A 144,179-nucleotide genomic window follows, 5' to 3' on the forward strand; every position below is an offset into this window, starting at 1 on the left:
TATTCTCACCCTCCACTCTCTACCCCATGTGGAACTCAAGGAAATGAGGCTGTAGATATGTCAGCTGAGCCTGGATCATGCGAAGGAGAGTGCCTCACCCTGATACTCCAGAAAGGGGATGGTCACGGTCCTCCCATTGTTCATCAATTTGCTCGAGCGAGCCCAGTAACGTCTCCATCGTGAGACTTCTTATTACTGTGTTTGGCATATCGAATACGTCATGGGTAGCTTGCCATGCTCTGCCGCGCGGGTAAGATACTCTCGGTAGCTTGCGGGGCTCTCCGAGAGGGGCGGAGGAATCGGGTTGGCCATGTTGGCTGCTTGTAAGGCAAACGCCCTACCGCTGTGCTATCGCTCCAGCCTGGATCAAAACCACAAAAAACACCTGTAGGACATGACATCTTTGGGAAAAATCCAAATCATAGGAGTCACTGTAACTGTCACTGTCCTCCCGTTGTTCATCGATTGCTCGAGCAGGCCCAGTAACATCTCCATTGGAGACTCCAGCACGATAGCACAGCGGGAGGACTGTGATCATGACTTTATCTCAGTTTTTATTTGAGCTTCTTGAGCACTAACCTTTTTTCTTTTTTTTACTGCATTCATTTGTTTTATGATCTCAATCCTCTGATGCACAGTAATGGTTCCCAAGTTTTGAGAAGAAAAAAGTAAATTAAAGAGTTAAAAAATAAACTTGAAATCATATAAATAGATGTCAAATTGTTGAAAATTTGGAGCTGGTTGACAATTTGACTCAGGAATTCTTGTGCTTATTCCTAATGAGGAGCTCTATTGAGAAAAGTACCTAAAAGCGTAGCTTGGGACTTTTGTAGTATTCAGACCTCAAGGACAGACAAGAATATCAACTGAATCCAAGGCATATAGGGCACTGGTAGAACTTTACAAGAAAAAAAATCCAACCCTGTCAAAAAATGGGGAGAAGAAATGAACAGAAACTTCCTCAAAGAAGAAATTCAAATGGCCAAAAGACATATGAAATAATGGTTTATATCACCAATCATTAGGAAGATACAAATCAAAACAATAATGAGATATTATCTTATATCACAGAGTCTAGTATACATCAAAAAGAACAAGAACAACCAGTGCTGGTACAGCACTTTCATTGTTGTGGGAATGTCCAGCCTTTTTTGGGAAAACTATATGGGCATACCTCAGATAGAAATTGAAATTCCACCTTCAACATTTTGTATGTCTACTCTACTATCTCCTTTTTCTGATTCTAAGCCTAATGACTGAACTAGTTTCTTGATCTAACCTCTTACAGCCCTTACTGTGCCTCAGTTGCTGCCAAACATAATATCTTACGTGAACTTGTCCCTATTTACCTGGTAAAAGACACCAACTTGCCTTTTATTTACACATTCTTATTTCCACATTTTTCTTTCTACTTAGACGTATTAATTACCTATGTGAACAAGGTACTTGACGAATGAGGGTATTAAAGTCAAGAGGAAGAAGCTTAAAATATTTTATTAGAGAACATACATCAATATTGAACAACACTTAAATATCATGGCATCCATATTTTGAGGAATAATATAAATTCTTATAGTTTGAACAGTCACTTTAATTAAACAAATAAAACAAATTCTGTTTTATTTTTTACAGTAGGTTGCATGATCCATAGTATATATTTTCAATAATTTATTCATCCGTTTAGTAATATGTACATTTTCTTCCAAAAAATCATCAACATAGTTTTTCACCATATCACATTATAAACAAATGAACCTGTAAAAATGGCATATAGAAATCCAGAAACACTTACACAGCACATTCCAAGTATACTGAGTCCATTTAAAAGGAATTAAACACTTTAGAAGCCACTGCAATTAGCTTGGGTGCCATATATATATACCACACATACATATATATGTATTCACACAAAATGCTGTAGCAAATTCAAGTATAACAATTCACACACATAAACATATATCTCTTGCTTAGGGGAAGATTCTCTTAGCACATAGAGTACACACCAAACTTTCAGCACAATTCATATTACATTTTGTTTATTTCTTGCAATACATAGGGAAGGTGGTAAGTGCAACTCAAATGAACAAATACCAAAACCTTCACAAACACCACACAGAAATGCAGGGATCTTGCTTGCCATAACAATACCAAAAGGGTTATAGAAAAACTACAGCAGCTGAAATCAGTTGATCAGCCAACATTAGGTTTTCTGGCAATGTGGAAACACCTTGTTTGTATTTTGAACAGTTTTTACAAGGAGACAAGAGAAAAGCTACAACAACTTGGAACTGTCACAGGATTCATGTTTAAATGGCATCAGCTTTATATTCTAAAATACAGTTCTAATTTCACAGACAAAAACGAACTTCTAAACGAAGTCCAGTCTTTCTTATTGATTATAAAATAGCCACCCCTAGGACTTCGCTTTTGTTTCAGTTTTCCCCCTTCCCTCCCTCCCACCCCTCCCCCAACTCTATTTCTGCTGCATTTGATTTGTACCAAACTACTCTGCTGGCTCACCATACTAGCTCCTATGCTAACTCCCTTCCGTAATATGTGCCCTGATCATGGCCTTTGAATGTAGGATGGGTGAAAGCCATTCTCTGGGGCACTATACTGGTCCAATTATTTTACGTATTTTTATATGAAAAACTCTTTTAAAACTCTTTTTTTCCAGCACAGTATTCCTGAAATAAATGAATTGATTTTAAAAAGAATGCTGAATTGCAATATGTTAAATTTTCTTGATGAAACTTCCAAAGCCTTTGATGACTCTTAAGGATTAGTTGCTTTATATTTGAGTGAATGTTTCCTTGCACAACAAGAAAGGAAGAGAGGGTCACACTCCCCTGACCCCTAACTTTGCTTTTGAGATTCCACTTTAGTGTGTTAATACTCGAGAACAAAGAGAACCAGACAACTGAGAAACCAAACCCAAGACAGAAACTATGTCATAAAGTCCCTGAACTCAACATTTGTCAGCAATTCTTGCTCGATTTCAGAAAAGGGTGAGTGCTTTTGTCTGTAGAAAACTTGAAGATGAGGATTTGCAGAGCCAAGAGAAGCAAGGCTGTCTTTCATGCCCACTGAGTGGAAGAGAAGATTACCTCAATAGCCTGAGTCACAAGGCCCCTGGGCGGTTCACAGGTTGATTCCTTACTTGTTTGAAACAATGCACTCCATTTCCTAGTCCTCTTATTCTCCAGAATATAATTAGAGGGGGAATAGTTGTGAGAGACCTAATGGTGAAGCTGTTTTGAGTGCTTCCACAAAATGACATTTTGTACAAGTATTGATTAGCCCTACTCTGGAGAGACCACAGTCACTAGGAGGGCAAGAACCATTGTTTGGCTCTGGACCATACCTGGAGGTCCTCACTGAATTTAAGAGAATGGATGATCAAAAAATGTGTGTTTTATAAATTGAGGTATTTGTCCTCCCAAATGTTTTTTCTTCTATCTCTTTATACTCACAATCCCTTTTTAAATCATAGTTATCTCAATGTTTACAATAGGAATATGGTACATGCATGCTTAAGTCATATAAATGCTTAGGAAAGAAGAAAAATCCATGTAGCAGTAAGACTAATAGACTTCTGAGGTGGGAATCCAGAAAAGACAGTGGGTGGCAAGAAAGGGGATGAGTTGTAGATCTGATGGGAGGGGTAGGAAGATTCTTCGTTGTAAAGTTGGCTTCATGTAATAGGTATGTGTCTTTTCAGAAATCAATGGATACTGAACTTTAATGAACTTCACTCTAGTTTCAGTATCTTAGAAGTCGTGTGTCAACATGATCAAAACTTTTTTGGTAGATGTGCCCATTTTCCTATGTTCAGACATCAGTAGAGATGGCTCTTTGTAAATTGAGGTCCACACTTATTTCCCTGCTAGCCTGCTCAAGTCATGCTCATCTCCCCATGAGGTAATACTCTCAGTTTTATTTCTCTCAGCATTGAATAAATAAAAAAATACTCTTCTTAATTTGCTCCAACACCAGTTTGCTTACTCTCACCACAACTCAGCAGCTGCTTCTCAAAACCCAGCAGACTGAAATAGCCAGAGACTATGTTTACACAAAACAGAGTTGGGCCAAGAACCTCATCCCTGAAAACGATTTCCCCCCCCTACTTAAAACAAGTTTGAGATTCAAAATCATAAGAGACCGTTTGGGAGAAAGATGGTGACAGGTCCCTGGCAAACAAAGAAACACAGCTTTTGAGGATGGCTGACTGCCCTAGGCAGACAGTCATGGTGACTTGAGCTTGGAGTAGGTCAGCCTGTCAAGCCACTTGCCCAGAAAGGTCCTTGAAGATCATTGAAGGGGAGCCATAAAAATGACAAGACTCTCAGTGACATCTAGAAAATAGAGCTGAGACCATGAACTGGTGCTCATAGATGTGTGTTTCAATTCTGGAGGAAAGAAAAATTACCCAGGGCTCAGAATTTGTACTTTGCCATTTTGTCTTGTAAATAGTTACTTCTGACAGTTTCCAGGCCAACCAACGCCCAGTACCATTTCCTTTGATTATTTTAGTTTCTTAATTTTTAAAAATTAATTAGTGCTAGGGACTGGGTACCACTCTAGGTGGTACTTGGCTATGGTAGATCTCATGGCTCAGTACTCAGACCCAGAATGTGGTTTGGTATGGTGCTATTGGGGGCACCAGACTATCTGGTGGTACTTGGGGGTGGGTGTCATACAGTATAGAGCAGTGAACTCAGGCAATAAGTTATCTCAGACAGTAAGGCATGTGTCTACTCCTTCGAGCCGTTTCACTGTAACTTTAGACGATTTTAAATCTAGGATTAGCTCTAAATGCATTACTGTCTTTCACTACTTACATAAAATTTTTATAACATCATTTATATAAACACATCTTTAATATAATGACTATTCTGCATAGCACTTCTATAAAACATTTCTGAGAAGTTATACTTCCTATTGTCAAGGAAGTAGCCAATGAGAGAAACATTTTGATATATCAGCCTTGGTGCTCTGTTGTGGGCTGTCTGTATTTCCAAGAACTAATTGTAAAGCTTCAAAGCAGTACTGGGTGAGTGATTTTTCAGAATTAGAACAAAATTTCCTGGCAGGGATATTTTCAAACCAAATAAAATATTGTAGTGGGTTCAGGGGGGTGGGGACAAAGAGCTGCAGCTTAGAATTTGTTACCTACCACTCTAAATTTAGGAATTATAGCACACTGACGCAATGGTGTGGCAGCCATCACGCGAATCTAACAATGAGTAACTCATTACAATTGAGTGATAACCAACTCCTGGAAACTATTAACCTGAAACAGGAAAGCTAGAGTCTTATGTTTTTCTAGATGTGGAATTTTAAATTCTTTAAGAGATTTAAAGTGATCTGATTTACAGTAATGTCTTACCCATATACCAGTTGGAAGGGGAAGAGAAGACGGGAGAAGAACATTAGCATTTTTAGGAGAAAACTATGATTTCATACATCTTACCTGCTCCAGCGGGCATTTTCATGTACACCATTTTATTTGCTTACCCCATTTTATAGAAAAGGAACAATGAGGCTAAGAGAGGTCAAAGACGTGTCCAGCATCATTTAGGAACAGAGATGAGGAATGATGGTAAACATGGCTTTGTGAGTCCCAGGCTTACTCCCAATCCCACTTACAAGCTCCCCTTTACTATCCTTACTCTTCTCACACCCACATCACTGTACTGATCCTATATGAGAGTATTTACTTTTTTTTTTACTACGACTGCAAACTCATGCTCTTTGCCATGCTAAAACTGGGCAAAAGACAAAAGTAGAGAGAGAGAGAGAGTATGGGGAATATTGTCTGCCATGGAGGCAGGGGGATGGTGGGAAAGGGGGCGTATACCGGAGATATTGGTGGTGGGGAATGTGCACTGGTGGAGTGGTGGGTATTTGATCATTGTGTGATTGTAACCCAAACATGAAAGCTTGTGACTATCTCAGGGTGATTCAATAAAATTAAAAAAAAATAAAATTGGGCAAAAGATAGGAAAATTGTAGATGTTCCACATATACAACATCAATTGCTTAAACTTTATCTTTGTGTGCCTGTACATTACACAGAGCAAGTGTTCCTTGTTGGCAATATTGGGTTAAGTATGTGTGGTGATCTGGGAGGTGGATTGCTTGTGACTTGTTATACCTAGAAACAAAAATAACTGCATCCCCATGCTCCATAGCCGATAAAGAAAACGTGCTGTTATTCACCTTTAAAGGTGGATACACAAGTCTATGACAGAATGTCAGTGTGTATGTGCTGAAGTTTAGGTAACACACTTGCGTATGTGCAATGTCCAGAATAGGGAGGCAGACGGTTGTGTATGTGTGATGTCTGGAAGAGGCAGATGGTCTCCATACTGGAATGGAAGCAGAAGAGGCAAACAGGGCGCCCATTTAAAAAGTTCAGTTGCTTCCTACTAAATCTTTGACTCTGCTAAGAAGTAATGTAAAAAGCTAGTCCTAATTTGTCACTGCAATATTTTCAAAGCCTTAAAAATATCCCAGTTAGGTCTACCTACTTTTGAATAGTCTTCCTTCCTAGATTGAATTGTGGAATCTTCATCTTTATTAAAGCTGCTCATAGACCTGTCATTAATACTTTCGTTCTTTGATTCTTGCAAGGCTAAACAATTTTAATTATGAGAAGGGCTTTGGCAAGACAAATGGAACCAAGTAGGGAAGAAAAGTTTGTTAGGGAATAAATCAGCAAGTCATTATTATACTCACTCCAACTGTTTATGGCTTAAGCATATACTAAATACTTTTATGGTCCCAGATTTGTTTTCTGATCTTTTTTTTTCTACCAATTTCTAGATTTTTATTTATTTAATTTTAATTAAATTTTTTTGGGGGGCAACATTTCACAGTGCTCAGGGATTTGTCCAGGCTCTGCATTCAGAAATAATTCCTGGAGACCATATGGGATGCCTGAGATTGAACCCGGGTCAGTTGCCTTCAAGACAAGAACCCTACCTGCTGTGCTATTGCTCTAGCACCAATTTTTAGATTTTACTGAAGCTGGGCAAAGCACATTCCTCTACAACAAGGACATTTCATTGTGATTGATAGTGTGGAATCAGAAATATGTCTGATCCTCAGGGACAGAATAGGAAACCAAAGCAGTGGTTTCCCTCTCCCAGGAAGCAAAACAGCAGCTTCTGTACAAATACTGCACTCCTAGTTCTTCCAAATGAGGATAAATGCTCTTCACCTCTCTGCAGGAAGCAGGCAAAAGAAAAAGCTTCCCTCTATGACTATCAGGAAAATGCTATGTGGATAATAACTTTGCCTAGCGAAAGGTATTTGGGTTGCTTGATGAACTAGAAGAGGAACAGAGTTTCTTTAGGGAAGAAGATCAGATGACCAAGCCAGAAGGCTTTGAAGCAGGGGTCAGGGACCTTTTTTTCTTCCTGCCAAGGACCACTTGGATATTCTATATGTAATTCAAAGGCCATGCAATGAGGCAGGTGACTGTGTAGAGCCAGCAGGAAGCACAGGTGACAGTCCTGTCATGTACCAAGGTACACAGCCTAAGTTCTCCACTCCTCCTGTGTCATATCGAAGGAACAGCAACACCCACGAAGTAAAGTAACAGCTCAGACTATCATAACTCAGTCTGAGGGAAGAATGGAAAGTGGCCTACAGAGACAGGACTGGAGTGTCTCTAACCAGGTCTTTTTCTGCACATATTCAACCAAGTCAGGGCAGCCTCCTTCATTTCATTTTGTTGACTGTGGGAGAGAGGGTAGGAAAATCCATCAGAAACTTCTTAAGTACCCATTTTTCCACTGATCATATAAGGACTCTATAATGAGTGTTAATTCCCATGTGGTCCTCAGTGATTATCTTCCAGGACTGTGTCCTGCGGGTAGTTCTTGATCCTATCTTGCTTTCTCTTACCTACTTCTGAGGATGTAGGTCTGATCCCCAATTTGTGATCGTGCTCTGCTTCCCCCCCATCCCCAAGATGTCTCTGGGGGTTCCCCTCCCTTTTGGACCTAAGATGGCAGCTAGTCTGGGATTCCCACTGCTATGCTGAATACCCCTGGTGAAACGTACTGACGTAGTTTAGAAGCCCAGTATTGTTCACAATCTTCTGAGATTTTTATGGTGAATTATAAATCCTGGTGTAGTGGCTGAACCTTGTACTTTCCCCCCCTCTATGTTCCCTCTCAGCTTGCATGCTCAGGAGGGACACCAGTCTTTCAACTTGACCACCCAAGGGCTGAGAACTGCTATGTCCATTCAAAATAATAAGACAGTTTCTACCCTCGGGAAGCTTCAGTCTAGAAGAGAAGATGAGACCTTTATAGATAAAGCACATTTTAAAGTTAAAAAAAATGTAGCTTTCACAAAGCAACAGAAAGTACAAGAAAGAACAACTGCTGTAAGAACTCGGAGAATTAAGATGATCAAAAATTTGAAATTCTGGGAAAAGAATGGTGGGAAAAATATATGTACATATTTGCCTATCTATGCAAAAAAGGTAGAGTGGGTTGAATTTTGTCCCTCTCACACTTCTTAGGTTTCCTCTCAGTATGTTAGAATCTGACTGCTTTGGAGACGAAACCTTTACAGAAGTGATAAATGTTGTTAGATTCTTAGACTCATTATGATTCATTAGAAGAGGGACCTAAAAGAACAGACACAGAGAAAAGGTTATGTTCAAGATCTGTAGTCCTTTGCTATGACAGACAAAGGAAACAAAGACGGGAAAATTCCAAATATATGAAACTGTTTAAGCAGGAGCTCTTGAGTAGGGGGCACCCTCTGCAGGGAGTGGAAACATTTCCGGTGTGAGAATACTGTGAAGCAAAAAGGGAGTCCCTGAACAAATCGCAGTAGTCAATGGACTAGTGAGAACAGGTATATGCAGCGATACCAGGAAAGAAAACATAACTTTTATCTTGTTGGATTTTGTTTAGGGTATTTATTCTCAGGGATTAATCATTGCTTAATTCAAACTTTAAACCAAGTTTCCTTTACAGGATTTATTAAGGTCTTCATACCTGAAGGCTATCTCAGAGGTAGAGGGAGAGAATCAAAGTAAGAGGGAAAAAAAGATGATAAAGAGAAAGTGATTCTGTCGGGCTTAGAAAAGAATTTGACACTGTCAGAATCAAGAGAGAAGTGAAATCTGGTCAGAGAAGAGATGCACATCTCAGGAAGGAAGAGAAACACCTTGGAAAACCACCTCTGACTACAAACTCTGTTGTACAAAGTGCCTGCAGCCTTCATTTGGAGCAAATGGAGCAAATGGTATAAGAACAGAAGACAGCCATACCAAAGGGTAAAGGTCCTGGGGGCAATGTCTTGTGTGTGCCCTTATCCAACTTCTGTCCTGGGCTTGGTGGAAATTTTCAGGAACTCAGGATTGTTGGAGTGTGGCAAAGGAACTGAAGGAAGCTCTTTCTTGTCTGTCAGCTGGGATTGTGCATGGAGCACTCGATCCCATGGGAACTGGTACCATCTGCAGCCAGGGCACCAACACTGTTCCTTGAATGTCATTAAGCACGTTCAACCCTGAACAGTTAGTTGTCACTTTACCTAATAGCTCATGCTGACATGGTCAAGTGAGGATTTGTCAATGATAAAAAGAAAGGTGTTTGTATGTTCAACAACAAAACCCACTGCTTAGTTATATTTGTGTTACATTCTAAGCTACTGATGGCATAGACTCAGGAGAGCAAATATGGCTATGGATGCACTCTCACCCAGAGCCTATATTTGTGGTACAGTCTGTGAGCTGAAATAGATTTCTATGTACTTAAAGGGCTGTTCAAAAAAAAAATTCCAGCAAAGACTGTGCTACAGACTTATGGCCTAAAAGTTGACCAGAAAAGTTTGCAAGTCCCTGATGTTTGTTAGATATTTTTTTTTAAATCCACCTGGGAATGTGGATCATTTTCTCTAGTGATAACAAAATTTCTTAGAAACATATATTTTTGTCTTTCAGCAGATGAATCTACTCAGCACATAAACTTGGGGCCATCTATGCCTCTCTGTACTGTGTGTGTGTGTGTGTGTGTGTGTGTGTGTGTGTGTGTGTATGTGTGTAAGAGAGAAAATGTAAACAAGGTGGTGATAGCCGGGTATCAACAAGGACTCTCAAGCTCACTGGAAAAGGAGCGTTTCCCAAACTTTTTTTTTGGACCTTCGTGCTCCTGAGGTCTTTAAGGTGTCAATCACTGCTGGCTTGACCTTACATGTCCCCACGTTGAGCAAGCCAAGAGCCCTCTGCCCTGCTTATTTCCTCAGTGCAGCTATTGCCTATCTAGGGAAAAAGAGCAGATTTACATCTGCTTGTCTTTTAGCCAATGAAAGAAGCATAGACAAATATGCACTCAGACCCTAGAACAATCTGGCACTGCTCAACTGCTGGCAGAGATACAGGAGAGAAGGTGCTATAGAGCTGAGAATACAAATCAGAGATAAATGTTGAAAAAGGAAAGTTGGGGTCTCAAGAAAAGGAGCTGACCTTGGAGATCCAGAGGGTATCTGACAAGGGAAATGAAGGCCAGATTTAGGAATATTCACAGAAATTCTCAAACTTCTCATCTCTTTTCACGGCTCTAAGTATAATATGCTAAGTATAATAATGATCCCTGACTTTTCTTTCTACCTTATGGGAATGACTTGAAACAAGAAAATTAAGTTGACAGGTGCAGAGTTTTATGTAATGGAAGGAAATATTAAACTCATGTTGGGTTTTGTCCATAACTTCTGAATGTATCAACAATATTCAGGCTTTGTAATCAGCAACATTGCTACTTTAAAAAATAAATTCAAGAGTGCATCAATTTGCTCTAGATTTTTTTTTTACCCAATTGAGACTGCATTTCTCATAATTTAGCAATGAAAATTTCCAGCTGATAATGTGCCTATTCCATAGAGGGAAATAATATGATAACTCCTGAGTCACATAAGAACTGTTTGATCTTGTCTTCGAAAATGAATAAGTAGGATTTAGGGAAGTTCCCTGCTAACCAGAAAAAAAGAAAAACTAAGCTACCCTCTTTTGAACGATATCCATTACAAATCATCCACTTCCTTCTAACACTTCCCCGACTATCATGCCCCTAAGCTTCCAGTTAGATGAAAGACTCAGTCATGCACATTGCAGTAGCAAAAAAGCCATATTTTCCTGCACAAAGCAGGTAAGATTCATCCTGAGTCCCCATGGCATTTGGGCTCGGGGTTGGGTGGCAAGGAAGAGGTAATGCTGATGAGAATATTGGCAAAGGGCTGGTGTGTGTGTGTGTGTGTGTGTGTGTGTGTGTGTGTGTGTGTGTGTGTGGAGAGGTAACCTCTGCTGAAATCCTAACTTGCTTTTGCCAGCCCAGTCCATGGCATCTTCACTCACTCATCTTGTGGCCACTGCTTTTGAAGGCCACTGTTGCCATGCTTTATGAAGATGGTGGAGCCCCACAGCAGCTGGGCTCAGCCCTGCTCCACAGCAGTTTGTAGACAAAGAGAAGCTGCCAACTGTGTTCCACTCGGGCTTGACAGGAGCTGTGTGCAGATGCTTTCATGGTTAAAAGTCCTAGTAGTGTAAAAAAGAAATCAGAGTAACAAGTGAGCATATCTCCAAGGCCTCCATAGTTGCACCGCTGCCTTCTGTTTAGTGACCCTGGTTTTTGCTGATTGAGTTTACCTTCCATGCTCTTGGGCTTCCTCTTTTGCTGAGGAGTAGTACTCAGCCTTTAATTAAATATTCTTGTGAAGAGGTGGCTTCTCTTTTGGTAAAAAGATTCAAGTAGAACTGACCCCAAAGCAAGTGAAAATATTTGTCATGCTTTGATTAAAGTATGAAAAAATATTACCTGCCAAGTAAATAGTTCCTTTATAAAATATTTCCACTCCCAGGCCATAACCATGAAAGCTCCTGAACCAGAAGTTTTGGGTGATGCTTAATTTGAAGAGGTATGGGGACAGGGAGGAAGTTTAGAGGCTTAGCTTTTATTTTTGAAAGGAAATCCAGGAAAAAATGAATGTCACATAATGAACAGCCACTGCCACCAACCAATTTATCCTTTTCAAATAACTCAAGGTATTAATAAAAATGAAGTAGTCAGATAGAATTGAAAGCACCAAACCCTTCAATTATGACTTTTTAATGGGATGTTCTGCTGGTATTGAGATTTAATAGCATATTTTCTATTTATTAAGGTTAGTTGAAGGGCAAAATCCCAGGAAACAGAACACTAAAAGTCTGGGTATAATTTAGTATTCTTAATATGATCATTACAATTGGAGGATTTTCACTACACTATTTATGAAGCAGGGGTACTTTGAAAAATATGCTAACTTTTAAATCTGGAGACCCAGATTCGAATTGTAGTTCCACTATGACTTTGGGTGCATCTTTAATTACTCAAGTTCAAATTTTTATTTCTAAAATAGAAATAGTTCAATTGCTATGACATTTAAGAACAATGTACTGATGCCAGACACAGTAGATCTTAGTAGAAAAGAGCCCAAAGAGAATAGTTTTCCTCACATATCACTGAAAACCAGAGATAGAGCAATCCAAGCAGATGGTGAGAGAGTTAGAAGACTTAATATTCTAGAGCTTGGTTAGCATACACTAAATGAAGACAGAAAAAGCATTCTTAGATCATATATGAGAAATATAGAAGGAAGAAAACTGTAACTAGTCTAAAATACTTGCAATAGTTTAAGGAAAATTTTGAATAAAGATATATCAGCTTCTTAATAAATGAAACTTAAACTGCAGAAAAGACCCAAATTTTACCTGTACCATAATGTCAAGTTGATTTTTTGGTGATGATTAGACAATCCCAAAGCAATTGCTTTTTATAGGACATCAGAAAAGACATTTGTCCACCCACGATTACTCTGAATAAATTCTTCAAAACCTCAAATAGAAGCAGTAATGATGTGAGTACAAATATGACAATGTTTTAACTGACAATTTTAGATAGGTTTTGATTTCTTAAGGTTATAAAAATCTTTTTAGATGAGTAAAAATATAACTCATATATTTATCCTACTTGACCAACTGTCATCAACATTATTGATTTCTTATAAAATTAACATATTATACTTAAAAGTGGGTAGGGCGTTCGCCTTACACGCGGCCAACATGGCCGACCCGAGTTCGATTCCTCCGCCCCTCTCGGAGAGCCCGGCAAGCTACCGAGAGTATTCGATATGCCAGACACAGTAACAACAAAGTCTCCAATGGAGACGTTACTGGGCCCGCTCGAGCAAATCGACGATCAACGGGAGGGCCTTTACCTTTACCTTACTTAAAATAATGCTATGGGAAAGGATAGACATGTTAAAATCTGCCTCCTCAAATTTGGGGAGTAAGGCTGAAAAAGAGCATAACAGACACTTACTTGTGGATGATAGTTTTACATGAGCATAGTTGTAACAGCTTTTATCTAATAATTCCAATTTTCTAGTTGTCAATTTTGAATAAAAGTAACAGAATTGCTAACTTTTTGGTAACCCTAAGCAGTCTAATATGCAAATTGAATGAATGAATAAATGAATGAATTTTTGTTTTGGGGGCCACACTCAGCAATGTTCAGGGCTTACTCCTAGTTCTGCACTCAAAGATTATTCCTGGGACAAAACGTGGGGAGACCAGATGTGGTGCTGGAGATTGGCCACATGCAAGGCAAGCACCATATCCACTGTACTGTTGCTCCAGCACCCAAGATTTAAATTCACTTATAAAGATACATAAAGGCAATCTTTAAATGTAGCCGTATTTTGCTGAAGAATGACTATTGGTTTCTACTGGAGAGCTATTTCTGTAAGGGGGAAACTGGCAGAGTGCATTTGAAACTCAGACCCTGAAAGTTCTCATTAATGAAACTGATTTTTCCTCTCAGGGCAGCAAAGGAAAGAGGTTTGAATATTTCAGCCCTTCCTGAAATAATCGGATACCATATTCAGTAGAGTTGTGGTAGAACAGGCAGACAGAACTGAAAACTCTGAAAATTCAGCTAACATCTAAGTGCCAGAATCCAAGGATAAGCACAGACTGTCTTACTCACTAAATAAAGACACTATCCAGAAAGGACCAAGCATGCAGGAAGTTTCTAGATCCAAGCACAAACAAATACAAAACTGAAATCCACACACAAACACACTCTTCATAGGAAAATGAAAAGATATTAATCTTTTAGTAGGACTTAGGGAAATTATTATTTGTCTTTAAGGGAGAAGGAAAAGATGATGGGCTTATTCTCTTTGCCATGAAAGTTAAATTTCAATAATTATCTGTTTTGAAATTCCTAGAGGAAATGGCCCCAATACAGAGATGAGTCTATGGGTAAGGTTAGCAATTTTAGACCAACATTTCTAATCAAGAATTATCTCCCAAAACATAAGTGTTATTTTAAATCTAATCATGGAAAGTGATTATTTTAATTTTTACATATAGTTATAGTCTACACTTTTAGTAACCTACTGAGTCATCAAGATTTACCAAAATTTAATATACATAAAGCAAAAAATCAGCATTTTCCCCAAATTTCTGCAGAGTGTAAGAGTAGAAAAGTCAAATGGGTTACAGAATTTTTCCCAGAATAAAGGAGTTTCTGTGAAAACTGTAAACTCTTGCTTTAGATGGCTCTTTGGTGATTAGTCAATATCCTCCTTAGTTAAGCATGTGTTTTTAAAATTCAGGAAGGTTATACCTGGAGCATAAGGTTCATTCCAACATGCTACACATGCACTGGGGAATTTGAGCTTCATTCATTACGCAATGAAGAAGCAGATGAGGAAAAATGGAAGTCCATATATATCATTCAAAATATTATAAACTCTGGATTTTTATAATGGAGATCTGGAAAAGGTAAGTGATTTACCAAAAAAACAATTAGCCATGTCCAAAAAACTTTGGGATATTTTGGGGTGCCTCTATCTTAGAATCTAGCCCAAATCCAATTTCTTGATATTTAAATATATTACAAAAGAAATAGTTATCCACCTGATATTGATAAACCTTAGTGGAATTTTGTCCCTAGCAGTTAAGTTGAAACAGTCACCCTAATCGCTACTGTCTACCACTAGGAAAAGTCATCCATTCCCATTCAACACTTTCTAAACCCAAGCTTAGGGATTTTGCCTCCACTAGTTCAGAGACACATGAGGGTCCATCACCCTTATCCTTATGGAATAAGAAGGATAGAATATCTGGATGGACAGATAGCAAAAGGTAAATCTCTTTCAGTTTTACCTATGCTGAAAAACTGGATGCATCTGAAAAGTGGAAATCTAAAACTTGCTCTAAAAATAATATGGCTGGGTACAGCCCATCATCTTAAAGCTTTTCTTTCCAGCCCCTCTCCCTGCTAATACCCAATGTGGCTGTCAGTAAGTTTAGCCTGAAAATAAAATACCCTTACTCCATCAAGAAATAGCTCCAAACTTAGAGTGTGTGCTCAAAATATTCATGATGAAATCATAACCTTATATTTATAGTCTTTTGGGTTGTGTATGAAATTCTGTTTCCCATGGAGTTTTTCGTTAAAAAGGCCAGACATAGAAAGTGGGCTCAGCGGATGACCAGGCGTACATAGACTTCAAATGAATGCTGTTTACCATCATTTTTAACTGGACAGTTGTGTGATATTCTTTTTACTCCCTGTGTCCTATCCACTGCCTATGAGTCGGACTTCCTCCCCCACCCCATTTCCAGATGGTCCCTTCGTTTATTCGTCCTATCTTGTCATCCTGGAAGAGAAAACTGGCCTTGTATGAAGGAAGCAGAATGGGTCCATATGACTAACCCTCAAAACAACTTTTCTGACCCTGTTCTCTAGACTTCTTCCCCATTTTCACTGAGGGAGATGGTGTGGATCTTAATGGTTGGAACTTGATGGTTCTCTCCAAGGTTGGGGCTTGAGGGCCCCATGCAGCAGCAGACCTGCAAAAAGCTTTTACTTCTCACCCGGGCCGTGGTGCAGGTTGATTGGTCTTTGGGCACTGAAATTCGGGCTGATCCACGGGACACAGAAGAGAAAAGTTTCCATTCACAGACTCCTTCCGTCCTGGAGATCTTATAGAAAGTCTCTCCTGATCCCACTGGGATGCGCACTAGGTCCCTTTGCTGTGCCTCTATTACGTGACTGGGTGGGTGTAGGGTATAGCCCAGGGCGTGTTTGGAAGACTGCTTTCTACGGAGACACTGGAATTTCAGTACATTCTGAAAGGCCTTCTTAAACTCTTGACTGGAACATGGATATATAATGGGATTGATGCAGCTGTTTAGGTATCCAAGCCAAAATGCTATTTTAAAAACTGTTTCTGAGGGTTTGAAATCAGGAAAGAATGACCCTGGAAGAAAGCACACAGATTGATATATGTTATTTGTAAGCCAATATCTCAATTGGTTAGAGAAACATGCAAAAAGAAATCAATGAACATTTTTTTCATATCTCTAAAAAGTTTCAAAAGATTCCAAATGTATTTGATTTTCTCACATTCAACTGAATAGCCCATGTTAATATAACCCCTGGCAATATCGTCAAAGGCCATTATCACTTGGTTCACATGTGCTATGTTGTTTATGGGAACAGACCCGATGATTGATTTGCACTGGTTCTCTGGGATAAAGCAACATACTTTACCTGTAATAAAACTTTACAAAATAAAAACAAGAAATTTAGGCTGAGTTTACGTAAGAAAATTGTTTTGTTTGAATGTAAAAATAAAATAGCATTCATTCATAATTCATCTTAAGGTTGTTTTTTTTCTAGCGGTGTCATAATAAACTTTTCTCTAAGTTGTTTATTTTCATTTTTGCCTTTCATGCACCTTGTCTCAAATATTTTCCCCATCCTCTTTACCTATCCATGTCCATTCATTTATTCTATACCAGAAATCAAATCTTGGGCATGTTTATATCTTAAACAGAAACCATCATATAGTTCTTGGCAGTAAAACAACAAAACCAGGGAACCTGACAGAGAGAACAACCAGGAATTATCAATCACTCAATTTGCAAATTAAAAATATAACTAAAGAGGGCACCACTAACTTGCTTGCTGCAATCCTAGTTTAGCAATGGAAAAAGAAACCTAGAACTCATTGGCCAGTGTTTCTGATTCTCTGCTCCCCACAGTTCTAGTAGTTCTTAGAAGTCAGGCATGAATTTTCAAACCTCAACTGTCCACATCCTTACTCTTTACAGATAGACTGTAAAATTGTGTCTGGTGTATTTTTTTAACTACTTTGCCTTTATTTCTTCTACCCATTTTCAGTCACAGTTTTATTTATTAATTTATTATTATTTTTAACGTAGGAGTATTGCTATTTATTCAGCCATTGATTAAGCTGATTGAATTGAGTATGAACTCCACACAGTCACAGTTTTAAATATAGTCTCTTCTTAAACTGGGTTTCACTTTCTCTGGTTTCAATTATTCAAGGTAAAACACAAACAGAAAGTATTATATATATATAAGACTATTCTGAGACTGTGAGAGACCACACTAACATGTCTTTTATAATAATATATAACAATATATTAATATTAATATATTAGTAGTTAATTAATAATATTAATTATTGATATTAATTAATATTATTGTAGTTATTATTGTTAATATTGTAACATAATTGATGAATTAAAACCTTATTATAGGTATATAGAGATGGAACCACTAATATTAAATCCTATTTAATATATACTATTATATATTAAATAGGATTTAGTGCTATCTGTGGCTTTGGCATCTATTAAGGAGTCTTTAGACAAGGGGAATTTGTACTTGGCTGAAGCTTTGAAGCTTTGAAGCAGTAATATTATCCTTTTAGACTTCATACTTCTTTTATTATTGGATCACTGTGAGATACAGTTGCAAGATTTCATGTTTGAGTTACAATCATACAATGATCAAACATCTATCCCTCCACCAGTGCACATTTCCTGCCACTAATCTCCCCAGTATACCTATCCTTTCCCACCCTCCGCCTGCCTCCATGGCAGACAATTTCCCCCATACTCTCTCTCTACTTTTGAGCATTATGGTTTGCAATACAGATACTGAGAAATTATCATGTTTGGTCCTTTATCTACTTTCAGCACACATCTCCAATCCCGACCGATCCCTCCAACTATCATTTTCTTAGTGGTTCTATCTCTATTCCAGCTGCCTTCTCGCCGCAGCTCAAGAGGCAGGCTTCCAGCTATGGAGCAATTTTCCTGGCCCTTGTGTCTACTGTCCTTGGGTTAACTTTATATTTCTTATATGAAAAAGGAACAAAATTTACTGATAATTTTGAAGAGCTCTACACAACATTTTTTGTTTCAGTCTAAAGTTTTTGTTATGTATTATAATTATAAGGTCTTTACAATTATAAATTTTCTATATAATTTATAATTATAAGAATAATCGTATAATATAATATACATTTTATATAATTGTAAAATTTGTATTATATTATAAAGATTTTATTATGTTTTAATTTTTCTCTGTTTTATAAACCAATAAGAAACACAACATTAAACTTTACTTTGACAAATAATTTCCTGGAATTAGTAGGGGATATCATAAACTAAGCAAATAAACTTAAACATTTAAGAAACAAGGAAAAATGGTATGGTGGTTATTGGTGGTAGCACTATCTCTGAGGTGCACACACTGCTAAGTTCAATATATCTCTAGTATTAATAAATTCAGACTAATGGTATATATAGACATAGGCAGAGGTAATGTTTATAAGTGTGAGAAATTGTTATTCTTTAGGTTTAAAGTTTTCAGTATTGCCTTATACTTATCACATATCTGATTATTTACCTGAAAAATACAGAAACACTAAAAGACATATACTCAACCATGTTTATTGCACCATTATTTATAATAGTCAAGAGCTGGTAGCAGCTTAAGTTTATATAAGCCTAAGTTTATGTATGCTTATGATTTATGTGTTCATGTTTCTGTTCTATCCTATTCTCTATATAATATTACTTTGTTATAAAAATATGAAAATCTGTTAGTTGCAATAGTATAAATGGATCTAGAGGGAATTATGCTTAGTAAAATGTCAGATGTATAACAACAACCATATGGTAGACAGAGAAAATAAGCAGATGAACTAAATAAAACTAAAGTAAATGATAGTCCAAATTGTTGGTGATCAGAGGACAAGGGAGGAGGGTAAATTAAGTAAAAGAAGTGAACTGTGATCATATGTTTCTGCATAAAATTATAGCCCTATGTATCACTCATTGACCTTGCCATCTTATAGTTGTCTTGTAATTTTTATTTTGCTTATTTATTGTTCAAATACTGGCTCAGTTCTTCACACGATACCTGTCTGAATGCATGGTTCCATCCCAATGGAAAACCAGCAGGACTGTACTACTGTACAAGAAGGGAGACATTCAAGACATTGGCACCTAACTCTTGATCTGCCTGTTGTCTGTCGTCTACAAGCTGTTCACTTGAGTCATCCTGAATAGGATTGGCAGAACACCAGATGAAGGACAACCATGTGAGCAAGCTGGGTTTTAAAGAGGATTCAGCACAATCGATCATATCCACATGATAGCCAAGCTCATTGAGGTTTCTCGGGAGTTCAAGATGCTGCTTTGTCTAATGTTCGTTGATTTAAAGAAGGCCTTTGATTCTGTTGAGATGGAAGCGGTCTTCGAAGCCCTATTCAAACAGGGCATTCAAACTCAATACATCAGGATCCTCTGTGAGCTGTATTACGGATTCACTACCAGGATCTCACCATTCTACAAGGAAGTGATAGTCCGTGTCAAGAGAAGGGTTCAGAAGGGTGATACTATTTCACCAAAACTCTTCAGTGCCACCCTCGAGAACATCATGCAACAACTGGAATGGGAAGGAATGGGAGTGAAGATAGATGGTCGGCAACTACACCACCTTTGCTTTGCTGATGACATCATTCTAATAACACCAAACATCAGCCAAGCAGCACAAATGCTGGCCGACTTCAACCATGAGTGAGGATAGGTCAGACTACAGTGAATCTCAAGAAGACAATGTTCATGAGAAATGATCTCATTCCTGACATTCCATTCACTCTCAACGGAACGACCATCTCTGAATGCAGCAGTTATGTGTACCTAGGTCGAGAAGTTAATATGACAAATGACCTGGCACCTGAGTTGCGCAGAAGGAAGAGAGCATCTTGGAATGCCTTCAAGAGCGTTGAAGAAATAGCTAAGAGGATGAAGGACCTCTGGATCCAGCCACATCTCTTTGATTCCACTGTTCTTCTTGAATTAACATATGCCTCAGAGACCTGGGCCCTACAAAAACAGGATGAGAACTCTATTCAGGTCTCTCAAAGAGGAATTGAAAGAGCTATGCTTGGAGTATCACACTTCACTCAAGTGAGAGAAAGAATTAGGAGTTCTGACCTCTGTGGATGATCAAGAATCAGGGACACTATCTCGTTTGCCAAGGCATCGAAAATCAGATGGGCTGTACACATAATGAGATTTGCAGACGTCCACTGGACTAGAGCCATTACCGACTGGATTCCACGGGAAGTCAAAAGATGGCCATCCACCTACAAGATGGTCAGAATTCTTCGTCAAGACCCTGAACGATCAGTTTGAGGCTCTTTGTCTTCCAAGAAAGAGCAGACACCACTGGGCTACACTAGGATGCGACAGGGCCAAACGGCTACGTTACTGGCGCCCGCTCGAGCTAATCGATGAGTAACGAGATGTCTAGTGATCAAGTGATTGTTCAAACCTATGTTCTTCTCTGTGACAGTATTTCACTCCTTTCTTCATTGTTATATCAACTATTTGTAACATTCTATTTTTCTTATGGTACTTCATTAGTACTACACAGGAGCTGAGGAGTTACTTTTCCTCTTGTTATTGTAGGTATGTTAAACTCTTCAACAACCCCTGTCCAAACTGCTATCAGTTTATTTCCCCTACCTCTCTTCCCTTGGGTCAGCTCATTCCATCTGTGTGATTTTATCTGTTTCATTCTGAGTCTTTGGAAAAATTCCCCTCACCCCAAGTATTAATTCATTGAGCTTTCTTCCATGATTTTAAATCTACTGCAAAATTTCTGACACCTTTGCAAGACTAAAACACTGACAAACAAACTCTTGGCCAGACTGAAATGCATGCAATTGTTTATTTCTTGAAAATATCAACATCCTCAGCCTTGCATGTTGAGCAATGTTATGTTCATAATTTTCAAACTCCACCATTGAAACTTTGGATTTCAAGGGGAAATTGAAAGTGACCATTTATTTATTTCTTTGGGATATCTAAGATTTTGTTTTTGATGTGGGATACACCTGTAGGCCTATGTGGAATGATAATAGAAGTCTTCTTAGTAAAGGTGTGGTCACCATATTCACATTTTAGGGGAAAAGTTACATTAAAGTTTTCTCTTGTGCCCCCTTTTCCCTACTGATGTTTTCTTTTAGAGTTTTCCGTGCCAGTGTTCTAGTTCACACTAAAGTTAAATGAGAATAGAAATGAGTTCTCAAATTTCAACCCAGTACTGGTAATTAGAGAGCTCCTCTTCAGCTCAACTCTTTCTTTTCGAAAATTTGGGTGACTCAGAATGGAAATGGCAAGATATGAGTCAGTTTTCTTGTTTATAACCTCCCAGTTTCTATGCTTCAAATGTCCTACCTGAAAACCTGACATCTTAATGACAACTTTGAGAGACATTGAGTTGTACTGATTCTTAATTAACTGGCATCATACATCTCTAGAATGTGAAGACTGTCATAAACTCAGACTAGCAGGGATTGTCAAAACCTTCTCTACAGAAGATAGGAAGACTGAAGAGGGCAAATGGTTTCCATTAAATAACTGGCTTATTTGTCACCTAGTCAAGATTAGACCCATGTTCTCTTCACCCACTTTTATGTGCCACAACACTACACTCAACAGCATGAGAAATTTCAGTGGGATATATCTAGTTTGAGTCAATGTCACTGTCACTGTCCTCCTGTTGTTCTCGAGCGGGCACTAGTAAAGTCTCTATTCTGAGACTTGTTGTTACTATTTTTGACATATAGAATATATCAATGGTAGCTTGTCAAGCTTTGTCCTGAGGGTAGAATACTCTCAGTAGCTTGCCAGGCTCTCCGAGAGGGGTGGAAGAATCGAACCCAGGTTGGCTCCATGCAAGGCAAACGCCCTACCCTCTAAGCTGTCGCTTCGGCCCAGTTGGAGTCACTGGGTGATAAAACTTTTCACAGAGATAATAAAAATATGGCAGGAGAGTGGCATCATCAAGAGCTATATCATTTAAAAGTAATAATATACTATTTAGGGGCCAGAGCGATAGCATAGTGGGTAGGGAGTTTGCCTTGCATGCAGCTGATCCGGGTTTGATTTTCCCGCCCCTCTTGGAGAGCTCAGCAGGCTACTGAGTGTATTCCGCCTACACAGCAAAGCCTGGCAAGCTACCTTTGATGTATTTGATATGCCAATAATAGTAACAATAGGTCTCACAATGGAGACGTTACTGGTGCCTGCTTGAGCAAATCGATAAACAATGGGAGGACAGTGCTATGTGCTATACTAATTAGCATTGGACAAAAAGTGGTGTATAAGGATCTTGGAAGGATTCATTGTGAGGGTTTCTCATTTTGAAAATTGAAGTTGAAATGATTTCATTAAAATGTAGACTCCAAAAGAGAAGCTACTGTTTTGACAATGAAAAAAAAAAAGCCTTAATTGTTTTTCATTGTCGAACTAGTGGTCTATGTGTGGACTGTATGAGTCTACTGTGATTAGTCCATGAACAATGAACAGAGTTGAGACACAAGCTAGCATGGAAATAGGCAGCCAGCTCCCAAAGTTAGATGGTTTTCCTGTGTCAAACAATTACTAGGACAGATTTGTTGATAATTTACCAGAAAGAAAACTCTGCCCCCGTTTTACTAAACCACAAGTAACACTGAAGTGTTAGAATGTGGAAAGAGCCAAATATCTTGACATCCTATAGTCTGTGTGTAGGTATGGTGGTTTGGCTGTATGACAATGACTTTTCTGAGATCTCCAGATGATCATCCTGGGTTGTCAAGTTTTCAGTCACACAGGAGCTTTTAGTTTCTCTATCCAAAATGATTGTCACGAATCTGTAAGAATGATTGTCAGATTAACAGTGAATCAGCTACCGAAGCTCTACACCTAAGATCTATGCATAGAATTACCATAAAATTAAAGCTTGTATTTGTATTTGTGCAGAGATTCACTTTCCTTGGAAGAGGTATTTAGCTTCTATTGCCTTTTCACAGGGGTCTTGCTGACATACGAAGGGACAGTCTAGCTACAAACTAAAGAAAGTAAACTATATCTTTGGCTGGATCTCCAACTTAGCCCAGAGTTCTAAAGGTGTTAGTTTGATGTCTCTATAAAAGGATATTGCCATTCTTTCTTCTGTGAATCTTGGGTTTTAGATTTTTATTATTCTTATATGAGATAATAATATCTTACTAGATAAGGCTGAGATCTCCAAGCCGGCACAGTTCGGGACTGGGCCTTCCAGTAGCTAGACAGTTACACCCACCAACTTCTGTGTAACCCCAACAATGGCCAGGATCCAGATATTATAACACCAAGCTCCTGGAAGAGAAAAAAGCAGAATCTCCTACCCTCGTGCCTGACTGTCCTCACCAGGGTCCGACAGCTGAAGACCTCTGGGACCCAGCCAAAGCCATGCTGAGACCACTCTCCACACTCTTGGATGAGCCTCACACATAAAGGAACTAGCAGAGGAACCCAGGTGTGCAGGACCCAGGGCTAAAATCTGCAAGCCTGCACGGTTCGAGACTGAGCCTTCTAGTAAGGCCGTGTAACCCCAACAATGGCCAGGATCCAGAAATTATAACACCAAGCTCCCAGAAGCATGTGCTGCATTTGCGGCCACGCAACTTCTTATTCTCTAATTCTTGTTCTCAGAGAACTTGGCAGGGTACTGAGAGTATCATACCAGCACATATGCCTGAATAGGAACACCTATAAAGTTTATTTATGTTTTCAGGCTACCTAGAATATCCCACCCGCACAGCAGAGCCTGGCAAGTTATCCGTGGTGTATTCGATATGCCAAATCCAGTAAAAAAATGGATCTCATTCCCCTGACCATGAATATGGCAGAGTTGAGAAGAATGTGGAAGGAGAGGCTGATAAAATCTCAAGGCCGAGCTAGGCTGCCAAAACAAAGAAAGGCAAAAATGACTGTATGAACTTTCAATGCACATATGCTGGCATCTGATACATCCATTAAGGACCTGATTGTACAAGTGCAAAAGACCAAGTATGACATCATTGGTCTGACCGAGACAAGAAGGCATCAATCACGTCACACCGCTTTTGACATTGGAGAAGAACTGTTCCTTGGAATATGCAACAAAAGAGGCGTCGGTGGTGTCAGTGTCCTTGTCAACACAAACTTAGCCGTGAGCACTGATTCATTCGAATGCCTAACAACATGAATCAGACGATTACACTTGAATAGATGTGGCTCACTGCCAGCAGTTTCTAACTTCGTTGTCTATGCACCAACATCCAATTATGGTGAAGGAGAAATTGAGAAGTTCTACATGGAGCTGGAGAACTATAAAGAACACACACCTTCTACAAGATCATTGTCGGTGATTTTAATGCCAAGATAGGGCTGAGAAGATCAGCTGAAGAACTCCACATCGGGACCCATTGCCTAGAATGAAACTAACAGGGTGACAGACTGTCTGAGTTCATCATGTCAACCAAGACTACCATGGTAACTCAGAGTTCCAGAAGGCCAAATCTAAACGTCGGACATGGGAGTCTCCTGGTGGACGGTTCCACAATGAAATTGACCACATCATATTCAATCGATGGTTTTGCCTGACTGATGTTGCTGTTATCCCAAAATTCCAAATGGGATCGGACCACTGTCTCCTTTGTGCAAAATTCTACTTCACAGAGCAGGGAGAAGGAATGCAAAGTTTAAGAAGAGAACTCCCAGAATGACCACCAACTGGGAGCTCTTTGGCTCTGTTGCGGCAACATGGGAAGATGCCGTCATTGACAACATTGACGAGGAATATGATCGACTGGTTCAGTACCTCCATGATTGTGCGAGGAACACCAAGAGAGAGATAACCACAAAAAAAAGCCTGTCTTCGAACACTCTTGAGCTTATTCGCCAACATGGCTTGGCACAGGCCTCAGGCAATCGCAAGCGAATGTCGGAGCTAGCAAAGCAGTGCAGAGATGCGATCAAGGAAGACCTCAAAGACAGAAGAGCAGCAGTGCTGGTAGATGCGGCAGAAGCCAGGAAAAGCATTCGTAATGCCCACCTGTCCTTCACCAACTACAAGACCAAGATGACTGCCCTCCGACATCCTGATGGATCTATCGCATCTTCCAGAAGGGCAATAGAGAAGATTATTCATGACTTCTACTAAGATCTCTTTAATAGCCACGTTCATTTGCCCACATACCAAATTCCACAGGATGGATATGTCGTTCCCAGCATTCTCCCTTCCAAAATCCAACATGCCATCTCGTTGGTAAAGAAACAAAGAGCACCTGGCCCAGACAAGGTCAGACCTGAACACCTGAAGAACCTGCCGTCAGTACTCATCAATAAACTGGCTTGACTCTTCACACACTACCTGTATGAATGCAAGGTTCCATCCCAATGGAAAACCAGCAGGACTGTACTATTATACAAGAAGGGAGACATCCACGACATTGGCAACTATCGCCCAATATGCCTATTGTCTGTCATCTACAAGCTGTTTAGTTGAGTCATCCTGAATAGGATTGACAGAACACTAGATGAAGAAGGACAACCATGAGAGCAAGCCGAGTTCCGAAAAGGATTCAGCACCATCGACCATATCCACACAATAACCAAGCTCATTGAGGTTTCTCAGGTGTTCAAGATGCTGCTCTGTCTAATGTTCATTGATTTAAAGAAGGCCTTTGATTCTGTTGAGATGGAAGCGGTCATCGAAGCCCTAGCCAAACAGAGCGTTCAAACTCAATACATCAGGATCCTCTGTGAGCTGTATTACAGATTCACTACCAGGATCTCACCATTCTACAAAGAAGTGATCATCCATGTCAAGAAAGGGGTTTGGCAGGGTGATACTATTTCACCGGAACTCTTCAGTGCCACCCTTGAGAATATCATGCAATGACTGGAATGGGAAGGAATGGGAGTGAAGATAGATGGTCTGCAACTACACCACCTCCGCTTTGCTGATGACATCGCTCTAATAACACCAAACATCAACCAGGCGGTATAAATGCTGACTCACTTCAACTCTGAGTGTGGAAAGGTTGGATTATAGCTGAGTCTCGCAAAGACAATGTTCATGAGAAACAGTCTTTTTTCTGACATTCCATTCACTCTCAACAGAACGATCATCTCTGAATGCAACAGTTATGTGTACCTAGGTCGAGAAGTCAACATGACGAATGACCTGGCACCTGAGTTGTGCTGGAGGAAGAGAGCAGCTTGGCATGCCTTCAAGAGTGTCGAAGAAATAACTAAGAGGACAAAGAACCTCCAGCTCTGAGGACATCTCTCCGATTCCACTGTTCTTCCTGCATTAACATATACCTCAGAGACCTGGGCCCTATGAAAACAGGATGAGAACTCTATTCAGGTCTCTCAAAGAGAAATCGAAAGAGCTATGCTTGGAGTATCATGCTTCACTCAAATGAGAGATAGAATCCAGAGTTCCATCTTCCATCAATGCTCAAGAATCAGGGACGCTGTCTTATTTGCCAAGGCGTCAAAAATCAGATGGGCTGGACACATAATGAGATTTAGAGATGACCACTGGACTAGAGCCATTTCCGACTGGATACCACGGGACATCAAAAGATCACTTGGACCTACCTACGAGATGGTCAGACTTCTTTGTCAAGACCCTGAATGATTGGTTTGAGGCTCTTCATGTTCCTAGAACAAACAGATGCTATTGGGCTATGGTAGCACGCAACAGGGATGAATGGAGACATTATTGGCGCCTGCTCAAGCAAATAAATGAGTAATGGGATGTCAAGTGATCAAGTGATTATTCTTATCTTAGACCTCTGAAATAAGTAATATGACTAATCCTGAGAAACAGTAAATAGATTGATTCTTTTCTTACATTTCTGGAAGGAAATCTGAATAGTAATCAAGGTGAGTTGGATGAAGGAGTTGGCTAAAAGGTGTTACTATGTGCTGGAGCATGGAACTCATATGACTGAATGGTACAATATGTGGTAACATAGAAAATGCCCTGTGTGGGAGCACAGCCTTTCTTTAGGACCTGAAGTGAATAGGCTTGTGGTGACTGAAGTCAGGCCCCCCTGCTTTTACCAATCTAGGTAAAGAAGGGGGTCACCTAGTGAGACATTTCATCTTGGCTTATACTTCTGCCAGAGAGAGACAGAGTTATCTTCATTTCTCTCATCATTGTTCCACAAAGTCTCTCATTAGAAACATCATACTTTTTAGGCCATCCTTGGAGGTGTTCAGGGGCTACTCCCAGCTCCGATTCCAGTGCTGAGAGGGCTGCTCCTTGGGGTGCTCAGGGGACCATGTGGTACTGGGGATTGAAGCTGAGGATTGCTCCCTGCATGCAAAGAATGCATTCCATCTTGCTGAGTTCAGTTATGGAAACATCAGGGAGACCCTGGCCTTGGAAATATCACAGATGTTTCTTCCATGGCACCCATCATGTTTGCAAGTTTTCTTATTTACTTGTACATTGGCTGTTTTGTCTCTCAGAGGGTGTAGGAAGACATGATGGCAAGGAAAGTGACTTTCTTGCTAGAGCACAAACATGGGGATCTACCTGGTAGAAGAATGCTGACTAATTCCTCTGTTCTTTGTCTCTTACATTCCAACCAGTCACCAAGTCCCACAGATGTTTCCCCTTGAAATCATCTTTCCCCTCAATGTACAACTTCAGTACCCCTGTACTGAGGCAGCATAGGGTAGATGGACCTCTTCCTCTCCAGCCTCTTGCTGCTGAGGGGATGGTATCTGACTCACCACCTCAAAGCCTGGCCAGGGTGGTATATGATTTTCTTGCTCTGAGACCAGAGGAGTATTTATTATCGGAAATCAGGAAGGCTTATGTTGGCTGTGTAAGGCTGGGCAAATCCTTTACTCTTCTGGACTCAGTTTCGTCATCTGTAAATGAAAGGCTGGGACTAGGCCATTGTTTCTGCTCCTTCCCATATGTAAAAGCAAATACTTCTACAAAAGCTGAAACAATAGTAACAAAGATAGTGCTGTGTTAGGTAGGATGGTTGCAAAATACTTTCTGGACACGGCCTGAAAATAAGAGAGCACCAGTAAAGAAGGGAAACCAAGATTATGGGGGGTAGAGGGGGATTCTGACAGTCATTCTAGGTGTCTGAGTATAAACTGGAGAAAATCAAGGGTTAGAAGGAGAAAGTCAAAGGTTATTGTCATGAGAGGTGTTCGCACAATACATTGACAGTGCTCTGAGGCCCATGACCATGACTTGTAATCAACAAAGCCATGTACCCCCTATGAGTGGAGCACTGCATGATTCAGGCTGCCAGTATCTCCAAAGCCCCTTGTTCCTTTGTAATTGCAGATGCGAACACACACCTCTGGGGCTTGAGTGATGATGACAGTGGTAATCTGGCTATTGTCAAGGCACTAAGAGGGAAGAAAGTGATGGATGCCACAAGGGAGAAATTTCAGAAATAACCAAAGGGAAGGGAGATTTTTCAAGGGGTTCTGTAATATAGATAAGGAAACTTCCAAATGGGAAATAAGCCAAAATATGTCCATTTTTTCTTTTTTTCTACTGATAAAAATATCTTCAAGTTTGTCACCCAGTCATTCAAGACGCTTCATCATTTACTTTCATTAGTTTTCCGCTGCCACCTCTCCCATTACTCATTCACTTAGAAAATAATTCCGTTAACACTTGCTATACTGGAGTTGGAAAAACACACCAGGTTCATTGAGGTTTTCTCAATGCCTTTGGAATGTATTTGTTATGAATATCTCAACACATTCTTGTTAAATTGATCTGTGGCTTTCCAATGATACCATGACACTTTTCCCTTTTGTGGTAGCCTTCACTGTCACTTGAATAATTCGTGTGTCTATGAACGGAATTATGTTTCTCTACTTCCCTCTTCACTTTTTTTCTAGTGATTTTGACTCCTTTCCTATAGTTATTCAAGTTTGTGCTTATTAAAATTCTATCCTCTGAGGCCAGACATATAGTACAGTGGATAAGGCACTTGCTTTGCCTGTGACTGACGAGGTTTAATCCCCAGCACCTGAGCCTGCCAGGGGTGATCCTTCAGCATAGAACTAGGAGTAAACTTTGAGTGTAGCCAGATGTAACTCATAACCAACAAAACCTTTATATTTTCAAAACTGTGCATAATCTTGCTCACCCACAAACCCTTTCTCCATGGTAGTCTTATGTTTTCTTCATTTACCTAAGCACTTCACATTAGTTACCTTACTCTGCAGCACTCATCATCATTTTCTATGCATTGCTCACTGTTCGGTTCCCCTTTTTCTTGAATATGTCTCTAAGGACAGAAATTTCGTTTTTTCATATCATTGCTGTTATCTTTAATACCAGTAATAGCTCATTAGCCTACAGTAGATTCATAACAAGTACTCTCGGAGAGCCCAGCAAGCTACTGAGAGTATCTCGCCTGCGTGGCAAAGCCTGGCAAGCTTCCCATTACATATTTGATATGCCAAGCACAGTAACAACAAGTCTCACAATGGAGACATTACTGGGCCCACGTGAGCAAATTGATGAACAATGGGAGTGCAGTGCTACTATTGAATGAAAAACACATTAAACCCTTTGAGTAGTCTTCATATGGACACACGTCACTTCTTACCTTTCATTTATGTTTTCCCAGTGATGGACACAATTTTTTTAATGGAATCAGTGAATAATATTTGTTGATGTAGGAAACCACATTTTTTTATTTTTGGGTCACACCTGGCAATGCACAGGGGCTTTTGCACTCAGGAATTACTCCTGGTGGTGCTAAGGGGACCATATGGGATGCTGGGAATCAAACCCGGGTCAGCGCGTGCAAGGCAAATGCCCTTTCTGCTCCAGCCTGGAAACCACATTTTGAATAAAACTCTTGCTTTAACTAGTAACAGCAGGACACACACTCAGATAAAGAAAGAGAACCGTTTTTAACTCACATTCCAACACTGTATCTTCTTGATCTTTATGACACTCATATTTACAAAAACCAGAACAATTTTATGTAAAATTTTATAAAGCTGTCTCAGACACTTTGTAAAATTATAACTTTCGGTACTTTTAATACATTTTATAGGGTACCGTAGGTGTGGCTGAGGTTTATAACAGCCTTTATATTAGTGGGATGTAAATCCAAGGCCAAACATCATAAATCTGAAGCAATAACATAAATAAAAAACAATTTTAATTAGTCTCCTCAGGATAGAAGCTTGGGAGCCTTTTAGAATGATGTCCCTTCACACAGATTAAAGGCTAATGCAGGTTCCACTCCAAAGTTCTGCAAGGAAGGACATGGGTGAGTTGTCTGGCATTTCTGTTGTAAGAAGTTAATAGGGAACAGGCAGATAGACTTTTGGTTCCTCACTGCCTATATTAATACCTAATCTGAATACTCTGGACTATTACTTGCTTGGAAGTGACACACTAGGTTCTTTTACTGGCTATTGAGTCATCTAGAGGCATGTGCCCCTTTTTGCAGAAACAATCCTCTGGGAATTTCCATTTTAGCCATTCTGTTTAAGGTAGAATATACATAATGGTTTGTTCTCTACTCCAAGCTCTCACATTCCCACCTCCCTGGCTCGTGAGAAACCAAGTATAAAGATTATATCTGAGCTTTGCCTACCTTCTCCCAACCCAGTAGAATGCTCGACTTCCAAAAAAGTTGGGGTATTCAAATTATGATAACATATATGCATGGGCACTTTATGGCTTGTTTTGAAAATTCATATCTCCTTCGAAGCTATCATATACTCTGCAGATTGAATAGACTAATTTTAAAATTCCGGGAGGAATTAGGGAAATTCACTTTTAATTATTTATAGTGTGGTAAAATTGGTAAAATCACCGTATTTATTTTGAGTGTGGTTAACACCTCTTCAAATGTACATTATAAACCACAACCACCAGCAAAGTACCAATAACCCTCCACCACTTTTATTGGACTCGCTATTACCCTTCGTTCCTGGCTACCTTCCACTAACCTTTGTTCTTCAGTCATAATGTAAGGAGTTTTATTTAGATTTAAATTTATCTGTTCCTTTTTTTATTTCTCTCTCTCTCCATCCTCCCTCCCTCCCTCCCTCCCTCCCTCCCTCCCACCCTCCCTCCCTCCCTCCCTCCCTCCCTCCCTCCCTCCCTCCCTTCCTTCCTTCCTTCCTTCCTTCCTTCCTTCCTTCCTTCCTTCCTTCCTTCCTTCCTTTCCTTTATATTCTACACACGTCTACAATTTAATTTTAAAAGGCAGGGGCTGAATCGATATTACAGCAGCTAGGGCATTTGACTTGCACACAGCAGACCCGGGTTCAATTCCTAGCATCCCATATGGTCCCTTAAGCACTGCCAGGAGTAATTCCTCAGTGCAAAGCCAGGAGTAACTCCTGTGCTTTGCTGGGTGTGATCCCAAAAAGCAAAATAAACAAAAGGCAGCAGATTATGGCTCTCTTTTGATTATAGGCATCTTTGAAAAAAAAACTGACCATGTATATCTTCTTTCATAATGAGTGCACAATAATTTTGTTATTCTGAATTTCTTGCTTCCCCTTTAATACTTCATTAAAGAAACTTTGCATTTTAAGCACTGCAAGAGACACATATGAAAATTATTGTGTCAAATGGAAATTACTTACTTCAACTGAGTTAACTTTTTCTGAGAAAAGTGTAGTGTATATATGTTTCAATAATCCTTAAATTTTATTTATATTTTATTTGTAATTCATATATAAATTTTGATCAAACTAGTTGCTGAAATAATATAAATCACCCCCTATAAATCTCGAAGGCAGAGTAATTTAATTTTCAATGAAAGTGGATGAGCTCAGATTCTAAACCAGGACTGACTAATACCAAAGCTCATGCTTACATTCTCCAGATAATGCTACCTAAGAGTTGACTCATACTTTGACAGTTTATGTTGAAAACAGCACACAGTGTCACAGTAGTCAAAGGTCAAAAAAGAATAAGACAAAATATCATCTCAGACCTGTGAGAATAAACGATATAAAAAATCTGCCTTTCATGTGGCTTTATCCAGGTTTAATCTCCGGTACCACATATGGTCCCACAAGCACTGCCAAAAGTGATTCCTGAGCATAGAGCTGGGAGTGAGCCCTGAGCACTGCTGGGTGTGGCTCCCTCAAATAAAAAGTATCCAGGAAAAGAAATCAATGCTAGAGAAATGAGGTGAAAAAGAAACCCTAATTTATTGTTGGTGGGATTCTAGATTGGTTAAACTCCCATGGAAAACAAAGAAAATTTCTTAAAACATTAAGAATGTAACTCTTACATGACTAGAATTTCCTCATCAAGAACACAAAAGCATTGATTTGAAATGATAGATGCACATATATGTTCATTGTTGCTATAAATGGGGCTATATTTTACAATAACCAAGAGCTGTAATAAAACTCAAGTTCCCAACAGTGAGTGGATAAAAAATTGTGGTATTTATACACAATGGAATACAACTCAGTTAGAAGAAAATGTGAAATGCTGTGTTTTCCTAAAATATAGATGAGAAGGAGGAAACTACTAGGAAATATCAGAAATTTGAAAATAGTCTGAAAAGAGAGTTCAAGAGGAACTACATGAGTCATCAGAGTCCCTAAAGAATAGGCAGCAAAAGTGATGAAAAAATAGTTAAAGAAATCATCGAAAAGAATTTCCAGAGTTGAGGATTACAGGCACTGAGGGTCAAAGGGTCCCAGCAAAAATAGACTTAACTAGGAAAACTTCAAGACACATTGCACTTAAAAAATGACAAAATCCAAGAGAGAGAAGAATATTGAAAGCAGTAAGAGCAATAAAGGGAACTTATAAACAAAAGGAAAACCCACAAAATGTATAGCAGTTCTATCAAATGAAACTCTGCAGGCCAAAAGAGTATGGAGGGATATAGTACAAAAATTCAATGAGATAAACACCTCCTCAAGAATACTCTATTCACCTGATTTATCTACCAATCAGATTTGAAAGAATGACACTCAGCTTCATGGACAGGTAGCAGCTTAAGGAATTCACAGCCTTGGAAACCAGTTTTGCAAGAATTGTTGAAAAAGCTTCTCTAAAGGATACAACTAACTTCCTAGCATATGACATTGAATGTGGCACTAATGATACTGATCTCTACTAGAAAAACATATTTACTCCAGCTTGCTAAGGGATTTTATACATTTTCAATAATGAATCAATATCTTATTTATACCAGTTAAAATCTCTTAGTAATCAATCATCATGGATTGACTTCTGATTTATATTCTGATAATTCTATTTGCCATTCCTTTAGATTTTGTTGAAGCACGTAAAGTGAAATTAATTTGTTATATGCCTGCTAAGCAGGCAAGCTCAGGATTGGGAAGGAACTAGAGAACACTGGTGAAAGGAGGGAGACAGTGGTGATGGCATTGATGTTGGAACATTGTACGCCTGAAACAACTGTTTTGCGAATAACTCCATAAATCACAGTATCTTAAAAATTAAGTTAAAAAGTGTGGAAAGAAGAGAGTATCAGTTCTCAAAGTTACCTTGCAAAGGGACTTCTAGGTGAAAAATGTATTTAAAATATTACTGATGCTATTTGTCTCTTCACATCCTATTCTTGTGAGAGCACCGCAGAATGCTCTAGAGAAGGCATGGAATGTGTTACATTGACAAATTGAATGCAGAAGCAGAATATGAGTATCTATCTATCTATCTTATGGAGACAGATATTAGGTTTAAAATATTGCAGAACAGTATTTCCTTTCTAACTAGTTTAATTTGGAAATTAATCTGAAAAGACAGTTTCCTGGACAATAATATATAGTAGGTTAATAAGCATAATATATGCTTATGTAGGTTGTTACTTTAAAGATAGAAAAATTTATTTCTGTTTTAATTCTAATATGATAGAAATAGCCAAGTCTCTTTGAAGATCTCAGTAATTTTTAAGAATGCAAAAGAGTCCTGAGATGAAAAAGTCTGAAAACTGTTCCTTTCAAGTGTTTATTAAGGATATGAAAGGCCTAACAGAAATTCAAGGAGAATTTCAAGAGAAAAGTGGTCAAGACATGAGAACTGCTTTAATAAAAAAAATCATTAAACACTCAGTACTCCCAAAGTACTGAAATGAAGCAGGAGGGAAAAAAAAAATCTTATTGTCAGACTGGCTGTCTGCTTGAGTCGGTCAGACACAAATTGTTATCTGCATTGACAAGTGAGTTCGTTTTGAATGATTTAGAATGAAGCTCCAAATTATTTGCTCCTTTAGCTGATAATAGGCTGAGTGCTTGGGCAGATTTGAACCTCTCTAGTCAGAAAAACACAGTTTTATTAGACAATGTAGAAGGAACATGTTTAAAAAGTTCCCCAATTTTTAAAACAGATTCAAATATACTTATTCTTTTGCTTAGAAAAACCATAGATGCTGTGAGTTCTTTCCTATCTTGTATCTCTTGCTTATTCTCATTAATTTCTATTTCAAGACATTTTTCATTTCCAAGTTATTTCCCTTGATAGAAATAATAATCCAGTTATCTTGACATGCCACTAATGTCTGTATAGAAAAGACAACTCATTTGACTATCTGGTGTCTAAAGAAAAATAGAACCAAGGACACCATCTGCCTACAAAAAAACACAAATCTTATAAAACATTTGATTGCTTACAAAGAGAGGGTATTTTGTATATTTGAGCAGACTGTCATTCACTACCAAATAAAAAATTACAATTTTTTTCCAAAACACCACTCACCTACCACAATCCGCATGCCAAAATTAAATACCCCTGTGAGTATATTTCTATGAACACTTAGATTTCCTTCCTGTAGGATTGGTTAATCACTGGTATATGAAAATTTTTCACATATTTCTTTCTGTTTCCACAACCCGCTAAGCCCCCCACTGCTAGGGAGATTTTCCAGAAAAGGTAGTTTACTTTCCACATTGCCTTAGATAGTGCCAAGATTTTTAAATGGTGATTGAATTTAATTAACTCTAAAAAACACTCAGAATTCTCCACACTGAATTTGGTTATTTAATGTATGTCGTTGCTCAAAAGTTGAAACTGGGGGCTGGAGTGATAGTACAGTGAGTAGGACATTTACTTTGCACATGGCCGACCCAAGTTCGATTCCCAGCATTCCATATGATCCCCTGAGCACTTCCAGGAGTAATTCTAGAGTGCATGAGCCAGGAGTAACCCTGTGCACAGACAGGTATGACCCAAAGTGAAAAAAAAGTTGAAACCGGTCTATAACTAACATATTAATATTTATATATATTCTCTCTTTTTTATTTTTATTAGTGAGATGCCACGAGGTACAGTTGTAGATTTACAAATTTTGTGCTTGGGTTTCAATTATACAATGATCAAATACCCATCCCTCCACCAGTGCCAAATTCCCACCACCACGGATCCCAGTATCCCTCCCACTCCCATCCCCGACCCATCCCATCCTGCTTCTGTGGCAGGGCATTCCCTTTTGTTCTTTCTCTCCTTTTGGGTGTTGTGGTTTGCAAAAGAGGCATTGAGTGGCAATCATGTTTGGTCTATAGTCTACTTTCAGCATGCTTCTCCCATCCTGGGAGGATCCTCCCAAAACCCTTCGTTTGGTGCTCCCTTCTCTATCTGAGCTCCCTTTTCCCCTAGCATGTGTGGCTGGCCTTCAAGCCATGGAGCAAAATTCCTGGTACTAATCTCGGCCATTCTTGGGTGTTAGTCTCCTATTTTGTTACATTATGTTCCCCAGATGAATGCAATCTTTCTATGTCTGTCCCTCTCTTTTTGACTCATTTTGCTTAGCATGATACTTTCCATGTAGTACCACTTGTATGTAAATTTTATGACTTCATCTTTTCTAACCCCTACATAGTACTCCATTGTGTAGATGTACCAAAGTTTCTTATATACACTCTCTTACTATGCACACACACGTACACCACACAGGACAGAATTAGACAATAGTTTTCTAGCATCTGGTTTTAGGCATTTAGGGTTTGTATTGGAGGAAATACTCATCCATGCTTTCTCTTGAAAACATTTTTAAACTGGCACACAAAACTGAAGCTCAGAGATCACCTCTCTAGGTGGAAGAAATAGGTTATTGCTCAGCAATACCAAGAGAACAATGTTATAATTATACAGAAATTAAATGGATGATAAAAGAATATGAGAAAAATGTCAACCAATTTGTCAAACTATATAATCAAAAGAATTATTAATTTTGAAAGCAAAATAGGCTATGAGCATTAGAGGTTTTTCTCTTACTCTAATTGTTGTATTGGTTTCACCTTCAGAAAATCAAATGGTGGAATTCATTGTAGTAACAGGATAAAGAAAAAATTTCAATAGAAAGAAGGAAAAACATTGGAACGGATATATAAAATTGTTGACAAAATTAAATACTGAGTCATAATAAAAACTGTGGAGTAGTGTGGTGGGGAAAATCCATCAGGCTAATTAATAACATCTATAAGTAATTGTTTCCCCTTAATATCTGCCTCGGATATTAAAATTTAATGGAGTAGAAGTAGAAAAGAGAAAAGAAAAGCAATCTCTAGTAGAGATAATGGTTGTATCTATATAAAACCTCAGAGACTTGGGCAACTTGAAGAATAATTATATTTAGTAAAGTTAAGATACAAGCATAATATGTAAAAATCTATTGTATTCTTATACGCTATAAGAAAACACATAAAAAGTTTAAAAAATCCAACTTAAAGTAGCACCTGAAAACATAAAGACCTTAGGAATACATCTAAAAATTTGTGAAGGAAAAAATGATTAGACATATCTTGTGTCATGAATTGACTGAATAATATTAGTATGGAAAGTCCCCAAATTGGTCTATATATCCAATGTAATCCAACTGAAAATTTCAGTAGCTTTTAAAATTAATTTTTTAAACAAAAATGATACTTTTAAAGGTGATGATTTTATTAGTTACTGCATTAGCTAGAACATTTTTGCATGTAATTTACACTTACAGTATACTCTTTTAACACACTTCCAATATTAATTTATTAAGTATAATAATTATAACCAGTAGATCTTGAGCGATAGCACAGTGGGTAGGGCGTCTGCCTTGCACGCAGCCAAGATGGCCGACCCGAGTTCGATTCCTCCGCCCCTCTCGGAGAGCCCGGCAAACTACCGAGAGTATTCGATATGCCAGACACAGTAACAACAAAGTCTCCAATGGAGACGTTACTGGGCCCACTCGAGCAATTATACATAATTAAAACTTTGAATCCATTGGTCAACATCTCATTTTCTTCACCTTTGCCAAGTTTCTTATGAGTTTGACTACTTTTTTTTAAGATTTCACTTGTAAAGTAAAAGTAAAAGTAAAGGCCCTCCCGTTGATCGTCGATTTGCTCGAGGGGGCCCAGTAACATCTCCATTGGAGACTTTGTTGTTACTGTGTCTGGCATATCAAATACGTCAGGGTAGCTTGCCAGGCTCTGCCGTGTGGGCGAGATACTCTCGGTAGCTTGCCGGGCTCTCCGAGAGGGGCGGAGGAATCGAACTCGGGTCGGCCATGTTGGCTGCTTGTAAGGCGAACGCCCTACCGCTGTGCTATCGCTCCAGCCCTATTGTAAGAACATACAATATTGACTTTCTCTTTCATGCTTACTTCACTTAGCATAATGTCCTCCATCTTCATCTAAAATTGTTGAAAATGCAGAAATTTGTCCATAGACTGAAGAATAATTCAATTATGTATGCATATTTATGTATATCTACAAAATATATCATATTTTCTTTATCTATTTTTTATTAATGGCTTAGGTTGTTTCCATATACTGACTATTACTAACAACAGTACAATGAATATGGGAGTGAATTTGTTTCTTCAAGATCTTATTTTCTTTGGGTAAATTCCAGAGATTTCTAGATCATGTGATAACTTAAAAAAAATAATTTGGGGCTGGAGAGACAGAACACCAGATAGGGGATTTGCCTTGCATGTAGGTCTATAGATTTATATTTCCAACAACAGTATGAAGAGGCTTGCCAAGTTCCTTGCCAACAGTGTTATCTATTTTATTTTTATTGAGAACCATTTAAAATTTTTGAAGCTTTCTCATTCAATGTTTGTATTGAGATCATTCAGTATTCCTTGAAGAGCTGGTATAGATGCAACAAAAGCCTTCAGCTGTTGTTCAAGAATCACATTTATCATTTTAATATGTTGCTGAATTCACCATAAGAGTATTTTGTTGAGAATATTTTCATTTTATATTCTCTATGGACATTGAATCATAACTTTTTCCCCTGTGTGTCCCATCTGCCTTTTATTAAGGAAAATATAGACTTGAAAATAAAAGGAAAATATAGACTTGAAAATAAAAGGAAAATATAGACTTGAAAATAAATGGATAGGAATATAGAACCTACCAAGCCTAGAAAATCTAAACAAACTAATAATGAGAAAAAAATTTACCCTCAATAAAAGCCTGAGATCTAAAGAATTCACTGGTGAATTCTACTAAATGTTAAAAAGAGTTAATAACAATCTTAAGCGCATTTAAAAAAAGTTTATGGTGTAAACACTTTCAAACTCATTTCTGTATATTTTTATTTTGTAAAATCAACAAGATAATCCTAAAATTTATATGAAAATATAAAAGGTCTTGAATAAATAACTCTATTAAGACAAGAAAGTTTTAAGATTCATTTTACTTTATTTTAGGGCTATCAATAGAACTAGACGACAGTTGACATTGTAAAATATTTGCTATAAGATGCCTATATTCTGAGATTATAATCTCAGAATTCTCTGGAATAGGTTCTTTTACACATAAAAAAGAACCCTTTTCATAACAAGTACTATCATATACAAAGATTTCCTTGGATTATTTATCTAAGTCCAATAAGGATCCTTATAACTAAAAGAGAATTAGGAAGGATAGAGACAGAAGGTAATATGACAATTAAAGCAAAGGCCAGAGTGATGTGAATGTTGATCTATGGATGCAAGAAGGGTCATGAGAAAAAGCATGAAAAGAGTCCGTAGAATTGCCTAAAAGAATGTGAAAAAGTCCCACGCCCTTCAAAAGGAAGGAATCAACATGAATGTTGATTCATTGATTTTAGCCTTGGACAAAACACTGCAAACTTCTGTCCTCTGGAACTACAAGGCTATAAATGTGTGTTGTTCCAGGATGTTATTTATGATAATTTGTTTCTCAAAAAAATTAATTCACATTAAATGGTAAAGGAAAAATTTTCAACAGTGTTCCTGATCATTTGATTATCTATATGAAAAAAATGAACTCATCTTTCTTCCCAAATATAAAAATAAACTCAAAATGGGTTATAGGATTAGTCAAATTGAAACCTATAAAATTTTCAGAAGGAAACATAAGAGAAATCTTTGTGATCTTGGAGTAGGTAAATATTAGTTACATAAAAATATCAAAGTACTAAAATAAAATAAAAAATTTACAAATAAGTCTTCAATAAAATTTAAATCTTTTAGTTTGGGAAACTATTAAAAAGAAAAAGGAAAGTACAGACCGAAAGAGAGAACGTTGTAATGCATATATCAAATATAGCGAGAATAAATAGCTATTGAAATTCAATAAGACAGCATAAACAATCAAAATGTACAAAATATTTGAAGATATACTTTGCCAAAATGGAAAAAAAAGAGACCAATAAAAATAAAGTGGAAATATAAACATAACCATTGCAAAATTACAAAACAAAATCAAAATCAGGTATCATTTCACAGCCATTACAATGGATAATCATAAGAAAAACAAACAAATAAAGTGACTATAGCACATATTGGTCACGGAAGAGCCTGGCAAGCTACCCATGATGTATTCGACATGCCAAACACAGTAACAATAAAGTCTCCAATGGAGATGTTACTGGGCCCGCTCAAGCAAATCGATGAACAACAGGAGGACAGTGACAGTGACAGCACATATTGGTGATGAGAGACAGGAAATTTCATACATTATTGGTAAGAATGCAAAAAAGTCCAGTTTTTTTGAAAAATATTATGGGACTTACAGAGTTAAAAAACACATATCACAAGATGAAATCTTTTATTTCTGTTTACCTAAGAGAAATGAAAACATGTCTGCACAAAAGAATCTATACAAACGTTCAAAGTAGCTTCATTTGTAACAGCTCCAAACTGCGGCTGGACTAGTATAAATTCCCATCACCATTAATATATAAACAAACAAAAATATACAAAATACTCAGCAATGAAAAGAGACAAAAATATTGTCCACACAACACAGACACCTCAATATCATGGTGAAAAAAAGGGAAAAAGATAAAATTGAGTATATTTTGAGTATATATAATCTAATCATAGCAAGATTCCAGAAATTAGTGTTACCTTGGTGACAGGAGTCCATGAATCTAAGGATGCCAGAATTACTCTAATACAAATAACAATGTGATAAACAAATGATCCTATCATGTGTAAAATCTCTCAGCTGGGGTCTTTCTTATTCCAGGACGATAAATGACAAACCAGATAACCTCTCTGCACCCCACTGTAATATCTGATGCCTTCTAGGTTTGGTTGTACTAGAGACCAAACAAGATGTTGTGTGTAAATAGTAGCAATGATAAGGTTTGATAGAAATTTAATTCATTTTTACTGTTTGTTATTAACAGCCCGAGAGAAGCCATGAAATTTGGATTTCAGAGTTCATCAGTGAGCATTTTATGCATAGATATGCATAAAAATTAGTTTTGGAGTCACACATGCATCTTTGAATGTATACACTCACACACACACACACACACACACACACACACACACACATACTCCCACCCACCACTACCACCACCACCACCATCACTTATGTTTCATAGACAGTGATTCCAGAGATCTGGGTCAACCTTTGAATGTTTTTAAAAATACCATCAGTGATTTTGATGCTCATTTTAGCTTAGAAATCAAATCCTAAAAGATGACTTAGATAGTACTTCATTGGAAGAATTGAAAGTGGGGATCACATATGCCTCTCTCTCTCTCGCCTCTCTTACTCTCTCTCTCTCTCTCTCACTCACTCACTCTCTGGGTTTTTGGATCCCCCTGTGGAGCTCAGGACTTCCTCCTGGTTCTTGTCAGGAATTACTACTGGCAGGGCAGTGCTCTGTATCAAACAGTTCTGGGGATCATACCTGGGCCAGTGGCATGCGAGGCAAGCATATATTCCTATACTATCATTCCAATGTACCTACTCATCTCTTTCCTAGTTTGCCCAGGTCGATCTCAGTTCATGCTTCTCGTCTCAGCATAGTGACACACAATACTTTTTCCCCCTCATTCTCAAAAGAGTTATATCCTGGGCAACAAATTGATTAAATCAATATTTAGTGGAGAAGATGACAAGTGGGTATACTTTTCACCTTAAAGATGAGGCAAATTGTTTGCTTTAAATAAAGAATTTGGGTCATCCAAGATACAACACACATAACAGAGTCACTGTGTGCCCTGAACTTTCTCCTTTATTTAACTTGACCCAAATCCTGTAAGGTAAATATTACAGTTTAGGAAATAGGCTGAGTAACTTTTCCAATGGTTTGGGAAAGTTAAGTAGTAAATGAAAGAAATAAATTTGAATTTTAGCAACCTAACTCCTTTATGCTCTTTGCCTCTATACTTTTGGTCCTATCAGAGGGAGGCACCTACTTTGTGTGATGAGAAATTTTAGTTTTCTTCCTTTAAGGGAAGAAAGACATTTTATGATGCTCTCACTACCACACCATATCACCAATCTCTTACGACAAACATGACCTACTGTGGGAAATCATTGCTTTGTTATGGTCCATAATACATTCCGTTACTTAATTGTGTATCAAAATAATTTCTTCTATAGCTTTTCTTCAGACCTATAAAATTGGCCTGAGAAACTGAAGATTTATGTTAAGGGATTTTTAAAATTAAAAGCTCTCTTCTAATATAATCACTTAAATATTTGTTTTAATCTATGAACATATATATCCTTTCATTTCTTTTGTTACCTCTTCTCTAGTTTCCAATATCTCATATTTTTAAATGTACAGATCTTTCATCTTTTGCTTAGTTTACTTCAAGACATTTATTTTTTAATTGGATTATAAAAATTGTTTCTTAAAGTCTGTCTTTCTTCTAATTCAATATGCATAGAAATAAAACATATTGTTTTTTTGTATATTAAAAACATAAAAGATAAAAGCTCTCTTCTGTTTTGCTCTTTAGTTGCAGTATAAAAGATAACAGGTATCACAAAATACCTATTATGTGTAATAACAGTATTGTAAAATAAGTGTTCTATAACACTCTTCAATTAATGTAGTGGATATAGGTGAGAAAAACATAATTCAAGTGTTCTAGACTTTTAGCTCAGTCTTCATGACATTTCATTTCAATGCAGAACTTGATAAGAATAGAAGCTCTCTGGTATTGTGGCTATAAGGCAGTAAATGAGAATGGCATAGAATTTAGAGTAGAATTACTGATACTGCCAGATAATCCTGGGTTGCTTCTATGTCTCTTTGTTCTGGAATAAGAGTTAAGTCGTTATGTAATGATGTCATGTGCATGAAGTAGGAAGACCAAATAGAGTTGGCCTGTCGTGCTGCAATTAAAAAGCCTAAGGGAAATTTCTGGAAAAGGAGGAATCAGTCATGTATATATAGATGGTATAAAAGACACTCTAAACTCTAGATTAGAAAGAATTTCATGGATTGAGATACACTAAGAAGTACAAATTCAAAATTCTGCATACTTTAGTAAAATATACAGTAAACAAATGAATAACATTGTTCAACTCCCACTTCTATTATATAATAGACACTGGTGTACATGGACTGCAGAAATGATCTTTCTCCAAGAGACAGGCCTGGTCACTGATTTAACCTCAAAAATGTAAAATAACATGATATACTCATACAAAGATGAAAGCCTGACATTCCTGGATGTTCTTTGTCTTTTGACATGGTTTACTTTAATATTTTTAATGTCTTTGAAGCAATCTGGTCCTCAGATTTCTAAATAGATAATAAAATTTCTTTTTTAGATTACAATAGTTAGCTCTGTGTCTGCTTCTACAACTTTTCTCACAACTGAGGAATTCTGGTTCTTTGTAAAACACTGAAGATGTGTAAAAATATTGTATTTTTTTTTGTGGGGGAGATTGGGCCACACTCAGCATTTATTAAGACTTAATAATGGATTTGTGCTCAGGGATTATTTCTAGCAGAGCTTGGGGGCTACATGCAGTACCAAGGGTTGAATGAAAATCTCTTCATGCAAGTTCGTGTCTTAACACCTGTACTACCTCTCTGGTCTCATTATAGATTTTATTACATTTTTAAAAATTTAAACATTGTGATTTACGACTGTCAACAGCAGAATTCCAGGCATACACTGAATCCACCACCAGAGTGTGTCCTTTTACCAATGACCTAGTTTCTTTTCAGGCAGTCACCAATCACCCTGTCAAACTTATTTCCAAAACTTAATTCTTAAAAGTTTGGGACCTACAGTTTTGATGTAAACTGTTGCCTTACTTCTATAACTCCAAAAGTGTCAAAGCTCCTGATCAATACCCTATGTTATCACTAATATGCTCTTTCCCACACTTCCTTCTTCCTTAATATTCTCATTTTTAATTTAATTCAGGGCCAAAGTTTTTCTCACGTTGAGAATAACTTTATTTCCTTGTCACGCTACTCTATATTCCATAGATTGAGTATTGATCCTTCACATTTTGACTTACTTCACTTAATATGACACATTACAGTTCTATTCAAGTTGGAGCAAACTGCATGATTTCACCCTTTCTTGTGGCTACCACAACTTCTTTATCTACCAATTATTATTGGGCATTTGGATTTATTCATTATCATGGCTGCTGTATGAAGTGCTGTGTTGGAAAAACGGTACTCATATGATTTTTCAGATTAGTCTTTTTGAGTTTCAGGGATAAATGCCAAAAAATGTAATATCACTGTCGAATGAGAAGTCTATTTTCACTTTTTATTTATTTATAATAAATGTATACATGAACATATATAATATAATAAATATATATAAAAAGTAGTCATGATTTCTTTTAAAAATTATTTTTGATATTTTAAGTCACTATGAGATTAGAAAGTTATTCATGATTGAGCTTCAGGCATACATTGTTCATCTATACTATTTTTCATAGAGAATGAACCAGAAAATATTCTCACCAGTAGTGAATGCAAGTTTCGTTTTTACTACAGTCTTTGACAACATTGAGTTTTCTAGTCTTTTAATTTATACCATTCTAACTGGTGTGAGATAATATCTTATTGTCATCCCACTTTTGATGGGGATTATTAATTACTTTGTTGTTTAGTGTATTAATGAATAAAATGATAGAAAATCTTTTAAGGAGAGAAATACTGTGCAAGGCAAGCACTTTAACCTCTGTACAGTCTCTCTGGGCCCTGGAATTAGTTTTCACTAACCTACTTGACTCACCCCAAGTTGTCTGAAAGTAAAATAAAAAGAGTTATCTTGATTTAAAGTATGATTCATTCAACCCAGGTGTCCAAAAACAGATAAGTGATATATCTATACAGTGGAGTACAATGCAGCTGCAAGTAAGGATAAAATTATGAAATTTGCTGTTACTTGGATGGAAATGGAAGAGATCACGTTAAGTGAAGATAAAAGAAGGACAAATACCAGATGCTCTCACATATCTGTGGTATGTAGAATAACATAAAAGGAGAATGTAAAGTATTAAAAAAGAAATGCCCAGATTATCCTGAATCCTGTATTAAAAAAATATGAAGAACATGGAAGGGAAGAAATTGAGGGGGAGGGGGAGTAAGAAGAGGTTGAGGAGGTAACAGGGTCAGGGGTCAGGGAGCAGGGACACATCAGTGGGTAAAGGTTCGATTTGATCATCGATTTGCTCGAGCTGGCCCAGTAACGTCTCCATTGGAGACTTTGTTGTTACTGTGTCTGGCATATCGAATACTCTCGGTAGCTTGCTGGGCTCTCCGAGAGGGGCGGAGGAATCGAACTCGGGTCGACCATCTTGGCTGCGTGCAAGGCAGACGCCCTACCCGCTGTGCTATCGCTCCAGCCCAGGGGTAAAGGTTAAGCATAAGAATATATCTAAAGCACAGAGACAACAACACCACAAACGGAGATTCAAACTATAATTACTAAGATTTAAATGTGGCTTCCAGGCTGGGTGGTGGGAGGGAACCAGAGGACATTAGTGGAGGAAAATTAATACTAGTAGTGGGATCGGTACAGTAACGTTGCTTATCTGAAATTCTACTTATGAACTATTTTTGTAAATCATAGTACCTTAATAAAAAATGATTAGCTAATTATTTGAAAAGGCATCTAAAATCAATTTTCATCTAAATGGTATTTTAATGATAGCACAGCAAGTAGGGCACACAGCTGAGACGGGTTCGATTCCTCCCCCTCTCAGAGAGGCCGGCAAGCTACCGAGGGCGCAGCAAAGCCTGGCAAGCTACCTGTGACGTATTCGATATGCCAAAAACAGTAACAATAAGTCTCACAATTTGTTGTGAGACGTTACTGGTGCCCTCTCTAGCAAACTGATGAGCAATGGGAGGACAGTGCTACAGTGCTACATCATTTCCTCCAAATGTACTTCCGAGCTAAACCATTTCGGAATTAATTGGTGTAAAAATATAAGCCGGAAAGAAATGATTTAAATAAGTACAGGACATTCTGTACCAAATACCAAATTTAAAACAAACACAAATTCACTCTATTATTTGGTCATGCCTAATTTGTGTGAGGCCTTTGATGGAGAAATACAGAGAAAAAGGCTGGATCCTATCTGAAGGTGCTCATTCTAGCTGTCAGAAGACAAATTGATTCTAATACCACTCTTTAGTAATTGCTATTAACTACATTAATGAGTTTTGTAGTCATATACAAAACTGTTCCCCAATCCATGAGTGCTTGGGAATGATAGCCAAGTCTCACATTTTTGCATTAAAATTTAGATATAACAGATTTTCAAAATGTCCAAATCTTCAATAACCAGCACAGTGGTAGTATAAATATGGCATACACAGAGAATTTCTACTCAGGTTGATAGACTGAGTATTTCATACATCTTAGAATGTTCTGAATGGTTTTAACTTGCCTTCTCCTTATCTTTACGCTATAAAGACTAAAGCTATTCGGATGCTAATATTCTAGCTTATTTTTACCTGTTTTTAAAATTTATATAAATGGATAAATGCCGTAAATAATCTTTGTGTCTAAATTTGGCCACTCAACATTAGGTCTTTGTGATCATCTACATTGTTTAATGTGTCAGCAGTATTTTTTTTTTTGCTACCGTTCAGTCTTCTACTACAAGAATATAACACAATGCATTTGCTTATTTAACTGGAATTGGACATTTGACTGTTTCCTATTACTGAAGTAAAGGAGTTATGAATTTTTTAGTGAAATTTCGCAAATATATATTGGAGACTCAAGTCTTTTCTAAAATATAAAATAAAATGACTGAGATGGTAAAATTAGACTTATGTATTTTTTTTTCTTTTTGAAAGAAAATAGGTGGTCTACTGAAGAAAGAGCCTAAGAAACTGGACTGTTTTCACATGAAAATAGAAGTAATCTCTAAGAAATTGTTTGTTCTGTCTTTGAGACTCCAACTTCCTTTTCCTTCTCTCCTGGTTTCCCTCACAGTATTGGTAATTTTTAAACACCTATCTCTTCTGGGCCAATTGAAAGACAGAATTTGTGAGATTAGTTTTTAAAAAACAAAAACTAACTAGATGTTATTTATAAGAAAAATGTTTTAAAATAGATATATTAAAAGTAGGACAAATACAGACAGGTAAATACTAATCAAAACAATGTTGGAGAAGTTATGTTAATATCAAAAAGGTAGCTTTCAGTCGGTTTAAAGTAGAGCTATATAGTCAATTTTCTAAGAAGACACAATGATCTTAAAAGTATATCACTTAATTACAGAGCTTCAAGATAAAGAAGGAAAAACTGAGAAACAAAAAAAGACAAATCCATAGTTAAATGAGAGATTTCAAGTCTTTTCTCAAAGAAAAAGTGAACAAAAGTTTAAAAAAGGCCACTTTCAAACAACTTACTTAACTTATGGGACTCTCCACTCAGCATGAATATAGAATATTTCCAAAGATAGGCTTTATTATGACCATTTTATAAACCTTAGAATTTTCTGATAATGAACATTATACTGCATTTATTTTTATACCATAACATAATTAAATTATAAATCTGTTATGGGAAGATCTATAGAAAAACATACAAATACTAATAATGACTTACTTATGATAAGTTATGAATCAAAGAGGAAATACAGATAATATATAAATTCTTATCTGATTGGAAATGAAGCCCCAATTTAACAAAAATGGTAGTTTTCTGCTAAAACAGTTTTTGCAGAAAACTGTTATTTTCTATAGGTATGAAAGTGATGATGAAGAAACTTTACAAACTGTCATCATAAACTCAGCAACTTAAATGATACGACAAATCCTTAAAAGAACATTTGACAAAGTATATTCAAGAAGAAACAATATAAATAATTTTTAACCTCAAAATAAATTCAGTTAAAATATTAAAACATAGAAAAAATTTGGCTCACAAGGTTCCAGTGAGAAAAATCTATGGTACTTTAAAGTAGTAAATAGGATTGATAGCTACCAATTCTTCAAAATATTGGCGAGGGAGTGTTTTCCAGCTCATGCCAAGGTGCTATGATTAGTTCCCCTACAATAGGATACTACAAAGCAAAAATGAAAAATCATTAACAAAATATTAAAAATTAAACCCAATAATATATAAAAATGATAATATAGAATGAATAAGTGGGATTTATTTCACAAAAATGAGACTGCCTCAATATCTGAAAACCAATCTATTTGATTAAGTGCATCATAGATTAGTGATACTCAGTACATGCAAGAAATAATTTGAAAATATATTATATTTACTGTGATAAAAATCTCTCAGGATACTAGGAGTAGATGGGGAATTTCCTCAGTTTGGTAAAGGCACTTGTAAAATCCTGTAGTCAATATTGTACGTGCTGGTAGAAGATTGAACAGATTATAATAAAAGGAATAGGACAAAATGTATCCTTTCAGTACTCATTATTTATCATTATATTGGAGGTTATAGTAATAAAATAGAAAAAATGTAGAAGCCACACAAATAAAAAATAATAGAAGTGTTTAAGCTGCCTCTATTTATAAAAAATTTCAAAGAATAGATATAAAAGTAACTTGCACTAGTGTTAGGTGAATTCTGTTAGCTTCTGGTTCACAAGCCAATAAACAAAGTTTAATTGTATTTCTATATTCTAGTAATGAACATTTAAAATTAAAAACATTTAAAATGCCATTTTTAATGCTGTCAAAGCATGAAAGACTAAGCCTTATAAAATGTGTGCAAGACTTTATAAATGTAAAATAACAAAAATACCAATTTAGAAAATTAGAAGAAATCTAAATAGAGAGATAAAAACCATGCTCATAGATTAGATGACTCAACATTATTAAAATGTCAGTTTCCCCAAATGAATCTATAAATTCAACACAATTTCACTGAGAGTACCAGAAATGTATTTGATAGACGTTGTTTACAAAATTCAACTGGGAAAACAATAGAGTTAGAAGAATCAAACAATCATGAAAGATATGTTAGAAAAAAGGTTATAATAATCAAAATAATATGAAATAGCACAAAGGAAAAACATCATTTGATGCAACAGAATTGATATTTATATCTGGCCAGTAGATTTATTTTTTCACAAAAGGGTAAGGCAATTTAATAGAGAAAGCATAGTCATTTCAATAAATGGTGTTTGAAAAATAAAATATAATTTACAAACAAAATGAACCTCAATCCCTGCATCTTCCCCTTCAGGAAAATGAACAGTACAATGGAATAATAATTTAGTAGAGAATCTTTCTGATGTACAATCAAAGATTCTGGAGTTGGGTGATTTATCAGTATGATGCCAAAAACCTCGGCCACCCTCCACCCACACACACAGACACACACATACATGCACACAACACAAGTTGTGTTATATTAAAAGGAAGAACTTGTGTTATTGAAAGGATTTTGCTAATTACTTGATAGGCAAACCACATACTGAGAAAAATATTTATGAACTATATGAGCACCTTAGCGGCTCCCAGTGAACATCACCTTTACTTGTGTGCTTGCCTCGTGCATGCTACTTAGCTAAAGGAGAACAAACCTCAGTGTGTAACACGGCTGAGCATACAAGATCTGCCGTTAATGCAGAACAACTTGCTGCAGCACCGCAGCCAGGAGTGTGTGCAACCCATGGTGATTGCAGCAACACATCCGTAAATGCAACAAAAAGAAGGGGAGAGGAAATCAGAAAGCCAAGCACATTAGTATGCACCCTCTTACTTCCCTCCCCCTCACAGCAATGCTTGAGGTATTTACATTTTTGCTGCCTTCTACATTTTGAGGGGCTGCAGCGATAGCACAGTGGGTAGTGCGTTTGCCTTGCACGCAGCCAACACGGCCGACCCGGGTTCGATTCCTCTGCCCCTCTCGGAGAGCCCTGCAAGCTATTGAGAGTATCTCGCTGGCAAGGCAAAGCCTGGTAAGCTACCCGAGAGGTATTCCATATGCGAAACACAGTAACAAGTCTCACAATGTTACTGGGCCCACTGGAGCAAATCAAGGAACAATGGGGGGACAGTGACAGTGACAGTGATATCTGACAAAAAACTTGAATCCAGAATACTTAAAAAAAAAACCCTAGCGGGCAGGAGCGATACCACAGTGGGTAGGGCGTTTGCCTTGTACGCAGCCAACATGGCCGACGCAGGTTCGATTCCCAGCATCCCATATGGTCCTCCAAGCACCGCCAGGAGTAATTGCTGAGTGCATGAGCCAGGAGTAACCCCTGAGCATCGCCGGGTGTGATCCCCCCCCAAAAAAAGCAAAAAAAAAACCCCTAGACTTAATAACCAGCCTAATAAAATCACAGAAAAGAAATTTGAACATATGCTTCACCAAGGAAGATATTTAAATGATAAGTAAATTTAAAAAGTTTGACATCATTAGTTGTTATGGGGATGCAAATTATAATAATGTGATACTACTATTCATATGGGCTGGAGCCATAGAACAGCAGGTAGGGCATTTGCCTTGCATGCAGCCGACACAGGTTCGATTCCTCTGTCCCTCTCAGAGAGTCCGGCAAGCTACCGAGAGTATCCTGCCTACACGGCAGAGTCAGGCAAGCCACCTTTGGCGTATCTGATATGGAGACATTACTGATGCTCGCTGGAGCAAACTGATGAACAATGGGAGGACAGTGCTACAGTGCTACTATTCATTAATTTGAGTGGATTAAAGCAGAGATGAAAAACTTCCAAACAAAAATATTTGACATTTATCATAACTCAGAGAACTATACAGAAGACAAGGTGAATTTTATTCTGTGAGAGTTAACTCTGTAAAAATGAAAACCATCAAGTTAAAAAACATTCCTTGGTATTTTGCTATCAAAAACATTGTCATTAGTATTACTTTAAAATTTTTTCTTAGGGCCAGAGAGACAGTAGAGTGGGTAAAGTGCTTGACTTGCAACCAGCCAATCCAGTTTGATCCCCAGAATTATATATAGTTCCTGAGCACCACCATGAGAGATTTCTGAGTCAGGAATAAGCCCGAGTCACTAGTAGTGGCCTGCAAACCAAAATAATCATGAAGAATAAAAGCAGTACCTCCCAACTCTGGCACATAAATAATAGGTCCAGAAATTTTATACAGGAGTTCACCAAACATTAAAGAAATGGATTATTTAAATATATCGTATCATTACATTAATTAAGGGGAAACTATAGAAAGGGAAAAATTTTCCTAGCTTGTTCCATATAATTATAATTTTGATATAAAATGCAGGATAAAATAAAAAAGGGAAATTATGGTGTGATCATAATGGCAAAGATAAAGGGAAAAATACTAGTAAAAATATAAGCAAGTTGTAACTGAAACTTTATTTAAAAACGTTTATCATTAATTATATTTACTTATAGAACATAAGTAGATATTACAAAATATTATTAAATGAGAAGCCATTTAATAATCTAGGTAAATAATTTGCACATTGAGAAGTGTTAGAAAAATCTACTATTAAATGATTACTCACATTAATACAGTCAAAGGAAAAATCACATGCCAAAATCACATTTCAAAAGACTCAGGAAAAAATAATAAAGTCCAACATTTATTGGTAATGAGACCTTTTAATAAACAAGGAACAAGAATATTCTTAATTTTTCAGTGAAGAGTATCTACAAAAAACAAGTTAAACCCAACTTAATGGTGAAACGGGAAAAGCATCCTTCGAGGTAAACGAGATGATTTCCCACCAACGGGAATAGGGTTTCCTTGTTTCCTTTTCACTGCATCCCTACCAGCATGGTTTTCACCCATCTTTTTGGATATATGCCATTCTCACTGGTATAAGATGCTATCTCATTGTTGTTTTGATTTATATTTTTCTGATGATAAGTAACAATGAACTCTTTTTCATATGTCTGCTGTCATCTGTATATCTTTTTCAGTTTTTCTCTTCTACCCAGTTTTTGATGTATTTTTGTTGTTTTTATTATTGAGCTCTGTGAATGTTTCTTATAAATATATCTTGAATATTAGATTATTATGTGTTGTGTTGTATGAAATTATTTTTCTCATAATCAAAGTGGCAAAGCAGAGATTGAATTTATCTCCCTTTCCCATAATTTTGTTTTATTTTGACCTTCAACAAATTGTATGATATTTCTTGATATTCATTACTCATTTTACAGACTTAAATAAAATCTTTTCTGGAGACTCCTAAAGCAGCTGTCTGGGCACCTCTCAGTCTAGTTAAATTGTCATACAAAATTAAGCATCACTGATCTATTAAGTTTTTTTTTGAGTGAAATGACTCATTGCAACTACTGGACTATAAAAAAGATGAAGCCATGCAATATGTTGCTACATGGATGGAGCTCATGCAGGGTATTATGTTGAGTGAAGTCAGGCACAAGGAAAGAGACAGATACAACATGACCTCTCTCTTGAGTGGGATATCAAGAAGCACGTGACAGAATAACAAAGGGCCAAATGCAGCAGAATCTGAGCACTGGTCTACAGAACTGACTTTACCAAGGCAGTGAGAAGTGGAGAGGATTGTTGAAGCGGGGTGGGATGAGAGGGACACTGAGACAATGGTGAAGAGAAACAAACTGTGAATGGGAGTGTAGTGTTGGAATGCTGTAATGTTGAAAACCTACCATTCACAGTATTGTACAACTGCAAATTATGGTGACTAAAATTTAAAAATTAAAGAAAGAAAAGACCCAGTGAAAAGATGTCAATTATTTCCAAATTGATCCGTAATAATAATCAACAGACTATTTCATTACTAAGGGTTAAAAACAGAAAAATTTGAAAAAGAAAGTGCAAGGATGGTTGAATATATGCAAGTAAATCAATACAAAACATATCAGCACAAGAAAAGCTAGAAATCCCATTACCATATCAATAGATGCAGAGAAAGAATGTTATTAGATCCAAAACCCATTTGTGATGAAAACTTAATGATGGGAATAGAAGGAACTTTGCTCAATATTTTTAAAGCCAGGTGTCAGCAAACCCACAGCTAACATCATAGTCAATGGTGAAAAACTAAAAATCTTCCTTCTAAGATAGGCACAAGACAAGGTGCCAAAGATAATAATGGAATATATATTGAAAAAGAAGATATGAAACGATCACAATTTGCAGATGCAAACTGTTATACTTAGAAAATGCTAAAGATTCTACAAAATCTTCTAGAAACAATAGATTTGCACAACAATGTGACAGGTTAAAAAACTGATATGCAGAAATCCATGGTATACTCAAATAAAGTAGGAGAGGAATTTTTTTTAAAAAGGTCCTATTTGCAATTGTGCTTCAAAAAACAAATACATAGAAGTAACCTTAATAAAAAATCTAAGACTTATGTAGAGATAATTATTATTCTTAAATGAAATTAAAAAAGACATAGGAAATGAAACACATCCTTGATCATGGACTTGGAAGATCAATATTGTCAAAATGACAATACTGCTCAAAGAAAGCACTCTAAAGAATTAATACATTCCCTTACAAAACTCCCATGACATTTTTAGAGGCATAAACCAAGTACTGTTAAAATTTATATGGCATAATGAAACCCCTGAATAGCCAAGCAATCCTAGGTAGAATCAAAGCAATTTTAGGTAGAATGATGGAAGATATTTAAATACCTTCCCCACCCTTAAATATTAGACTATATTATAAAGTTACAGAAAAAGAGACAGTGTGGTACTGGAATAAAGCCATTTTCTCATAGCACTGGAATAGAACTGAGAGCCCAGAAACATACACCTTACTTATACATTTAGTTGACCTTTGACAAAAGAGAATTGGAATGGTAAAAATAAACCCTTTTTGACAAATGGTTTTGGGAAAACTGGTCAGTCACGTACAGTAAAAAGTGAATGAATTCAGATCTGTATCTCATATTTTTATACAAAAGGGAATTCAAAATGGATTAAAGTCCTTGATATCAAATCTGAATCCATAAATATATTCAGGAAAACATGCAGGACCTTTCATAAACTTAAATCTTTGATGAGTCAATGCCATTGTCTAAGCAAATAGTCAGCACTGTCAGCACTGTCCTCCTGTTGTTCATCGATTTGCTCAAGCAGGCCCAGTAACGTCTCCATCATGAGACTTGTTACTGTGTTTGGCATATTGAACACGTCACAGGTAGCTTGCTGTAATAAATAAATAGCTTGCGTAAATAAATGAGACTATATCAAATTAAGACATTTTGTACTGACTAGAACAAAAAGTCACTCCATAGACACTAGGAGAAAATATTTACTTTACCAGTCATTTCACAGACAGTTAATATCCAAGATATATAAACATGTATGAAATGACAACAACAACAACAAACCCCCATTAAAAGTGGGGAGAAGAGATGAATGGATACTTTCTCAGAGAAGGCCAATAGGTATATGGAAACATGCTATTCATTACTTACCATGGAAATGCAAATTAATGAGATTAGCAGACATAATAAAGAAACAAAATGAGCACTAGTGCAGATGTGGGGGAAAAAGGAATCCTTATCTGCTTTGGTGGGGATGTCTAGTGGTTCAGGCTCTTAGGAAAATAGTATGGACATTTCTGAAAAAGCTAAAAATTCACCCAACATACTTCTTGGTATGTACCCCAAGGGCCCAAAACCAATATTTGAAAAAGACATTTGTGCCCCTCTATTCGTTGCAGCACTATTTATATTAGCCAAGATTTGGAAACAACCCCAGTGTCCAAGAACAGATGACTGGATAAAAATTGTGTATTTATAAACAATGAAATTCTACTCAACTGTTAGAAAAGATAAAAATTATACAATTCGACCCTTTTGGAAAACAGCATGGACGATTCTCAAAAAATTAGAAACTGAGCTTTCATTTGACCCAGCAATACCACTCCTGGGAATATACCCCGGAGAGGCAAAAAAGTATAGTCGAAGTGACATCTGCACTTGTTTGTTCATTGCAGCACTGTTTACAATAGCTAGAATATGGAAAAAACCTGAGTGCCCGAGAACAGATGACTGGTTATAGAAACTTTGGTACATCTACACAATGGAGTACTATGTAGCAGTTAGAAAAAATAAAGTCATGAAATTTACATACAAGTGGTACTACATGGAAAATATCATGCTAAGCGAAATGAGTCAGAAAGAGAGGGACAGACATAGAAAGATTGCATTCATCTGGATAACATAAAGTAACAAAATAAGAGACTAAAACCCAAGAGCAGCTGTGATAAATACCAGGTTGTTCACTCCATGGCTTAGAAGCCAGCCGCACACTGCAGGGGCAAAGGCAGCTCAGATAGAGAAGGAAGCACCAAACAAAGGGTGCTGGGAAGATCCGCCTAGGATGGGAGATGCATGCTGAAAGTAGTCTATAGACAGAACATGATTGCCACTCAATGTCTTCTGCAGACCACAGCACCCAAAAGGAGAGATAGAACAAAAGGGAATACCCTGCCACAGAGGCAGGGTGGGATGGGGGATGGGAGTGGTGGGAGGGATACTGGGATTGGTGGGGGTGGAGAATGGGCACTGGTGGTGGAATGGGTACTCAATCATTGTATAACTGAAACCCAAGCACAACAACTTGTAAGTCTACAACTGTACTTCATGGTGTTTCACTAATAAAAAAATAAATAAAATTATACAATTCACTGGTACATGGTTGGAACTAGGGGTTATATCGAATGAAGTCATAAGGAGACAGACAGATACAGAATGTTTTTTCTCAGATGTGAAATATAAAGAAACTAAGGGAATAATATAAAGCCAAGGGCAAAAAAACTCTGAGAGTTGGTCTACAGAACTGAATTTACCAATGGAAGTGGTGGATGGGAAGGATTCAGGGAAGTGAATACTGATGGTGTTGTGGTGTCAGAACATTGTATGAAACACTTGTTCAATAATGTTAACAATTCAACAGTATTGTATGTCATTGTGCCTCAATAATAAATATTAAATATTTTTTACTGGGCAAAGAGCATAGCTCTAAAAGATGAAATGCATGCCTTGCATTTTTGAGGTCCCAAGTTCAGTCACCACTGGCACCCTATGTCCTTGCTTTCCCAGCACCCTGGGGATGTCCTTATGTTTTCCAGCATTGCTCATCCCATGCACTGTACTTTAAGCCCCATACAGAAGGGTAAAGTTTCATTGGGAGTATCCCCTGGCCCCCTGAATACTACTAAGGAGACCCTGAAATTTAATTCCAAAATAATTATGGTTTCACATAAAGTTGTAAGAAATAGCAGTAAAGGGTACGACTCAAGTGGTAAGAGCACATGCTTTGCATATATCTGGGCCTGAGTTTGATCCCTCACACTCCTGGAACCGCAGCCAAACAACAGAGATGACAATTTGTAAAAAGTAATAGAGATAGATTCTCCTCTTTTTAAATTTCCCTCAGTAGTAATGCCTTAAAACCCAAAGTACAGTACTATAATCAGGATGTGACATTGATAAAGTTAAGATAAAAACAGAACACTTGAAGTGTCCCATTCCTACTTCCCTTTTTCTTTGCTTCTGACTACTACTGATCTGTTCTACATTTCTATAATTGTGTCATTTCAAGGATATTATGCAAATGAAGTAATACATTATGTAATAACTTTTAGTCTTGTTTTGAACTCAGTGTAATACTCTGAAGATTCATGCAGAGACTGTTTCTTGTATCAGTAGTCCCTTTTTATTGCTAAATGGAAATATATCAAGCTTTGTTTAACCACACACTTGCTGAAGAACATCTGGGTTTTTTCTGGATTGGAACTATTACAAATAAAGCTGCTATAAATATTCCTGTGCAGACTTTTGTGCAAGCATAAATTTTTCTTCTTTGGGATTACTGCCCAAGAATGCAATTACTGAGATGTATGGTAGTTGCATATTTAGATTCCAAAAAATGTTAAATGTTTCACTGTGTCTGTATCGTTTTACATTGACACCAGCAATTTATGAGAGATTCAGGTTCTCTGAATCATTGCACACATCTACTGTTGTCACTATTTTTTCATATTAGCCAATCTTATAGTTATGAATGATACTAAATTGTGTTTTATTTTGTTATGACTAACAATACCGAACATATTTACTTTTTCTTCTTTTAATTGAATCACTATGAATACCAGTTTACAAAGATATTTGTGATTGAGTTTGAGGTATGCGTTTTTCCAACAACTATTTCTTTACCAGTCAGTGTCCACTACCTTCCACTAGTGTCCCCAGTTTCCCTTCTGCCCCCCAGTCTGCCTCTGTGGCAGGAGTTTTCACCTTCCTCCATTGTTCTAGCATTCCCCCCCACCCCTGGCACAGTGGTAAGCTTATAGTTATGACTATAACTCCAAATATTTTTCAAACACTTTTTTCTATGTGTCTGTATTCAGTGAAATATCATTCATGTATTTTGCCAATAAGCATTCTTCTTGTACTGATTTTTATTCTTGTATTCTGTGTTACTTATCTATACTCAATATCAGTCATTTTGGGGGTATGTATATTTAAAAATATTTTTCTAAGTTTGTAACTTTCCTTTTAGTCATCACACCAAGACTTTTGCAAAGCTATTTAGTTATTTATTTGTTTCAGGCCACACCTGGAGATGCTCAGAGGTTACTCCTGGCTGGGCTCAGTGGACCACACGGGATGCCAGGGATTTAAACTGGGTTGGCTGAATACAAAGCAAGCACCTAGTCTGCTGAACTATCTCTCCAGCTTGATTTTTATTTTTTGGTTTTTGGGGCCACACCAGCAGCATTCTGGGATTACACCTGGCTCTGCACACGGGGGTCACTCCTGGTGGGTTTGGGGGCTCATATGAGTACTTGGGGATTGAATCTGGGTTAGCCATGTGCAAGGCAAGTACCCTATCCACTGTACAATGACTTGGACCCCAGCAAATTCCTTTTAATTTTGATAAAATCCTATGTGTTAAGTTTCCCTTTTAGGAATAAATATTTTTATGTGAATGTATCTGTGTGTATATCTCTTGGAGAGCCCAGCAAGCTACTAAGAGTATCCTCCCTGCACAGGCAGAGCCTGGCAAACTCCTCGTGACGTATTCAATATGCCAGAAACAGTAACAAGTCTCATTCCCCTGACCCTGAAAGAGCCTCCAATCGTTGGGAAAGACGAATAAGGAGAAGCTGCTAAAATCTCAGGGCTGGGAGAAATAGAGAATTAATTTACTGGCACCTGCTCGAGTAAATGGATGAACAACGGGATGACAGTGATACAGTGATGTGAATTCTTGTCTAACTCTCGGTGCCAAATATTTTCATTTTTTTTCCAGAAAGTTTTATGATTTCATACTTAACATTTATCACCCATCTTGAATTAATTTTTATACATTAGGTATGAAGTTTAGGGTCATTGTTAAAATTCTTCTCATAGACAACCAGAATTTTCATTTTTTATGGCTTCAGATTTTAAGAATATTTTTCCCCAATTGTTTCCTTGTTTGTTTTTGGATCACACCTAGCTACACTCAGTGCTAACTACTAACTCTGTGCTCAGAGATCTCTCCTGGCAGTATTCAGGGAACCATTTGTGGTGCCAGGGATTGAACTGGGGTTGGCCGGATGTATCAGTAGCAACTTGCTCCTTATACTATCACTCTGACCCCAATTGTTCTTTTAAAATTTTATTTTTTAATTAAATTAAAAATTAATGATGGTTTATGTGTTACAAAAGTGTTAAAAGTTTATAGTATTGATGTAAAAATGACTGTATCCAGCTACCACCATAGAGATGATCATCCTCTACCTATGCCACCTGTCGCCTGGGTTTCTTTCCCCCTCACCCCAAACCTTGCAAATTGGTCTCACCCCAAAGCTTGCAAATTGGTTTTGTTTTCCAAGACCAAGTGCTTGTCATTGTTCAGTACTGACTCTTCTCTTCCTTTTTGTTATTTGGTTCTGTTGTTTAGAAAGTAGCATGGACATTTGACAATTGCTGTTACATCATTTGTTGAACAACTACCTTTCCTCTCTTGACCTGCCTCGACTTAACACCATGCACAAAAGTCAGATAAAAATGGATTAAAAACTCAACATCAGGCAAAAATCCATAATGTACATTGAAGACAAGGGTAGCAAAATCCTCCAAGATATTGAAGCTAATGGTATCTTCAAAGACAATACTCCACTGACCAATCAAGTGGAAACAGAGATAAACAAATGCGACCATCTTAAATGAAGAAGCTTCTGTACCTCAAAAGATACAATAACCAGAATACAAAGACAATCTACAGAATGGGAAAGGATACGTACCCAATACCCATCTGATAAAGGGTTGATATCAAGGATATACAAAGCACTGGTTGAACTCCACAAGAAGAAAATGTCTAACCCCATCAAAAAACTAGTTAGTTCAGCCCTTTTGGAAAACAGTATGGACGATCCTCAAAAAATTAGAAATCAAGCTCCCATTTGACCCAGCAATACCACTCCTGGTAATATATCCTGGAGAGGCAAAAAAGTACAGTCGAAATGACATCTGCACTTCTATGTTCATTGATGCACTATTCACAATAGCTAAAATCTGGAAAAAAACCCGAGTGCTCGAGAACAGATGACTGGTTAAAGAAACTTTGGTACATCTACATAATGGAGTATTAAGCAACTGTTAGAAAAGATGAAGTCATGAAATTTACATACAAGTGGTACTACATGGAAAGTATCATGCTAAGCTAAATGAGTCAGAAAGAGAGGGACAGACGTAGGAAGATTTCATTCATCTGGGGAATATAAAGTAACAAAATGGGAGACTAAGACCCGAGAATAGCCAAGACAAGTACCAGGAGGTTTACTCCCTGGCTTGGAGGCCAGCCACACATGCTGTGAAGAAGGCAGCTCAGATAGAGAGGGGAGCACCAAGTAAAGGGTATTGGGAAGATCCTCCCAGGATGAGAGATGCATGCTAAAAGTAGACTAGAGACCAAATATGAATGCCACTCAATGCCTCTTTTGCAAACCACAGAACCCAAAAGGAGAGAACAAAAGGGAATGCCCTGACACAGGGGTGGGGTGGGATGGGGTGTGGGGGAGTGGGGGGTGGGAGGGATGCTGGGGCATTGGAGGTGGGGAATGGGCACCGGTGGAGGGATGGGTACTCAATCATTGTATAATTTTGAGCACAAAATTTTGTAAGTCTACAACTGTACCTCCTGGTGTTTCACTAACAAAAATTTAAAAAAAATAGTTGAAAATATCTGTTGATTCTATTTTGGGATTCTCCATATGTTTCACTGTTCTATAACCAACTCTGACAACCTGCATCGCCTTATTATTGCTATAAGTTTTGAAATTTATTTCTTCCTATTTAAACTTCTTTCTAAATGGTTTTTATAGTGCTTTCCCTTTAAATATAAATTGTAGAAGACTCAGGGGCTGGAAGAAATCTCAGAGGGCTTAATGGGCAGATTTTGCATGGCAGAGGCTGGGTTTGAATGTAGGAGTAGCCTCCAGGTACTGTCAAATCATGGCCTCAAAACAAAACATTTTAGAAGCACTTGTATAGAAATACAGAAACATTTTGCTAGGATTTTGATAGTCGCTTTGTTGCACTTCAATATTTCTTTGGGGAGAACTCAACATTAGGATAGTATGCCCATGAACACAGTGTCTCTCCATTTACTTAGATCAGTGTTTCCCAAAGCAGATGATACTCTTCCTGGAAGAGCTGAGACAATAGTGGGGGTGGGAATGGGGTCAGTCATAGCCTCCGGTGAAAATGGGTGGTGTTTCCTCTTTGTTTAATAAACAAATTTCCAACTGTGCTGAGTGATTCTTCTGAAAAGAGGGCACTTATGACAAAGAAGTTTGAGAACCTCTAATCTAGATCTTCGATTTCTTTTATCAGCATTTAGTTATTTCCAGTGAACAAATATTACATAAACATTGTTGACTAATTTTAATAAGTAACTGTAAATAGTATATTTTCATCTTACTATTCATATGCTCAATATTCTACAAATAGATATCTTAAATATGAGATTTTATTGAACTTGCTTATTCTCAATTTCCCTTCTCTCTCTTTCACTATAACCTTCCCCTTCCCTCCCTTTCTTTCCTTTCCCTTCCTTTCCCTTTTGTCTTCTCCCCTCCCTCCCTCCCTCCCTCCCTCTTTCCCTCCCTCCCTCCTTCCTTCCTTCCTTCCTTCCTTCCTTCCTTCCTTCCTTCCTTCCTTTCTTGCTCCCTCCCTCCCTCCCTCCCTCTAATGGTTTTGGTTCTTATACTAATTCTGTCCTCTTCTATTTTCTGAAAGAAAGTGTATAGGATTTGTGTTAATTCTTCTTTGACAGAGTTCTTCACTGAGAGTTCTTCACTGAAGCCATCTGGGTCTGGGAATTTTCTTGTCAGACAGTTTTAAAATTATAAGTTGTATTTTTAGAAATAACTATAAAGTAATTTAAATGATGTATTTTATAATGAGTGAGATATGTTAGTCCATTTTATCTAACTGTTAAATTACATTTGTAGAACTGTTAATAGAAGTCTCTCAACCTTTCAATGTCTCAGGGTTTGTAATAGGATTCTACTTCATATATAACCTCTCTTGGCCAGTTTCACTACATGGGCATGAAATAATTTAAATATTGTGATTTTTTAGTCTTTAGATGCTTGATAAATATGTATTTTGCTGCTGGTGGGGGGTAGAATAATCTGAAAGTTAGTGTCTCTTGATAATGTGTTAGATTTCTAACTTCTTGCTGATTTACTTTCTTTGCTAGTCATCAGGTTTTGAAGGATGTTGAAATCTCCAAATTTAACCACAGATGTTTTCTGTCAGTAAAGATGAATATCTAGGACCGATATGTCTTCTGGTTAATTGATCCTTCGTGTTAGAGTAATTTTAAGCTCCAAACTAGTTTATTTGAAATTTATATAGCCACTCTTGTTTTTTCTTGCTTCAGTTTTACATGGTCTATATTTACTCATCATTTTATTTTCAACTAACATATCACCATAGAGTCATGCATTGTTTATAAATAGACTGGTCTGTGAAATGCATTATTAGGTGATTTTATCAATATTGAACTTCATGGAATATAATATTGCAAGCCTAGAACATTGAGCCTACTATGCCTCTAGACTATAAGCTCTAGTTTATTGGGACCACCATTGTATATGCAACGTTTTGTTGGCCGAAATATCTCAAAGCAATGAGTAACTACATATTTGAAGTCAGTTTCTCATAGAAAACACCTAGTGACTTTTTTGTAAAAATTCACTCTAATATGTGATGAGTGGGGCAATATAAGAAACTCCAGAAACCTGAGGGTCCAAGAGATGTACTTCAGGAAGGCCATTTGCTTTGCACATGACTAACCTGGGTTCAATGCCCAGAACCTCATGTGGTTCTCTGAGCCCTGCCAAGAATGATCCATTATCATAGTGCCAGGAGTAAGCCCTGAGAACTGCCATGTGTGGCCCAACAATCTGTTGTTTCCTAGGTCTGAAGATTTTTAACTCACCTGCCTTTTCTCCATCATTGAGAATCTTCCTTTCTGCTAGGGAAGGGTTCCCAAGCACTGTTCAGAAGGCCTGGAAGCTCCTCACAACAAGTCTTAGCCAACCAGGCCTGCAGTTCAATGCAAGGTCCCAAGTTTGTGACTCTGGTTAAGTCCTGTGGTGCCAGGGATTATTCTACCTATTGGCAAGCTCACACTGGCCAATTGTGGAACTTCCAGGGCCGCACTTAACAGTACTGCTTGGGGACTCCAGCACTGCATCCAGCAATGTTCAGGGGACCAGATGTTGTTAGGGGTATAACTGGGGTATAACTGAGGCATAAAAGGCATTTCTTTTAACCCATATCTATTTCTCCAACTCCCAGATATTTTTATGTTTAGTTACAATAATGCCCAGGACTTTCAGCCATGATTAGTGGGAGGAATGAGGTATGAGTCCATCTTCCTAGAAATAGAAAATACTAGTCGTTTTCTCAAACTTCGTTCCTATTTATCTATCAAAAGTATCATATACTGATTTATAGAGGCATTGGAGTCAGACTGGTCATATTCATTGCTCTTCAAATATATGATCTTCACAAGTGAATTAGTTAATGTCTTCAAAACTAACATCCTTCACCTGTACAGCTGCATTAACTTCATAGATTGTTTTGAGGGATTAAAGAAATTACACATACAAGTATCTTAGACAAGAATTTTCCAAACTTATTTGATCTATGACCTACTTTTTTAGGAAAAAAAATACCTCTCAGTGACTATCCCCACTGCACCCAAGACTATACTTGCCCTTTTCCAACCCTTTCCACCCCTCCAGAATGCCCCAAGGAGGTGGCATTGCGCACTCTAGGAAGCACCTGACCAGACCATGGTTATTAACTTGAAACATAGCTAGACTGAGCTAGCGTGGTGGAGGAATTCAAGTATTAATTGACCCAATTTAAAATCAGTTAAATTTACATAACCATATGTGGCTGGTGGCTACTGTATTAGATAACGAAGATTAACACTGTAATAAGCAATGATAAGAATAATCTTCACGAGGTTAATGTAGAGTATGAAAAATATGGCAAAACTTCTTTGAAGACTTTGTAGTAAACAGCCTAAGGTACTATCTGTAGTTAATATCTTGACTCAAGAGGATTTCAGATACAAGTAAAGAATATTTTCCCTCTCAACTGATTTTTGAAAATAAGCGTGAGCAGAATAAATACCAGTAAGAAAGGAATAAACTTAGGGAGAACAAGGAGAAAAAGAGCATGACTGTGCTTTGCCTTGTGTGATCCTCTTGGTGTCACACAGGCACAGCCACATGCTATTGTACTTGTCTTCACACTTGACTATTGTAGCACTGTCCTCCCATTGTTCATCCATTTGCTCGAGCAGGCCCAATAATGCCTCCATTATGAGACTTCTTGTTACTGTGTTTGGCATATCGAATAAATCACAGGGAGCTTGCCAGATACTCTCGGTAGCTTGCCGGGCTCTCCTAGAGGGGTGGAGGAATTGAACTCGAGTTGCCTGTGTTGGCCACATGCAAGGCAAATGCCCTATCGCTGTGCTATCATTCCAGCTCACACTTGCCTACATGCTAGATTTGTGTTGGTTGCTGAGCACAGCTAACCATTTTCCTTGCTTTCTTATGGACAAACTCCTCATATAATTCATGATAAAGATGGGTTATAGCACAGCGGGTAGGGCGTTTGCCTTGCACGCAGCCAACATGGATGACCCAAGTTTGATTCCTCTACCCCTCTCGGAGAGCCCGGCAAGCTACCGAGAGTATTCGATATGCCAGACACAGTAACAACAAAGTCTCCAATGGAGATGCTACTGGGCCCACTCGAGCAAATCGATGATCAACGGGAGGGCCTTTACTTTACTTTTACTTACCAACTGTAGTGTGTAATGAAAAACTGGTCATTGGTGAGCCCATTTTATTATTCCCCTAAAACACTTACTTAAGATAAGTAGATGATGTTCATTAATATATGCTTCACTATTCCCCTAAGTCATGTATGAATTCCATGAAGAAAATGTTTCTATCTTCCTAGGAAAAAGGCAAAGGGATGAACTGTTGGAGATCTAGGATAAATATCAGCTTTGCCTGGGTTCTGTTTTTGGCATATCAAATACACCACAAGGAGCTTACCAGGCTCTGCTGTGCGGGCGGGATACTCTTGGTAGTAGCTTTCTGGGCTCTCTGAGAGGGACGGAGGAATTGAACATGGGTCAGCCACATGCAAGGCTAACGCCCTACCTGCTGTGTACCTGGAGGAAAATATAGGCAGAACCCTCCATGATACTGAAGCTTAAAGCACTGACCAAGCAGGGAAAACATACATTAACAAATGGGACTATATCAAACTAAGAAGCTTCTGCACCTCAAAAGAAACAGTGATTACAGAGAGAACCCACGGAATGGGAAAGAGTATTTACCCAATACCCATCTGATAAGGGGTTAATATGCAGGGTATACAAGACACTAGTAGAATTATACAAGAAAAAAATTTCCAACCCCATCAAAAAATGGGACGAAGAAAAGAACAGAAGCTTCCTCAAAAAAAGACAAACAAATGGACAAAAGGCACATGATAAAATGCTCTACATTGCTAATCATCAGGGAGATGCAAATTAGAACAACAATGAGATATCATGTCACACCACAGAAACTGGCACACATTCAAAAGAACACAAGCAACCAGTGCTGGCATGGATGTGGGGAGAAGGGATACTCTTTCACTGTTGGTGGAAATGCCAACTGGCTCAGCCTTTCTGGAAAACAATATGGACAGTCCTTCAAAACCTAGAAATTGAGCTTCCACATAAAACTGCAATATCACTTCTGGGAATATATCCCAGGGGTGCCAAAAAGCACAGTAGAAATGACTTCTGCATCTGTATGTTCACTGCAGCACTATTCTCAATAGCCAGAATCTGGAAACAACCCGAGTTCCTGAGAACAGATGACTAGTTAAAGAAACTCTGGTACATCTACACAATGGAATACTATGCAGTTGTTAGGAGAGATGAAGTCATGAAATTTGCTTATAAGTGGATGGTCATGGAGAGTATCATGCTAAGTGAAATGAATCAGAAAGAGAGGGACAGACATAGAAGGATTGCACTCATTTGTGGAATATAAAATAACATAATATGAGACTGACACACAAGGACAATAGATACAAGGACCAGTAATATTGCTCCATAGTTGGTTGGAAGTCTCTCTCTCTCTCTCTCTCTCTCTCTGTATATATATATGTATATATATGTATATATATATATATATTGCTCTCTCTCTATATATATTGCTTTTGGGTCACATCCAGCAATGCTCAGAGGTTACTCCTGGCTCTGCATTCAGGCAGAACCCTCCATGATACTGATACTCCTGGTGGTGCTTGGGGGACCATATGGGATGCCAGGAATTGAATCTGGGTCATCTGTGCATACAAGGCAAACACCCTACACACTGTACTATCGCTCCAGGCCAGTTTTTTGGAATTTAAATGTAACAATTATCCCTGATTTATAGTACAATTTATAGTTGTAGAGATGGTAATTCAGAGGTATAATTAAATGATAATTTGTTTACAGCCTCATAATGACACACTGATGGCTTATCTTCAAACTCCAAATTCTTGGATCTTTGCTCCATATCTCACCACTCTGGGTTTATTTGGAAGAAATTTCTCAGGATTGAAAGTTAGAACACTTAACAAACGTAGCTGCTTTTCTCTTTCTTACTTTTCCTAACTCACCCTCCCAGCCCCCCCAAATGTTAATGCCAGTCCTAGTATGGATACACAGGAAATAAAGGAAAATCAGGAGAAAGGAGATTGAGAACACACATACACAAAGAATGGTGAAAGATGCTCAACAGTTTCCATCAGTTTTAAATGAAAGGCATTTTGAGTTTCCAGAATAAACATTTTCTCAGAACCATGAAAGTTTAAGGAAAGGAAAGACAGAGAGGTGAAATCACTTGTTCCAGAAAACACCGGTCTATTTATTTACTCAGTAGACCTGTGACATATTCGATATGCCAAACACAGTAACAAGTCTCACAATGTTACTGGGCCCGCTTGAGCAAAATCTATGAACAACAGGAGGACAGTGACAGTGACAGACAATAATAATGAAAGTTGAGTGTGGGAATTAAGTCCAGTTAAAATTCCAGCTCCATTTCTGAGACTCTCTATCTGGGAAACCTCAGTCAGGGCAGTCTCTTTAAAATTTAATTCTCATCTCACAGGGTTATTGTGAAGACCAAATGAGACAATTTACATAACACAGCTGTCCAAATATGAGAATATAATGGAGGACAAAATTTATTAGTTTAGATCAAATGCAAGTACTTTGTTTCAATCACATGATCTTCCTGTTACAATATGCGGCTCATCCCCCTCTTCCCTCCCTTCTACCCCAATGCCAACTCATTCCTTTAAGCCCTCTAATTAGCTAAATAAAGAGTGCAGACAGGGCCTATGTAAAAATGTGTTCTTTGAGCCAAGAGAAATCTCCAGAGAAGTGATGAAACCCACACGGCCAATTAGCATAGCATCCTTTCCTTTGCTCAGAGTGACTAATGCCCGAGACAAGCACTTAACCACTAATTGCCAGAGTACAGGTAGAAATCATGTCAAATGAGTGCTTTATTTCTGGGCGAAGGAGACAGCAAGACTCTTCTGATCTATTGATGTTGCATTTTAATTTACAGAATGAGAAGGTGTCTTCCATTTTCAACTGGACACCTAATTCGAGTTGCTTCAGTAGTTGTTCTTAAGCCTCTTGGTAGATTTGCAGCCTGCACCCATATTACCAGTGTACCCGTGTGTCAGGTGCACTCTCTCAGAATTGGGTTGGATTTTTCCTGAATTTAAACGCTGTACAAACAATTATGCTGCATGCTGCAGAGAAACTTTCCACCTCTAGGCTTCATGCTGAGCTTGCTAGACCTTTCCAGGCCTCGGTGTCCCTGTTTTGGAGTGTTGCATGCAATTGTTTTTCTCCACTCAAATCTACTCTCCACAATCTAACTTATTTTCTGCTTTTTTTCTCCACTCATTGACTCTCCACAATCTAACTTATTTTCTATTTTTTAACTACACATTTTCCCCTTTCTACTCTTTTCCTCTTGCCTTTTAAGCATCCTTCCATCCACCAATTTTCACACTTACAAAGAGACCATGAGCGTTGTCACTAGCCATGCTATTTCATGTCCCAAAGAGCAGATGAATCCCACTTGCTATCTATCAGCATTGTCAAAATTTCCCAACCCCTACTCTACTTGTGTCTACTTATTCTTGACTTTCCAGACAAATTACTCTTTTGTCTTCTTTAACCCTCTCTCAAATCCTGTTGCTTCTTTCAAAAAATAAAACTAATGTTGATAATTTTGTATTAATTAATTACATTGTGCATATAAAATAGACTTTCCATCCTGATTTAACCATTCTTAGGATAAGGGACCAAATGTAGTTTTGGTATAAAACTAGACACAGAGTTAGTCTATGCACTGAGTTGGTTTTTTTCTTAAGACAGAAAAGTTGTTTGAGTTTCTCCAATTTCCTAGGTGACCACTGACCACATCAGAAGTAGATTTGTTTGTAGCAGTCTTTACCACCTCTTCTTTGAAGGTGATAGCCAACACACCTACAATTTGGTTTCATTCTTATCATGCGGATAATGAAAACTTACTGCTAATTATAACTGAGCAAATACTTCATGTATGTCAGGGTCATCTATTTCTCCTAAGAAAAAAATGCAATGACAAGTTAACAATACAAGTGACTGACACAACCAGCTCCTAGGATGATCTTCTGAATATATTTTCAATTGATACGTAAGTGTTTCTGATTGGAGGGCAACTTTCCTCATGGCATATGCAAGAACCAAGTTTCCTTCCACCCATAGTTCTGTTGTCTCCAGGGAGTGGCTTATATTCAGGAGGTGGCAACAGGGTGAAATTATAATTTTCAAGGCTCTTGAAACTTTTGTCTTCATATGCACTTTCAAAGTCTTAAAAATTTTATGCTTAAAGTTATTATATTTAAAGCACTGTGCATATAAAATTAATATTCTGTATATTAATATATTTCTTTGCCCTAAACTCTTGTTTTAATTCTAATTTTAAAGAAATTAAAACATCTCATGAGCCCTTTAAAGAATCATGGTCTCTAGGTATGATGAGTTTTTCCTTATCTCTTCCTGGGCTGAACCAGCTCTTGGGTTCTAGCAAATTGTTCTGTGATTTTTACAGAGCAAGGTTTCTATATGCATTAATGACATAGTTGTACATTATTAGGAATATTACTTAACTCAGTGCTTTCAACTCTTTGTGTCAGTAGCCCAAATGGTGAAAGCAACAATCGTACCTACCATCTAGTTATCATTTACTTGGGACATACTATAAGTCATTTTTGTTTTGTTTTGTTTGGTTTGGTCTGAATTTTGCATCGCATCTGCCAAACTCATGGCTTACTCTTGGCTCTGCACTCAGGGATCATTCCTGGTGGGCCCAGGGGACCGTAAGGGGTATAGGGGATCAAACTCAGATTGACCATATGAAAGGCAAACACCCTACCCACTGTACTATTGCACTCCGCTGCCTTGTTTGTGTTTGAGGATCATACACACTATTGTTCAGGGCTTACTCTCGGCTCTGTGTTCAAGGATCACTCCTGGTGGGACTTGGGGAAACCATCTGGGATTCCAGGAATCAAACCCAGGTTGAATGCATGCAAGGCCCTATGCCCTATCTGGTGCACTTTCACTCATGCTTCTGATCACATTACAATACATGTGAAAGTATCCTGGGTAAGAGCCCAGATCTGATCCTTGTCTTTACTATATATTCGATCTATGAGTCACATCACTTAATACTGGAATTCCTCCTATAAGGTAGGCCTTATAGAACTGAATTCATAAGGCATTTTTTTTCAGCACACAATACTTTCAAAAAATTATTTCCTAGAATATCAGAGTAATACCACACTCTATGATTACTGGGTGATTACTGGGAGCTGGTAAACACACCAGAACTATTGATAACTCCTAGAAGTTCCCTTATCAGGAGTGAGAACCTTTACAAGTCAACTTAAAGATCTTAAGTCACCTTACCCTTGGAGCCAAAACTAGAATCTAGAAAAATCCTACTGATCTCAAGACTATATGAAAAGAGGAAAAGAAGGCTAAAGAAGATCAAAAGCTGCAAACCACAGCACTCAAAAGGAGAGAGATAACAAAAGGGAATGCCCTGCCACAGAAGTAGGGTGGGATGGGGGGGTGGAGGGATATTGGGATCAGTGGTGGTAGAGAATGGGCACTGGTGGAGGGATGGGTATTCAATCATTGTATAACTGAAACCCAAGCACAAAAATTTGTAAGTCTACAACTGTACCTCATGGTGTTTTACTAATAAAAATTTAAGGAAAAAAAAAAGAAGATCAAAAGCAAAGAAAATTCAAATGGCTCCTACTAATATCCATAAAAGAGAGCTGCTAGGAAAGAAGCAGCAGAAAGGTAAGACAGTTCCTGAAGAACATTCTTTATAAAAATGATATTATGACCCTTAAAGCAAAGAACAGTGTTGCCCAGATTCCACTCTTCCCATATTTTTCATAAATATCATTTTAATGTAAATTTTCTTCAGCACTTAAATTACAAATTTCATCTGTGAGGAAAAAAGTGATGTGGAAAAAATGTCTAATTCAATAAATGGAGGGAAAAAAGCAATAGTGACAAATGAACCATAGGCAAGATGGTAAAATGGTTAATTACATAACAAAGAAATGCAGCTAGAAGTTACATATTCATGATTCTAGAGTTCATTATGAACAAGGAAAAAGAGACAGCAATGAAACTTAGAACAATCGCTAAACTGATCATTGAAACCTGAAATGAGATATATAATCCTCATCATTGCTCTTTCAGAACATCATCTTACATCCCTCTGCTGAGTTTACACAAAGGAAGTGCTGGAATCATAATGTATAGTACAGACAAAATAATCAGAGATTGATTCATTTAGGGAAACAGTTACCATTCCTAAATACTATGGGTATATAGGAAAAGGTTGTTGGTGTATTGCAGGAGATGGAATATCAAATGCTTAAAAAAGAAATCAGGTGTGTGTGTGTGAGTAAGCCTCTAATAGATTCAATATAATTGTTTGTGTCAGAATCATAAGAATCCACCTCCAGGTCAGAAATAGTGAGTTCTATCATGTGTCAATTACTCCCTATGTATGCTGTATTAACTCCTTTAGACTATTAAAATAAGGTTATACAGCAACTCAGAACAGACTTAGGTCATTGTAGTAGCATCTGAGATGGGATGGTCAAGATCTATCTTTCTGCCCACTCCCGTTTCTCTCCCCACTCCCATCTTTACTTCATTATCTACTTATTACTAATTTTTTTCACTGTAGTTTAGATAACATATTTGTGACAGTGTATATTTCATGGTCTTGATGAATGAAGTTACTGCTCTATTTCCGCCACCAAAGGGCCTAAAACTCTCTATTACCATCCCCTTGTATATTCCCCATTTGCCCCCTGCCCCTCTTTGTTTAATCTGTTTTGCAACCAAAGGCCAATGTTTAACCTCATTTGATTTTCTATTTCCTTAGTATGCTTTTCTATATACCACAAGGGAGGGAGAGCATCTGGTATTTGTTCTCCCTCTAACTTATTTCACTTAGCATGATGTCCTTCATTTATATCCAATTCGCAGCAAACTGCAAGATTTCATCTTTTAATTCAGCTGCCTGGCATTCGATTGTGTTTCTATGTCACAATTTCTTCATCTATTCATCTATTATGGACTCTGGGTTTTTTTTTCATATCCTGGTTATGACACTTAGCACTGCACTGATCATAGGTGTGTTCACATCTTTCTGAATTAATGGTTCTGTGATTTGGAGATAGAAGCCAAGAAGTGGGACTGCAAGGTCATATAGAAGCTTTAATTTTTTGTTTTCAAGAAGTCTATTTCCACAAAGACTGAATCAGACCTTGGCATCCTGCAAAAGCATGAAACTCTGTGCAAATTTCACACCAAATGTAGAAGTTAATTCAAAGTGGATTCAAGACTTGAAGATTAAACAAGACTCTAAAAAATATACCTATGAAAACACAGGCAGAATGACTCAATAAAAGGACCTCATAGATGTCTTCAGTGATTTGACTTTATTGGCAAAGATAATAAAAACAACGAAAATTACCTATGTTAAACTCTAAAAGTTTTGACATGGCAAAAGAAACTTGGGCTAAATTTAAAACATATTCTACTGAAATGTTTGTGTACCAGAAATATCAGAAATAAGGTCAATATCTAAGATTTATAAAGCACTCATACAGCTTAACAACAGAACAAACCAATAGCCCCATCAATAAAGGGACAGAGAAGCTGACCAGACACTTTCCTGAAGAGGACATATAAAGAGCCAGTGGGCTACGTTCATTGTGACTAGTTAAACATAAATCAAAACAAAGAGATTTAATCCCACACCAGTGAGAATGGCAGATATCAAAAATATAGGGACGGCCAGTATTGGTGGGGGTGTGGTGAAAAAGGAGCCCTCTACATTTTTTTTATGGGAGTCACACTTGAATGTGTACTCAGCAATCACTCCTGGCGGGTTCAAGGGACCATATGTGGTACCGGGAACTGAACACAGGTCTTCTTCATGCAAGGCAAGTGCCTTATCTGATAGACTATCACTCTGCCCCAGTTAACAAAGTGAACTGAGATGAGAGAGCCCAAGATATTGCTATACCTAGGTGTCTTTGCTCTCACTGACGTATTGGAGATGAATCTAGGCTTGGGAAAATGCCCTGGGGTTTGGGTCTCTGGAGCTGAAACTTAATCATGTATCCTTGGCAGTTATGGCAAGATCCCCTGCTGACTTGTCAAACTCTCACATGAGTGTAAGAGGATTAAGATAATAGCATGCCTAACATAGCTAATAAGAGAGATTTGAAGCAATTGGGCAAAAATAGATTGAGTTATGAAATGCTTATTAGGGAAAATGAGTGCATGTCACATAATAGCATAAAGGGTCAGTTTAATTCCACACACCAAAAGAAGAGTAGAGAAGATATCAAAGATCTGGAGACAGGGAGAGACAGAATCTGCAATGCTCTGGGTTCAGTGTCCCACAGATAGATATAGACACATCTGGTTGGCAAAGAGCCTCCATCAGGCTAAGTCACTTCTCACATACACTTATCCTAATTTTTTTTGTCTTAAATTTAAGAACAGACACCTTAGTTATTCCTTCTCCCAGTCAGGGTACATCATACACACTTGCCAATTCTCTTCCTATTTGTTCCCAGTCATAATAAGAGCACAACATACTGACAGATTGAATTTAGGACTATTTGGGATTCCACACTGCATAAATACCTACTACCACCCACCCCGGTTCCTCTGTTGCCCAGTTGTGCTCCTTTACCAGTTTCTCAGTGCTGCTGGCAGCAGTAGCAACTTCTGTGCTGTGAGTCTCCTGCACCGTGTCACTATGCGTCCCCACTGGTCAGCTAAAGCAAGCAAGGAAATCTGATTCAGCTCTACTCATTAGTCACTCATTAGAGGGCGGTCTGGATTTCCTTCATCCCATCAGTTTATCATTCCCTTATCAAGCTCCCTTTTAACAGAATGAACAAGTTCAGGTCTTCATGTAAAAAGTTAAGGATCTGCACAGAAGCCTGATCAAAGCTTGGTTCTTTAACTTCCAGAGAGGTTGTTCAAGGTGGCAAACTAAGCAACAGGGAATAATTCTTGCTTGTAAACTGTATAATAGGATAGCACAGCGGTAGGGCGTTTGCCTTACAAGCTGCCAACATGGCCGACCCGAGTTCGATTCCTCCGCCCCTCTCGGAGAGCCCGGCAAGCTACCGAGAGTATTCGATATGCCAAACACAGTAACAACAAAATCTCCAATGGAGATGTTACTGGGCCCACTCGAGCAAATCGACGATCAACGGGAGGGCCTTTACCTTTACCTTTACCTTACATGGTAGCATCCTTTGACATTGAAAACACACATATCCTTAAAAGCAGCACCCCCACCTCCACCCTTGCCCTTAGTAGTCTAGCCCATGGAGGCAGTAGCACCTATGTTCAAGGTACCTTTTAAAACCATGTGTGCCATTTGGATGTATAAATCTTCAAAACAGCTGAGTACCCACTAATAAGGAACGGACATATGTGACAGAGTATTCATGTCTTTGGTAGGAACTGAATGAGTATAGGGGAAATGAAGGCAAATACAAAATATAAAGGGAGCATATGTTTTGTGAGAGAGGTTGATGGAACTGATCTCGATGTTCAAGAGAAGAAAAAAGTAAGAAAGAAAGAAAGAGAGAAAGAAAGAGAAAGGAAGGAGGGAAGGAAAGGAGGAAAAAAGGAAGGATTAAAAAGGAAGGAATAAAAGAACAGTGGTAGGGCGTTTGCCTTGCGTGCGGTTGGCCTGGCCGAGCCAGGTTCGATTCCTCTGCCCCTCTCGGAGAGCCTGGCAAGTATCTTATCCACACGCAAAGCCTGGCAAGCTCCCCGTGATGCATTCGATATGCCAAACACAGTAACAACAAGTCTCACAATGGAGACGTTACTGGGCCCGTGTGAGCAAATCGATGAACAACGAGAGGACAGTGCTACAGACAGTGCCACTGAAAATTTTTAAGCAAATTGTGTAGTTCAGAGAAGCAGATTAAATCATAGACTCAGTGAAATAGATTCTGATATGGTTTACCCGCAGGAGGTTTATGAGATATACCCATAAGACATAATCACAGAGAGTGAAAGAGTCTGACTCTAACGTGGTAGGACAAGAGTCTGTGATTATCCCCAGTGGAACTGAGAGTGTTTTGGACAGTTATGTCAAATTAGGATGAGGAAACTGTTATTACACTCATACTGATTGCTAGGCAATATTAAGCAGCTCTCCTGGGCAGATGACAATCACCAAGCACTTGGACCAGCCCTCCTAGAACTGCTGGTTGGATGAGTGGGTTCTGGATGCATTGGATCCAAGGCAAAGTCCAGCACTCACTACGCGGAAACATGATCAAATATATGAATATGTATGAAATGATCACTAGAGTGTACGTTTAGATATATAGAAAGGATCATAGGAGAGAGGAGCGATAGCACAGCGGGTAGGGCGTTTGCCTTGCATGCAGCCAACATGGCCGACCCGAGTTCGATTCCTCCGCCCCTCTCGGAGAGCCCGGCAAGCTACCGAGAGTATTCGATATGCCAGACACAGTAACAACAAAGTCTCCAATGGAGACGTTACTGGGCCCGCTCGAGCAAATCGATGATCAACGGGAGGGCCTTTACTTTACTTTACTTTACTTTACATAGGAGAGAGGGATAACTTTTTGTTTTGCTTCGTTTTGTTTTTATCAGTGAAACACCATGAGGTACAGTTGTAGACTTACAAACTTTCATGCTTGGGTTTCAGTTATACAATGATCAAGTACCCATCACTCCATCAGTGCCCATTCTCCAGCACCAATGAACCCAGTAGCCCTCCCATGCCTCCATCCCCCACCCTTTACCACCTCTGTGGCAGGGCATTCACTTTTGTTCTCTCTTTCCTTTAGCGTTTTGTGGTTTGCAACAGAGGTATTGAGCGGCCATCATGTTCAGTCTACAGTCTACTTAGGGCATGCATCTCGCATCCTGTGCGAGTCCTCCTAACACCTTTTACTTGGTGTCCCCTTCTGAGAGGGCTCACTTTGATTCTTGGACATTCAACGTATTTCTAACACCAAAAATTCTGAAGTCCAACTGTAGTTCATAGCAAAGAGAAAATGATAAAACTCTGGGAAAAGAGAAAATGATAAGACAGTTCTAGAGGCAAAACTGCCCAATGATTTCTCCTGACTTGTCACAATGGAAACCGAGCACCCCGTGTCCAGGCCAACCTCGTGTCCATTCCCAAGAACTCTGGCTACCTTCTATTTTTGAACGGGTCGAGAATAGAACCAAGAGATAAATTTTCTCTCCCTTTTGCTTGTCAGGAGTTAGTACCTTGAATATGGGTTTAAGTTGAAATCAAGCACAAAAAACTAAAGGCCTCAGACCTGCTCTGTCCGTGGGAGGCATAGCTTATAAAGGTTGCTTGGGTTGCTATAAAACCGTAGTGATGGCTCTGACCTATTCCTTGTGAGGAGGCCCATCAGGTACCTTCTTGTGACCAACTTTGATGCTGTAAAATGTATGAGCCTTATACTTAGTCCCTAAATCTCACCATCTTCTTCTGACACCATATTCCTAAGGCAAATTGAAGACATTTTGCCTGTGTAATTCAATCAACCTGGGTAATTCTCTCAAGATTTCCTTTCCAGTTACCCAAATGGAGACCTCAGCAAGTGTTTGAGAACAATGGAGAGTAAAAGAAGGCGGTCACAGAGATTTGAAGTTCCTGTTTCTATGGATAGTGAAGCAAGATCAACTGCCCATCCTATTCCAATAAGATATTATCATCTGCAGCTAGAGCTAGCACCGTGGGCAGGGTTCTTGCCTTGCATGAAGTTGAGCCTGGTTTGATCGCCAGCACTCCATATGGTCACCCAAGCCCACCAGGAGTCATCCTTGAGTGAAGAGTCAGAAATAAGCCCTGAAAACCTGGGCTTGACTGGGAATGGGTCAAAAACCATAGAACAAAATGATATTTTCATCTACTTAGCACTGTCCTGGAAATAACAGATATATTAGCCAGAAGATCATAAAATGAAAAATATTATTTTTTCCTTAATTTATTTGTGCAGAATACAAAAACTATAAATTGCTGCATACAAACTATACTAAACTATAAATATTTGTGCATTAATAGTATAAAGATCACCAATTTCATATGCAATATATGATAATCCTGTACACAGTTATTTCTTCTATTTAACTTTCTTATAGTTTCATTACTTTTGATTGAATATATGGGTATCTTTATTTTAATTATAATGACTGTTCTGTTTTTCTCTTATCTTCGATGATTGTTAACAGACCTTTTAACTCTGGAAGTAGCTCAGTACTGTATGACATCACAGACACTGCTGTAGTAAACTCCACTCACATGTAACTAGATTTTGGTTATTCTCACCAAAAAGACTGAAGTTTGAATACTGAGTATGAAAATACATGCCTATTCTCTTGCTGTTTAAAAAAATTGATTAAGGAAAAAATATAGAATAAACAGTAGGTACAGGGACAGAAACTATTTGATTTGAATCAAGTCATGCTTTACATGAAAGGGGAAGTCTTTATATTGTGAAACTATCAATTTTTATATGTTTCTATAAGAAGATTTTGACTAAGAGTGTATCTACAACCAGGTAATTCTAAACTTTGTCTGGGGAAATAAATATAGGTAAAAAGAAAAAGGTGGTGGGGGATGTCCTATTCTATGTTGAGATAGATTTTTAAATTATCTTAATTTATCCATGAGAGCAAACAGAAATCAGGAACCAGTCAGCTATTTTCTGATTAGTCAGCAGTGTTTGATGTGTCTGAAGTTGGAAATCAGCATTTGCTCTTTCCTCAATTGACCACAAACTCCTGTGACAGCTGTTTAACCTCATGGCTGTTGTCACCGGATCCCACCAGCCCAGAAAAACTGATATTCAGTCTACTGTCTGCAGCACTACTCTGGGAAAAGCAATGGGCACCTATACTTTGGACCTTTCTTCCTTTTGACAATACTGAGTGAATGTCTCAGGTGAAGATCTAAGAGCATATCCTCTGGCTATGTGTACAGGACACCACATATCTGGGAGTGATATGACCCAAATGTTTGGATAGACATTTCATGTCTTCCATTTCCTGTTGGTGTTTTGCTGGACAGGTAAAACATACTCTATTAAATTCTTCCCCTACTCCCCTCCCACTGGCCCTTTTCCTTGCACTTTTTATACCTCATATACCAAAGTGCTTCAAATAATCTATGTGAAGTAAAAACAATGGACTGAAAATAAAATTTACATGCTAGAGAAATATAAGCCCCAATCATTATTATTACAGTCCACAGATCTTAAATCACTCTGTTATATGGTTTTAAACATCTTTAAACACCCTTCTTCATAGTCCAGTGACAAAATGACAGAAGATTGGCCTGGAACATAATACTAATACTAATACTAATACTGCACTATTTCATACCTTACAACTTTAAGAATTTTTATGGCCTATATTCTAGTTAGGAAGATAATATTACATTTCTAAAACACTTATCTTCTTGCAGCACTCAAATCTTTCCCCTCATAACTCTCTAACCATATTTTTCTAAGGTCATTGTGGCAACTTTTTAACATACTCTATTTGTCAGAAAGGAAATGCAAATTTGGAAGAGACATTCAGTGATGTGCCCAAAGTTATTAATCACAAAATGCTTATAGATCACTCACTGTGAAGTGTTCTGATTTATTACCTTTCAGTCTTTCTGCTTCTTCATGATGTCACTTACATAGAGAGGAACTAGATACCACTTCACTCAATCTTAGGACCAGCAAATAACTTAAGCACTAATACTGCAAAAGTTTATTTCTATCATTTTTACTACATATATTCTTGAAGAAAATCCACACAAAACTGTGTAGGACTCTTTTTCTAAATGATATCCTGTTTTTAAAAACTTTAAATGACCCACTGTTCTCAATATCAGTATCAAATTTTAAAGAGCATCAATGTCACTAAACACTCTCATTAAACTATATGAGAGGTATCAAAAATTATTTAGGTCGCATGGATATTTATTAGACTTTACCGTCACTGTCACTGTACTCCCGTTGTTTATCGATTTGCTCAAGTGGGCCCAGTAACGGCTTCATTTTAAGACTTGTTGTTACTGTGTTTGGCATATCGAATACGTCACCGGGAGCTTGCCAGGCTTTGCTGTGCGGGCGAGATACTCTCGGTAGCTTGCCGTGCTTTCCGTGAGGGGCAGAGGAATCGAACCCTGCTCAGCCAGGCTTGCTGCGTGCAAGGCAAACGCCCTACCGCTGTATAAAATTATTTAAATAATATATAATTATTTTGGCTTAAAGATGGTATTGCTCATTCATTCTTTTCTCAAACTGCAGATACGTTCTATTAGAGCAAGTAAGCAGTCTCTCAAATGCCACATTTGAAAATATAAAGTAATGGATATCTTATAAGTATCAAACATAATCTTTGCTCATCATTCTGAAGGGGTTGCTTTTCTTTGTTATGCAGGAAGGTACAGTGGTGGAATCTGGGATGACTGAAAATAAAGTAATTCAATTTACACCAGGTTCCCTGCAGTTAAATGCAGTTCGCAAAAGCTGGAGTGAATAAAATCATCCGACAAGGTAGTCAGTGTGGTACAGGGAGAACCCTTGATTCCAGAGTTGGAGGATTCTGCTGTGAATACTAGCCCGGCAATTTCCTAATGCATAATTGGCCCTGATTTACCTTTACATAACAAATCTGTGAGCTGTGATTATTAAACAGAGCTATATTGAAAATGGATTGGCCTTTAAGCATTGGAAACTGCTTGTCTTTGTGAATCAAAAATAAGCAAACAGAGTCCATTTTCCTCTACCAGGCACTTTGCCTATGCTTTTTCAGCTCTTTCTAAAAATATTCTTGATTTATTTTTGTTACCAAATCATTTTAAGTGGGGTGCTGAATCTATATGAAATTAAAAAAAACCTCCACAATCAAAAGAGTAGGTCTGACTGGAGAGATAGGACTGTAGGTAAGATGCTTGCCTTGCGTGTTGCTGACCCAGGTTTGATCCCGGGCAACCGTATGGTTCCCAGAGCTGGTAGGGAGTGATCCCTAGTGCAGAGCCGGAAGTAAGCCATAAGCCAGGCATGGGCCCAAAACCATAAAAGAGAGAGATAGAAGTAGGAAGAGTCACATTCAGTGTAATAGTCATTGGTTACTCAATTAGAGTAACCTCCAGTGGACTAAAGTATGCAATGGGAATGTTGTACAGTAAAAATGGGGGAAGCTTAGCTTGATAAAATAATTTTGCAATAGTTATTCCAACGTCCACCCTTAGTAGCTAATGTCAATAAAAAAGATGCAGGCAGGGCTCAAAGTGTGTTCACTGTGGCTTACTTTATTCCTATCTTAACGTTTTACTTTTGCAGTTATCATGGTAATGCTGAGGCTCAGTACCAGTGTTCATCTTTAAATTACTGTCAGCACTACAACATATAATCAGGACAATTCAGAAATCTATTTTCCCTCTTTTTTTGGCTAGAATTGTTGCAGTTGGCTGTCTATACTGATCACAAGACTCCTGTTTCTCAGGGTTGTGCAAAATTAAGCCAAGTAACTAAGTACAAATCAGGATAAGAAACAAATCATAGAGATGTTTTACACCCTGTTTTTTTTTCTACTTCTTGTTGTTGGGTTTTTTTTTTTATTTTTCTTGGCACCAGAGAAAAAAGTTGGAACTCTCTGTGAGTTTATAAAATGCATTTAAATTAGGATAATTTTCTGTTTTTACTTCTATAATTAAAATTTAATAGGGAAGTCTTTGTTTCATAAGAAAAGCAGGACTGGTTTAAAAATCCAAGTCACCAATAGTAGCTTCTCAGACTCTGTAATGCTAGAAAACTCAACCTTAGGTTATGTTATTTCTACAAGACAACTGATCAGCATCTCACACTTCATTAGGACCACTTTTATTATCTCATACAAAGAACTGGGCTTTGAGTCTCTTTAATCTAATTAAACAAATATTTATTTAGTACTCAATACTCTGCTTCAGTCCTGAGAATTCAAATCTTATTAAGACCGATTCTGATGAGACTGTGGAATATAATTTAGAATCTAAGTGACGATTGTTTAAACTAACCCCATCATTTTGTTGATAAAAAATCAAGGCCTAATGAGAAGGAAACTACATCCTACGAAGTGTTCTTTTTAAACGTTATGCTTCTGAAGCAAAAGAAGCATATGTCAAACACTTGACATAGCTGAACTATAGGTGCCGTTATGCTTAGAGAATTGATGAAAAGTGAAATTGTAGAAAACTGAATTACTGTATACTATTTACTCTTCAGTATATGCAAATATATTTGTATACTCAGTTGTCAATACACTTTTCCTTCCTAGGTAATATAGTTTCAGAGTGATAGCACAGCGGGTAGGGCGTTCGCCTTACAAGTGGCCAACATGGCCGACCCGAGTTCGATTCCTCCGCCCCTCTCGGAGAGCCCAGCAAGCTACCGAGAGTATTCGATATGCCAGACACAGTAACAACAAAGTCTCCAATGGAGACGTTACTGGGCCCGCTCGAGCAAATCGAGCAAATCTCTGCATGGTTCTATTGCCTCAAATCAAATACTTATACATCCTCTAATTTGTTTCCTTGGTTCTGAAGTGACATTCAAGGCATGAGAATTCTCAATGTATTCTCTGTTAGATAAGTCAAATACTTAGTGCAATAAAAACTTGTTTCTACACTCAAGAAATTTGTGATTTAAAGAGACTTCAATGGACTTGTATACAGATGGCATTTTTAAAACTGTTATAGGGCTAGAGTGATAGAATGGTGGGTAGGATGCTTGCCTGTTATGCAGCCAATTTGGGTTTGATCCCTGGCACCACTTATGGTCCTCTGAGCACAAAGCAAGGAGTAATCTTTGAGCATTTCTAGGTGTGGCAAACTTGCCACCTCCCCAAATAAACCCCTGTTATTGTTATTAAATGTCAAAGTTATGTTAGATGGAGAGATGGGTCACATGGTATGGATGGATCACATGGTATGGTATAGATCACACTGGTTAAGTTCTTTTATAAAACCTTTTAGACATTCTAATTCATTATTTACTCCAAGTTGTAAATCCAATTATACTTGTGCAATGATCATGACCTTATATTTGACTCGGTTATATTATGGTCTCCACCCTGAAGCTAGGATCTGTTTTTATCTGGCAACCAATAGGCTTTCAATGTTTATTGTGTAAAGTAGACAATAGATACTATGAGATGCTCGTTAATTCTAGGGTGGCTTCCTAGAAGAGGAGATCTAGGATTAGTTTTAAGAAATTAAAATAATCCAGTATGAGGAGGCACATTTCTTCCTTAGTTATATACTAAAAAGAAGAGAGAAAATGAGGAGTAGTACATAGGGTAGTGATAGTGAGAAGGTTATGCAGTGAGGTAAAGCAAAATTCTTCTCACAGGCAGGCTAACTCTGCCAAAGTCAAAGGTAAGAACAAGAAGGGAAGTTCTGGCCTTCTGGCCCTTAATACATCAAGACATATGTTGTCCATATAAGACACCTCTGTGCTGAGCAGTAACCTTGGGAAATTACTTCCATCTGGCAGCTGGGGTGAGTCACAGCAAGGCAATATGCAATTTCTCCAGTTTGCATTTGGCTTTGCCTGTCAGATCTACATTCTGAGCCTTATGAAACACTATTAGCCAACAACACGCTGATGAATGCGACATTAGTAAATCGAAAGCTTGTGGCTCTAATTCCTTTCCAAGGCATAGAGTTGGACTGAGAGAGAAATGACAGTTGGCTAAAGCTGCTGGTTTGACTTTGAAGAGGACAGTGAGTCTGAGAGGTGCTGGACATTTGGTCAGCACAGTAGCAAAGGGTGAGGGCTAGGGAAGGTAGTGATTAGATGGGAGAGCATGTTCGATGCAATATTTCTGTTTCTGGTCTTTATCCCAGGAGATACATTTGATACTGACACCTGAACTCTGAGGCATAGCTGGGTCCCGCTCCACTGGCTTCTATGCAAAAAAAAAAAAAAAAACGGTAATATAAACCAGCTGGGGTAAAGACAGTAACCATAGAAACACCAGACTTCATGGTGGAAAGTAAAAGTGATATTTATGATGAATACTGCAACAGTTTGTACCAATACACTTTCTGAGAAGTTTCTTTTTATCTTGAATGTTAATGTTCTTTTTTTTTCTTGCTCTGCAGAATTGGGCAATTAGAAAAAATCAGAACGTATTACTTTCCCAGTTAAATTGCTAAAACAGGAGGTCTTGGTTTATTCAAGCCATATTTGTTGAAGACAAATTTAACTCTAAATACTTAAAGGTCAAGTTTTGTCTTGTATACTCTGAAAGAGTTGCTAAGCATTTTGTCCACCATAGAGGCTGACTTGACACCAGGAGGTGTTATTTGTGTTATTTCCCCATTACCACTTTTCCACTTCTTAGTGATGAGAGAACTGTGGTTATAGAGACCAAGTACTTCCTTATGTGGACATGGTCCCAGTCATGATAGCAGGAAATGCTGTTCACTTTAGCACAGCCGCTTGGGAATGCAGAGGACAATAAGGGCATGAGATTGGGCGACAGAGAGAAGTAGGTTCCAGTTCCTTACTTTGCCATTTGTGCTTGCTGATTACTTAATCGGCCTCTGCCACAATTTCCTCATCTCTGAAATAAGAATTAGAACACTTATCGCTTCACATATTTTTGGGAATTCATGGCACAAAAGGCATTTAATATCAGTCCTTAATAAACTAACATCTAAAATGAAATTAATCTCTAATAATTTTTCAACCTAATGGCAGTCTGAATAAATTATTTTTGGTTAGTGGTGTTGCCAAAACAAATAGGCTTGCATGTGCACACTAACGAATACATGTAACAGTTTTTTAAAAGGAATCCCATGTTAAATGTAAGTGTAATTATTGATATTTACAATTGAACAGCTTTGGATCAACAGCCTACATGTTCTGTAGGCCCAGCATGACGAAAAGTGAGACAAACTCTGTCTTTGTCATTACAATGGAGATGACACCAGCAAGGACAAATCAGTGCAAACCTCTAAATCTCTAAAATAATCTCTAAAATCTCTAAAATACTTTTAGAGAAAAATTGAAAGCTCGGTAATAACCTTATGCATACATGTTAAGGGCAAATGTATTGGAAAATAATATATTTACATTAATCAAAAGAGAAAAATTCAGTGGGAGTGGGGGGAAATACAAGAGCAAAAGCAACACTGGTCATCTTTTATTTATTTATTTATTTATTTATTTGTTTGGCTTTTTGGGTCACACCCAGCAATGCACAGGGGTTACCCCTAGCTCACTCACTAAGGAATTACTCCTGGCGGTGCTCGAAGGACCATATGGGAAGCTGGGAATCGAACCCTGGTCAGCTGTGTGCAAGGCAAACACCTTATCTGTTGTGCTATTGCTCCAGCCCAACACTGGTCATTTTTGGCTTCAAGCAACTGCTTTAAACTCACACAAATATCCACCCCTAGTTATCCTTATTGCCCCTTAATCTGGTCCCCCCAAAGCCCACCATGCAAAAGGATCTGATTTACACAGGCATCCTCCTCCTCTAATCTCAACCAAACCTTGAATAGCATCCCTCTTCTCCTGAAGTCAGTCAAATTCCTATTTTTAGGGAAAAAATGATTTTGAGACTTTGGGTCTACTGCAAACCTCCCTAATTACTTTCCTTTCTTTTGGACATTGAGTTTGCTTTGTACTGCTTCATACTGTTTTGTATGTTTCCATTTATCACCACCCTCTCCCGGCCCCCGCCATATCAATATATCGATAACAAGTTTCCAAGTATTACACTACACCAAATCTATTCCTAGACCTCTCTCCGAGAAAGCTAGCAACATTCCTATAAAACTACACCTCTCCTCCATTACTCCATGGAATTTCATAGGTCATGATGATCTCAGATTATGAAATTCATAATCTTTTCTTCTGTTCCTTCTCGTAGACTTTCCTATTAGCGTTTGACATTGGGACTTAGCTCTCCTTTCTGAAATTTTCTCCTGTTTTTGTTGCCAAGATTTTGAGCTATGCCAAATTTTCTACTTCAAAACGTTGGACAAACTTTGTTTGTTCTTCTTTTGCCCATTTCTCCAAATGTCATGTGTCCTAAAATTCAATCCTAGGCTGTCTTCCTTGAAAGCTGACCCATTAGCACAATATCATAATTTTCTCACCTCTATTCCAAGAGCTCTTCCCTCACCAAAATGCCATTATTTACCACGGTCTTTTAGTGCAGTCCTGTGTACATAGAATATTACGAGATGATGGAAATTTTTCTACAATTGCATTATCCAACACAGTGGTCATTAGTCATATGTAGCTATTGATTACTTAAATATGGTTCAGTTGAATGAGACAATGAAACGTTGAATCTTTTTGGTTTTTTTTTGGGGGGGGAGGGGGAGGCAGTGCTCTGGCTTATTTCTGAATCTGTGCTCAGGGATCATTCACAAAATGCTGAAGGAACCATATTTGGTGCCAGGGATGTAACCTGAGCTGACCACATGAAAGGCAAATGCCTTAACCTCTTTGTTAGCTGGATTTTATTTATTTATTTATTTTTGCGTTTTGGGTCACATGCAGCACAGGGGTTTCTCCTGGTTCATGCACTCAGGAATTACTCCTGGCCGTGCTCGGGGGACCATATGGGATGCTGGGAATTGAACCTGGGTCAGGCCGTGTGTAAGGCAAATGCCCTACCCACTGTGCTATCACTCTAGCCCCCCTAGTTGGATTTTTAAAGTTAATCAATTCCAGTCACTGCCAGTCACTGCCCTCCCGTTGTTCATCGATTTGTTCGAGTGGGCCCAGTAACATCTCCATCGGAGACTTTGTTGTTACTGTGTTTGGCATATGGAATACATCACGGGTAGCTTGCCAGTCTCTGCCATGCGGGCAAGATACAGTGAATTAAAATTTAATTTGCCACATGGCTAAAGTGTCTAAAGTCTATATATTAAATGACACAATGCTAGCTAGTTAAGTTTCATTTGTACACGATGTTTTCTGAATATATAAAAGCTCAAAGCCTTTTAAAATGTATTTCTTCTTATAATTTCTGTTGTTGGCACCAAAATGTCAACCCACAATCAGAGTTTAAGTGCTACCTTTTGTTTAGCCCACTGATTCCTCATGAGCAAATTTCCTTTGATTCTGCCACAAGAGCAAATTAAATTTTAATCTGCATTATATTTTGAGTTTCATGACTATATTCCTGTTTAGGTCATCATTCAATCTAAACATTTATCTTGAATGTCCAATTTTATACATTTTGCCAATATTGCTGATCTAATCTCACTTTTTTGGGGGGGTCACATCTGGTGATGCGCAGGGTTTACTCCTGGCTCTGCATGCAGGAATTACCCCTGGTGGTGCTCAGGGGACGATATGGGGACGATATGGAATACTGGGAATCGAACCCAGGTTGGCCACATGCAAGGCAAACACCCTACCGGCTGTACTATTGCTCCAGCCCCAGATCTAATCTCACTTTAACACTGCTCCATCGTGCCACTTTTATGCACCAGAAACAGGGGTGACTCCCTGTGTTATATAACTTCATAGCCCTTAAAAGATAGCCAGAAGAACATTCTCATAACAAGCCTGGGCAATTCTGTCTTCCATGCCTTTCCTTCCATGCACGTATGTGCACAAATGCATCCACATCCAGCTTCTCTTTCCAGGTCATCATCTCATGCATCCAGGCACACTTCTGCTGTGAAACCTCTATTGACATTAAAATTCCTGCTTTACAAAACCCAGTTAAAGTTTCTCTCTCTCCAAGGAAATTGCCAAGATTATCTAGGCTTGACATATGTCATCACTTGAATACCTATAAAATTTACTTTTTTTCTGATGACTATTTTTTATGGGTGACATGGTTTTCACCTCAAAGAGATTTGATTACTTGAAATATGGTTAAGTTGAATGAGACATTGAATTATTTTGTTGCAGGGGAAGCACACTTGGGTGTGCTTAGGGTCTTTTTCTGGTTCTGTGCTCAGGGATCCCTCCTGAAAGTGCTGAAAAAGCCATATTTGAAGGCCATGGGTCATCTTCAGTATCCTCTATATGAGAGAACTCCAGAACTGAGCACAAAGAAGATGTCAAATGCTTCACTAAAACTCTTGATTAATCAGCAAGTTCAGTGCTAGAACTGGATGTTAAAATATCTGGGGACTCCATCAACATTAGTTAGCCTCATGTTGTTAATAATTTACACCCCACCCCATTTTCTGGTCATTAATCTATTTATCTTGGCTTTTTTCCAGCTTAAATTTCTGTCATTTGCCTATTTCTTCCCTTCATTGAGGAAATTATACAAATTAATCATAATAGGGTCACAGTGATAGTGCAGTGTTTTCTATTTTCTTCTAGAGATGGTAGCTGTGGTTAATGCCCTGTTTACAATATGATTAACATGATTCTGTTGAGGAAATAGGAATGCATTAGGGATGCCTTTATTAGGCATGTAATGCAAAATGATGACAGATTTTTTTTTATTTAATACCTTGGTAACACCAAGTACAATATTTACCTTTATAAACTGTATTTCCTGGGCAGGTAAAACAAGTATAAAAATACCTTTTCATTAATTTATAGGGAGATTAAAATGAGGATTGCACTTCTAGAGGCTGAATACAAGCACTTCATGAATGACCTGGGCATTGTCATATTAAAGAATAATCTCAAGGGACAATGTTTAAACCAAACGAACTAGTAAAAGTGCAAAATTGCAGCCTTATGAACTAATCTGACAGAGGAGAATCCTCTGAAAATCACAAAAAGTCGCTGATCATTGCAAAAAACCCTCATCATGGTGCAAAGAATCTGATTGGGTTAGTTTCCTCTCATGAGTGAAGAGACAGACCGGAAGTGTAAAAGGGAAAGATCAGCCTTTAGAAAGGGCAGCCCAGACATCAGCTCCCCAACATCAATAGCAAAACTTTCTTTGACATCCCACTAGGAAATTATCATCAGCTGAACATAATCATAGGAACTAAACAGACTCTTGAGGTCAGGCGCAGTTTCCCTTTTTATTTTTCCTGATTTACTAAAAATTAAAAAGTTCAGAAAAATAACTCTCGATTTTTTGCTGCCAAAGTTCACTTCATTGGCCTTCTCTACAAATACAGTGTTTCAAAAGATTTGAATTGAAATAAAAAAGCCACAAGAGAAAATATGAAACTAGATCACTGTTTAACAACAAACACAAAAAATTAACTCAAAATGTGTTGAAAATGAGTAAGATACCTGAAATCATAAAACACATAGAAGAAAATGCAGACAATATACTCATAACCACAGAACACAGATATGACATCCTTTGGAGACTTGACTTTAATTGAAAAGAAAACAAAAAAATATAATTGGGATTACATCCAATAAAAAACATATGCACAGCAAAAGAATCCTCCATAAAAAACAAAAATTCAGCCTTGCATATCAGATGGGATCTAATGTCCAAAACAAATGAAGAATGCATAGACTTCAACATCAATAACAAAAAAACCATAACACAATAAAAACTGGGCATAGATTTGAACAGTCATTTATCCAAATAATATGTTCAAGTAGTAACTGTCACTGTTCATCGATTTGCTCGAGCAGGCCCAGAAACGTCTCCATTGGAGACTTTGTTGTTACTGTGTTTGGCATATCGAATACATCATGGGTAGCTTGCCAGGCTCTGCTGTGTGGGCAAGATACTCTCGGTAGCTTGCCGGGCTCTCTGAGAGGGGCAGAGGAATCAAACTCGGGTTGGCCATGGTGGCTGCATGCAAGGCAAATGCCCTACCGCTGCTATCGCTCCAGCCCGTTCAGGTAGTAATTAATGGGAAACATCAATAAAGTATTCAAACTCATATATGATTATATGACATATGTGCCTCTGTCTTCACTAAACACTATTTGCAGTATCTAAGACATGAAGTCACCTAAGTACCAATTCATGGGTGACTGATTTTAGCAGTTTGGTGCATATTCTCAGTGTAATACTACTCAACTATTAAAAAAATAAATTAAAATCTTGCCTTTTGTGACAATGTGGATAGAACTTATGGTACATATACTATACTAAGCTAAATGAGTCGTAAAGTGAAAGACAAGTACTGAAAAACTTCTGTTAGATATGGAATACGAACAGCATGGAATAGAATTGAAAATCAGACACAGACCCTCATGTGTATGATCAGTTGATCTTCAATAAAGAAGCAAAAAAAAAATGAAATGGAGCAATAAAATCCTTTTCAACAAGTGGTGTTGGGAAAACTGGTGGGCCATAAAAAAAAAGTTAAACTCAGACCTTTTCCTAATGCCATGCATGAAAGTAAAAAAAAAAAATGGATTAACTACTTTGATACCAAACCTCAACCTTTCGGAATATAGAGGAAAACAGAGGTAGGGTTCACCATGATATTGAACCTAGAGACATCTTTAAAGATGCCTAACCAAGCAAGTGGAAGCAAAGCTGAACAAACGGGACTACATTAAATCAAGAAGCTTCTGAATCTGAAAGGAAATGAGAGACTATAACACAAAGATAGTCCACAGACTAAGAGAAATTAATTGCTTACCACTCATTTGATGAAGGGTTAATATCCAAGATACATCAAGTATTGGTAGAATTTTGCAGGAAAAAAAATCACATCAAAAAATGGGGAGAAGAGATAAACAGAAACTTCCTCAAAGGAGAAATCCAAAATGGCCTAATGGTAAATGAAAAAAAAAGTGAAAAATATAGTGAAACACTATATCAATAATGATCAGAAAAAAAGCAAATCAAGAGACTGGAATTCATCATAAAGAACAAAAGAACCAATTTGGCATGGATGTGGAATAATTCTGGTGGGAGTATCGACTGGTGCAGCCTTTTGGGAAAACATTATAGACATTCTTCAAAAATACTAGGAATTGAGTTTCCATATCACTGCCTTCCTGTTGTTTATTGATTTGTTCGAGTGGGCCCAGTAACGTCTCTGTCATGAGACTTGTTACTGTGTTTGGCATATCGAATACGTCATGAGTAGCTTGCTAGGCTTTGCCGTGCAGGCGAGATACTCTCGGTAGCTTGCTGGGATCCCCGAGAAGGGCTGAAGAATCAAACTTGGGTCGGCCATATGGGCTGCGTGCAAGGCAAACGCACTACCTGCTGTGCTATCTCTCCAGCCCCCATAAGAACCAGCAATTCCACTTGTGAAAATATATGTATCAAAGGGCCCCAAAAACAAAATGCAGAAAAGGCATCTTCATTCATTTGTTCACTGAAGCATTATACACAATAGCTAGAATCTGGAAGCAACCCAAGTTCCTGAGAACTGATGAGTGGATAAAGAAACAGTGATACACAATGGAGTACTATGCAGCCATTAGCAAAAATGAAGTCATGGTTGGTATATGGTTAGTACATGGATGGACAAAGAGAGAATCATGGTGAATGGAATTAGTCAGAGGGAGAGGGGCAGGCACAGACTGGTTAGAGTTGTTAGTGATCATAAAGAAACACAGTAGGAGACTAATACCCAAAGATAATAGAAATGAAGGCCAGGAGGACTGCTCTTTAGCAGAAAGCTTGCCATAATGCGGGTAGGGCAGTTAGGTCAGAGAAGGGACCTCTATGACAATAATGCTGAGAAGTGATCACTCTGGACAAGAACTGAGTGCTGAAAGGTGGTAAAGTGATATGCATGATACCCTTTCATGCATATATAACAGTATTGCAAACCACAGTGCCTAAAAGGAAGAAAAGAAGGGAAAAAAGTGTCTGCCAGTAACAGCATTGCAAACCACAGTGCCTAAAAGGAAAAAGAGAAGAAAGAAGAAAAAGGGTCTGTCATATAGGCAGGTTGAGGTGGGGGTGGGGTGGGGGCTTAAAAGGAAACAGGAAAATGGTGGAGGAAAGGGAACACTGGTGAAGGAATGGGTGCTCCAACATTGTACACACTGTACCACTGAAACTCAATTATGGACAACTAACTCCTTATCTCATGGTGATTCAATAATACAAAAATATATAAAGTGAGCAAATGTGCAGAGGGAGCACATGGGTTAATGTGCAGGTCTTATATGCAATTGACTCCAGTTATGGACTTGGCATCAGGAGGTGCTGCCTTGTCGGTACCTCAGTACTGCCACAGTTGCCAGGAATCAGGGAGTGAAAACAGCACCACCCCCTCAGGCTCTTGTGTTGAACAGCCAACTTAGTTGGCTAAGGACTAATAGGAGTGGCCTCAAGTCCCTGAGCAACCAATCCTTAGGAGGCCCCCTCCCCCAAATCAGATTCACAGATCACACCATGAATAATACAGACTGTGAAAAAAGATGATGGTTCCTAGAGAAGGAGAGGAAAGAATCAACAGGTTCTATCTGATCAGAATGGTGCTAGAACTTTGGCTTTGGGTGAAGTGCGGCTTATACACATAGAAAGGCAAAGAGTGGCATTTCTGAAAGTTTATAGTGCTATAAGCCAATGACAAGTCAATGAAATTTTAATTAAAATAAAATTATTTAGTTGGCAATGTGCCCAACACATTGACTATAACACCATTTGTAATATGAGCGTTAGTCACATGAAATTGTGCTTATTTATTTTTCTCCGTGTTTTCTATTTAAGGATATAAAATCACCAGAGTTTTTGGATGAGGAAGGAGACACACCTAGTGGTGCTAGGACTTACTCCTTGCTCTGTACCCAGAGATCATGTCTGGTGGGGCCCAGGGGAACATACGTGGAGCTGGGAATTGAACTTGGGGTAGCTGTGTTCAAAGCAGACACCTTGCCTACAGTACTATCTCTCTAGCCCCTAAAATCATTAAACTTTTGAACATCATGAGATAACCAGTGTAGCTTTAGTTTATATATAATTATATACGTGTGTATGTATGTATATATATATATATATGTCCATGTTTCTTTTACAAAATTTCTAAAACCAGATTTTCTCTGGAACTCAGGATTTTTCAAATTTTATAAAGGTAATGGGGGTAATTATATCCTGTATATATGATGTATATATATATATATGTATGTATTGTATATAACATATCTCGGAGAGCCCGGCAAGCTACCGAGAGTATTCGATATGCCAGACACAGTAACAACAAAGTCTCCAATGGAGACGTTACTGGGCCCGCTCGAGCAAATCGACGATCAACGGGAGGGCCTTTACCTTTACCTTTACCTATAACATATACACCTTATAACACAACCACTGATATTGGGGTAGAATTCCATAATAATACACATGAATCTCTCTTCAACTTGATGTGTGAATATAAAAACTATAAAAAAATTTCTTACAGATAACACATAAAAATGTAAACAAAAGAAAAAAATAAACCCAATAGGACTTCATAAGAATGAAAACATTTAGGTGCCAAAGTGGTAGTACAGTAGGTAGAGTGCTTACTTCCACATGGCTGACCCAGGTTTGATCCTTGGCATCCCATAGAGTCCACTGGGTTCACTAGGAGTGACCCCTAAGCATAGAGCCAGAAGCACTGTCGGGTGTGGCTCAAAAATCAAACTAAAACAAACAAAAGAATGAAAATAGAGAGTATCTCGCCTGCATGGCAAAACCTGGCAGGCTACCAGTGACATATTCGATATGCCAAACACAGTAACAAGTCTCACAATGGAGACGTTACTGAGCCCGCTAGAGTAAACGATGAATAATGGGAGGACAGTGCTATAGTGCTAAGGATCTTATATCTCAAATATATAAAGCTTTTATATAATTCAACAACCAAAGACAAGTAATCTAGTTATAAAGGTTGGAAATAGCTCAGTAAATGGTAAGATAAATTAATGAACTGCTACTCTACTTGAAAGAAGTTATTCAATGCCCAAAATTTACATTTTGGGAAGATGATGAATATCATTAGTCTTTAGAGAATGCACAGCAAAAACACTAATATGGTTATAATTTAGATAGAGGTGCAGAGAAAAATTATCATCAGGGATATGAAAATATTGCAACTCTTGTACATTGTTTGTAGGTATATACACGGGCACAACTGCTGTGGAAATAATCGGTTCTTAAGGAATTTATACAGAGTTTACAATATGACCCAGTACTTCCACTCCTACTACCAAAAAGAACTTAAAGGTTCCATTCAAAAAATGTTATGTAAAATGTTCATAATAGCACTATTCATAGTAGCAAAGAGGTAGAAACAAGACAAACATCCTACCAACTTACGAATGGATATTAAAATGTGGTATGTGTTTTATAAACAAAATATGATATAAATAAGCATTCAACCATAAAAAGGAGTGAATTACCACTATAGGCCACTCATGGTTGAAGGTTGAAAAAAAATTATTCTTAGTGAAAGACATCCGACACAAAATGCCACATATTATATGATTCCATTTATATGCACTGTCCATAACACACAAATCTGTACAGAGGAAAGCAGATTGATGGATGTTTGTGGTTTGAGAGAAGGAAAATTGAGAATGAATGCTAGGCATTAGAGCTTCATGTAGGGTTATAAAATGTTTTAGAAGTAAATAATAACGATTGTTTTACAACTTTGCCAACTTCTAAATGCTACAGAATTATACAACTTGATATGGTTAGATGGTGAACTTTATGTTATGTAAATTTTAATAAAATTTTTAAAAATGAGAGGGTACCACCTTGTAATTGAAAGTCAGATTTTGATTTGCTTTTTGTTTGTCTTCTTTTTTACTAGCCAAGATGCTTGAAACACAGTAAAACCATGTCAATAATAATCAAGGAGATATTTCTACAGATTTTGATGAATTTTAGAAATTCCCTTGATATGTCAGAGTTTTTCAATCTTGGCATTATTGTCAATTAAGAATGGATAATTCTTCGTGTGGGGACTTATAGAGTCTTGTGCTTTGTTGCTTTGTCAACAGCATCCCTGGCCTCGTACTCACCAGATACCATACCAACTCCTACCTTGAATTGTGAGTGACTATGTAATAACCAAAAACATTATATCAAATGTCCACCCAAGGGAGAAATCTCCTTCGCTTAAAGACTTCTGCTATGGTTCCTTAAGAATGGTTTATTATTCTGGTGTTTGATTCTAATTTTAGAGTTTTCTCTTAAAAAATAATTTCTGAGATTGTTTTAAATTGTTTCCTAAAAGTACTAAACATTTATATTTTATTATTTTTAATACTTTTTACTATCTGTAGTTAAGACATATGATTGAAGATTTGTGGTAAACTTCAGAAACCTTTCTTATCACATGAGATCAAATTGAATGATCAACTTATAAACAAAAGATTTCTTATGGGCAAATAAATGTGTTGAAAATAAGCTAAATGTGGACAGCACATAAAAAGAAATAAAGAGACTTAGAGTGCAATGTTCCCTATTCAAACCCTTTTTGGGCAAAGACTACTGCTGTGCCAGCATTCCAGAATAATGACAGCTGATGTGCCCTTTGTCAACTTTGCCTCTTTCTCTGAGACTGCAAATCAAATTCCCTCTAGAATGTCTGATATCACTTACAGAATCTGGAATCAAAAACTATTAGCACAGAGAAACCTGTGCTCCAGACAGCCCTCAACGACCAATGCCAGTAAAAAATCTGGGCCAAGTGACCAGAACTCAGGGTTCTCTGGCTGCTTCAGCCTTAGTAATGTCACCGTGCTCCTTTTATATTAGTGAGTCTGAGTAGGATTTTATTTGAAGGCTTTCAACTGAGTAAGACTTCAGTCATGAAGCTGAAAAATTGAAAGCCAGTGGTCCATTGTTGGCCTGGAGACAGAAACCCAAGCCTTGAACTTCGGGTTAGGTTCTTCTTTGGAGGAACTGAGTCAACAGCTTCAATATGATGTCGTAAGGAAAGACACAGTAAAAGGGAAAGATATTCTATGCTTATGGATCAAAAGAATTCACATGGCTTAAACAAGTACTCTACTGAAAGGACTATAAAGATTTAATGCAACATCTATGAAAATTTTAATTATACTCTTCCAAAAAAATAGGAAAAAACATTGCTAAAATATGTATGAAGGTCTATACATCTACGTATATTTTTAAAAGTATATGTAAAATTTCCCTGAATAGTCAAAGCAGTTCTGAAGAAAATGAGAAATGGGAAGACAGACCTTGATAACTTCAAACTGAACTTTAAGACTATAGTAATCAAAGAAGTGTGGCATCATAATAAAAAACAGACACTCAAGCCAATGGAATATAAAAACTCAGAGCCCTACAATATACAAGCCATTAATTTAAAACAAAAGAGTCAAGCACAGGAAAAAGAAAAGTCTTTTCAAAAAATGCTGTTGGGAAAAATGGATAATCACATAACAAAGAATAAAATTAAACCACTTCCTCACACCACACACAAAAGTTAGTTTAAAATAGATTAAAGACATCCATATCATAACTGAATCAAAATATTCATCAAAGAAAGCACTGTTAAAATACTTTATGGTATGTCTTTAGAGGTGTCTTCAATGATTGCCCTCCTTTTGCAAGCAAAACAAAAATAAAACTGAGATTACATTAAACTAGAAAGTGTTCTGCACCATGAAATAAAACTACCATTAAACTAAGATACATCCTACCAAAAGGGATAAAATAGTTTAACAGCATGTATATATCTGACAATGGGTTAATATTTAAGATATATAAAATACTCACAAAGTATTAACAGCATAAAATAAAAAAAAAACAACATGAATAAATGAGAAGAGCTTAACAGTCACTCTCTAAAGAAGGCAGATAAATGGCAAAGAGGCCCATTAAAAAATTCTCACCATTACTGATGACCTGGGAAATGCAAATCAAAATGAAGATCTATCACTTCTACTATGAAGAATAGTTTATATCTAAAAGACCAGAGACAACAAGTGCTCAAGGGGGTATGTTGAAAAACAAGTTAACTCTCGGTGGGAACATAAACTGATTTAGCCTTTATGAAAAACAGTTTCTCAAAAAATTAAAATAGAACTACCACATGATCCAGCAATTCCGCTCTTGAATATATATTCCAATAACACAAAAACACTGATCAAAAAGCATTAACATTAATGTTCACTGCAATGCTATTAATAATAGCCACGATCTAAAAACAATTCATGAGCTCAATATCAGATGAATGGATATTAAAGTTGTACATAAAAAAATGGAATATTATCCAGCTGTAACAAAGAAAAAAAGTTTTCCTTTGCTATAACAGAATTGAGCTAAAGGGTATCATGCTAAGTGATAGAAATCTGAAGGAGAAGAGGGAGACAGTCCAGTGGTTATGATGCATGCCACAAGAAAAAGTACAGCTGTCCAGTCCTGGTCTAATAACAAGTATACCTTCCTCTAATGACTCTGTATTGAATCCCAAACTTCCAAAGTAGCAAATGAAATGATCACACATCAGTTTAATCTTATTTTGACTTCACACTCAGATACTGAGTGAACAGTTGCTGGAGATTAAGCATGGCTTCTAGATCAAGTCGAACTTCTTTATCTCATTTCTAACTTCTTTCATTAGTGTTTACTTATTTGCTTTTTGGGTCACACTCAGTAGTCCAGAGGGCTAGTGTGGGTGTGGAACTCAGGGATTGTTTCCTGTGGCATTCAGGGGACCGTGCCTGCTGCATACAAAGCATGACCACCAGTCCCTCGGGCTATCTCCTTGGCTGTTGTTTCTAAATTGTTAATAAATCTAATGAAAAAATACATAGGGGTGAAATTTTGCATCCTTGCTAAAAAGTCTGGAAATGGTCTTATCCCAAAGCCAGAACTTTTGAGAAATTCCTGGGTCATGGTGAGTCTATAAACGAGGCTGATTGGCCATTGCTGTACCTCCAATAAAGGGAGGAGAAAGTCAAATGGCTCTGGATGCTTCTCACTGACACCCCCTGGAACTGAAACAACAGATTCTGTAGACACAGGGAGATTTAGAATAAACTTTTCAGAGACAAATTTCAACTGTACTCAAATATCTGAGAAGAGAAAATATGCTGAGACCCAAGCAGAGCAGGAAGTCCTTGGTTTTCTCCAGCAAGGTCAGCAGACAAGTAAAGGGAGACTCTTTGGGACATGCATCCCGAGGGAGCTGATCATGCCATCCAGAGAAAAGGGCACTGCGTTCACTGTGCCAAAAAAACTGGATGAAGAATTTCTGAAGTGCAAAGGCAATCCTTTTCCTATAATCTGCTTCTGTTGCAGAGAAGGCTATTATTTGGCAAACTTTGACAAATTATAGTCCTCTGGTAAATTTAAACTAGTTTTCCTTCTCTTATTAATCTGCCTCTGACGATTTGAATAGGGACACATTGGATTCCAAAAAGAACCTATTTCAAATGGTTTCACTAGATCATCCTTTATGAAGTAGAGCCTCAAAAGAGTACCTTACAGGTGGAAAGAGTCAAGTGTTTAATAAAAGACTTATTAATAAATGACTTAGTAAAGTCAACTGTTTTATCTAGGACTCAGACTAAAAATTCATCTTTAAAGAAGGGGACAAGAAGAAGCTAGCTCTTTTTTTTTTTTCCCCCTTTATTTTATTTTATTTTTTTTAAAGTTGTAGATTTACAATTTTTTGTGCTTTGGTTTCAATTATACAATGATCAGATACCCATCCCTCCACCAGTGCCCATTTTCCACCACCATGGATAATATCCCTCCCACCCCCATCCCCCCATCCCCCCGTCTCTGTGGCAGGGCAATCCCCTGTGTTCTCTCTCTCCTTTTGGGTGTTGTGGTCTGCAAAAGAGGCATTGAGTGGCAAACATGTTCAGTCCATAGTCTACTTTCGACATGCATCTCCCCTCCTGGGAGGATCCTCCAAACATCCTTTATTTGGTGCTCCCTTCTCTATCTGAATAGCCCTTTCCTCGAGGATACCCGGCTGGCCTCTAAGTTATGGAGTAATCCTCCTGGTGCTGATCTCAGCTATTCTTGGGTATTAATCTCATACTTTGTTACTTTATATCCCCCAGATGAATGCAATCTTTCTATGTCTATCCCTCTCTTTCTGACTCATTTCGCTTAGCATGATACTTTCCATATTGTACCACTTGTATGTAAATTTCATGACTTCATCTTTTCTAAGAGCTACATAGTACTCCATTGTGTAGATGTACCAAAGTTTCTTTAACCAGTCATCTGTTCTTGGGCATTCAGGTTTCTTCCAGTTTCTGGCTATTGTAAAGAGGGCTGCAATGAACAAACAAGTGCAGATGTCACTTCGACTATACATTTTTGCCTCTCTGGGATATATTCCCAGGAGTGGTATTGCTGGGTCAAATGGGAGCTCAATTTCTAATTTTTTGAGAATCGTCCATACTGTTTTCCAGAAGGGCTGAACCAGTGGACATTCCCACCAACAGTGAAGGAGTGTCCCTTTCTCGCCACATCCACGCCAGCATCAGTTGCTTTTGTTCTTTTGAATTTGGGCCAGTCTCTGAGGTGTGAGATGGTATCTCATTGTGGTTTTGATCTGCATCTCCCTGATGATTAATGATGTAGAGCATTTTCCCTGTACAAAGAAAACTACAAAACGCTACTTCAGGAAATAAAAGAGGACATGAGGAAATGGAAAGATATCCCCTGCTCATGGGTCGGGAGACTTAACATTGTCAAAATGGCAATACTACCGAAAGCATTGTATAAATTCAATGCAATCCCTATAAGGATACCCATGACATTCTTCAAAGAAATGGAGCAAACACTCTTGAAATTTATATGGAACAATAAGCCCCCACGAATAGCTAAAGCAATTCTTGGGAAAAAGAAAATGGGAGGAATCAACCTCCCGAACTTCAAACTGTACTACAAAGCAGTAATAATTAAAACAGCATGGTACTGGAACAAAGGCAGAACTGCAGACCAATGGAACAGGGTTGAATACACTGACATCTCTCCTCAATCATATGCTCATCTAATCTTTGATAAAGGTGCAAGTAATGTGAAGTGGAGTAAGGAAAGCCTCTTTAATAAATTGTGTTGGCATCACTGTACGGCTACATGCAAAAAAATAGGCTCAGAACTCTGCCTAACACCATGTACAAAAGTAAGATCAAAATGGATTAAAGACCTCAACATCAGACCAGAAACCATAAGGTACATTGAAGATAAAGTTGGCAAAACCCTCCATGACATTGAAGCTAATGGTATCTTCAAAGATGCCACGCCACTGGCCGAGCAAGTGAAAACAGAGATAGATAAATGGGACTATCTTAAACTAAGAAGCTTCTGCACCTCCAAAGAAATAGTGACCAAAATACAAAGACAGTATACAGAATGGGAAAGGATATTCACCGAATACACATCTGACAAGGGGTTGATATCCAGGATATACAAAATACTGGTTAAACTCCACAAGAAGAAAACATCCAACCCCATCCAAAAATGGGGCAATGAAATGAACAGAAACTTTCTCAAAGAAGAAATCCGAATGGCAAAGAAGCTAGCTCTTTAAGTAAGTTCTTTAAGCAGTATTGAGCAAGACATCCAGGAATATGAAAAATAGGCAAAATACAAAGATAGAACAATGTGCCAATAAAATGGAGCAAAATGGAGGGAATGTGGAGGAAATTGTACATTAGTAATGCTAAACTGGTAAGACAGAAAACAAATGAGAAGTATAAGAAAGTCAGACGAAATTTCAAAAAGCTTACAAACATGAGAAGAAAGCCCAAAAGGAGGAATAGATATGAAAGAGTCGAAATATAAATTAGGATGCTAAGGAAAAAAAGTGAAGCAGAAGAAGTGGTCCCTGAAGCAAGCTACTTTGGGTTACCTTGGATTGCAGACAAAAGCATCAAAAGTTTAATAATCCCCCCCCCAATCCTTCCAACCTAATCAGAAATATTAAAGAGATAATTTTAAGTTTGACTGAGAAAATTTCAATAGGAATTTGTCTAGAAAGTAAAAGCCTTAATACTGAGAATACTTGCTAAAAAAAAATTAAGTTGGTCTAGGAGGTCTCCAGTAGTAGTCATTTACAAAGCATTAAACACCAGAAAACAAAAGAATAATAATGATACCTTGTAATTAAGGAAATGCACAACTTGAATTCTATAAACATGTGGCATTTCAAGTGTTTAGCTATCAGGCATTGAGGACCTTGAAATTTTCTTTTCTTATGATTTTATTTGTTTTATGTTAAAATTTTATTTGCATTCTACTCTTTAACATAGTACATATTTACTAGAGTAAATATTGAAGCCTTATGGACCTTGCAGTCTTTGTAGTGATCACACAGTTCTATTTGTAGCATAAAAGGAGCCATGAATGATGTGCATACAAATGATAATAACTGTGTTTCCATAAAACTTTATTTGCAAAAGCAGCCCATCGCTGTTTTTATCTAAAGCATGCTTTATCTAAAGCAAAAATCCAAATTAATGAGCGCATAAAGCACAAAATGCAATGTGGATAATTAGTATTACTAAAAAGAATTAAAGAAAGATGCAAAAGACAGAACAGCTAGCACATTTATACCAATAAGCTGAAACCAAAATTTAAAATTTTATTAAACAAAATTGCACAAAATGTGGGCTGGAGCAATAGCAGGGGCTGGAGCGACAGCACAGCGGTAGGGCGTTTGCCTTACAAGCGGCCAACATGGCTGACCCGAGTTCGATTCCTCCACCCCTCTCGGACAGCCCGGCAAGCTACCGAGAGTATCTCACCCGCAAGGCAGAGCCTGGCAAGTTACACGTGACGTATTCGATATGCCAAACACAGAAACAAATCTCATACTGGAGACGTTACTGGGCCTGCTTGAGCAAATTGATGAACAACGGGAGGACCGTGTTTGCGGATCGTGTTTGTTTGCACAAAATGTAATTTACCACAAGAATACTGAAATATGCTAAGCTGCTTCCCTACCTGGAATGCTTTTGAGAAAAAAATGAAGGTTGAAAAAATTTTTTGAAAAGATTAATGATAACTGCATATAGAATTAAAAACAGAAGATCACTATTCAAAACATGTCAAAATTAAAACTAAGGCAAAAAAACCTAGATTCTAAGCTGCAGAAAAAAAAATGAGTTGTTTAATTTCCAGGAGTTTGATTTGATTCTCCGGTTCTGTGTGTGAAATCAGTTACAGCCAATTGTGATAAAATACCCAAATTAGACACAGAGATCATGAAAAATCTATCAGAGGGCCAGAAAGACAGCCCAATAGGTGACCAAACAAAACAAAACATGAAAAATCCAATGGGTTCCACACACTCTATATTTAAAAAGATGGAAGTACTTTTCCAAATGCAAAAGCAATTTAGCAAAAATGATTACAATTTTTTTAAATAGTGTATGTATCAAGGAAAGAAAAACATGAAAAAGTATCTATTTTTATTTGTATATTTATTTTTGTAGAGGTTAAAGCTGACTAAGAGGGGAGCTGGAGCACAGCGGGTAGGGAGCTTGCCTTGCACGCGGCCGACCCAGGTTCAATTCTCAGCATCCCATATGGTCCCCTGAGCACCGCCAGGGGTAATTCCTGAGTGCAGAGCCAGGAGTAACTGCTGTGCATCACCAAGTGTGACCCAAAAAGCAAATAAAGAAAGAAAGAAAGAAAGAAAGAAAGAAAGAAAGAAAGAAAGAAAGAAAGAAAGAAAGAAAGCTAAGAGGTTTGGCAGTTCTCAAGTCATTAGTGCTCAGAGGCAACCTGGTCCACACCTAGTGATGCTGAGGATAAAACTTGGTATCTTTCATACTCATGTGCTCTATAACTAATATCCTCTCTCAAACCCTCTCAACTATTTTTAAATGAAGATAGTATTGTCTCAATCTTATCAATTGAGGATTGATACAAGGAGTATCAATCAACACCTGCATGTATAAAGAATATAAGAAATAATTGGAAGAATTATTCCCAGAAGCAGTGGGAAAGTTTACCACACTTTACTCAATATTTAACAAAAAAGTAGGTGATACACAAGGATAAAGCTAAAGAATAGTGGATAAAGAATATTTTAAAAAAACATTAATAAAGTTTGGTTAATATATAGATCTATTAAGCATTACATCCATCAAAATGCATATTATTGATATATTAATCCCCCAAAGTAACAATAAATTTCACAAATAGAAATTTTACTTAACTTACATTTTCTGACCATAGTTCAGAAAATTAGAAGTTTTTAAATAGAGGATAAAAATTATTATCAATAGCACAGTCCATTCTGGATTTTCAACATTTTAGCTCAGAGTGCATAATTTCTCCTACTTTGCTTTATGGAACTAACTTTCTCTCTCTGCTCTTGTATTTCCCAAATAAAACTATTCACTTCACAGAAATGCTAATTATCTTCGAATTCAACAGCAACAGTATAACAGATTTTCTTCTTTCTTCACAGGACAAAGAGAAGCTAAAAGTGAAAACACAGGCTAGAGACATAGCAGAGGGTAGGCCACTTGCCTTGCACGGGCCAACCTTGGTTCGATTCCCAGTACAGCCTGTGGTCACCAGAGCCCTGCCAGGAGTGAACCTTGAGTGCAGAGACAGGAAGAAGTCCTGAGGATAGCTGGGTTTGACCCAAAAGTAAAACAAAAAAAACCTTAAAAAATTTAAAATATAGATCAAGCGAATTTCCTAGCAAAATATAAGTGAAAAAACTTGTTTGCTTAGATGAAATGTGCAGCTTTTGTGATTTTTAATCTTAGACCAAAAATATCTAAAATATATGTGCCAAAAACCTACTCAAGCCAATATAAAGTAACAAAATATAACTAGAAAGTTTAAAAATTGCTAGAGATTAAAATAGTAGACTAAAATGCATATTAAAATGATTACTCAGTCCAAGACATGGGATCTATGAAAAACAAAATATACAACCTTCCAGGAAATCTCAGTAAAGAGAAAAAGAAATAAAACCTGTGTATACAACAAGGAAATAAGAAGATAGAAAAAAATTTGAAAAATATGGAATTTCATATAGAGTTTTATATTAAGTATTGAACCTCTGACAGAAGAATGGAAAATAAGAAAACAAAGATTATCAAAAGTGATAATCAGAATAGACTACCATCCTTGGAAGAAACAGAAATCAGTCTTAAAGAATTGCATCCACAAAAGGAGCTATGCCCAAATGTTTTACAGGCCAGCTCTTTCAAACCTTCAACACACATGATTTCTATGTTATTAAAACAACTACAAAGCATAGAAACCAAATTTCACCATTTTCTTTATGAACTTATCATAAACTACATAATAAAATATGGCAAAACAGCACAATAAAGCAATATACAATATTCACATAGAAATAGAAATGCAAAAGAGAAGTAAAATATTTACTAGACTGCACTAATGTAAAAAAGTAATGTCACCAGCCTAGCAGAATTTACCAGAGAGTATATAAACAGGTTGCAGTCTGCAGTATACAAACTATAGAGTAGAAGAAAAATATCCTCTGGATAAAGAAAATGCCTTAGAAAAAATCCACACAAATGAAGCTGAACATATGAAGCAAGTAAACACACCATAGTTCACTAAATGTGTCACCTTTGAAATGTGTAGTCTACTTGGGAGATTTATTGTTGTTCAAAACATTCTTTGAAGGGATTGAAGACACTTCCTGAACCTGCAGCACATTTTTATGAACATGATGGCAAATTTTCATTGACAGATTCGTCTTGCGGAAAGAAGCAAAATTAACTTAAAGTCAAGTTTGATTATACTATTTGTGATCAGAGAAAGGTTTCCTTATAAAGCTGCCCCAGAGACAATGGCAAAAGAGATATTCCAGAACTCTGTGGCAGCTTATGAAAATTAAAATAACCAACTGCATTTTAGAAAGATTATATTTGGCAGGAAAGCTCTTACCCATCCTGTGTAAAGGTGTCCCAACAGGTCTAACTACTGTCCGATTTTGATATTCAGATATCCTCTTCCTGTTCATTTACAGATAAAAGCAAAAGCTTGCACTAAGGCTATTTATAATCGCCAAGAGATGGATACAACCTAAGATATGGATCCAACCTAAGTGCCCCATGACAGATAAATGGATAAAGAAAATGTGGTATTTACACAAAAGGGTGTACAACTTGGCCTTAAGCAAAAAGGAAACCTTGCTTTTTGCTGGAACATGGGTGGCAATGAAAAGGGTCCCATAAGAGAAATAAGTCTGAAGGAGAAAGACAAATACCAGTTGAGCTCATTCATGCATGGGGCACAGAGAAAGAAAGCAAAGAAATATACAAAATAAAAAAAAAAAGCTAAACCCTTGGACTCAGGTCATAGGTGAGTTCACCAGCAGAGGAGGAGTACGTGAATTGGAGGAGGGGTGTACAGTAGACTGTGGCCAAGGGAAATTGCTACTTTCAAAATGTGACAACACATTTTGAAGAGGTATGAGAATCCATACTACTAAAACATGCACAATCTTATAAATCAATATTACCTTAATAAACAAATAGAAGTAGAAGAAGTCAAAAAGGAAGTTTATCTATAGATCTTATGGGCATTAAAGAGTAACAAGCAGGGTGAGACGGGGGGATGGGAAGTGGGAGGGATATTGGGACCTGTGGTGGTGGAAAATGGGCACTGGTGGAGGGATGGGTGTTTGATTATTGTACAATTGAAACCCAAGCACAAAAATTTGTAAATCTACAACTGTACCTCATGGTATTTCACTAACAAAAATATTTTTAAAAATGTAAATGATGGAGAATGGGCACTGGTGGAGGGATGGGTACTGGATTATTGTATAACTGAAACCCAAGCACAAAAATTTCTAAGTCTACAACTGTACCTCATGGTGTTTCACTAATAAAAATTTTTAAAAAATAACAAGATGGTATAAATAACTAGGCCAATAGCACTGCACCATAGCACTGTCCTCCCATTGGTTTGCTTGAGCAGGCACTGTAACGTCTCCATTGTGAGACTTGCTGTTACTGTTTCTGGCATATCGAATACGCCATGGAGAGCTTGCCAGGCTCTACCGTGAGGGCAGGATACTCTTGGTAGCTTGCCGAGCTCTCTGAGAGGGACGGAGGAATCGAACCCGGGTCGACCTCATGCAAGGCAAACTCCCTACCTGCTGTGCTATCGCTCCAGCCCAACGTTAGGCCAATACAATTGGTAATTAAAAAACAAGGTTCTAATGGTGATTTTGCCTACTCTCTATCTTGCCAGTTTAATCTGATATAGTATATGGTAATCTTTCCGGTATGGCCACTCTCAACATCTGAAAAATCCTCAGAATAACCAAGGTAGCCCTACCTTATTGTCCTAGTCTATCTTTTCATACCTCATTTTAGTCACCAAACTTTTCTTCAAAGTTCAACAGCTCTCATCTCAGAGATCAAGCTCTCTAGCACACTCACACCTTTTCTCCTTTCCTTCCCAGAACCACCATGGTCCGTGGTTATCTTTTCAAGATACTACTCATGACTCTTCATTATACACAATTTTGGATTTGTTAGTTTGTTTCTGATGAGGGCCTTTCATGCTACGAGACCCCTCTGTGCCACATCCTGGTCTTTGGCCAGTTGGATCATTTGATTGAGGCTGTGCTGTTAGGGCCTGTGGTGCCCTAACACCAGAAAAGACACCCAGCAGTACCTAGGAAACCTCTAAGGACGCACTCAGTACCCTAACCCCTGTCCTAGAACCCTGGTCCAAGTTTTGGATTTGTTAATGTGTTCTTCTGGTTAATAACCATGTCCCTGTGGAGATGAAGGCTGTAGGAGGGAAAGGACCCAACTGTTTTTTCTCATCATATTGCAAAAAGCATATGAGATTATCTTAACTGGTGGATGAGAAGTAATGTTACTTGATATGCTTGTGAGACATAAGATGCTCCAATTTCAAAAGATGGCTACAATCTCTCCATCTCTGAAATGCACAGCAACTCAACTTCCAGGCAACAAGTCTGTTCTCTCTCTGTTGAACTTACACTGAGCCCCACTTACTTGCTCTGACTGAGGAATGAGGCAGCTCTGACTCTGGGCCAGCTCTGGGCCTACCCATGCAAAGGCCTGGCAGTTTCTGCTCTGGATCTCTGGGAAGCAATTGTCACGCTGCAAGAATACTGTTCCAGAGACTGGAAGATGAAAGCTGCCGATTCTGGAAGATGGCCCAACCAACAGAGAGCTGGCCTCGATGCATCCCTGACCCACAATCACAATCCATGAAATGGTTATTGTTTAAGCTGTTCCATTTTAGGATGCTCTGTGATGCAACAGGAATAATTTAAAAATGGATTCCTTATTTTAAAAATAATCATAATAGCTCTTAAATTCTCTCCACACCATTATCTAAATAAAACAACCTTTTCGTGAGAATCAGGTGCCTAGTCTCTTTGTACCTCTTTGTACCTTTATAGGGAAACAACAGTAAACCTCTGGTAATTTTGGCATCTTCAAGAGTATGTTATTATATATATGTATATATGTGTATATTTATACATATGTATGTTTTTCTTTGGACAGCACAACATCCTTTATGTTACTATTAAAAAAGAAGCCCAGGCTGAAATTCCCCACCAATTCTTTTACACTCAACCAACTGAGCTGAGGGGATTCAGGGGGTCATATGGGTGCCATCTCATGCTTGCAGGTTTGATGTTCTGCGGTTCAAATATATAGTTATTCAACACCTCCACTGTCTCCAGGTAGTGGACTTTAGATAAAAGGAAGATATAGGAAGATGATGCAATGGGACTTTAGGTTAACATTAACATGCTCTCTATTCTCTCTATGATCAAAATTAGCTTTCTAAAAGCATTCAGTACAAAGTCTAAATGGCTGATAACTCAAATATAACTACCCGCTGCCCTAAGGTTTCTCAATTTCAACCAAACATTCAGGATATAAAAAGAAAACAAGATTAAATAAGACTTAGACTTGAGAAGCAAGTAGGCAAGTACAACGGCTATGTAGTTCGGCAGTCGACCCATCTTTGTAGGGAGAAGCTGGGAAGTGTGGGACTATGTAGTCATCTCAGAGATGAGTCTTCTAGAGTAAAAGGAAAAGCACTCACTCAATCATTCAATTGTTCCTAATATGGGTATGTGTTTTGGGTCTCAGCTCCACAAAAAAATGTTTTTGAGGCACTGTGATTTGCAAAGTTATTCATAGTTGAGTTTTAGGCATACAGTGTTCCAGCACCAATCCCAGCACTACTGTCAATTTCTTTCCACCATTGTCCCCAGCTGCCCTCCTACCTCCAAGACTGTCTTTTTGAAAAGCACATTTTAAAACCTGGTTGTTGTTTTTTGTTTGTTTCTTTGTTTTGCTTGGGAACTGTATCAGGCAGCACTAGGGCTTACTCCTTGCTCTGTGCTCAGGAATCATTGCTGAGTGGGTTCAGGGGTTTATATGGGGTACCATCTCATGCTTTGAGGTTTGTTTGTTCTGTGGAGCAATAGCACAGTGGTAGGGCGTTTGCCTTGTGCACAGCCAGCCCGGCTGAGCCGGGTTCGATTCCTCTGCCCCTCTCAGAGAGCCCAGCAAGCTACTGAGAGTATCTCGCCCTCACGGCAAAGCCTGGTAAGCTACCCGTGACATATTCAATATGCCAAACACAGTAACAACAAGTCTCAAAATTGAGGCGTTACTGGGCACGCTCGAGCAAATCGATGAACAATGGGAGGACAGTGTTGGCTTGTTTTGTGTTTGTGGTACAAATTTATAGTTATATAACACCTCTACACCTCTACATTGCCAAAGTGTCCCAGGTTCCTGTTCCTCATAATCTTCCATACACCTCTTACTTTCCCCTCCCCCTTCAGTTTCTTTCCTTCACTGTATAATCTAGGGACCAGCTTAATCTCGTTATTCCCCCTCTGGAACTTTGCATTCCCTTGTCCTGTTATTCTGTAACCCACAGATAAGTGAGATCATCTGGTATTTGTCTTTTTTCATTTCTGCTTTAAGTTTCTTACAAATCCCTCTATTATCTGGCAGCCTAGTACAGACTGATCATTACTCCTCAAGAGACTACTTATCATACTTAGGAGTTCATGTCCCTTGTGTATGATAATAAAATGGTGTATTTATTCTTCCAACACACTTTGCTTGAAATGTACTAAAGATAGTTTTAAAAGAAGCCAACATCTTACTGGTAGTCCAGAAGTAGTGCTATCTTCTTTCAATCTCTGCTCACTCAATAACAATACTTCTAGAAGTTTTCTCAGTGACTTAATTATTAGATTCCTCAGCATTTGTAATATTATTTTAAGAGCTAATAACAGATTTGTGATAACTTCTCTGTTTGTGGTGGGTGTCACTCTGGATCCAGTGATGCTCAGGGCTTAGTTGGCTCTGTGTTCAGGGGTCACTCCTGGTGGTGCTCAGGGAGCCATACTGGTGCCAGGTATTGAATTGATATTGGCCACATGCAAGACAAGTGCCTTAACCCCTCTCCAGTTCAATTACTTCGAACTCACCTTCTTAAATTGATTGTGAGACCTTTGAGTACAGGGGGTAATACAATTTGTTAATATTTTTATTCCGTATAATTTAGGGTCTGATACTCTTATGTAGTCAGTAAGTCCTAGAAGAAATAACCTATTATTTGTTTGATGTCAAGAGGAAATGTTGGGGCTGGAGTAATAGTACAGTGGGTAAGGCATTTGCCTTGCATGCGGCTGACCCGGGTTTGATTCCTAGCATCCCATATGGTCCCCCGACATCGCCAGTAATTCCTAAGTGTATGAGCCAGGAGGAACGCCTGTGCAATGCCGGGTGTGACCCAACAAGCAAAAATTTAAAAAAAAAATTTTAAAGAGGAAATGCTATACAGGAAGTTTATAGGATTTCAGGAATCTTATTTTCTACTGGGCAGCATGGTTGGATGCTGTTAACTAAATTTTTAATTTTAATCTACCACAACTACTAGAATTTAAAGAGGACCCACTGATTCTGAATGCTTTCTTCATACCACAAGACCCCTCCACTGAAATAGCTTCTTCACCTTAATGCAACTTCTTTTCCAAGACAGCCAATGCAAGAAGGAGGCTATAATTAGATGAAATTTCTTCTTCCACTTGAAGATCTCAGGACTTATCCCATCAGGTTCATGTCCTTGTATAGCTGAGTCACCACTCCTAAACTCCCAAATCACTGATCATCACCTGAGCTCTGTAAGAGCTAACCAGCTCTATAAGATTCCTCAAGCACCCTCTATTGTGGTCTCTAGAAAAGAGTCACTGGTAATATTCCTCAAAACAAGTTTGTTCTTTAAGCCTGTGTTCTCCCGTGAACACATATCTCCCTTGCTTGTTGCTGTGTCTTTCTGCTTTCCCTTGAAACCCATGTTCTCTCTTGAATACATAAGCCTTTCCTTTTCCCCTCAAATCTCCACAAGGAGATTTGTTAAATAAAAACTCTCTTGTTCACTAAAAAAAATATTCCTTAAAACCATGAGCTCCTTAGCTATCAGTGAGCAATAATGGCTTTACTTTAAATAAATATATGATCATCAGTTTCAAGTAAGGTGTCCAAATTTCTATCATCTGTATACTTTATTACCTCAAAGGGAATAAAGATCTTCTTTTTTGCTCCTAAAACCATCATCACTAAATCCTTCCTCCTCTTAACTGATTATCTTGGTTCTTAGTTCATTGAAGACATATATTTTGAAGAGATATTTATTTCCCATTCTCCATATGTTATTGCATTGGTGCTCATAGCCCTTGGATTCCAGTGACTTCTCAACCTTCCACTTGGGCAGTGAATCCTATTTCTTCCTTGTCTATCCCATCAGTGTCTTTTTCCAATCCATAATTCCCATTAATTCCCATTAGAATATAGACAGGAGGTACTTTTTTTTTTTTGCTTTTAGGGTCACAACTGGCGATGCACAGAGGTTACTCCTGGCTCTGCACTCAGGAACCACCTCTGGCAGTGCTCAGGGGACCATACTGGATTCTGGAAATCGAACCCCGGTCGGCTACGTGCAAGGCAAATGCCCTACTGGCTGTGCTATCGCTCCAGCCCTGGTACCATTTCTTACCTTTGAAAATCTTCTCTAGATCCTTCTTGCTGTACCCCATTTCCCTACTTCATGGGCTAGTAAAACATTTCCAGAGTTGTGTATTTTCCTTATCCCTCGTTCTCTGCTGCTTTCTTCAAACAGCAAACAATCAGGCTTTTGTTTCTATACTCCAATGGAATCATTATTGCCAAGAACAACGTTGATCCCTACTTCTCTGACTTACCAGAGCAGCTGTGTGTGACACTACTGATTTTATCTCATTGGAAGATTTTCATTTGACTTCAGGGATACCATGTACTCCTAGTTTTTCTCCTACTTGCCTGGTAACTCTTTCTTCATTTCTTTAGTTCCATATAACTTCTCCTTTACCCAACCCCCAAATATCAGAAAGCTCTAATGTGAAGCCTTTGCCTTTTGTTTTTTTCCATATGCTCTGTCTTGGAGAGCTCTCCATTTCTGTGGCTAAAAATATATTGGAGAGTCTCAAGTTTGTATGTGGCCCAGCTTCCCCTTTTATCCCCAAATTCACAATTATATTTATCTCATCTGTCTTTAAATGACTAATTGGTGCTTCTCATCAGAGATTATACACTCAAGTATATGTTCCCTCTAAGTCATTCATAATACTTTGTTCTATAGGCTTTCCAATTTCAGTATCTATTTTAAAAAACAAAAATAAATGTATGAGAAATTATGATTTTAATGAGGAAAAGGTGATGCAGCTCAGTATCTGTTTTGCAGCAGTTGTAGAGGAGCAAGGACCATGTAGAATATATGAGGCCTAACCAACTCCTTCCCCAGGAGCTACTTGACATAGATTGTATTAATGTCATTCTGTTTTCATTACATACTCATTTTTTAGCTTATTGCTTGGTATTACTTGATAGGTTATTTGGGGAGTATGGGGATGCTTGAAAAATTTGCATATAAATTAATGGTAATTGCATCTTGATTTTATACCATTTTGCTTACCAAAAGTTTCAAAGGAACACTACTTTTGTATATTTTGGAAACCAATAATATGCAAATTCTATTTTGATCTGAAAGATCCACTTGACTTGTCTGTATCCTCAGCCTTTTCTTCGACATGTCTTTCCCCTCAATTGCTGGCTCAACCACAATGGCTTCCTTGCCTTGCCTTGAACAGGTTGTTTGTTCACTCTCATCTCTATACTGTCTGTTCCTCTTATCAGAAAGTTCTTCTTCCCTGCCTTTGCAAAGTTCACCCCTCATTTTCAGTCAGGACTTGGTTGAAAGTCACCTTTTTCAAAAGGCATTTTCCTGGCCTACCCACTTCCCAATGTCCTGTCGCACTATTTACATATTCTGTTTACTTTTTAAATAGTGCTTATTAAATCTTGACTTCTTAGGATATGGTCATTTGCTCATGTCTATCTTCCCCCAAGGAGTGTAAACATCACATTGGCAAGGATTCTTCTTGCCTTGTTTATACTATGTGTTTAGAAGTGCTCCACAATCCTCGATGAGTAAATGGATGAACGGATGACTAAATGTTCAGAGGAAGTAGAATGTGAGATATAAAAAGGCAGGTAAGGAGTATTATTTCAGTAAATTCCAGTCTGTGATTGGCCTTTGGAAGCTGGATAAGCAATAATGATGGACAGGCATAACGGAAGACCAAGTAGTGTGCACTCAGACTGGTCTCCCTAGCAGAGCTGTCAGAAATGTCTAAGTAATGAAAATGCTCTATATTCCTGCTGTTCAAAATAGTAGTCACTGGCCATGCGTAGCTGTTGAGCACTTGAGATGTGGTTAGTAGCAGTGAAGAACAGAATACTGTTGTAATTTAATTCACATTTAAATGGCACCAGATTGTGGGTGGCTATGGGATTAGATAGGAAAGTACTAGAATCTGAAGAATCCCTTTTCCCCACTTGCAATTTCAGAATAAGGCTGCATACTTCACTATGTTGTTGAGAGAACTGAGATTTTAAAAACTTTACCAGATGTCTGGAACCCTGGTGACCCTCAATAAATAATAGCTGTCATAATTATAAAAATTCACAAATAAAAGTACTTGGCATAACATTTAAATTTGGCTCTAAAGCACCAGTTATGAACTTTCATTAATTTTTATCATGGCTGTGTTTTGCTAGAGTTAGTGGATAACCAATGTCTGTCTATATTTGAGTCTACAAACTAAAAATAGCAAACCATTTTGGGACCTCATGAAGCCCTTTCAGAGATGGATATGCTTCCAAACAGATCAGCTTGCGGATACTTCTAATGAGCTAATTAGTTTTGACAACAGCTAATTTAGCATCTGCAAAAATTGGATTTGTAACATTACTGTATTATTTTTAAACCGTGTCATTAGCAACTTATCAAATGCCTTTGGATTAGACTAATGTTTGTTTTAATACCATGAAAATAAAGATAGAAGGATTTACCTATTGGCAATGTTATGATTAATTCTTTAAGGCTTGGCTTGAATATAAATATCATGATTTTCCCCCTTGTCAGTGGCTCACCATGCTGGATCCAGAAAATAAAAATAGCTCATATATTGAGCATAACAGACCACTTTAACTAACCTTAGGAATAATCTAATCCAATAACCAAAGAAAACATTTGTTCAGAATGAGTGTGGTGCTTATTTTCAGACCAAGAGCACTTGCAATTCACAGTAGAGAGGAGAACAGCATTTCACACACAGGCCCTGCTTAAGTGCTTGGAAGGCACGCTGAGGTTGAAAAGAAGTCAGATGTATTTAAAACACACCCTGAAAGGCATTAAGAAAGTGATCGGAGTCCTATTAAGGAGACCGATTAATCTGCAACAGTTGGAAGCCACTTTACAGTACTTGAAAAAGTGCCCTAGGACATTACATAAATGAGACTGGAGTAGAAAGGAATTAACCATCACGTTCCTACACAGAAGCCTTTCTTCACTGCCTTCACTTGGCTTGTTTGAATTGCAGAGCCTTTTTCTTCTACCCCCCAACTGTGAGTCTGGACTGGAAGTAGAAGGCAAAGAGGGTGCAGACCCTAAGGAGCAAAAAGAGGTGGTGGAAGGACTTACCAATGGGCATCACCAAGAAAAAAGGCAACCAGCAAAGGACGAAGCAGCCCACGACGATGCCCAGGGTCTTGGCGGCCTTCTTCTCTCGAGAAAACTTGAGGAGCCTCACGGAGAAGTGCGTCTTGTTCTTGGAGCTGGACCCCCCGCTTCCGACCTCGGGGACGCTCTTCTTGTGGATGCGGAGTGTCACCTGCTCTGAGTCCGACTTGTCGGTCTTGAGGCCAGACTTGAGGCCTCGGCTCTCCCTCTTGGCCACCACGTAGACGCGGCAGTACATGACCAGGATGATGGTCAGCGGCAGGTAGAAGGAGCCCAGCGCCGAGAAGAGCACGTAACCGGGCTCCTCATTGATCTGGCAGATGGTCTCGTCGTCGGGGGCCGGTTGCCTCCAGCCGAACAGGGGCCCGATGGAGATGACGAGGGACAGCGCCCAGACGCACAGCAGCGCCATGAGTCCCCTCCGCTGGGTGACGATGGTGGGGTAGCGCAGTGGGTAGCTCACGCCGATATAACGGTCAATGGAGATGATGCACAGCCCCATGATGGACGCGGTGCAGCACAGCACATCCACAGCCGCCCAGATGTTGCAGAAGACCCTGCCGAAGGCCCAGTAGCCCAGGATCTCGAAGATGGCCGAGAAGGGCAGCACGGTGGAGGTGAGCATGAGGTCGGCCACGGCCAGGTTCACGATGTAGTAGTGGGTGACCGAGTGCAGGTGCCGGTGGCAGGCCACAGAGAGGATCACTAGGATGTTCCCCAGCACGCCAAACACGATGAGGCCCCCCAAGATCACCCCGAGCAGAATGGCCTTGGAAATGTTCACCGGTGCGGGCGGGTGGGTGCAGTTGGAGCTGTCCGAGCCATTGCCTGAGAGAAACACCATGGTCCCAGCTGGGGCCAGGCGAAGTCCGGCTGTCTCAAGGGCCACCCCCGGCGGGGGCGGAGGCGGGAGCGAGGGAGTTGGGAGTCAAAAGGTCTCAGTTCTGGAGAGCCTGGCCCGCGGGGGCTGGACAGGGGTGAGAGAGGAGTGCGCGGGTGGAAAGCGAGCCCGGCCAGCTCCGGTTCCCCTCAGAAAGCCATGCACAGGGGCCGTGCACGAGGACATGCGACATGGCCAGAGGCGCGCGTGGCTGCCCCAAAGACCCTCTTCGCTAGCCGCGCGGACGGGGACATCAGTTCCCTCCCGATGCTTGGCGCGGGTGCGGCTCGAAGATTTCGAAATTACGCCCGCGCAGAATTGGAACCCCGCAACTCTAGTGCCATGCTGCCCCCTCAAACCACAAGCAGGTGCTGGTCTGCAGGGGCGGACGATCAAAGGCGCGAACCGCTGGCATCTGGGCACTGTCCGGGCTCCCGGTTACCCACAGCGCGGCGCGCTCGCGGTGGGCTGGAGTTGGCTTCAGCCTCTAGGCGCGCAGGCCGAGGAACCCGGGTGCGAAAGTCTGCCCCAGTCCAGGCGGCCCCGGAGCATGGTGTGCCCGAGTCCTCCTGCAGGAGCGCAAAAGAGAGAGAAAGAGAGAGAGAAAAAAAAAAAGGAGACGTGAGCCAGGCGCCCTGGGGGAGCGCTCCAGTCGCTGCAGGCTCGACGGGCGCTTGGCTCGGGACTGGGAGCCCCGCAGGCAATGCGGTCCCGGAGAGACTCTGCCTTTGCCGCAGCAAAGGCGACGTGGGAGGGGGGGACCGTGTACCCGCGCCCCCGCAGCTGGGAGCTGGTCCCTGGCGCGTTCCGCCGCGCGGCATCAGGTCGCGGTCCAGATCCGAGGCCAATACATCCCACCCCAACTGCAGTTCCCCGCGGCCTTTCTGCTAGCGGGTGGACTGAGCAGTAAAAATTCCCGACGCCGCAGAGCCGGGACTGCGGTGGGCGCCTGTGTCACAGCGAGCGGAGTCCGCAGAAACCCACGGGTCTTTCCGGTGGTCCTTTGAACAGGTTGCTCTGCAGGGGACCGCGCGGGAGAAGGGAAGGAACCGCCGCGACCCGGGGTCCGCAGGGCCAGCGCCAGGGGGACGATCACGCCCCAGTAACTCACACTTGGCTGTGCGGAGCGAGCTGGTCTGTCCAGCAGCCAAACTGGCGCGAAAGCCAGATCCCGAGCTAATAAGCCCCAGGGCTGCACGCCACCTAGGTGCGTTCAGGAACCCTGCCCAAACCACGCAGTCAGCAGCCCCGGAGACCTCAGGCCTCGATTTGCATCCGGGCAGCTGGGAGGAGAAGGGAAGAGTGGGGCATGGAGGGGCATCACTCTGCAGAAGGGGCTTTGCAAGTGGCAGGCACTGCGGATTCGCGGGGCATAGCAATCAAGGCCGCGCGCCACCGGGGACGCTTCGTGTTTTCTGGGTTGGAGGCCGCGAACTGCGTGCGAAATCCTGGTTTCCACAGCAGCACACTGACCACAGAGCACTCATGGCTCTCTAAGGAATCTGGGGTGGAGCCTGGGACGTGAACACCCCCAGGTCAAAGGCGATCGGGTGGGGGGGGGGGGGAGGAAAAAAAAGAACCACAAGTTCAAGCGCTCACAGGTGGCACCCGAAGCAAACTCCGCAGCACATTCCCCCGCTCCGTCGCCAAGTACGGTTTGCAAAACACACTTGTTAACTCGGCGCTGACTTCCCAGCCTAGCTGCTGGAAACCGGTGGGGATGGTTTTTCAGAGGTGGAAAAAGGCAACCGACACCCCTCGCCCCCGCCCATCTCCCCAACCCCACCTCTCAAAACACCTAAGAGGCTCGGGGAAAGTGCGAGGTCCGACTCACCTCCAGGCAGAGAGAGATTTGCCCACGCGCACCCGCGCCGGATGGGAGCCCGTGGAAGCGCCAAGCCCCGGCCGCCGCGCGCTCACCTGCAGCGCGGATGCGGAGCCTCACGTTCCCGCGCAGGGCGTTAGAGGAGCCGGGAGAATCCGATTCCGGAGCAACCTCGCTGCTTCCCCGCTGGGGAGGCTCCGAGACTGTCCCCTGGACAAACCTTCTTCACACCCGCTGACTCACCCCTCCACCACCGATGCCTTCAGGCTCTGGACTCGTTGTGGCTTTACCTGGAGATCTTAAGATCAAGGGAAAAGGAGAGAAGAAAAGACAGCAAGCCAACCAATAACTCCATAGTCATCTTTTTTAGTGATCAGCTACCCGACCTCAGCCAAAGGAACTTTGAGCTGACGTAACTCCGGCGGTAGCCCTAGCTTGTACCGTAATCTCCCGTTGTTACCGTATTACTCTGCGGCAATAGGAACAGTGCGTGCGTACTACCGCGACGTTTCTTTCTCGCCTTCCTCCCCCACCCCGAAGGTGGTAGGCGTTGCGGGTAGGGGTGGTGATGGGAGGAGGGGGGGGAGGCGTGTCAGTAGTGATAAACATTTGGTTGATTTTCAAGTGAAAGAAAAATTGGCACTCGCCAGAGAAATGTTGCTGTGCTGAAAGAAAGGCACAATTAAGTTATTTTCAGAACAGCATGATGGGATTAACCATTGCGCAAGGTTCTGTTAAAATCAAGAAACAATGTATTACGATGTCCAAGGTGCAGGCGAATAATTTTATTTGTTCATGCTTTAAGAAAGTATTAAAATCAGGGGCCAAAGCAACAGTTCAGTGGGTTGAGCCCTTCCTTGTACCCAGCGACCAGGATTCAATTCCTGGCATTCCATATAGTCCCTTCAAGCACTGGCAGGGGTAATTCTTGAGTGCAGAGCAAGGAGCATCCCTGCGTGTGGCCCAAGAACAAAAAAAAAATAGAATTAAAATCATATACCAAATTCAGTACTCTCATAGTAACATTATAATTCTGTGATCAAGTGAGAATATTTAAACTTAATTATGATACACTTTCTATTACTTTAGATAAATGGATTAAAAATATTGGAGTTTCACTGTATTTTTCTAGAGTATGAATATTTAAAATGTTGCATTGTGTTCTATTTTTTTTATAAGACAAATCTTTAAAAATCTTGCTTATTCATCAAATTTTGCTTACCAGAGAATATTGTTTAGTTTCATATGGGAACATTATACCAAACTATAAGGTTTTTTTTTATTAAGATCTTCTCCATGATAGATAAGAGCAGCAGTGTTATCAGCTAAAAATCAAACAAACAAACAAAAAGTGAAAATAAAGTTAATCAATTTGGCAGGTCAAAATTTATGAAGGTCTTGGAAACTCCTGGTCCCTGATCCTCTCAACAAACAAGAATTTATCATTCTCTTACTACCTAACTAGCTATTACAAGATTAGAAAAATTCGCTTTATTTTTAACAAAGGACCATTTATTTATTTATTTATTTATTTTGCTTTGGGGCTCACACCTGGTGGTGCACAGGGATTACTCCTGGTTCTGTACTCAAAAATTACTCCTGGCAGTGCTTGGGAGACCATATGGAATTCTGGGAATTGAACCTGGGTGGGCCCCATGCAAGGCAAACACCCTACCTGCTGTGCTATTGCTCCACCCCGGAAAATTGGCTTTTATCTCTAATTAGGTTCTTTTATGCTACCAGGTAGGTCTTTGTAATCTGTGTCTCAGCCTGTAACATCAATTTTTGCGAAGAGTAAGTTCTGGGTTAGCTACTCTCAAAAGAATTGTGGTGTAGATGTTTCTAAGGGTCAAAATCTACAAGGGTCTATTCCCTTTTGTCATTTGTATTAGCTAGGCTACAGTTAAGTAGAGTGAAGGAGTAGGCTGCAGAGTCATAAAGATGTTAGCCATGACCTCTTTTGAGATCAGGAGAAAATCCAGTTTTTCAGAGTATTAATTTTCTAGTTAGTTCTGTTTTGTTTTATTGTTGTTGTTTTGGCTTTTAGGGTAATACCTGATAATGGAATCACTACTGATGGTGCTCTGGGGACCAGATAGGATGCCAGGGATAGAACCCGGGTCTGCTGCATGCAAGGAAAGAACCCTCCCCACTGTGCTATCTCTCCAGCCCCAATTTTCTAATTTTTAAAGGGAAACATGAGATACCTTAGTTATTAGGATTGATTAAGATTATATCTCATAAAGTAAATTAATACTCAGTTATTTTATTAGTTCTCTCCTACTAAGTGTTTGTGCCATATTAGAATAAAGGATGTTTCTAACCTATATCAGTCCAATTCTCATATTTAGTATGAGCATAATATGTCAAATATATTTATAAAATAAATACTTTAAGACACTAAGAATAAGTGTCTAGAAGTCTAATAGGTGGCCATTTGGACCAGGAGATTCTGGATCCCAGAGCATGCTCTAAAAGTAAGGTAAGTCAAGGCAATTATACCTATGATCCTTCTTTGCACCAGATCTAAGACCAAAGGCAAAGGGTAGTATCTTTAAAGCCCGAAACCCATAGCAGGGATGGTTAGGATGTCAGATGCTTCTGCCTGGGTCAATGTGTAGGTTTTAGATGTGAGGGGAATTGAGAAATACACTCAAGTGAAAGATTTGTGGGATAGTATAGGTTGATTCAGGCTTGTGGGATAGGCAACATATAGATTGGTAGACAAAAGTGAAGAAGTCAAACCAACAGTGGTGGTACAGGAGAGTGGGTCTCTCTCTCTCTCTCTCTCTCTCTCTCTCTCTCTCTCTCTCTCTCTGTCTCTCTCTCTCTCTCTGTGTGTGTGTGTGTATGCGTGTGTGTGTGTTTTCAGAAACACTGGAGGAGCCAATCTAAGTGGAGGAGAGGTAGCAGTCAACAGTTACCCAGTTCTTCCAATTGACAGAACTATTAATGACTAGCAAGTGTGGGTAGCTTTAAGGTGGAAAAGGAATCTGTCAATCACTACCAGAAAAAATAGTACAAAACAGAATTAAGAACTGTTTTCTGAGATTTATGATTCCAAGTAACAGAGTAGAGAGGGCTTAGTGTCAGGATCCACCTGAAAGTCCTGCTTTTCAATTAATTCTACTAAGGCTTATAATGCTTAAGTGAGAGGAGGATGAAAAGTGTTGCTCAGAATGGTACTGATGCAGTATCAAGGTACGCATCTCCAAATATGCATTGTGTTCTAATAGTTTTTTGAACTAAGAAAATGCACAGTGCGTGGACCCTGCTTAGGGAAGCCTTTGATGAGATAATAATTGTGTCTTGGGCATCTTTCGTTCATCTTGAGCCCTCTCTCCTCATCCTGAGAAATAATGTATTCCAAGTATTGTGAGTCATGGAATTCCATCCCTACATTAGATACAGTGATGGAAATGTGGAGTCTAGTCAGTTTTTATAACAACATTTTATAAATTATTCTTCTAAAAACTATGTTAATTTATTTTTTTATCATTTCTTAAAAAGTAAGCTTTTGGTTTTTTTCCTCATTTAACATTTGTGAGTTCAGACTAATGAATAAAACTTTCTGCCAATACCATTGTCAGTTATCTTATAATTGTATAGATGCTATTATTATTTTCATAAATATTTTATAGTGTATGTTTTAATAAATGCTTAAACTACTTTGCCATTTGAATCAGATCTTTGGCCTGTTTTGTGCATTTTTTTTTATGGGAGATCACATGTCAGTGATTTTTTTTTCCCTTCTAATTGTTAAGACAGTTGACATCATGAAAAAACCTTGAAGAGGTTTCTTATTTCTCTCCAATCAGGGAATTTTCCTTCCATACTTAAGGTATCTGAAAGGAATATCTCAAGTATGGGCTTAATTTATATAAAACGCATAATAAAATTACTGATTTAGAAATTCTTCTAAAATGAAAACCTTGTCGAGTAAGTATTGAGGAGAAACCTTACTTCTTGTGGTTATGATTCAGCAGAATACTTGATTTTTTTAAAGACTTAAAAGAAGAGTGTTTTCCCTTTTTTGCTGAAGGACAGCTTAAAATTTTCATCTATATTCAGAATTTTTATCAAGTTCTGTTAATTTGACTGATGAAAATGTGAGTTATTTCTATCCTTCTTTCTTCTTTCTTTCAGACCTTCTCTCTTGCTGGCTTGTTTGCTTGTCTCTTTCAGCCTTCCACTAAAGATGGAACTTGAATTGTTAAAATGGTCTTTTTCCATTCTCCAGAATTAGAAAAAGCCAGATAAAATAATTTTTAATCATTTTTTTAAAAAATTTTTTTTGCCTCTTTATAGTCACTGTCACTGTCTCTGTCCTCCTGTTGTTCATCGATTTGTTCGAGCGGGCCCAGTAACATCACCATTGTGAGACTTGTTACTGTGTTTGGCATATTGAATACATCACGGATAGCTTGCCAGTCTTTGCCGTGCGGGCGAGATACTCTCTGTAGCTTGCCGGGCTCTCCGAGAGGGGCAGAGGAATTGAACCCCGGGTTGGGTCAGCCACATGCAAGGCAAACACCCTACCTGCTGTGCTATCGTTCCAGCCCTCTTTATACCCTCTTTATAGTATCCAGCCTCTTTATAGTTATCAAATAAATGAAGAAAGTTAAAAGAAGCTCTTTTAACTTTTAAGGGGGAGTTAAACTATATCAGAAGTAAAACTAATCTGATTTTATCAAAAACACCATTTGTTACTAGAAAATATTTGGAAAGAAGGATTAAGTTGTTATCAGAGAAATGAAAATTAAGCCTGACAAGTTTAGAACCTTGAGCATCTGTTTGATGATTCCAGCGATAAGTGAATTTCCAAATATAAGAAAGTAAATTTGTTATGTATTTGTTTACTATATATTTAGTTTAGAAAGGAACTCTATGGGCAGGGAGATCAGGGGCCCAAGTTTGTTAAGTGAGTATAGTGTGCCCCACTGAGTACCACTAGGCATGAATTTGATGACTCCCAAGAACTATCGTTCATGAGCAGAACCTTATTGCTGGACCACACATTGAACTACTCATTTCAGTCAGCAAAGTGTCACCCAGAGCATCCCCTAAGCCCCCTAAACACTGCTTGACAGAACCCCCCAACCGCCAAAAAAAATACAAAAAGTAAATTTTTAATCACTGTATCACTGTCATCCGTTGTTTGTTGATTTACTGGAATGGGCACCAGTAACGTCTATATTCCTCCCAGCCCTGAGATTTTAGCAGCCTCTTCTACTTGTCTTTTCCCAATGATTGGAGGCTCTTTCAGGGTCAGGGGAATGAGGCCTATTGTCGTTACTGGTTTTGGCATATCAAATATGCTACAGGGAGCTTGCCAGGCTCTGCCTATGTGGGCGGGATACTCTTGGTAGCTTGCTGGGCCCTCCCAGAGGCATATATTTATATATTTCTCTCTATGATATGTTGCCTACTGTCTCAACCCCATCAAATATGGTGTGGTAATTATGGAAAATGAGTGGGAGTTGTCGGCCTTGTGGGAAGGTCCAGAAAGTAGCCTGGGGCATTGGCAGTTGGGTAGTGGAGGTCAGCTGCTGGGGCTGGTCCCTTGGGGCAAGGAGGGCTCTCACCTACCCTACTCTGGGGTGCCCTGAGTGAAAACAGTCTGATGCAGAGTCCGGTGACATGGTCATGGGGGCCTCATTTTATACTCCCATCTGGGAGGAGCAGCCGTAAGTTCTTAATAGTTTTTAATAAAGTATACTAAATACCAATTTTGATTTGTATAAAGAGTTTCCTTTCCATAGGTTTTCTTTCCATGGCAATTCCAAAAAACCACAGTATCTAAACTAAAATAAATGATTGCCTTATAAGCTCAACTTCAAGACAAGAACACTAGCCTTCCTTCTGCAATTCGGTTTGCACTGGTAGGTTTCTATACATCAGAATTATATAGTCACCAATAATTTATGACTAAGATATATGATCAGGGAAATGATACTAATGGGAACATTTAGGGAACTAAAGTATCCAAGTGGCTGTTATCCAAGTGGCTGTTAATTAATTTAATTAATTTTTTGATAAAATATTCAATGTGCTACTTTCAGCACTAGTAGGGTGTTATACAAAAAAACATGACAAAATAAGTTTTAAAGTTTAAAGGCTGTCCTCAGGGATTGCTCCTGGTTCTTTACTCAAGGATCACTCCTGGTAGGCCTAGGGGACCATATGGGTTGCCAGGGACCAAAAATGTGTTAGCTGCATGCAAAGCATAAGCCTTACCTGCTGTATTATCTCTCTGATCCTGAGAATGTTTTTATATGTAGATTCAGGAAATAATTAAATAAGCACAAAATATAATTTGTTAAAAAGTTTATGCACTTAACAGTATCAATATTCGATGTTTTTTCGTATGACTGAAAACAAAGGGGTATGCTAAAATTATATCTTGAATTAGAAATAAATATTTAAAACTTATTTTCTGAGTATGTTCTCTTGTTGTTTTGGTCTCTATTATTTCTGAGAAGTGGAACAAATTTTTATCATTATTTTACTGTAGATAAAATGTAATCTTTTGTTAGCTGATTTTAAAAGTTTCTTCATGGATATGGTGGTTTGACTGTGATTTAACTGTCTAGTTATAGCTTTGTTGTATTTATCATGTTGAATTTCTTTCATCTACAAGCTAGGTTTTTACTATCATTGGGAAAACTTCTTCAAAGACATCCTGTCAATCTCTCCCATTCCCTCTCTTTCTCTTACTCTTTTTCTCTCTTGACTTCAAGACTTTATTTTATTCCTTTTCTGTATTTTTCAGATTATAAAATTTTTATTTTTTATTGCTATATCTTGGGCTGGAGCGATAGCACAGCAGGGAGGGCATTTGTCCTTGCAAGCGGCCAACTCTGGCTGACCTGGGTTCGATTCCTCCGCCCCTCTTGGAGAGCCTGGCAAGCTACCAAGAGTATCTCGCCTGCACGGCAAAGCCTGGCAAGCTCCCCGTGACGTGTTTGATATCACTGTCCTCCCGTTGTTCATTGATTTGCTTGAGCGGGCCCAGTAACGTCTCCATTGTGAGACTTCTTGTTACTGTGTTTGGCATATTGAATACTCTTGGTAGCTGCCGGGCTCTCCAAAAGGGGAGGAGGAATCAAACCCCGCTCGGCCGGGCTGGCTGCGCGCAAGGCAAACGCCCTACCACTGTGCTATCACTGCCAAACACAATTACAACACGTCTCACAATGGAGACGTTACTGGGCCCACTCGAGCAAATTGATGAACAACGGGAGGACAGTGCTACAGTGCTATTGCTATATCTTCAAGTTAATTGACTCTTCGGCTGACCCCAATGTGCTGTTAGACCTTTAAGTAAAATTTTAAATTTCACTTCATATATGTTTTAGGGGATGGGGACACACTCAGAGATCCTCAGAGGCTGTTCCTGGTTCTGTACTCAGGAATGACCATTGGCAGTGGCCAGAGGAGATCCATGATGCCAGTGATCAAACCAGGGTTGACCAAATGCAAAACAAATTACTTGAACCCTGAACTATCTTTCAGGTCCATCAGCATACTTTTTTATTTACCGAAATCACATTTGTATACTTTAATAGCCTAATGTGTTTAAGGATTCTAACTGGTTTATTCACTATGACTCTTTTTTCCTTTTCTAATGTATTTAAATACATTTATAATAACTATTTAAGTCTCTTTTCCTAATTTCAGCATTTAATTCATTCTGAAATAATTTTTTTGCACTTTTTGCGGCCAGGTTCTCTTTGCCATGAGAAATTGATTTTCTTAAAGTCAAAAAGGCTGGAAGAAGTGACCAGGTGTTGGTGATCACCTCATTTCCAAGGTCTCTCTGCATGGCTTGCGGACCACCTTGTTATTGTGTTTTCATTTGTCAATATAGATCAAATTTTTCATATTTATTTGTATGTTTAAAACTTTATATTCAATGAGATATTATGTTGGGACACGGTAGTTTTTGTTCTACCTGCCATTCAGTTCTGAGGATTTGAACTGTAAGCTCTCCCTCCCTCATGGTCAGAGACTCTCAGTAATTTCAGGTTCTATCTTGTTTTTGCAGAGTTCCTGGAATCTTTCCTGCATCACCAATAATTCCACATTTAGCCAAGAATTTGAGCAGATTTCATATGCAAATATTGGTGTTCATGCTGTTTGTGACATTTTCCTTTTTGGATAACTTCCCTCTTGATTTTTCAATTACTCTGCCAGCTTTGGATTCTGTCCTCTGGCACCTCAAGTAAATAAAACTGGAGATTTCTCATGTTCAAGGACTTGAAGTGTCCCTGGAAAATTTTTGCAGAAAGACAATCCCACCTGGTACAATTTCATCTTTCAAAGATGATTTTTCTTCCAGTTTTTGTCTTTTTCCCACTCCAGTGTACTTTCAAATAATGTGTATACTAATTGTCTATATATTTCATTATTGCAAATTCATCTACTTACAAAAATTCACTTGTACCCCTCAAATACGTATTTATTGTAATTTTTATGTTTTTCATAAACTTACTAATTTGGATCAGTAAAAGTGTTTAGTTTTCAGTGGTGAATGATTTTAGTGTACATATTTTAAAATAAATATGCGACTACAAATTTATATCTTAGTCATTTAGATACTTAACAGTACTATGGTTTGTCATTCCTATATACTTGCTTCATCAGGATTTTCTTTAGTAGTTTTTTAGTAATTTTTTAACTTTTTGATGTAGATCACATGCCATTATAAAAGTAATGCAGAAAGACTCCACTCATTTAATCAATTTCAAACATTGGCTTCATTTTGTAACCAAGGTAGAAGCGATAGCACAGCGGTAGGGTATTTGCCTTGCGTGCAGCCAGCCTGGCCAAGCCGGGTTCGATTCCTCCTTCTCTCTTGGAGAGCCCAGCAAGCTACCAAGAGTACCTTGCCTGCATGGCAAAGATTGGATAGCTCCCTGTGACGTATTCAATATGCCAGACACAGTAACAACAAGTCTTAAAATGGAGACGTTACTGGGCCCACTCGAGCAAAATCGATGAACAAGAGGACAGTGTTTGTTTTTTTGTTTGGCTTCGTTTTATAATATATTAGCCAAAAATTACAGCCAGTATTGACACTGATAGAGAAAAAGTATAAGAATTGTCCTATCACCAATGTGTTGCTATCGTATAATCTTGCATATTCCCTTCTCACCTATACCTGTTTTATTTCCTGGTAACAATAATAATTCTTCTTCTCCTTCTTCTCCTTCTCCTTCCTCTCCTTCTCCTTCCTCTTCCTCTTCCTCTTCCTCCTCCTCCTCCTCCTCCTCCTCCTCCTCCTCCTCCTCCTCCTCCTCCTCCTCCTCCTCCTCCTCCTCCTCCTCCTCCTCTTCTTCTTCTTCTTCTTCTTCTTCTTCTTCTTCTTCTTCTTCTTCTTCTTCTTCTTCTTCTTCTTCTTCTTCTCTTCCTCTTCCCTCTCCCCCTCCCCCTCCCCTTCCTCCTCCTCTTCCTCCTCCTCCTTCTCCTTCTTCTCCTTCTCCTTCTCCTCCTTCTCCTTCTCCTTCTCCTTCTCCTTCTCCTTCTCCTTCTTCTCCTTCTCCCTCTCCCTCTCCTCCTTTTCCTTCTCCTTCTCCTCCTCCTCCTTCTCCTCCTCCTTCTCCTCCTTCATTCTCCTTGTCCTCTTTCTCCCACTCCTCCCCTATTCCTCCTCCCCACCTCCTCCTCCTTCTCCTCTTCCTCATCCTTTTCTCCTCCTTTTTTGTGTGACAGAGCTCCTAAATCAGAAGCCCCTCTTGGCAACTCTGGGCCACCACGATTTTTGGTCGATGTAAGGATCCTGGGATATGGGGTTGCTCCTTTCTTGCTGAAAGTTACCTGGATGAACTTGACAGTATTAAGGAGATACCAACATGGCATCCAGAGATGTTGAGGAGATCATGTGGTTCCTGGAATCATACTAGTAAGGGGTCAGCCACATGCAAGGTATGCATCTAATCCTTGTACTACTTGTCTGGCTCCAATAATTCATTTAATTTTAATTTGTTAATAGTATTCAAAGGTGCAACTGTGTCTAAATCAACTTAATCATTTACCTTTTGAAGAATATGCATTGATTTCAGCTTGGGACTGTTGCATTGGAAAAATTGAAGACAATGGTGGAGGGAAGGTGACAGTGGCGATGGGATTGGTGTTGGAATATTGAATGCCTATAAAATCAACATGAAGAACTTTTCAAACCATAATGTTTATATAAAACATACTGGAGAAAAATTACTACAAGTAGGACTTACTATTTCATTTAAACTCCAAAATATATCAGTAATTTCTTTCTTTGAAAAATTTTATTAAAGATGGATAAGGCATGATTATTAACATAATGAGATACAAATATAAAAAATGTAATGCAAATTAGATTCCAGAGTTGAGAACTTACTTATGTAAACAAGAATAATCATTTTATTATGTTGTATTAAGGAGTTTCCTTTTTCTTGTTTACAAAGGTTAAAATCATATAGCATTACGAATGGGCTCTTACTTATTTTCTGATCTTTAAAGTTTTTTTTTTTGAAACAAGTAATATAAAGTCAATTTGTTATGTGCCTAAGGGTGCAGATTGCGGATGGGAGGGAAATGGGGACATTGATGGAGGGAAGGTCACACTGAGAGTTTTGGAACACTGAATGCCTGAAATGATTGTATAATAAACAACTGTGTAAATCTTATTTTAATAAGAAGAAAATTTTAAAAAGTGTTTGCAGATTGTTATGTGATCATGAATTTCTAGCATAAATTCTGGAGTGGAATTAATGGGTTGTAAGATTAGTTATACATTTACTTTCATATAAAGAAAAAATTATTTTTCAGAGTGACAGAATCATTTTACATTGCCACTAGCATGAGATAAGTGATCTGCTTTCCCCACAAGTTTGTGAACGTTTGATATAATCTCTTCCTCTCTCTTTTAAATTTTAACAATACTTGTGTTAATAATATTTTATTGTTTTTCTCACTTCTATTTATCTAGTAGCTAGTGATGTTGAACATCTTTGTATATGTTTACTTGATTTCTCTATATTTAAATACAATCATTGATTACCTGTTCATATCTGTTGCCCACTTTTAACTTGTAGTATTTTATTTTAATGCTGCATTTTGAGAGTCTTTTATTATATATGTATATGTTTATATTAAACATATTAATAATTATTGATATTATTTATTTGCTGGGCTGGAGCGATAGCACAGCAGGTAGTGCATTTGTCTTGCACACGGCTGAGCCAGGTTCAATTCCTCCGTCCCTCTCAGAGAGCCTGGCAAGCTACTGAGAGAGTATCTCGCCCGCATGGCAAAGCCTGGCAAGCTACCCTTGAAGTATTCAATATGCCAAACACAGTAACAAGTGTCACAATGGAGACGTTACTGGGCCCGCTTGAGCAAATCGATGAACAACGGGAGGACAATGACAGTGATAATTTATTTGTTATATATGTGATTTGCAAATGAATTCTTTGAACTTCAGCTTGCCTTTTCATAGCTTTAACAAGAGCACAAGCTATAAACATTAATATCTATAGTTTATCAATTTGTTTACTGGGTTGTACTTTTGGCCTCAAATCTAAAAACTTTGTTTATTCTTTTCAATGCTTATCTATGACCTTTGTTCCCTAAAAGTCCCATAAGTTTTGGGGTTTTATTTTGTTTTGCTTTGAGGTCTCACCCAGGTGTGCTTGGGATCACCTTCCAGCTGAGTGCTCAAGGGGTCCCTTCTTAGTAGTGTCCAGAATTCCTTTTTGGGGTACTTGCATGCAAGCGTGTGCCCCAGTCCTTTGTGCTATTTCCTGGATGAAGTTATTTTTAAATAAGTTACTTTTGGGGAAGGGAGAGGGCTCCCAATCTGTAGTCAGGGGACCTGGGCTTACGCCTAATAATTCACTTCCAGCCTGGTCAGATGGGTGAATGGTCAGGTTTGAGGACATTATGCTGCTTTGGCCTTGCTGTGCTAGGGACTGCAGGGACCACCACCTCTGAGCTCAGGGATCAGAGGGCCATACATAGTGGTAATAGGGGGTTTTCAGGGTTGTACTTTGCAATGCTGGAGGGCCATATAGTACAAGAAACTGAAACCTAGTTTGTACCTGGCACCCTAACCCCTATACATTCTCCCTGAACTACAATAATTTTAAAGCTATTAGCTCTTTAACTTTGGGAATTTGTCTTCATTTGTACTGGTTTTGTCTATTTAAACAGGCTCATATGTTTCATTGTTTATCGCTTAATTGCTTGGGGTTATAACATATTTTTATATTTCCACTTCCATTAATTTAACTTTTTTATATTCTTTTTTCCTTCTTGCTTTAGTTTTACTCATTCTTTCTATGTTGGCACCTAGATATGAGCATATTGGGCTTTTGATTAATTTATTTTCAAATGAAATGAGATTTCAGTTATATAGTTATCTCGGTTTACCCAACACCCTTAAGATTTAATTTTGTTTGTAGTGTGTTTGTAGTCATCAGATGCTAAACACTTCAGACATTTTAATATGGTTTTCTTCTTTATAAATCGATAAGGAATGTCAGTTTTTAAGTATCAGTTTTATGCTATTGCTTTAACACTGATATGCACAGATGTATGGGAAAATTATCTATATAATACCGAGTCTTTGAAAACTTATTCTATAATCTAGGATGTAGTCAATGTTTGAAATATTTCATATATTTGAAACACATGCATAGTCTGTTGTCCATAGTGATTTCTATACACCTATTATGCTAAGTACATTAATTTTGCTATGAAAAATTAACCGAACCTGAGAAATAATCTGCTTGACACCTTGGTTTCTAATATAACTGACATTTTCTCTTGTAATTATGAATTTAACATTTTCCTTATAATCTGCATTGTTATTGTATTATAGTTGATGGGTAGCCAGTTTTATTTCAATTCCTGATTATTCATTCTTTATGATTATTCATTTATAATGTTAAGAGATAGACCAAGAGAAAGTTGACAGATCATAACGAAATATTCCTTTATTTTTCCTGCTAAATAATGCCTGAAATCGTGTTAGTTCAGCATTTTTAATATTGCAGCATAATTTTATTTTACACAGAGCACTTCTAGTTTCTGTCTTTCCAGATCTTTATTCCAGTTTTTCTGGTTGGTTTTGTCATGGGAGTTTTGAATAGATACTATTAGTATTTTTTTAAATAAAAGGTTGTCATTTGTTTTTAAATTGATACACTATTAAATATATTATTATAGATGTTTCTTTAGTTTTATTCATTTTTCTGTCTTTGTAATTGGGTTTATTTTCATTATAACTTGCTGTTGATCATTATTTTACTCTGTTTTCACTCTCTCTCTCTCTCTTTTTTTTTTTTTTTTTTGCTTTTTGGGTTATACCCAGCAATGCATTACTCCTGGCTCTGCACTCAGGAATTACTCCTGGCAGTGCTGGAGGACCATATGGGATGCTGGAAATTGAACTTGGGTTGGTCACGTATAAGGCAAATGCCCACCTGTTGTGCTATCGCTCCAGCCACTCACTCTCTCTTTTTCTCTATTTTTTCTTCTCTGGCTGTATTGGTGATATTTTGACTCTGTTCAGAGATCGCTCCTGGAACTGCACCATATAGGTTTGTCTACATGCAAAGCAAGGCCTTACCCACTGTACTGTCTCTTTGGCTGCATCATTTTTCTGTATTCTTCCTTTCACCCAATTTTAGTTAGGAAAACAGTTTATGCTCCCCCCCACCATTCTCTTAGTAGAGCCCATGACTATCAAATTTTTGTTATTCATATTTATATGTTTTTGAGCAAAGGCTAGAGTTTTTCAGTGTTTCTGTTACCCTCCTAAAAAATCACTTTAGCATGGTTAAATTACTCAATAAAGGACACTTCCAATTCCTTATAACTGTTAGTATGATTTAATTGTAGCTTTTAAATCTAAAATCTAACAGTTAACAAATATACTTAACAACTTTTTCACCCACCAGCCCCCACTCTATTTGTTTGAGCTTATTCTTTGCTCTGAGGTCGCATTCTTTCATTCAGTTAATATTTGTGGAGAAAGACTCTGTATCAGACTCTGTTTCAGGCATTTGAAACATATCAAATAAGAAAAATACCTTTCATAGATTTTTTAATTCTTTTTTGGTTTATGGGCCACATCTCACTCTGCCCAGGGCTTAAAACTAGCTCTGTTCTCAGGAATCACTCCTTGGGCTTGGAGGACCATGTGGTGGTGTGCATTAAACCCTAGCAGATCATGTGCAAGGCAAGTACCCTATCAGCCGTATTATCTGTCAGGCTGTAGATTTCTTTCTTATTGTTAAAATATAACTTAGTTATTTAACTGTCTAAATGATACAGATATTTCTTAATCTGCCTATATCTGAAAAAATGTACGTGGTGCTGGGGATTGAACCTGGATCAGAAACATGCAAGGCAAGTGACTTACCCTCGAATCCTCCTGAAATATCCTTATTTCATGTTTACACTTGAAAATTGATTTATTGGTGTCAAAACTCTAATGTAGTACTTATTTTCTCTTTGTCTTTTTAGATCAATTTTATTATGCATTTTCAAAATCAAATTAGCATTTATTTATAAGAATCTTTTATCTTTTTACTAGCTATTATCACTATTTTTAGCTTTTATTTTTGAAGGTTCATAGAACATGAACTTGTCTCTGTTCTGTTGAATACTATAATGTACTTTCAAAGCAATAATTTTATAATTATTCTTGAAAAGTTCTCATCTATTATTCCTTGTCTAAAAACTGTAATACAGGATCAGAGAAATGGTACATGGTTTAAGGCACTTGTTTTGGATGAGTTTGACTCTGGTTTGATCTGCAGTCCTACATATAGTCCTCTGAGCACTGGGTGTGGCCCACAATACACAATTCACCCTGTTTTTGAATTAAATTAATATACATATGCATACAATTGTACCACAGCCAGTAGACTTAGAATGAGAGCATTGACTTGTTGATTTCTCACAACTGGCAGACTTAGAATGAGAGCATTGACAGTATCTGGATCATTTCCTTCTTTCTCAGTTATTTTCATTCTTAAAGATAGCTGCCATCTTGTGGATTAATTTTGTATTTTGTGCCCACTTTAAATATAATTAGAATTTTATATAGTACCAACATTATATACTCGATCATGTCTATTTTCTTCAGCATTAGATTATATTTATGAGATGTATTTCTTGGCATTGATTATAGTATTACAGTGCATGAGTAAATGAATGTTTATCCTTATTTTTCCAATGTTTATATATCATTAATATTATAAACATTTGTGTGAAACTCTCTTGGAGCACATGTGACAGAATGTCTGTTGGGAATATTTCCTAGAAATGGAATTCCTGTATCATATGTCAAAGTGTAAATTTCAAGGTTTGGGAACGTCTGGCCCAAGAACCATATAAGGTCTGTGAAATCACAGACATGTATGTTTCTCATCAGCTTGCCTGGAGTCTGTCTGCCTGTATATATGATTCACAAATAATGTTACAAATGATTCTTGGCGTAAAAAATAGTCCCCGACTCCTATACATTTTTCATTAGTAGATTATTAATACATACTTCTCCAAAGTTGTTATTTTGATTACACCAGTATTCAAAGATACATGACTTTCTAATTGTAGCCACTTTGAGGTGAGCATAGAAATCACCCATTTTCCTGGTTACTAATGAAGTTAAAATCATTTTTTCACAAATTCATTAGTTAATTCACTATCATTTTTGTTCAGTGGTTGTTCAGGAATTTTTTTACCCTGAATTTTTTTACTGAGCTCTCATTAAAACATTAGTTTTTATTATGTGGCTTTATTTTTAAAATGAAATTATTACTGATGTAGCAACAACTACGAAAGAAACCTGTAGAATCCTAAGTGTACAGGTAGATGGATTTTCACAATGTAAACTCCTTATGATATATAAACTTACCAGAAACCTTGTAGTACTATTCATGCCCACTCCCAATTAGTTATATCTCCTTCATCTCCAAAGGTACCAACTATACTAATTTTTAATTCCCTTATGTCATATTTACTCTTTATATTTGCACGAACAGAATTCTAAGTATATGTTCTGTGGTGTCTAGTTTATGAAACTCAACCTTGTATGTGAAATTGACCCTCTATTGAATGTAGCATTAGTTAGTTTCTTCTTATGTTCTAGGACAGTTCTTTCTTCTATCCCAGTTTCTCCACTTCTTTTACAACTGTGGCCATCTTTCAACCTTCTTTCCTCTGGAGAGGGAGTTACCCATCCCTTCCCTCCATTCTCCCCTCCCCCCCCACCAAAACTACTGGCCCTTGAGCACTTGGTCCAATACTCCAACTTGGTGATGTGTTGCTGGGAGTTCTCCAGGAGGTACTCAGGAGGCCATCCAGAATCTGAATTCAAACTCGGGTACCTGACCATTCCAGGCACATTGTGTCCCTGACTGCTGAGCTATCTCTTCAGCTTCATGCTTCATTTAGTTTATATTTCAAGATCATATATTGTCCTATGTTATCTATTGAAGCTTTATTATTTTAACTTTAAAATTTAGGTCTTCAATTTTCCTAAATAGGTGTGTATGTGTGTATGTGTGTGTGTGTGTGTGTGTGTATTGTTAAGTGGTGTCAAAATGGAATATTTTCGTGTGATCCGAATTATTTTTTTCCTCTGCAGAACTCAGAATTTTATTTAGCTTTCTGTTCAAATTATTTTTAATTTTAAAACTTCTAAAATTATTTATTCCCCCACGAACGGCCCTCCAGCACGGCTATGGCTCCAGAGGCAAAAGTATTTAATCCAGAGCCCGGCAACTTGTGGCAGAAAAGTGAATGGACTATGCGTTAAACTATGGCGCCATGCCTCCCCGGAAAAGAAAGGGTGTTGCTCCCTTCCACCTCTCCCCTGCCCCCCAGGCAGCAAGGTGGCTGCCACCTCAGAGCTTATTGGAAAGCCAGATATGAGCCGGCAGTGACGGGGCAACTGTGGTCTCATGGGAAGGGGGGTGGCACTGGCTCATCCTCCACACCCTACTGAGGTCACGCGTTGTCCCCAGCGAGTGGCTATTTGGCACGGTCATAGCACCAGACACACAGAAACCAATCTTGTAATTATCTGGCTCTTGGCAGAAATCCCTCCAGACTTACCTAGTAAAATATCAGAAATCCAAAATCACGCAGCCGCAATAGCGGCCATGAGACATGGTTCTCATAACCAGCTATAGAAAACAAATTATTTCACAATGCCTTTTTGGCAGTTCTGATTGTTGGGGGGAAATTCTAAACAATAATGTTGAATCATTTGTCGAAATAATGAATGTAATCAAAGTAGAGAGAGAGTTAAGTAGAAATCATCTGCCTCACAGGCATTGGGTGGGAGGGGGTTATATCTGGGTTCTTGGTGGTGAAAAATAAATACTGGTGAAGGGAAAGGTGTTTGATCATTGAATGACCGAGACTTAACCTTGAAAGTTTTGTAACTTTTCCCACAGCGATTCAGTAAATAAATATAGCAAAAAGAAAAAAATTATTTATTGGAAATAAACTCACCTCTACTACTCCACGGTGTCACTTTGGTCTTAACTAACTTGCTTGTTTGTGGTTGGCTTCTGGTCTTATTCTGTTCGACTGATCCTTTTGTCTGTAGTCATTGAGTCACAGAATATAGGCCTTATTACAGGAGATAAACACAAAATGTCTCTGAAACTGTACCCTAAACGTTAATTACCAGCAAAGGATATAAATACAACATTGAAAATTTTAGAGAACTCTTTCATTGGGTATGTTAGGGCAAGTAGCCAATACCAAACTGCTCGACTTATGTATCTTTTAAATAAGTAAGTAAAAGTAAGTAAAGGCCCTCCCGTTGATCATCGATTTGCTCGAGTGGGCCCAGTAACGTCTCCATTGGAGACTTTGTTGTTACTGTGTCTGGCATATCGAATACGGGGGAGCTTGCCAGGCTCTGCCGTGCGGGCGAGATACTCTCGGTAGCTTGCCGGGCTCTCCGAGAGGGGCGGAGGAATCGAACTCAGGTCGGCCATGTTGGCTGAGTGCAAGGCAAACGCCCTACCGCTGTGCTATCGCTCCCTTATAATTTTGTCCTTCAATATGATATTATGTACATTTAGTCCTTTAAATATTAATATAATTTCAGGATCTTCACTAATTTCTAGAAAATATTTCAGGGTGTACACTTGATATTAGTGCTCTACCAGGTATGAGGCATTTTATTCTTTAGAAAGGTAAAAATTTTGCGTTTATCTATTTCTATAATTTGGATCAGAAAATCCATTTAAATTCACTCACTGCTTTGACTGTATCTATATTTTTTGATCATAGAGATATTGATCTTATTTTAGAGTAAGACTTTCTATTTTCATACTTTTAAGATAGTTTAATGGTTTACATATTGTCATTTATAGCAATGGAATGAATGGTTTTTAAAAAAGTGAAAAATTATAGAGTCATACTAAATATTTCAACGTATTTTCCCAGACCTGTTGTATCTCTCAAATGCTCTTTTCTCACCAGCTATGAACTATTTGACATTCACAAAACTTTTTTTCTTGCTGTTCATTTAGTCTGTTCTCCGATATCCTCAAGCATAAAACAAAATAAAATTTAAACACTCAAATATTAATTTTCTGTGTTGCTTTCCCTAATACACCCAAATGAAAGATCTCTCAAAAATTTTAAATATTGGGGTGGAGTGATAGTACAGTGGTAGGGCATTTGCCTTGCATGCGGCCGACCCAACTGACCTGAGTTCAATTCCTCCACCCCTCTCAGAGAGCCTGGCAAGCTACTGAGAGTATCTCACCCACACGGCAAAGCCTGGCAAGCTACCCGTGACCTATTCGATATGCCAAATACAGTAACAACAAGTCTCACAATGGAGACATTGCTGGGCCTGCTCAAGCAAATTGATGAACAACGGGAAGACAGTGACAATGACAGTATTATTTATAATATTTGCTGGTAATTACCACTTTACATATAATTTTACAGTATTTGTGTTTATCTCTGATAATAATGCCTATATTTTTGTGATGCAAGGACTATATTTGAACTGTACATACATCTAAATTATGTCTAATATCTAGTACAGTCCTTGGTTCTTGGCTAAGGTGACCAGATATATTCCAGTTTCTAAGGACAATCGGGTTTGTGCTGTTGTTCTGACAGCTCAATCATCACTCCTTTTTATACTCAACATTGTCTTAATTGAAATATGTCCTTATTGACTGACATGTTGCCTTATTTGGTCATGTTGTAGCCCCAAAATGCCAGACTTAACAAAACTTAGTGATTACATTTGTGTTTGAAAAAAAGAAAAAAGAGATATTCATAAGAGATATGAAACATTTTGTTTATATTAACAGAAGGATATAAAAGGGAAGAGAATATTTGTGAAGAGATTAATTGGTAAGTGTGAAAAATGTGACTAAGATATGTTATTTATATGATATGCAGCAGAATTCACAGACTATTGGAAATAAGTCATAATTGAAAATTGAGATTTAGTACTGTGAGCCAGGGTCCATATTTCTCACATGAACTTTATAGGGAACAAGGCAAAGTTCTCTTTTTCTGATATTTATAATTTATTGAAATAACTGTATTAGCAGAAGCTAGTAAGTAGGAACAATTTTCTTGTCTCAGGGTTGGACCTGAGTTGAAAGTTTGAGTCAATGAAACATGCTGGGAAATAAATACTAATTTTTTGGATAGGATAATAAAGAGGAAGCAGAGTAAATAACAAGGAGACAAAGATGTTTAAAAAATTAAAAATTTTAATAAAATCAGAATATGGTTTGATATCAAATGCTGGAAAACCAGCAGGATTGTACTACTATACAAGAAGGGAGACATCCACGACATTGGCACCTATCACCCAATCTGCCTGTTGTCTGTCGTCTACAAGCTGTTCACTCAAGTCATCCTGAATAGGATTAACAGAACACTAGATGAAGGACAACCATGCGAGCAAGCTGGGTTCTGCAAAGGATTCAGCACCATCGACCATATCCACATGATAACCAAGCTCATTGAGGTTTCTCAGGAGTTCAAGATACCACTCTGTCTAATGTTCATTGATTTAAAGAAGACCTTTGATTCTGTTGAGATTGAATCTGATGAATCTGACCACTGATGAAATGGTTATCGAAGCCCTAGCAAATCAGGGCATTCAAAGTCAATACATCAGGATCATCCATGAGCTTATTACGGATTCACTACCAGGATCTCACCATTCTACAAAGAAGTGATCGTCCATGTCAAGAGAGGGGTTCGGCAGGGTGATATGATTTCACCGAAACTCCTCAGTGACACCCTCGAGAACGTCTTGTGATGCCTGGACTGGGAAGGAATGGGAGTGAAGAAAGACAGTTGGCAACTCACTACCTCCGCTTTGCTGATGACATCCTTCTAATAACACCAAACATTAGTCAAGTAGCACAAATGCTGGCTGACTTCGACCATGAGAGTGGAAAAATCACACTACAGCTGAATCTTATGAAGACAATGTTTATGAGAAACAGTCTCATTCCTGACATTCCATTCACTTTCAAGGTAACAAACATCTTCGAAGGCAACAGTTATATGTACCTAGGTGGAGAACTCAACATGATGAATGACCTGGCATCTGAGTTGCGCAGGAGGAAGAGAGCTGCTTGGAACACTTTCAAGAGCATTGAAGAAATAGCTAAGAGGGTGAAGAACCTCTAGCTCCGGGCACATCTCTTCCATTCCACTGTTCTTCCTGCATTAACATACTCCTCAGAGATCTGGGCCCTACATAAACAGGACAAGAACGCTATTCAGGTCTCCCAAAGAGGAATCGAAAGAGCTATGCTTTGAGTATCACGTTTCACTCAAATGAGAGAAACAATCTGGAGTTCCAACCTCTGTTGATGATCAAGAACCAGGGATGTTGTCTCATTTGCCAAGGCATCAAAAACCAGATGGGCTGGACACGTAATGAGATTTACAGAGGACCACTGGACTAGAGCCATTACCGACTGGATTCCACGGAATGTCAAAAGATCGCAAGGCCACCCACCTACAAGATGGTCAGACTTCTTTATCAAGATCCCGAACGATCATTTTGAGGCTCTTCGTGTTCCTAGAAAGAGCAGACGCCATTGGGCTATACTAGCATGCAACAGGGACAAATAGAGACGTTACTGGTGCCCGCTCAAGCAAACAGATGAGTAATGGGATCTCAAGTGATCAAGTGATCAAATGCTGAGAATTAAAGAATGACCGATATTCAGATGCCAATAGGAACATGAGCAAATGATCTTCACCCCTGATTATCAGGAAAATGAAAATGAAAATGATGAAAAATCACACACCAGTGAGACTGGCACCTGTCATAAATAAAAGCAACCAATGTTGGTGGGGATATGGGGGTAAAAATAACCCTGATCTACTACTGGTGAGATGTTAACTGGTTAAACATTTTTTGGAAAACTATATGGACACTTGTCAACAATCTAAGAATTGAGGTTCTGTACAACTGAGAAATTCCATTTCTGTTACTCTACGAACTCAAAAATTATTCAGAGAAGACATTTCCCTACTGAGTTCACTGCAACACTGTTCAGGAACAGATGGCAGGATAAAGAAACTATGGTATATCGCTTAGCTCTACAAAAAGATAAAATAATGCAATTTGCCACCTAAGTGATTGGAATCCAAAGGTATCAGGCTGAATGAAATAAGCCACAAGAAGAGGAGCACGTACAGATATGGAATGACTGCTTATCTGTGTGGGGTATAGAGAAGTATAGTCAAGAGATAACAAATAGCCAAAGCAACAGAACCTGAGAACCAGTCTACAGAACCATGCTCACCATAGCAGGGAGACAGATGTGTGTGTGTGTGTGTGTGTGTGTGTGTGTGTGTGTGTGTGTGTGTGTTTTGGAGGGAGGAGCACTAAGACAAATGTGGAGGGAAGAATATACTCTGGTGGAGGGTATTGGAATGTTGCATGCATACATCCTTATCACAACAAATTGTAAATCACAGCACCTAAAATATAAAAGTAAAATCTTAAATTAAAAAGAATGAAGTATAAAAAGTTATTTAAATTTGAATGTACAATTTCACAATAAATATAGCATTAGATCATTAGCTGCCACTGTCACCAGTTTGTTATAATTCATAAACAACTGGTTTTGGGACATAGTTTTCAAAAACTTAGTTGCATGAGAATAATATAATTTGCTTAGTATCTAGATTATTGCCAAAATTTGAAGGCATTTAATAGCTGTTCAATTTCTAAATATTTTGACAAGGTAGCAGTCAACTATATCTAATTAAATATGCCTTTCTCTTAAAGTACATAATTGTCAGAAAAATCTCAACTATTTTTATTTTTAAGAAATGAGTAAGGTAAGGTAAGGTAAGGTAAAGGCCCTCCCATTGATCGTCGATTTGCTTGAGCGGGCCCAGTAACGTCTCCATTGGAGACTTTGTTGTTACTGTGTCTGGCATATCGAATACTCTCGGTAGCTTGCCAGGCTCTCTGAGAGGGGCGGAGGAATCGAACTCGGGTCGGCCATGTTGGCCGCTTGTAAGGCGAACGCCCTACCCGCTGAGTACTTGTTTTAATTTTAGAATAATTTTTTTTCATTTGAAAACGGATCTCTACAAATATTTTTATAAAAAATGTTTTTGTGGTTTTTTTATTTGAATGTGGAAATTTAGGAAACCACAATTTATTTTCCTTACTAGTAGCTTCCTATACAAAGAAAAATACTAGCTTCTGAGAATTTTGAAGCTTTATAATAATTTATGATTCAAATTGAATATTTCATAAGGATTTTCCCACATAACTATCAATGGGATTGCACGTATGCAAATTAAACCGTGATGTCTTCAGAGTGATTATAATTCCTAAACTCAATAAGATTATGAATAATCAGAGTTAACACTTAAACTTTACAGTTACAAAGAGCTTTTGTATGTTATTTAATTGAAATCTCTGAAAAACTCTGTAAGATACTCTTATTATTCACAGTTTTAAGATGTACAACTGAATCCTGTCCTGTCCTGTCCTGTCCTCCAATTGTTCATCGATTTGCTCGAGCGCACCTGGTAACATCTCCACTGTGACTTGTTGTTACTGTGTTTGGCATATCGAATACATCACATGGAACTTGCCAGGCTTTGCCATGAGGGCGAGATACTCTCGGTAGCTTGCCGGGCTCACCGAGAGGGGCAGAGGAACCTGGCTCAGCCAGATTGGCCGGGTGCAAGGCAAATGCTCTACCTGCTGTGCTATCCAGAGAAGTCAAATAAGCTGGTGTAAATCACAGAGATTTAGACTCAGAACCCCAGGTTTTTGATAGATAAATCCTTTACCATATTTAATAACAAAGTGTCTTAAATACGTTGAATTTACTGTTAAAAATAAAATAAATTTATTGTTAGGCTATTGCTATCGGTAAGGTAAAACACTTCTAAAGCTTAGCAAATTACAATGGCTGTTTGCAAGGACTGTTGCAGTAACCTCTGGATTAGGATTGAAACCCCATTCTGTTTTTTGGTATGTGTCCTCAAATTAAGAATTTTTAAAGCAAGAGAATTGCAAGAGATAACATAGCAAATTAGATCCATGACTACATGCTGCCAAGCCCTTCTGCCAGAAATGATCCTACGAGCTCTGTCAAGAGTGATCCCTGAGCAGAGGCAGGAGGAAGCCCTGAGCACCCAAAAACAAAAACAAAAAATACTAAAAAAAATTTTAACGTTTGTAGAAACAAACAACAAAAAGAAAAAATTAAGAGTTTGCAATTTATATGTATATGACCTGGAACATAAAAATATTAATCTTTAGCTGACAAATTTTTCTGATCTCTATGTACGGTATAATTAGCATTAGGCAAACCCAGAGTGTTTGCTTTGCTGGCAAATGCTCACACAGGCTGAAGAATATTAGCAGAGAGTCATTTACATTGTTTTTGTGTCCCTATGGCCCAGACCTTCCAGAGACTGTGAACTGATCTATTTTCCTAGGCTACCAGGCTTCTCTCTCCAGGGACAGGCTGGCCATGTGCTATTGGTAACTTGAGTATGGCAGAGACTTTGGAGTTATTTTTTATTTCAAACATTCCCAGTACTGTTTTGGAATACCTGGTTTAAAACTGTACATCAGGGGCTTGAGTGGGTTGGGTGCTTGCCTTGCACATGGTGAACCCAGAGTTCCAATCCCCAGAACCACATATGACGCCCTAAGTCTTACCATGAGTAATCCCTGAGTGCAGAGTCAGGAGTAGGCCCTGAGCTCTACCAGGTTCCCCCAAAACCTACCGTAAAATCAAACTGTACATCAAGATGGTAGTGTAAAAGATATTTTAAAATAATGAGAACAAAACATGGCAGTTTCCCTAATTTGGCATTTGGTGCAGGTCACCTATGTACAAATTTAATACAAGATTAATTATTAATTATGGAATGATACATTTGCTAAAGATGGACCTTTCACAGACTTCAATTGAATGTCTATTATGTGAAAGTTATTGTGCCAAAAGGTAGGACTCTGATAATGATTAGCAATGAATATATGCCGAGAGAGAGAGAGAGAGAGAGAGAGAGAGAGAGAGAGAGAGAGAGAGAGAGAGAGAGAAAGGCAAATAATTGCACTAATACAGTATATAATACAGTGTAATAACAAACAGAAATTTTATTTGTGGAGACAGAGGGATCACATTCTTACGTGATCAGGATTGTTTGGTTTGTGCCCAGGAGTGACTCCTGGCTGTGCTAAGGCATCTTGTCTGTGCTTGGGATAAAAATCAGGATTGGCCACAAGCAAGGCAAACACCTTTCTTTCCTGGGCTATATTTCCTGATCTATAAAGAAACTTAATGGACAGATAAAGATGCTGTTTTGACCTTGAGTTATCTTGAGATCCTGGCAAAACCTATAGTTCTTTTCTGAAAACTGAACATTAGAGGTAGTCATTTATCAATCACTAGTCAGTGGAATCCAGAAAATTCTTTAAATGTTTACTGGGAACATACTGTGCACCAGGAAGGGCTTTTCTTTCTTAGCAAAGAAAGTTCTATAAATAAGATGACAAATGGCACTAACACCCAATACTACTTAAGCTTCCAATTAATTATTGAACCAGGAAATCCACTGGCAACAGTCAGCCTGAGAAAGTTACAGGACATCTAGCGAGAACTCACATCTGGCAGTCAAAGCAAGTTTGAGGAGTGGGAAGGTAGCTAACTAGAAGCTGTTGGTGCACATGAACTGCTACTTGATAGGGTACTTGACTTGGGCAACTCTGTCCTCAGTGTCTTGAAATCAAATAACAACTGTGAGTGGTCTTCATCTGTTGCTCTTAGCTCTGCTTTTAGCTTTTCGGTTTTGTCTACTTGCTTTCAGATGTCAACAGCTTCTATTTTGTACGGAGCTCAGTACTCATTGAGACCAAGTCCCAAACTATCAATCGCAATTTATTTTCCTCTTATAGTTAGAGATCCCCAAAGGACCATTTCCTTCCATCTAAACTTTGCTCCAGTCCCTGGATGTTGCATGCTGGTGCTTAAAGAACCACTCTCTCACGCTCCGGAATTACTTTGGCTATCATGGCATTTTGAGTTGTCCCAGACTTCCAGATGAATTATGAGAAATTGGCAGAGGTAGTAGCGATATCAAAACCAGAGAAGTAACACGTGTTGATGCATGGCCAAGTTCAAATAGAAATAGTCATTCTCCTTTTAGACCAATGGAAATAGTCTTATGCAAAGTATTCAGAGAAATCTTTTTTCCATCATATTCCACAAGTGTGGACTAGATCTTTGAGCTAGGTGCAGCAAGTACCTTCTAAGAATCTTCCCTACTGCATGAAAGACTGCTAGTTACTAAGTTAGGCAAATAGGTAGATGATGATGATGATGATGATGATGATGATGATGATGATGATGATCATGGATTCCACAACCAGAGTTTTTAAGGGGTTCCTCATTGGTCTGTACTCAGAAATTACTGCTCGAAGTGTTCAGGGGATTATGTGGAATGCCAGGGATTAAACCTGAATTGGCAGCATACAAGGCAGTGCCTTACCCACTGTACTATTGTTCCAGCCACAGTTGACTATTTAAAAGTAAAAGCAACGTTAAGGTAATTTGAAAACTTCATGTTTGATTGGAAGAAATGTGCATTGGTTTCAGTCCCAGTTTGTGAAAAGTTTACCCCTTTTCTGTCCCTTGAAAGTTTGCATTTGGAGAAACACAATGTTGGCAGCTGAAGATGGACAATGATTTCAGGTATAGGGGTGTCTGAAAGATAATCCTCTGTGGAGAGAAAGAGATTTGGAGGCACTGAGTTAAAAATCTCCCTTGCTTTAGATTGTCTCTGTCTGGAGTCAATTTGTTCGAACCACTTTTTATGGCAGGTTGTAAATGTAAGGAGAACCAGTCTCTTAAAAATGTTCAGTATAGCTACTCAACAACAGAGAAGGGACTTCTCTGGCCTAATCTATCTTATGGGGTTCTATCAGAGTCACAGATGCTGTTTCTGGAATTTTTAACCACCCTGGTCCCTGAGAAATACTTCAACTACCCAATGGCAGAAAGATCTGAAGTGTTTATTAATCCAATCAGATAAACACTCCGAGAGTTACCTTGTGAATTTGAGCATATCACTTTGTCAGTCTTTTCAGGGTGAACACTTGCTCAACACCCCAGATGAAAAACTAGAAAAAAATCAGATTTTTTTGTCTTCTTCACTTAAAAAAAATTTCAAAATCTCAAGGGCTTAAAAGACCAAAATTTTATGATCTTAAGGAAGGACACGGGTTTCTATTTAGTCTGCTTACCTGGATGTTCATTCAGTGGACATAGTCATATGTATTTTATAGCAATTTTGTAGCATTTACTAGCTGGAATTTGTACTAGGAGAATTAATTTTAATAAATAATTAAAATATTTCATCTCTCTAAACATAATTTTCCACCAAACATAATTTTGGTGAAATTATATACAGTAGTACATATTCATTGGATCAATCACGATCACGATCATGACCATCCTGTTGTTTGTCGATTGCCTCGAGCAGGCCCCAGTAACGTCTCCTTCATCCTAGCCCTGAGATTTTTTAAAAAAGTGCCATAGTCAAGGCTCTTTCAGGGTTAGGAGAATGAGACCCATCATTGTTACTGGTATTTGTCATATTGGGTACGCCACGGGGAGTTTGCCAGACTCTGCCGTGTGGGCAGATTACATTTGGTAGCCTGCCAGTTTGTCCAAAGTAGGAATGAGATAATAAGATGTCACACGGCCGCAAATGCGGCCGCACGCTTCTGGGAGCTGGGTTTCATAGTCTCTGGCATAGGGTCCTGGGGCTGAGATCAAAGGCATGTGGGTCCTGGGGCTGAGATCTCCGAGCCTGCTCGGATCAGGGCTGAGCATCCTCCACCCAGATCCTCCATATTTCAGTAGGCAGGGGTCACACCCACCAACTGGCCCCCTGGCATTGTGTAATCCCATCAACGGCCAAGATCCAGAGACTATAAAACCCAGCTCCCGGAAGAGAACAGTGCAGAGTCTCCTGCCCCCACGCCTGGCTGTCCTCAGGAGGGGAGTGGGTTGAGTTTCCCTCCCCCCCCCCCCGACCATTGGATTAATTTGAAGATTAAATGATACATATGGCTTAGTCTCTTAGTGGAGCAATAAGAAGTAACCATAGACTGAGTGACTTAACAAACACTGGACAGAGAAGAGATCACTATGACAATGATAGTTGGAAATGATAACTCTGGACAAGACCTGTGTACTGAAAGGAGGTAAAGGGATATACATGATAATCTTTGAGTTTATCTCAGAACATAATGCCCCAAAGGAAAGAGCAAGTGAGCAAGTGAGAGGGAGAGAGAGAAAAAGAGAGAAAAAAAGAGAGAGATGGCGCCCAGAGAGGCAGACTGAGTATGTGGGGGTGGGAGGGAAACGGATAACATTGGTGGTGGGAAATGGACACCCGTGAAAGGACAGGTGTTGGAACATTATATGGCTGAAACCCAATCATGAACAAATTTGTAACTGTTGTATCTCACGGTAATTCAATTTAAAAAACAATGTGGTCAAGGTAGTCAGAAGAAAAAAATCAAAGCAAGCAAATAAGTGAAAAAAAATCCCAGATATTTGTTTTTCACAGTTCTGGAGGCTGGGAGCCCTAAATCATGGTGCTGGCAGATCTGGTATCATGTAAGACCAATTTTTTGGTCTTGCAGACAACTTCTTACTTGCTATGTCTTCATGTGGGATAGTGAGTGAGAAGACTGGCCTCTTCATCTATATTTTTCAAGTGTGAAACTTTTTGTTTCATATTTTTATTTTTTGTTTGTTTATTTATTTATTTATTTACTTATTTTAAATTTTTCTTAGTGAAACACCATGGAGGTACAGTTGTAGACTTACAAATTTTTGTGCTTGGGTTTCAGTTATACAACAATTGAGTACCCATCCCTCGACCAGTGCCCATTCTCCACCACCAATGATCCCAGTATCCCTCTCCCCACCATCCCATCCCACCTCTGTGGCAGGGCATTTCCTTCTGTTCCCTCTCTCTCTCTCCTTTTGGGTTCTGTGGTTTGCAAAAGATGAATTGAGTGGCATTCATGTTCGGTCTATAGCCTACTTTCAGCATGCATCTCCCATCCTGGGAGGATCCTCCAGCACCCTTTACTTGGTGCTCCTTTCTCTATCTGAGCTGTCTTTTTCCTTAGCATGTGCGGCTGGCCTCCAAGCCATGGAGTGAACCTCCTGGTACTTATCTCAGCTATTCTTGGGTGTTATTTTCCTATTTTGTTACTTTATATTCCCTAGATGATTGCAATCTTTCTATGTCTGTTCCTCTCTTTCTGACTCATTGTATATAAATTTCATGAATTCATCTTTTCTAACAGCTACATAGTACTCCATTGTGTAGATGTTCCAAAGTTTCTTTAACCAGTCATCTGTTCTCGAGCACTTGGGTTTTTTTCCAGATTTTGGCTATTGTGAACAGTGCAGCAATGAACATACAAGTGCAGATGTCATTTCAATTACTTTTTTGCCTCTCCGGGATATATTTTCAGGAGTGGTATTGCTGGGTCAAATGGGAGCTCAATTTCTAACTTTTTGAGAATTGTCCATACTGTTTTCCAAAAGGGTTGAACCAGTTGACATTCCCGCCAGCAGTGAAGGAGGGTCCATTTCTCACCACATCCAGGCCCTCTTTATCTTTCTTAAAGGACACTAATTTCATCAAGGGGATTCAGCTCTTAGGATCTCATCAAAAGTTAATTGCCTTCTAATTCCCCACGTCTAATTTTTCACACTGGATATTAAAGCTAAAACATATGATTTTGCATGGAACTGGGACATCATACAAAAATTTATTCCATAATTATTAGTTAGTGTTTGCA

The 144,179-nt window shown here is 38.4% G+C and overlaps 1 protein-coding gene across 2 annotated transcripts; it reads right to left on the reverse strand.

The window, feature by feature from the left end:
• Nucleotides 1-11,097: 11,097 nt before the first annotated feature.
• On the reverse strand, nucleotides 11,098-113,194 carry ADRA1A (adrenoceptor alpha 1A). 2 transcript variants are annotated; one of them, XM_056119001.1, is made up of 3 exons: nucleotides 112,050-113,194; nucleotides 15,947-16,332; nucleotides 11,098-11,557 (listed from the first exon to the last, which is right to left on the reverse strand). In XM_056119001.1, exons 1-3 carry the CDS (start codon nucleotides 112,930-112,932, stop codon nucleotides 11,549-11,551), a joined length of 1,278 nt encoding a protein of 425 aa, XP_055974976.1. In that variant the 5' UTR covers nucleotides 112,933-113,194; the 3' UTR covers nucleotides 11,098-11,548. The 2 variants fall into 2 exon arrangements, with proteins under 2 accessions (XP_055974976.1, XP_055974975.1); XM_056119000.1 differs by lacking the exon at nucleotides 11,098-11,557 and having other exon boundaries at nucleotides 15,684-16,332.
• Between the last annotated feature and the right edge of the window lie 30,985 nt (nucleotides 113,195-144,179).

This window comes from Sorex fumeus, unplaced genomic scaffold (genome assembly GCF_029834395.1).
Source record: "Sorex fumeus unplaced genomic scaffold, SorFum_2.1 ptg000039l, whole genome shotgun sequence".
NCBI lineage: Eukaryota > Metazoa > Chordata > Mammalia > Eulipotyphla > Soricidae > Sorex > Sorex fumeus.

What these genes read in the sequence shown, in the direction of transcription:
- ADRA1A (XM_056119000.1), bottom strand. Translation starts at nt 112,932, where the DNA reads ATGGTGTTTCTCTCAGGCAATGGCTCGGACAGCTCCAACTGCACCCAC. An exon ending in TTTCTTGGTGATGCCCATTG is followed by an intron (nt 16,333 to 112,049) that starts GTAAGTCCTTCC and finishes GCTTTCTTCCAG; the next exon opens with GGTCATTCTTTCCTGATTTC.